At 47.5% G+C, this 105,606-nt stretch overlaps 1 protein-coding gene across 10 annotated transcripts; it reads left to right on the forward strand.

Annotated features, from left to right (window-relative positions):
* Positions 1–6,751: 6,751 nt before the first annotated feature.
* RFX2 (regulatory factor X2) lies at positions 6,752–100,329 on the forward strand. 10 transcript variants are annotated; one of them, XM_033134989.1, is made up of 20 exons: positions 6,752–6,931; positions 8,952–9,025; positions 11,492–11,546; positions 56,635–56,782; positions 59,473–59,562; positions 61,523–61,599; positions 63,131–63,392; positions 73,770–73,844; positions 80,289–80,470; positions 81,387–81,506; positions 84,105–84,220; positions 85,266–85,384; positions 85,775–85,887; positions 86,217–86,371; positions 87,797–87,894; positions 88,717–88,866; positions 89,962–90,170; positions 94,782–94,935; positions 96,084–96,126; positions 96,683–100,329. In XM_033134989.1, the coding sequence occupies exons 4-20, from the start codon at positions 56,678–56,680 to the stop codon at positions 96,793–96,795; spliced, it is 2,181 nt and encodes a 726-aa protein (XP_032990880.1). In that variant the 5' UTR covers positions 6,752–6,931; positions 8,952–9,025; positions 11,492–11,546; positions 56,635–56,677; the 3' UTR covers positions 96,796–100,329. The 10 variants fall into 10 exon arrangements, with proteins under 10 accessions (XP_032990880.1, XP_032990881.1, XP_032990879.1 ...); XM_033134990.1 differs by lacking the exon at positions 8,952–9,025; XM_033134993.1 differs by lacking the exon at positions 56,635–56,782 and having other exon boundaries at positions 6,753–6,931.
* Positions 100,330–105,606: the final 5,277 nt, after the last annotated feature.

Below are 105,606 nucleotides of genomic sequence, written 5' to 3' on the forward strand. Positions count from 1 at the left end.
AGATTTGGGCGAGAAGTTTGTGCTTGTAGGCATGGATTCCACTTTGGGGGTGGCTCACTCTCCGTGGTGGGTGGCATCCTATCCATTGTAGGGTGCTGCGCACCATCCCCAGCTTCTACCCACTAGATGCCAGGAGCACCCCTCCCCCCAGTTATGACAACAGAAATGTCCCCAGACATTGCCAGTGTCTCCTGGAGGATAGACTCACCCCAGGTGAGACCCCCTGGGTTAGGGGAGTCCATCGACCCCCCCCCACTAGGAGACACTGCATTCTATAATCATTTGACCCACTGAGGTCCTAGGATGCTGCACACATTGAAATATATAACCTGAGTGAGACAGAGAGAGGAGGTAATTCACAAATGCTGGGGGTCACCCTGGTTTATACAGTTTAACCCACTCAATGGGGCCACCAAGACATAAAGATCATGGAATTCCCCAGTGACGCAGGTTTTCAGAGGAAATAGCTGAGAAAGAGGCTCCCAACTGGAAAGCCTGCTCACCGAGCAGGATCAGTCAGAAGTGTGAGAGGGGCACTGAAAGGGAACCTATTGAAAGGATGGGTTAGTGGAGGCTTCTGGGTGCTGTGAGGAGGGTCTGAGTGCCCTTTGCCCTCATCCCGGGGAGGGTGACTTGAAGGGTGCACTTTGACTCAAAGGAGAGCCCCAAGGAGCAGGGAGTGTGGGATGCCCGGTCACAGGGAGGGAGGCTGGACTGCTGACTGCTTCCTGCCAGAAACTGGAGGATGAGGGATGGGCTACTTGTCTGTTTTGGCAGCTGAGCAAAGGCAGCTTGCTGCTAAATCGGGACGGGCTTGCAAATGCAGGGTTTGTTTGGGAAGAGGTGTGTGTTTCTGAGGAACTAGATGCGCTCGTGAACAAGGGAGCACTGACGCGGGGGCATCTTAGATCTATCCTTAAGCCTGTCCTGGCTTCCCCACAAAGAACAGAAGCAAGAGGTGGTTCCTGAGTCCCCAGGAACTGGGGAGAGATGAAGTGGTGGTCAGTATAGAATTTGGCCGGGTAAAAGGAATCACGGGTGACAACCCACCCAAGTGGAGGTGGTGGTGGCGTGTATCCAGGGCCAACTTTACAAGGTCCCCTGTGCTTGGTTTAATGTTCTGCTGCCTTGAAATTCTTAATGATTCTACACAAGGAGCCTTCTCCACCACCCAAGAACTTTCATCTTCTCCTTCTTCCAGGGGCTGAGCAGGAAGGGAGTGGTGCAGTAGTGTTAGACCTCAGTGAAAAGCTGGTCAGGGAGGCAAGAGCCTTGATGTTACTAGATGAGTTGTTGCTAAACTTCTGAGAGGTTCCCCTTTAACTAATGGCTAAGAGTAATCGGGTTTTCTTGAGAACTGATTGGGCGGGGGACAACTGTCACTTGACTAGCCTAAGCCCGCCACTTACTAACGTGGAACTGAAATAATTTACTACACAGTCAGTTCTGCTATAACGTGATATATGTGTTCCTAAAAAAAATCACTACCCTGGGAAAAATTACACAACAAAAACCACCGGGCTTGTGGTAAAATTGGATTAGAGTAACAATACCCAAAAACTTCGTCAGTGAATTGCACAATTAAAAAAAAACCCAAAAACTAATATGGTGGCAGAGCCACTTAATGTTTTGTTTTGTTTTTAATTTTATTGGGGAATAGTGGGGAACAGTGTGTTTCTCCAGGGCCCATCAGCTCCAAGTCATTGTCCTTCAGTCTAGTTGTGGAGGGCGCAGCTCAGCTCCAAGTCCAGTCGCCATTTTCAATCTTTAGTTGCAGGGGGCGCAGCCCACCATCCCATGCGGGAGTTGAACCGGCAACCTTGTTGTTGAAAGCTCGTGCTATAACCAGCTGAGCCATCCAGCCACCCCTCTGGAAGCTCAGTGGCAGCTCATTGTCTTCAATCTAGTTGTGGAGGATGCAGCCCACTGGCCCACGTGGGAATTGCGTCGGCAACCCTGTTGCTCATAGCTCGCGCTCTAACCCACTGAGCCATCCGGCCACCCGGGTAGCAGAGCTATTTAATAACAACTGTATTGAGATATAATTCATATGCGATGAAATTCATCCTTTTTAAAGCATGTAATTTGGTGGTTTTTAGAATATGCACGGAGTTGTGCAACTTTCACCACAATTTCATGGCACTTTCATCGCCCCAGAAAGAAACCTCATGCCCTATAGCAGTCACTCACCCTCCCCCAACCCCTGATACCCACTTATATACTTTCTGTCTCTATGGATTTGCTTATTCTGGACATTTCATATAAATGGAATCGTACAATATGTGACCTTTTATGACTGACATCTTTCACTTAGCATAATGTTCTGAAGGTTTATCCATGTTGTAGCAAGTGTCTAGTGCTTCATTCCTTTTTATTGCCCAGTAATATTCCATTATCTGTATTTACCATGTGTTGTTTATCCATCCATCCTTTGATGGAGATTTGGATTGTTTCTTCTTTTGGCTACTATGGATAGTACCACTATGAAATTTGTGTACGAGCTTTTGTGTGGACATATGTTTTCATTTCTGTTGGATGTATGTACTTAGGAGTGAAATTGCTGGGTCACATAGCAATTCTATGTTTAACTTTTTGAGAAATTGCCAGACTGTTTTCCACAGTGGCTGCATCATTTTGCAATCCCACCAGCAGTGTATGAGGGTTCTGATTTCTCCATCCCCTCGTCAACTCTTGTTATTATCTGTCTTTTTTATTCTAGCCATCCTAGTGGGTGTGAAGCAGTATCTCATTGTGGTTTTGATTTGTATTTCTCTGATGAGCAGTTATTTTTTAGTATCTTTTCATGTGTTTATTTCCCATTTGCATATCTTCTTTGGAGAAATATTTGCCCATTTTTAAATTGGGTTATTTGTCTTTTTGTTGTTGAGCTGTAAGAGTTCTTTATGTATTCTAGATACAAGTCCCTTATTGAATATATATGATTTGCACATATTTTCTCCCGTTTTGTGGGCTTTACTTTCTTGATGGAGCACAAAAGCTTTCATTTTGATGAAGTCCAATTTATCTATTTTTTTCCTTTTTTCACTTGTGCCTTTGGTATCATATTTAAGAAATCATTGCCAAACCAAGGCCATGAAGATTTTCTCCTATATTTTCTTCCAAGAGTTTTATAGTTTTATTTCTTACATTTAGGTCTCTGATCTAATTTAAGTTAAAGTTACATATGGTGTGAGATAGGGGTCCAATTCCATCCTTTTGGATGTGGGTATCCAGTTTTCCCAGCACCATTTGTTGAAGATACTATTCTTTCCCCATTAAATGGTCTTGACACCAACACCCTTGTCAAAAATCAATTGATTATAAATGTGCAGGTTTATTTCTGAACTCTCAGTGCTGTTCCATTTATCTATATGTCTAGCTTTATCCCAATACCACACTATAGCTTTGTAGTAAGATTTTAAATCTAGAAGTGTGAATCTTCCAATTTTGTTCTTCTTTTTCAAGACTGATTGGGCTATGCTGGGTTCCTTGCACTTCTATATGAATTTAGGATCAGTTTGTCAATTTCTACAAAAAAAATCTGGATTTTGAGAGAGTTTACATTGAGTCTATACCTCAGTTTGGGGCGTAGTACCGTTTTAATAATGTTAAGTCTTCTGATCCATTAACATGGGATGTCATGCCATTTATTTGGGTCTTTAATTCCTTTCAATGAATTTTTTTTTTTTTTTTTTTTTTTTTTTTTTTTTTTTTTTTTTTTTTAGTTTTCCTTGTACAGTCTTGGCTTCTTTTATTAAACTCATTTCTAAGTCTTTTATTATTTGTGGTGTTATTGTTTGGAATTCTTTTCCTAATTTCATTTTCAGATTGTTCATTGCTCATGCATAGAAAAAGTTGAGTTTTGTATAGTATTTACTTGTACTCTGCAACCTTGCTGAATTACTTTATTAATTCTAATAGCTTTTAAATGGGTTCCTTAGGATTTTCCACATACAAGGTCCTGTCATCTGCAAATAAAGGCAGTTTTCCTGCTTCCTTTCCAATATGGGTGCCTTTTATTTTTCTTGCCTACTTAGCCTGGCTAGTACCTCCAGTCCAATGTTGAATAGAAATGGTGACAGCAGACATCTTTGTCTTATGCCTGATCTTAGGGGGACAACATCCAGTCTTTCACCATTAAGTATCATTGTCTGTGGCATTTTTGTAGATGCCCTTTATCAGGTTGAGGAAGTTCTCCTCTATTCCTAGCTTGTTGAGTGTTTTTATCATGAAAGAGTGTTGAATTTGGTCAAATTCTTTTTCTGCATCTGTTGAGATGATCGTGTGTTTTTTGTCCTTCATTCTGCTAAAATGAATTTTTTTTTTTATGTTGAATCAACCAACCTTGCATTCTTGGGATAAATTCCACTTTGTCCTGGTGTATAATCCTTTTTATATGTTGCTGGATTTGGTTTGCTAGTATTTTGTTGAAGATTTTTGCATCTATGTTTATCAGGGATATTGATTTATGGTTTTCTCTTCTTGTGATGTCTTTATCTGATTTTGGCATCAGGATAACACTGGCTTCATAGAATGTTAGAATAGCCACATAGAGTATCCCCTCCTCTTCTATTTCTAAGTAAAGTTTGTGAAAGATTAGGGTTAATTCTTCTTAAAATATTTGGTAGAATTCACCAGTGAAGTCATATGGTCTTGGGCTTTTCTTTGTGGGAAGTATTGTTGCTGTTGTTGTTGATTTTACTTTTAACTAATGTAATTTCTTTATTTGTTACAGGTTCATTCAGATTTTCTGTTTATTCTTGATTCAGTTTCAGTAGTTTGTGTTTTTCTCGGAATTTGCCCATTTCATTTAGGATATCTAATTTGTTGGCATACAACTGTTCATCGTACTGTTTTATCATGTTTTCTATTTCTGTAAGGTTGGTTGTATGTCCCCTCTTTCATCCATGATTTTAGTAATTTGAATCTTCTCTCTTTTCATCATGGTCAGTCAGTCAAGTTAAAGGTTTGTCCACTTTATTGATATTTCAAACTAACTTGTGGTTTTGTTAATTCTCTCTGTTGATTTTCTATTCTGTTTCATTTATTCCTACCCTAATCTTTATTATTTCATTTCTTCTGCTAACTTCCAGTGTAATTTGCTCTTCTTTTCCAGTTTCTTAAGTGGACAGTGAGATTATTCATTTGAGATCTTTCTCTCCTTTTAAAACATAGGTAATTACAGCTATACATTTTCCTAAGCTGCATCCTATAAATTTTGGAATGTTGTGTTTCATTTTCATTCATCTCAAAGTATTTTCTAGTCTCCCTCATGATACCTTCTTTGATAGCAGTTTTACACATGTTAAATGGTTAAGAAACACTTCAATACTACTGTAAAATGACACCATATTGGGACAAGTTCACATTTTCAGAACAAAAATTATAGCAGAGTGGAGTGTACAAGGTGGCTACAAGGCAACTCCCGTCACACCCTAAAACTTTAGTTCTCACCTGCTCGCATCCAGTCCATTAGCATGTTCTCCATAATGTACCTCCGATTCACCAACTCACCTCCACCTCCACTATCAGGTCCTTTATCTAAGCCACCATACTTTTTACTCCAGGAGAACTGTAACAGACTCGCAGTGCTTTCTCTTTCTTGTCTCCTACAATCTGTTCTCCACCCAGTACGCTTTCGAAATCACAAATTGGATTACATCTCCCCCATGCTTAAAACCCTCCAATGGCTTCCCAATTAGAAGAGGACCCTTCTCCATAGCTTATGAGACCGCAAATGGAATGACCCCCTCCAACCTCTGACTCACCACCCTACACCCACACCTACCCTCCCCTTTTCCTCTACTCCAGCCACGCCCAAGGACCTGCTTTCTGTTTCTTCAACAGGAGTTTCCACCCCAGGGATTTTGAATTCCTGAAATTTTCTTCCCTTCTTCCTCATTATTCCGACCTTGGTGCAAATGTCCTACTCATAGTTGAACCTACCATCAGGAAGTGAAGGGAGGGAAGAGGGTTGGCAAACATTTTCTGTGGCAGGCCAGATAGTAAGCATTTTTGCCTCTGCTTATGCCATTCAGTCTTAGTGCAGTTACTAAACTCTCCACTACTCAACTCTGTCCCTGTAGTGTGAAAGCAGACTTCCACTGCCCTTTAAGGAATGGGACGGGCTGCGTTCCAATAAAACTTTATTTACAAACACAGGAAGGCAGAAGTTGGCCATAGTTTACCAATCCCTAAAGGAGCTGAAAATACTGGATTCAAGCAAATAAAATAAAGTTTCATGTGTTTTTACACATGCCACAAAAAGTGCTTTTGATTTTTTTTTTTTAAACCATTTAGTAAAATATATTTTTAAATTCTCAGCTTGTGGGCCTTGAAAAACAGGCTGCAGGCAGGTCAGAGTTTGCTGACGCGGTACCCACACTGTGCCTGGACGTCCCTCAGTCGTCTATGGAATAAACGAAGACCCGTAGGTTTCTGAAACTCGGCCTTCCGGGAGCCACACCAGCAGCCCCAGGCTTCCGCGCGCCTCCCGCTCGCCAACCCTCCAAGCCGCGCGCGCCTCCCACCAAGCCCGGCCCTCCTTCGCTGCGATTGGTCGGGCCTCGCCCTCTTCCTCGCCGGGGAACGCCCGCTCTGACAGGCACCACGTTTAACCAATGGGACGCCGCACGGCCTTGTACTCTGCCCTCAATGTGCCCGTTGGAGGCGGGCATGGGCGGGCCGTTAAAGGGGTGGGGCGTGGAGCCTGGTAACCGTTGCCGGTAACAACGCCCCGCCCCGTCGCTGCGGGCGGGAGGGCGGTGCGAGGCGGGCAGCGGGAGCGCGAGGAGGAGCGGCTGCCGCCGCCACCGCCGCCGCCATAGAGACTGTAGCCGTGGAGACTGTTACTTACCAACGGGGACCAACACGCAGCAGCCGCCGCCGCCGCCGCGGGAGCCGCTGCCCGAACTCCCGGCCCGAACTCCAGGTGACCGATGCGACCGCCCGGGGCCCGGCCCGGCCGGGAAGTGCGGGGGGCGGCGGGGACCCCAGACGGGAGGTCCGGGGGTGAGCAGCACAGCCCCCGCCGTTCATCCTGAATGTCCCGGACGGCGCGCCCGCGGGACCCGCCTTCGCACCCCCAACCCCGCTGGCACGGTTGAGTTTAGGGGCTTCCTGAGACCCCTCCCTCCTTTTAACCAAACTCGAGTAGAGGTAGGGACCCGTCGTCTCACTTTTTATAAAACTTCCTGGTTAGGAACGCCCGGGGACCCCCTCTCACTCTTACCCTGAAAATCCCGGAATTAGGGGAGCCCCGGTAATCCCTCTCAAACTTACCTTTTAACTCCCTGAATTGGGGACCTCTGTGGACCCCTCTTCTCCCTTTTACTCCCCAAATCTCTGATTGGGGCTCCCTCTGGGACCCTTCTCTCACTCTTAACCTTAAACTTCTAATTGAGAGGGCCTCGAAGACTCTTCTCACCTTTACCCCAAATTCCCGGATTTGGGGTGTCCTGGGTACCCTCTTTTCGTTTTGACCCCCAAACGTACTGAATTTGAGGGCACCACTGGGAACCCTTTTCTTACTCATTAACTAAAAGTCGGTGCGGTTGTCTTGGGGAGAACCCCTCCCCCTTCTCACTTTTCACCACAAACTCCCCGAGAATCCGGCTTCCTGGGGACCCGTTTCTCACCCTTTCCCCTGAAATCCTTGCATTTATAGCTTCTCCGACACTCTGCCCCACCTACCTCACTCTTAACCCCATATTCCTGAGTTTGGGCGACCCTGGGTCTGCCAATTCTTACACGTCCCCCAGGAAGCTCCTTCGCACCCCGCAGCTCCGGTATTTGGACTGATCGCTAAGCGAGAAAAGTTTCACCAAAGGGCTTTTTTTTTTTTTTAACTTCTTATTTTGTTAGAGAGCCGAACTTGTGGCCCAGACTCCTCGGTGGTATTTTCTCCTGCGGTTATGCGAGTGCGTGTGTGTGTTTCTAAATCCAAACCCCTTAAATACTCCACCAACACCTCCCCCCGCCCCAAAAGCTCTTTATTCTTTTCCTTTTCGCACTGGGAGAAGCCGCGGCGCTTCCTCCCGGCTGCGTCCCTATGGGTTTTTCTTGCTGCTGCGCTAGGAAAGTTGGGTTTCCAGATCCTAGTGGCTATTTCAAGGGCCTCCGGGGTGAGCTGCCCCTGCCATTCGGGCGGTGGCGGCGGGGGTGGTTCATCGTCCTAATTTTAACCTCCTGGTTGCCCCGCAGGAATGAGAGACAGGGCAGGATGCAGCGCAGGAGTCCAGGACTGCGCTCCCCTATAGACCTCATTCCTGCTTCTGCGTGTTTTTATTACGGCCCCCTCCAATTATTTTCTGCTTTGTGCAATAAACTGTCAGTGCTGACTTTCGTGAGTTTTTTTCCCTCCAGATCAGATTTAGCTCTGTGAATCCAAAATATCAAACCTATACAAGACTCAGTTTCAACTGATTCCTCCAACAAAATAATACTAATGATAATAATAACACAAAACATTAACAACGAAACAGTTTTTTTATGACCACATATTGTCAAGGTGTTTTTATCTTTTTGCTTAATGCTCTGAACTATGTTTGCTTATATAAAGACCTTTATCCTCTGCTCTGGGGCGTAGGGGGGTTGGTTACGCATTCAAATTTAAAGACTTGAATTGACTCTAAATTACAGTTAGAAATGGCTACTCACCTGCTCTGACCAGAGAAATGAATCTAGGTAAGCCCTCCCCAGAAAAGGAATTTAATTTTCTTAATGACCAGCAGCAGGCCTTCTCTCATAGGCTTGATAAAATATGGGAGGGGACTTGGTAGTTTTTATTAAAAAGTCTTCCCATAATAAAGGATGGAAATTGTTAACTGGTTCTGTGATCCTGCGATATTCCAGCTGATTTGGGTTGGAAGTGAGTTCAGAAATGGTTTGCCCCGGCGGGAACAGCAGTACTGAATTATTTAGCCCTTCGGTGCATTCCTCTCTTGTTCCAGATAAACTGATGAGTCGCTTAGACGGGGAATCAGGAGGACAGGGACAGAGTTATTAATTATCCTCAAGTAACAGAGTAAGTCCTTTGAAATTCAATTGATATTTGCTTTCTGGGTGAAGAGCATATATTACCTTAACATTTATCTTTCAACCACAGAAAAGCTGCTGGCGTGGAGCCATTTACCAGAAATGGAGATGATGGGAAATTATCTGGCTCTTATTCCTTAGATATAATTTGTAGTTTCAGATTCGAGCTATAATTAATGTTAATCAATATTTAATTAATTTAACTTTAATATTATAATTGAGTCAAAGTTTTGGATGTTCTTATGGGATTTTTATAGTCACATGTGGTTGTTTTGCTCATAAAATTCCAGGGCCTGAAGGAGCCGTATCTTGTAATATATTTGGCTGGTAATATATTTAATTAAATATATTTTTAATTAACTCCAGGTTGATCACTTATTTAAAAAATGATCCCCCTGTACACACCTACTTATTTGTAAAATGTGAAACTATTTAAAAAGCAAGGGAAGTTCTCAGAGAAACTGTCTCGCTGTGGGGACTCTCATGAACCCAGGGAGAGGGACATACCAGTTCTTATCCTGTGTCTGAAAGGCCCCGGGCACGCCCAGCACACACATCTGTGTCTCTGCGCTGAACTGTGTGCGTATTCCCACTAAACGGGGTAGATAAGGACATCGCCGACCTCATGCCAGTGCAGGTCAGCTTTTGTCACCAAGTGAATCCATGCCAAATTTATCAAAACTTCCAGTTTTCAGAGCCTTTTAGATTTTGGCATTATTATAAGGAATTGTGGACTTAAGTTATAAAAAGGGGCATTTTGACCTTTTTGGAATGTAAATGGCAATTAGCTCCCCCACAGGCCATGTTCTCTTAGACATGTGCCTGGCACAGAGTGCGCTTAAGTTGTCCAATGAATGAATGAATGGATGGATAAATGAATGAATGAATGAATGAATGAATGAATGAAAGAAAGAAAGAAATATGCATTGGGAATTAGCGCAAAAACGGAAAACTACCTACACGCTACTTGTATACCCCAAGATCAGCAAAGTAATTCTTAAAGGAAAACACAAGAGGGAGAACTTTAGGAGAGGAAGTCACAGAATCAAGGGCTGGGGTATGGGGTAAGGAGTGGGTACAGTCTGGAGTGAAGTCGTGCCCGGGCAGCTTGGACTGGCTAAGATGATGTGTGAGGAGACAGGATTCTAAGAGCTTCCTAGCAGAAAAGTCTGGCCAGCTGTCGCTAGACACATCCAGGTGGATTCTGACAGGCCATTTAAACGCGAGGTGGCCAAGCTGAGCTCAAGATAGTCCCCCCAAATCTGTTGTTCCCATCCTCCCTTAGTATATACAATCAGTACCAGCTGCGTTCTGCCCACTGCTCAGGCCAACACTTGGGCATTGTCCCCCACTCCTCTCTTGCTCTCAAGTCACCAGCAAATCCTGCCCACTCACCTTTGGCGGGGACCTAGACTCTGAGCACGCCTGGCCACCTCCACTGTCAGCCCCCTGCTCCAAGCCACCATCACCCGTGGCCCAGGTGAGGCCAGCCTGTTAACCTGGGGGTCATACTGTGGTCTATTCCTCAGCTCAGAACCCTCCAATGACTCCCATCTCGCTTGGAGCAGAAGCCAAAGCCTCCTCCCACCCACCCCTGGTCCCCATCCCAATATTTCTCTGGCCTCATCTCCAGCCACTTGTCCAGATCCCTTGTGCTCACTCCACTGCATCCCCTCCAGCCACTCGGAAGTTCCCCCAAACCCTCTGCCCTGAAAGCGCTTGGCCCAGGCATTTGAGGGGCTGCTCCCTCGCAGCCTTCAGGCCTTTTCTCAGATGTCACCTTCCCAGACCACCACTCGAAAGTGATGCACTCTTAGCCTTCTTCCCTGCTTTTAGCATTTATCACTATCTAAAGGGCCGTATATTATGTGTATATTTTTATTATCGCTGTCCCCTCTTCGAATGTCAGTGCGGTGAGGGGAAGAAGCTCTTTGTATTTTGTTAAATTCTATATCCCCTGGACTGAGAATAATTCTGGCACTGAGTAGGCCCTCGATAAATATTTGTTAAGTGAATAAATAAATGGTTTCCTGCACAGCTGCGGGAAAGCATATGTAGAAACTAAGAGTTGCTCCTGTGTGGCACATGCCATCATCTGTGTGACTCGGTACAGCTCAGATTGGATGAACAGGGCAGAGGGAAGAGGAAAGGAAAACTTGCACATCGTAATACTGGGTGCTACAGATTGGGGCTTTGGGGCCTGGCAGAGGAAGTTAAAGTGTGGCGTCTCTGTTTCCATTCATCAGCTCAGTGACTCCAGGTAAGGTTTGGCATCTGTGAAATAGATAATTGTGTTTGTACGGTTGCAGTATTAGAAATAATACCTATAAACTGGTTTGCGCAGGGCCTACCACATAATAGGTGCTCAGCAAAGAGTAATTATTATTATTACTAGTAAGTAAATAAGCAGAAGTGGCCTGGGATTATTTATTTTTTATTTTGGTTTCCTGCCCAGTACCAGAAGCTGAGGAGACGTTGCGTGAACATGTCATGCATTCTTGATTGAGCAGGTGAGCCTTACGTTGTCTGTTTTAGGTGCGAAATGCCCTTCAGTTAGCGTAGAAATTTACTGGTACAAATATGTCACCCTGCAAGTGTAAGTGCTTGGCAAAAAAAAAAAAACAAACTCACTCGCAGTCCCACATCTTGATTGTGCTATAGATGCTTCTGAAATTACTCCCCAAGCATGACACTTTTGGGTGGGTTTTGCCCAGGGGCCAGCCCAGCAGGCAGAGCTTCCAGGTGAGAACATTTAAAAACTGATTTCCCTTCTCTGTTATCGTGCCAACTGGTTGAAGTCTGGAAATCAGCCACTTGGAGGTGAGACCTGGCCTGGTCCTCGTGCCAGGACTTGAGTTAGGCCCTCAGGGGCAGGCAGCTTGGCCTGGCTCCTTGCTGCACCTCACTTCTTTTTTCCTGAAGTGCATTCCTGTTTGATGATACATAGGTTTTGGTATGTTTCAAAACCTTGTTTTATGCCCTGGTAACTCCTTATTCTTATTTTTAACTTTTGAGACTGCTATGACTTTCTGAAAAATATAGTTGACTTCCCAAACCTATAAATGATACATACAGCAAGTGGATTTCGGATGATCCAAACAGATTAGACCTGCCATAGTCCATGTTTTAAAAAATGAAAAAAAAAATTATAAAGCCATTAAAAATATGTAGAACATGTAATGGCCCAATGTGGTGACTATTTGTCATTTACTATGCAATGAAGCCCAGATGTGCCATATGCAGTAAGCCTATTTCTACTAAGATCTTTGCAGTTATTTTGAGCTTGTGAGTGTGTGAAAGAGAATTTCAGAACTGGGTGACTGGTGTCCAGAGGAGGTGACAGCTGAGCTGTGACTGAAATGATGAGAGGGAACAGCCCTGTGGAGTTCAGAGGGAAGAGCCTTCCAGGCAGGGGGCAGCAGGTGCAAAGGTCCTGGGGCAAGAGGAATCAGCCAGGCCTGGTCAAGGCAGAGAAAGCCTGTCGTGTGTCTAATGCTTGGTGAGCAAAAGGAGAGGCAGAGGGCCTCGGAGGCCATGGAGAAGAGTCTGGATGCTGTTCTAAGTATAAATTAGATTGTTGGTAGACTTCTCCTTTACCCACAGTTGTCAGAGCCATGGTATCTAGTTGTTTGCTGGAAGACCTGCTTTCTGGGCCTCTGACATTTGTCATTCATTCATTCATTCATTCCTCCCTGAGTCAAGCCCTATCTTATGAGGTTACCAACACCAAAATCGACTAGGAGAAGGAGGCAGCTTCAGAAAAGGGCTGTGCTGGATGTCAGTGGATGGCCAGTGAGTGAGAGCACAGACGATGTGGCAGAAGGCTTGGTGTCTGGAGGTTGGCAGTGGAGTATTCCTGTTGCCATAGTCCAGGCAAAAGGTGACAAGGGCCTGCCCCACAGCCCCAGCTGGGGGGTGCTGGGGAAAACAGCCATGGGGTTCTCAGGGGCTTCAGGGACCTGGTGACTTGCTGTGGGACAACGGGCAGGAGGAGCCCAGAGCAATTCCCAGGTGTCCGAGAATCAGGTGGCATGTCACTTCAGTGAGTCAGGGACTGGGGGAGAAGCTGCTTTTGGGCGGGGAAGTCATGAGTTCATTTGTGGGCTTGGCCAGCTTGAGACATCTTGGGACATCTGGATGGGGGCATTTCCCAGTCGGTAGCTGGATTTCGGGGTCTGGAGCTGAGGGGGCAGGTTGGAGGTCCGAGTCTAGGAGCTGTCAGTACAGTTGGTCATTTTAGTCATGAAAATAGATGAGATCACCCAAGGAGAGGGTGGGGAGTGAGCAGAGAAGGCCAAGGGCAGGGCTGTCAACATTTAAGGAGCTGGAAACCAATGAAAAATCACAGGAAAGTGGGTTGTTTAAAACTATGGTAAAATATAAAATTTTGAAACATAAAATTTACTATTTTAGCCATTTAAAGCACACAATTTAGTGGCATTAAGTACATTCGCACTGTCATGCAGCCGTCCCCACCATCATCTCCAGAACTTTCTCATCTTCCCAAACTGACACTCTGTCCCCATTAAATAGTAACCCCTTACCCTCCTGCCCTAGCCCCTGGCACCACCATCTACTCTCTGTCTCTATGAATCTGACTCCTCTAGGGACCTCGTACAAGGGGAATCACACAGTGTTTGTCCTTCTGTGACTGGCTTATGTCACTGAGCATCATGCCCTCAGGGGTCATCCAGGTTGTAGCAAGTGTCGTAATGTCCTTCCTTTTTAAGGCTGAATAATCTTTCATTGTCTGGATGAACCAGTGTGTTTATCCATTCATCCATCGATGGGCCACCTTTTGGCCATGCTGGACAGAGGAGGTCTTGAAGGCCTTCTTAGGTGGAAGGAGAAAGTGGAAATGGGCTCTGTAGGCAAAGGGGAGGTAACTCAAGCACTACAGGAAGGGTGAGGCCTGATGGACCAGAACGATTAGATGGGGAGCAGTCCCATGGGAAGGAGGGAAAAGGATGAGTCCCCACAGAAAGGCAGAAGGCTTGGCTCACAAGCGCCTGTCCCCCCAGAAATGTGTTGAAATCAACGATATCAAAGTCCATTCCTAAAGTCACAACAGCACTTCATTATGCTTACATTTAAAAAATGCAAACTTTATTTTTTAGAAGTGGCGCCGTGTTTCCAGGATACGTTTTTGTCCAAAAGGTGACCCGTGGGGTAAGGCCTTGGAAGCAGTGTCCAAAAAAATGAGAAGCCCACAAATATGTTCCGGCCCCACCCAGGCCAGGGAGAACCCAAAGAAAACAGGCAGCGCGTTCCCACCTCTGCTGTTCTTCTCAGCATATGTACAGGCACATGTAGCCCGCTTTGAGAAAAAATAGGATTGGCACTCCTGACGCACAAAAAACAGCTTAGAGGATGTGCTTTAGATTTTTCAAAGAATTCTTCATTTTCTAGAATTCACTTTATTAGGGACTTCTTTATGTGAGTTGCTCTCTGGGGCTTCCTTCCATTTAGCAAATATTTGTGGGCCCCAAATCTCAAACATATGAGGAGCTTATAATTAGTCGAATAATTAAGTGTAGTAATATATCACCATCTGGAAAGTTAAGAGGAGAGAAGATGCTAGAAAATTTTAAAATTGTTAACAGCAATTGGCCACTGACATTCAGATCTGATGTTAAAGTATAAACTGGGTGTATTATTTTAGGAGCTTGTCAATCGAGTAAATCATGGTATGGTTATACAACCAGGAGTAAGTAGAAATTATTTCTGGAAACCCCATGTGACTCGGTTCATTGCTGGCCTTAGGTCACAACTGGGCGTATTTATCCACTGGGCTGTGATCACTGGGGAGACCCCAGGGGCAACAGAAAAGAGTCACCAGCTAGCAGTTATTTAATTTAAGAAACTGCAGGATGGTGGAGTGACAAGTGGCCACAAGGTAACCAGGTGGTTCCCCCACACCCAAACTTTGGGTTGGAAGCTGCTCCCGCCTCCCTTTTGTGGGGTCTGCACAAGCCTAGCTTCTCTCTTTATTGTAGCCCCAGTGGCAGCCAGCGTCCTTTGTCCTCCCAGCAAGGGGCCCAGCCTTCCTTTCCTGTCCTAGGAGCAATATTTCCCCAGCCTCAGCTCGGCACTAAGCAGTGCTCCCCGTATCACCTCCATGTGCTGCATAGATGGGGGATGCTTCGCTTCATGATTCTTACTTGTCTCTTCATCTCCTCCCACCCACCTCACCTCACCTCTCCCGGAGGAGGAAGGGATGGACACCTTTACCTGCTTTGTTAGCCAAAGGGGTGGACCGGCCCCTCCCCTTTTTTGTAACCACATTGTGCTTAGCTCAGGTTCACGGCTTGTCTCCTTCCAGCCCCATCTCCCTTTCCGTTGCCTCGGCTTTCATTACTTTTCCGAATGGACTTGCCATCCCCTAAACAGGCCTTATGCTGTTGTCTCCCCTCTCTCTGGAATGTCGTTGCCACCGATGACAGTCCTACTCTTCTCTGAAAACCCTTCTCCGGTGCGCTCTGGCGGTGGAGCCTTGAGACTTGAGTTGGCGAGCTGAGTGGGCAAACGCAAGCCTGGGGCGGGGTTTCTCCTCAGCACTATTGACATTTGGGACCAGACCGGTCTTGGTGGGGGGAGGGGCGGGAGGCCGTCCTGGGCCCCGAGGGGTGTTGAGCGGCATCCCCCACCTTCACCTTCCGGTAGCCACCCCCCAAGTCGGGACAATAACTATGTCTCCAGACATGGCCAAATGCCCCCTGGGGTTCGAATCACCTCCTAGGTAGGGACCATGCGACTAATCAGCCAGAGGTGGCAGTGACTCCTGAGTTGGCACATCCTGAAGATGTAGCATCACAAGGCTCCGTGGACATACCCTAGTGATTTATGTCTCTTATTTCCTGTTCAGAATTGTAAGCCCCTGGAGGGCAGGGATACCACACTTCCCACAGGGCTAACTATGCAATACACGACTGAATAGGACGCGAACCAGAGTGCTCTTCAGAGGGCGCGCCTTCAGAGGGCGCGGCCCGCGGCCGGTCATGGCAGCCTTTGGTTTTAACGAAAAGCAAGAATCATGAAACCCTTGCCTGAGACCTGATAGCCTTAAAAACCCCATGGTTTTGATTCAGTCTAGATTAACATTCCAGCCCTTTCAAATACGTAATTTGCCTTTACCAAATCCCCAAAGAAATTTTAATCAAAGTCCTCTACTGTTAATTGACTTCCCTTTTGGCCAAAATTGCACATCAAGTTCTTTTCCAGAAAACGCAGGGGTCTTACAGGGAGATGAAGTCTCGCAACCAAACTGCTGCGGGGTCCCCTTGCCAGGATCCGTGGACACAGGGGAGAATATTAAATGCCTGATTCTGTGTCTGAGCCAGTTGCAACAGCTTGATTCATATTTGTTTTGCTTTGGAACTTTGCCAAGATTTCACTGTTAAAAAGTCGATTTGAAACAAGTATAGTTGTGTCTATTAGAATCGTTTCATCAACAAAACATGGCACTCGAAATTTGTTGAGTGAGCGAATTCTTTTTGCAAAGTGATAGGGCAACTTGTCATTATTTAGAACCTTAGCTTTTGTAATTGGTGAGTGGTTGTGAAAGCCCACAGTGCTGGAGAAAGTCGTCGCAGAGGATCAACAGAGTTGTGTAAAATTGACTCACTTTGTAGGTAAATGTTTCTCATCCTGGCTCCCTTCTTGGAAGATCCATTTCCCCAGTACTATTCCCCAGCTCAGGAGCCGTTCCTGGAGAGTAAGAGACACTGGTTCAAGGTCCTGGCCTGGGGGGTCCTGGTGGACCTGTGTGGGGTAGGCTCTGAGGGAAGCTCATCTCCCCTTGACCTCCTTCCCTTTGCTCTTTAGAAAGGTTCGTATGAGCCAAGCACCAGTGCACTGCCGAGGTTGGGAAAGCCGCATTTCTGAAGTTCCACCAGTGAGCCCCCAATTTCTAATTAGACCGTCACGACTCTTATTGGGAATAGAGGTAATTGTTAATGTCAGTCAAAATAGAAACCAGTTAGACAAGCTAAGATGAACTTCACGGGTAGCAAAGTTCCCTGTTGTTTCCCAGTAGAAACTGAGATCATTGAGTATCCGGTTGCCTTGTTACACAGCTCTTGTCTAGAAAGGCGTGTGCCATCATTTATGGAGCCAGTCACCTTCTCTGAGCCGTGTAAGACTGTCCGGTGCTGTAGGGATTCCTTTGAAGGAACTGGAGATGTTTGAACGTGGAAACATAAGGTCAATTGGCTGTGATTAGTAAGCTCCTGTGAAAATGTCTTAAGTGGACCCTAAGAGTCTCAAGGGTAGATAGAGACTGTCTTCTCCACCGAGTGGGGAGGGCCGGGCCCAGCAGTTCTGACAAAGGCTTGTTCCGCTTCTGCTTCAGACCAAGGAAGGAGGGTTTTTTGAGAAAGGTGGGGAACTGTATATGGGGAATTAAATACAGCAGGTGTGTGGTGGGGAGAGCAGCTCTCAGCTGTAGGTCCTCCCTCCTTCACCCCATAAACCACCCAGTTCCCACAGGTTTCGCTACCCAGAAGTCGCCTGTGTTGATCCTGTCTGTCCCATTTCCGCATGTGCTGTTCTGGTTCAGATCCTCTATTCAGGACTGTGGGCGTAACCTTGGGATTCTCCCCTCGCATGGAGGGTATAGCTCAGAGCCGTCGTTCTGCCTTCTCTTTATGAATCTTCGATGTTTCCATTGCCTTCAACAGTGGTCTTAAGCTGTTGAGGGAGGGGACCAGGGAGGTGACACATGACATCTTTGTGGAACACTCGGAATACCAGGGCATTTAATTAGGTCATGCGAACTCGTCATGTTTTTATTAATAAAACATGATTAAATCATAAACTATGATAGTGGAATAAACTGCTGTTGAATCAGGCATGACGGGCTCCTCCAGGGTTTCCCAAATTCTGCAAAAATTGCAGAGAATTTGTTTTGTTGCTCACTGCTGTTCACCAACAGAGAAGAGGGGACCTGTACCAAGGGTTTAAGAAATCTTTGTATGGCAAATTGTTTTTAATTTGAGAAACATTTATTGCATATTTTTCTGCAAATAGGCAAAAGTGCCATTATTTTATTTGGGCAAAGAAAGCCTGAAGAATGTTTTAATATTCCAAGGAAGTGGGGTGGTGGTCGGGCGGAGGGGATGGGGAGGTGGGTGGGGTTTGGCAAACATTCTCTATAGAGGACCAGATAGTAAATATTTTAGTCTTTCCCGGCCAGACGGTCTCTACTACAACTACTCAACTGTGCTGATGACAACATGTGAATGAATGGCTGTGGCCGTGTGCCAATAAAACTTTATTTATGGGAACTGAAATGTGAATTTCATATAATTTTCATGTGTCACAGAATATTTTGACTGATCTTTTTTAACCATTCAAAAATGTAAAAGCCATTCCCAGCTTGTGGGCCATACAAAACCAGGTGGCAGACTAGGCCAGACGTGGCCCGTGGGCCGTGGTTAACTGGCCCTATAGGATGGAGTCCAGGGGCTCCCCGGGATTCACAGCCTTTCTCTGAGTGGCCCAGCCTGTTTTCCCAGAGAGCCCCTAACCCAGGCCCTCTGTACCAACCAGCTTTGCCCTTCTCTTGCCATCCCCAATGACACACAGACACACACACACCTGATGGTGCCAGCTCCTCCTCTTCAACTAGTCCATTCTCTCTGTCCCCACCACCCACCCCAAGATCCTGCCTGTCCTGCAGGGTCCAGGATGGGGCCTTCCCAGATTCCCTGTCTTATGGTTTAGGGTACCATGTTCCACCTCGATTCTGCACCTGTCACCTTTGCCACATGAGGAGTTATTTGTGTCTCCTTTTCTCTCACACAATGTAAAACCCTTGATGACAGAGACTATGTCTAACTGTCTTTGTGGGACAACAAATAGAGTGATTATTTGTCGAATTGACTCGAGTTCTTATTAGATTGAGACCTTACCCAGCTCTAAAAACCATGTCCCTGACTTTCTAGTAAAATAGGGCCTCGTAAGATAGTTGTGAATTCACAGTTTAATTTATTCTAGGACTCTTCTAGGTCACAATTGTCCAATGGAAACATAATGTCAGCTGCCTGTGTAATTTAAAATTTCCCAGTAGCCATATTTTTAAAAGTGAAAACAGATGGGTGAAATTAATTTGTATAACATATTTTATTTAATCCAATATATCCACAACATTGTTATTTTAACACGGAATCTATATGAAAAAAATTTTATTGAGCGATTTCACATTCTTTTTGGTCTGCTAGGACTTTGAAGTCCTGTGTGTATTTTACACACACAGCACGTCTTCGTTTGGACCAGCCACGTGGGGGGCCGGCACCACTGAGTTGGACAGTACAGATAAAGTGTTAAAATGCAGACAGGCATGACTTTTCCGTTGTCCCTATTCTTGTAAGAACACCGGCACTATTTGAGCTACTTACTGGTGTGCAGGTACTGCACAGCCACTGCAGTTGGAGGTCACTCACAGGGTATGAGGAGCACAGGTCCCCCTGACTCAAATGTTCTCCATTTTCTAAAGCGATCCCGATTGGACTTTGCACACAGGTGTCCACTCTGGGCCCCTGAGCAGTTTGATCCCAGAATGCCATAGTGACCATTTCAGAACTTTGGGATCTTTCTGGGCAGGCCCTGTACGTCTGTTTACTTCCTCTTCTACATCACAGGAGTTGTCTTTTCATTGGAACAACTCCAAATACTGCCGTATCAAAAAATACAAAGGGAAAAAAGAGCCTCTGGCTTTGTCCTCCTGCCCCTCTCACCACTAGTAAAGATCTCTGGAATCTTTAGCATATGTCAAATGCAGATAAAATATACACACTGATACTTTATTATCTTTTCAGTTGAGATATAATTCACATGTCATAAAATTCACCCTTTTAAAGTGTACAATTTAGCAGTTTTTAGTGTATTCACAAGGTGATACAACCATCACCACTATCTAGTTCCAGAATATTCCATCACCCCAAAAAGGCACCCTGCCCCCATCAGCAGCCATGTGGGGGGCTGGCACCACTCCCTACCCCCTCCCCCAGCCCCTGGCAACCACGAACCCACTTCCTGTCTCCGTGCACATGCCTGTTCCGGTCATTTCATGAAAATGGAACCACACACTGTGTGGCCTGTGTGTCCGGCTTCTCTCATGAGCACCGTGTGTTTAAGGTCCATCCCCGTTGTAGCGAGTGTCAGCGCTTCACTCCTTTTCATGGCTGAATAATTTATTTTTTGGTATAAAAACGATCATATTCCACCCACTTTCCTGCAACCTGCTCAAGTCCGTATTCATGTGTCCACTTCATTGTTTCTGTGTAACTGCATGAGGTTCCATCCCTGAGGTCATGAAATAGCTCCTTATTGAGAGGCATTTCGTTGATCCTTTTTCACTTTTACCAACCGCCTTATCCAAACATATCTGCATGTGTATGAGATGCTTGCAAGTTCCCGGAAGGAGAGTTGCCTCTGTGTTGGATCTCTCACTCACACTCACATTCTGTGCCTGCAGTGAGGGTTACCGTCCACCCGTGTCCTTAGATGCACCCACACCATCTCCAGCATGACCAGCTGCTGCCACCTGCTCCCACTCCCACCCGTGCCGTGGGGCTGTTAGCATATGCCAGTCTTTTACCCTTAACTCCCAGTCTCATTCATAGAATAGCGAGTCACAGACCTTTTGACACCTGGTGAAAATGTGCGTTCTCCCCCCCAGAAAATGCATGAGAAATGTATCCATCGGATTCTGCCTGTGGGTTTGCAGGTTCTTGGACCCCCTGTGTCGTGTCCACGGACCAGCCCCTACTTGTACCCTGACAATTCTGCTCTGCCTGTTTCACAGCCCACATACAGCTGACTCAGCCTCGGTCTGTCACCGGAGCTGCGCCCATGCCCGTGTGTGCCTCTGGGGAGCCCCGGCCCCTCGGCCGGTTTGTGCCCACACAGGTTCAAGCTTGTTGCCTTGACTCTGAGCCGATTCCCACATAGCAACGGCATTTCCTACCCCTTTCAATTCGCGTTGATATATGGCTTTTGACTCTGCTACCTTGCTACTCCACCAAAACATTTATTCTGCTGTTTTCCCAGAAAACCTGTCCGGCAGTTCAGCATACAACATCTGGTCCACTCTCTGTCCATAACCCGCCAAATAGGGTCATTTTCCTCCATATGCCAGCTAAGGGACCCGAGCTCCGGTTGCAGTGTCTGCTGTCCGCAGCTCGAGTAGGGAGCCCCCTCATGCTGTCTCTCGATCTTGTTCTCGAACCTTTGTCTCTCACATAGATGCCTTCTCCTTATAGTGTAGATCCTTTCTCTTAAACAATTTAAAACCAGAATTCCGATGACCTAAAGTCATCTGTCCTTAATCTGAACTTTTCTCCCACTTTAAATTCAAAGGATCACATTTTTCTTTTTAGCATCCTTTAAGACTTCTGAAACACTAACCTAATCTAGTTTTCCTTTTTAGTGCTTCACGAATGTAGAATCTTCTAGAAACTGCCTGCTTCTTTATTCTCCAGTGGTAATGTTCACTTAGGGCTTGAGCCAGAAAGTCTACAATTCTCGCGACACCCGAACTGGAACATATTCTGGTTTCAAATTGCTGATGGTGAAATGCCTGTCTCTAGCTGTTCATTTCTCATTCATTGTCCTTGGTGACTTCTACTTCCGGGACACGTCTAACCAAATGTGTGGGCATTTCTAAAACAGACTTCCTTACCTTCCTTACACCTGCCCCCCGACCCCTGTCACTGGAAGTTTTCAAACAGAAAGTCTCAGGGATAGTGTGTGAGGGGTGTTTTGTTTGTTAACAAAATTTGTTTCTGAAGATGTTAAAAAGAATTTTGACCTTGTAAGTTCTGGCCTAATTCTCTCATTATTTCTATCAATGTCACATTTCACTTCTTCCAAGGTAAGGAATATAGGAACCATTTTAGGTTATAGATCATCTGTTTTTCTTCTTGTCTGGCATTTGCCAATGCTTGTTGTATTATCTTTTTTTGCATAACATAAAATTCACCATTTAAAAGTATATTCAGTGTTTTATAGGATATCCAAAATGTTATGCCACTGTCACCATTATCTAGTTCTAGAACATTTCCATCGCCCCAAACAAAGCCTGTGCCCATTCGCAGTCACTCCCCGTGCTCCGCCTTCAACTCCCAGCAACCACTACTCTATACTTTCTGTCTCTATGGATTTGCCTGTTCTGGACATTTCCTATCAATGGAATCATATAGTACGTGGCCTTTGGCAACTGGCTTCTTCCACTGAGCATGTGTTGAAGTCCACCCGTGTTGTTGTCTGTATCAGCACTGCATTCTTTTTTATGGCTGAATAATAGTCCAGTGTGTATACACCACAATGTGTTTATCCATTCATCTGTTGATAGACATTTGGGGTGTTTCTCCTTTTTGGCTAATATAAGTAATGCTGCTGTGAACACTTGTGGACAAGTTTTTGCGTGAACATAGATTTTTATTTCTCTTGGGTAGATACCTAGGAGTGGAATTGCCAGGTCACATGGTAGCTCCACGACTGCCAAACGTTTCCCATGGCAGCTGCCCCATTTTTCATTCCCACCAGCCGCATAGGAGGGCTCCAATTTCTCTACATGCTCACCAACACTTGTTATTTTCCCTTGTTTTTATTATAGCCGTCCTAGTAGGTGTGAAGTGGCATCTTGTTGTAGTTTTTAATTTCATTTTCCAAATGACTAATGATGTTGAGTATCTTTTCATGTGCTTAGTGGCCACCTGTATGTCTTCTCTGGAGAGGTATCTATCCAAAGGTGTCATCTTTTACAGTTTTTTTTGGATCCACAAGTTTCTCTTTCTCTGTAAAATGTCCAAAGATGCTGAATCAGGAAGGTGCACGGCACACACAGCACAGCTATGTGGGGGGCGGAGGGTAAGAATCAATAGGACGTAAGGGTCAATAGGACGTGAGGGCTGCCTTCTCTCTCTGTCTCCCTTGTGACATGGCTCCAGCTCTGGTCTGTGGGCACCCCCTTTTCAGACACTTCCTGAAATCCTGCATCCTCTGTAGTAGGGAGACATGGCAGGGATGTTGTTCCTCACCCTCAGAGTGTCCTTGACCCTCTGGTCACTGAGATTTCTAGAATGTTCTTTGTACAGTTCTACCTCAGTATCCAAGGGAGACTGGTTCCAGGACTCCCATGGACACCAAAATTCTTGGATGTTGAAGTCCCTTATATAAAATGATGTATTTGTATATAACCTGTATTTGCATTAAAGCTGCCTACACATCACTTTATTCTCGTGGATTCAGCATAGTGCTCCGTGTGTGGCAAATTCAAGTTTTGCTTTTTGGAACTTTCTGGGATTTTTTTTTTCTTCAAATATTTCTGATCCATCGTTGGTTGAATCTGTGGATATGAAACCTGTAGATACGGAGCGCCAACTGTAATTATATGGGCTGTTTGATAGCTGTCTGTTTATTTCTCCATAATTATTTTAGGACTCTAGTTTAGAGATATCATACATTTGAGTCTAGGATGGCATCCGCAAACTAGTGCATGGGCTGAATCCACCCCACTGCTTGGTTTTGTACGACCAAGAGCTAAGAATGTTTTTTTTGCATTTTTAAATAGTTAAAAAAGAATCAATGAAAGAATAACGTTTTGGAACACATGAAATTATATGAAATTCACATCTGAGTGTCCATCAGTAAAGTTTTATTGGCACATGCTCACGCTTATTTGTCTACATGTCATCTATGGTGGCTGGTGCCCTGCAGTGGAGGACTTGACTAGTCTCAACAGAGACCGTCCGACCCATAAAGTCTAAAATAATTGCTGTTGGGGCCTTTACAGAATGAGCTTGCTGAGTGCTGGTCTAACACACTGGCCATGTGACTAGAACCTGGCACAACATCATGTGTTGAATACCGTGCTGATTTAGAGGTTTATGAAACCCCTTGGAATCTTCAGTAGCGCTTTACATTGTTTTCATTTCCGTTAAGGGCGAGAGGAATGATATTTGCTTTATTCTCTTGTTTGCTGTGATTGAAGAAGAGTTTGCGTCTGGCCACGTGCATCTCGCAGGCTGAAAGCCCCTTGCCTTTTTATGTCTGTAAGCCTGTGCCGCTGGCAGAGTTTTTGTTCTGCTCACCCTGGCCTTCCACTCCATCGCTTTCCTCTTTGTCTTTCACGCCCCTGAGACCTGGGTCAGGTTTAGACCAACACTCTGGGGTGGGAAGGTGGTCCCCAGCTCACCAACAGTCTGCTCCGGGTGGCTGTCACTTTCTCTGGGCAGGTTGTACCAGCTCTGGAATTTGGTGTTCAAATCATGGCACCAGCAGTGATTTCAGAAATGAATTACTGCTCCAGATGGTGCAAGGAGACAGGCTCCCGTGTGGGAAAACCAACATCTGTAACCAGTTGGCTTCATATGGGAGCACACTGTAACAGTGACACATAAGTAAAAATGTGCAATGGCTAATCCATGAAGGAAAAAAATCAATGTTTAGAGATCAAAAAAGTGAACTCCTTCCACATTTCAGTCTTTTTCTTATAGAGCTAAAACCCCACTTGAAATGAATTCTGGATAACTTCAAAATCGTTTGTTGTAGCTGGATTTTTTAAGAAAAAACCATGACTTCTCTCTTCTCCCCACTGGTAGACGTTTCTCTCTCAGGTTTCTTTAAATCTGCGGCTTTCCTGGGCTTGGTGGCCCGTGTGTGAATTATCACCGAGGCGGTCATTGAAGGTATAGCGAATTACCAGCATAATCCCTTCCTGAACTGTGGGAGTTCCTAATCATGGGGTGTGGGAAAGAAGCCTTTGGACGGTGGCTTCCCACTAGAGACAGGGTGTGCCTCCACTCCACTCCTGTGACTGTCCGCCTGGCCTCACTTCTCTGCCATGTGTGACTGGTGTCCACTGCTGCCATTCCACCCTTCCTCCAGGAAATGAATTAATTGTGTCACTTTCTTCTAAAGCTTACTGACCTGGCCTGGATGATACAATGAGGCTCATCTAAACTGGAATCCTTGAATTTGTGAACTTAAGTTAAAAATAGATCCCTACAAAAACATATCCCTATAGCCCAGTGTTTCTTAACCATTCTTCAGTCCAGACCTCTTTCAGAGTCTCCTGAAAGTTGGGAATGTCTCCCCAGAAGAGCAGGCAGAGCCACACGCACCCCGCCCCACTTGAATTTCCTGTTCAAGTTCAGCTTCACAGATTCAGAAGTGCACCCTCGTGAATCCACGGACCCAGTTATAGGATCCTGCTATAGACATTTGAATGGAAAAATCACAGAGTTTAAACCACTTTCCAAGTAGTCTCTAGGTTTTTAAAAATAGAAGGGCAAAAACTAGGTGCAAACCTAACGCTTTGTCTTGAACAGGGTCCTGATATGATGGTTGCATCTCTGTAGGATGGTGAGTCAGCTGCACACACGTTCCCTTTGATTCTAATAGGAAGGAGTCACCACTGAAACACAGGAATAAGTAACGTACAGTGGCCAGTACCACTGGAGGGGAAGTAGAATTCATGTCATTTATGTCAGCTGCTTTCACAAATTCACTTTTCAGTGCCCCTTCTGGCAAGATTAGATCTTCGTGTATTGTTACTTACCTTTAATTACTTGTTTATAATATTTTACTCCAACAAGGGTGCCAAGGCCGTTCAATGGGGAAAGGACAGTCTTTCAGCAAATGATATTGGGAAACTGGACACCCACATGCAGTGGAGTGAAGTTGGACCCTTGTCTTACCCCGTATACAAAGATGAGCTCAAAATGGATCAAAGACCGCAATGTATAATCAGAGCTAAAACTATAAATCTCCTTGAAGAAAACATAGGGGGGAATCTTCACGACATTGGAATCAGCAGTGATCCGGATATGACACCAAAAGCAGAGTCAGCAAAAGAAAAAATAGATAAATTGGACTTCATGAAAGTTAAAACTTCTTGTGCATCAAAGGACACTGTCAACAGAATGAAAAGGGAACCCGTGGGACGGAAAAAAATGTTTGCAGAGTATAGATCTGATGAAGGGTTAATATCCAGAATATATGGAGAACTCCTACAACTAAACAACAAAGAAACAAACAACTCAATTAAGCAATAGGCAAATATTTGAGTAGAGATTTCTCCAAAGAAGATATACAAATGGCCAATGAGCCCATGAAAAGATGGTCAACATCATTAGTCATTAAGAAATACAAATCCAAACCACAGGGAGAGCCAGTTTATATCATTAGGATGGCGATCATTAAAACCGAAAAAGAGAAAAGAACAGTGTTGGCAATGACGTGGAGAAGTTGGAACCCTTGTGCACCACCCGTGGGAATATAAAGTGGTGCAGCTGCTGTGGAAAACAGTCTGGCGGTTCCTCAAAAAATTAAACATAGAATTAATAACCATATGATCCTGCAGTTTACTTCTAGGTGTGTTAAGACTTAAACAGATACTTGCACACCCATGTTCGCAGCAGCATTATTCACAATGGCAAAAAGGTGGAAGCAACCCAAGTGTCCATTGACAGATGATGGATAAACACAGTGTGGTCCATCCAGACAATGGAATAGTATTCAACCTTTAAAAAGGAAGGAGATACTGACACATTCTACAACATGGATGAACCTTGAAGACAGTATGTTAAGTGAAATAATCCAGTCACAAGGGGAAAAAGACTGTGTGATTCCACTCACAGGAGGACCCTAGAGGAGTCAACTCCATAGAGACAGGAAGTAGATGATGGTGCCAGGGGCGAGTGAGTTGTTCTTCAGAGGGGATAGAGTTTAAGTTTTGCAAGATGAAAAAAGTTCGGGAGGTGGATGGTGGCGATGGTTGCCAAACAGTGTGGCTGTACACTTAAAATTGGTTAGTGGTAAATTTATGTTATATATATTTTACCACAATTAAAAATTACAAGGTAAGCATCACCTTCTGATTGTATTTCCCAGTGTTATATTAAAGAAGGCACATTCTTTCATAGTTTAGCTCTTGTAAGTGCCACCTCTCCTGTTGAATCATAAGATCACCCTTAAAAATCTCTCTGTACATAGTCATGTTCTCACGTGTGCTGGTGCATTTCGGGATCTGGGGGTGAGCAAAGAATGAGAAGCAACCTTAGCAGGGGTTTCAGAAAGGAGACAGTAGGACTAATTTGTTCAGAGTCCTTTTAGTGCCCACTTGATAGCACGTATTTTTCTGCAAATATAAAGATGAATAAGACATGCTTCCTAAATGGCTTTCTAACACAGAGGTCAGCAAAATACACCCTGGGGGTCAAATCTGGCATGATGCCTGTTTTTGTGTAAGTCCAATAAGCTGAGAATATTATTTGCATTTTCAAGTGGTTGAAAAAAAAATCAAAAGAATATTGTGTGATGCATGAAAATTGCATGAAAACCAAATTTCAGTGCCCATGCATAAAGTTTTACTGGAACAGCTCCAGGGCTGGGACTAGAGTGAGGCAAGTGAGATACTCACCTTGGGCACAAATTTAAGGAGGGTGGGGCCAAAAAACACTCAACCATCGAGATAAATAATATTTTAATGCAGTATTTTTAAAAATCAAAATAAATGCCAAAAAAATCCACTATAAGCAAAATATGAAAACATTTTTTAAATGTCAAAATTTTAAATAAAGACAAATTCAGTATTGCTGACTTTTTTCCTTTGCCCCGTGCTCCAGTAAGGCTCTGAAGGGCATGAAGACAGCCACACTCATTCCTTATTTACCATCCATGGTGACTTTCTAGAAATAGTGACAGAGTAATCGTGACAGAGACTCTATGGCCCATGGAGTGAAAAATATCCTCTGGCCCTTTATAGAAAACGTTTGCCAGCCCCTGATTGAAATCAATTACTATATTAATGCCTAACAGTGAGTAAGTGTAACCAAAGTACAAATTCAACATCTTGTCTGTTTCCTCTGTCTACTTTTTTAGGTGCCCTTTTAAAAAATGAGTGTATACTCGTAAATTATTTAATTTTTGGATAATGACATTTATAAGTCAATAGGGACAATTCACACTGAATTAAGAAGCAAGCCGATGCTTGTAGGCTGTGGTGATTGACTGTATAATTACCTGCATTAAAATTGCAGAGGCCGTCAATACTTTCCTGTTAACTAAATACTTAATTAGTTAACCCTTCATTTACTACGATGCCTGTTATCCTTGGCTTCTTTTATAAAATGATACATTTAAGAAAGTCAATTAAGAACTTAAGTATTAATTATTATTAAAATTGTAAAATAGTAGATGCCAAGGGAGCTTGCTCTTTGGTTTTCCTGCTTTCATTCTTTCTCCTAATAGTCTAAAAAGTGCTATTTTGAAAACATAAGTCAGATGATATTATGCTTTCACCCAGGGCTTCCCTCAGGAGCTAGAATAAAATCCAGACTTGTGACCGTGCCATCGGGGCCTCTGCTGACCTCTCCAGCCTTCCAGCCCTCCCCTGCCCCAGGGCCTTTGCACTTGCTATTCCCTGTGCCTGGAGTGCTCTTTTCCACATCTACCCAGGTTGGCCTCTGCTCGGGTCAGGTCTCAGCTGGCCTGTCCACCACCTCTCCAGCTCTGTCCCTCTGCCTCCTTTTGTCCTGGCCCAGCTCTTTCTACAGTCACCTTGTGTGTCTGGTGACTGGTCATTTGTCTGACTCCTCTGCACGAGGATGTCAGAGAAGCACGAGCAGGACTTTCGTCCGACTTGTTCACCTTTGAATGCTCAGAGCCTAGACTAGTGCCTGGCACTCGGTAAATTCACTTTGTTCCCTTTTTGTTTATTTCTAGTTTAAGTTTACCTACAATCATGTTCACCTTTTGAGGTGTATTGGTTTTCACACATGCATAAATTTTGCAAATATTTGAGAGCCTGCTGTGTCAAGCACTGCATATCTTGGAGATCTTTCTGGAGAATGTACCTCATTCTTTTTAATGGCATCATAGTATTACAGCAAGGATGTACCATAATTTATTGAACAATTTCCCTATTGATGAACATTTAAGTTTCCAGTTTTTTGTGACTTCAAATAATGCCCCAATGGACATGTTGCCCATATACCTCTTTTTTTTTTTTACAACTTTATTGAGATATATTTTATGTACCATAAAATTGATCCATTTAATGTGTGCAGTTCAGTGGGTTTTAGTATATATCCACAGAGTTGTGCAACCATCACCTTTTTTTTATTGTTTATTTTTAGAGATTTATATTAAAAATATAGTTAGCATATGATATTATTATATTAGTTTCAGGTATACACAATAGTTATTCAACATTTATTTACTTAAAGTAGTGATCACCATGATAAGTCCAGCAACCATCTGACACCGTACCAGCTGTCACAATATTATTGACTATATTCCCCATGCTGTACGTTATAGCCCCACGACTTACTTTTTTTATACCTGGAGATTTGGACAACTTATTGCCCTCACCTTTTCCCTCCTTTTTAATGTTTCAGTTACAGTTCACATTCAGTATTACTTTATATTAACTTCAGGTGTACAGCATAGTGGTCAGACATTTGTATTATTTAAGAAGTGATCCCCCTGACTAGACTAGTACCCACCTGGCACTGTACATAATTATTACCATATTATTGACATATTCCCTATGCTTTACTTTACATCCCCATGACTGTTTTGTAACTACCAATTTGTACTTCTTAATCACTTCACCTTTTTCACCCTGCCCCAACCCCTCTCCCATCCATCATCCTGATAAATCTAGTAACTATCAGACACCATACATAGTTATTATAATATTATTGACTATATTCCTTATACTGTACCCTCCATCCCCATGACTAGTTTGTAACAACCAATTTGTACTTCTTAATCCCTTCCCCTTTTTCATCCACCTGCTCAAACCCCCTCCCACCTGGCAGCCATCAAAATGTTCTCTGTATCTATGAGTCTGTTTCTGTTTTGTTTGTTTATTTTGTTCTTTACATCCCACATATAAACGAAATCCCATTGCATCTGTCTTTCTCTGTCTGACATACTCCACTCAGCACAGTACCCTCCACGTCCATCCGTACCGCCACAGATGGCAAGAATCCATTCCCTTCCACAGCTGAGCAATATTCCATTGTATATATGTACCTCCTCTTTATCCATTCTTCCATCGATGGACACCCAGGCAGCCTCCACATCTTGGCCATTGTAAACAATGCTGCAACGAACATATGGATGCACACATTTCCTCAAAGTAGCGTTTTAGGTTTCTTTGGCTAAATACCAAGAAGTGGGATTACTGGGTCTTTCATTGTCGCCTGTTATAGCCTTTGTTTTAAAGTCTCTTTTGTTAGTATAAGTATAGCTACCACAGATTTTTTGTTATTGTTGTTTCCATTTTCATGAAATAACTTTTTCCATCCCTTTACTTTCAGTCTGTATCTGTCTCTCAATCAGAAGAGAGTCTCGTATAGGCAGCATATGTACAGGTTTTATTTTCTTATCTATTCAGCCACCCTATGGTTTTGATTGTAACATTTAATCCATTTACATTGAAAGCTATTGTTGATAGATGTGTAGTTATTGTCATTTTATTATTCATATTTTTTATCTTTTCTTTTTCCATCTTAAAGAAGTCCCTCTAACATTCCTTGTAATACAGGTCTGATGGTGATGAACTCCTTTATCTTTTTCTTGTCTGGGAAGCGCTTTTATCGGTCCTTCGATTTTAAATGATAGCCTTGCTGGGTAGAGTACCCTTGGTTGTAGGTCCTTGTTTTTCATCACTTTGAATATTTCCCGCCACTCCCTTCTGGCCTGCAAAGGTTCTGTTGGAGATATCAGCTGACAGTCTTATGGGAGCTCCCTTGTAGGTAACTAACTGCTTTACTCTTGCTGCTTTTTGGATTCTCTCTTTGTTTTTAACCTTTGCCATTTTAATTATGATGTGTCTTGGTGTGGGCCTGTTTGGATTCAACCTGTTTGGGACTGTGCTTCCTGGGCTTGTATGTCTGTTTCCTTTGCCAGGTTAGAATAGTTTTCAGTCATTATTTCTTCAGATAGGTTCTCAATCCGTTGCTTTCTCTCTTCTCCTTCTGATACCCCAGTGATGTGAATGTTGTTATGCTTGATGTTGTCCAAGAGGTATCTTAAACTATCCTCATTTTTTTTTTCTTTTTGCTCTTATGTTTGGGTATCTTCTGCTACCTTGTCTTCCCAATCCCTGATTCGATCCTCTGCTCTATCTGGTGATTCCTTCTAGTGCATTCTTCATTTCAGTTATTGTATTCTTCACTTCTGACTGTTTGTTTTTTATGGTTTCTATGTCTTTTTTTGTGCTTGCTATCTGTTTTTTGACGTTATCACTAAGTTCCTTGAGCATCCTTATAACCAGTGTTTTGAACTCTATCTGGTAGGTTGCTCATCTCCCTTTTGTTTAGTTCTTTTTCTGGAGTTTTCTCCTGTCCTTTCATTTGGGATGTATTTCTTTGTTTCCTCATTTTGGCTGCCTCCCTGTGTTTGTTTCTATGTATTAGGTAGGGCTGCTATGTCTCCCAGTCTTGATGGGTGGCCTTATGTAGTAGCTGCCCTGTGGAGCCCAGTGGCACAGTCTCCCTGGTCACCTGAGCTGGGTGCTCCGGGAGTGTCCCTTGTGTGGGTTGTGCGTGCCCTCCTGTTATAGTTGAGCCTTGGTTGCTGTTGGCATGTCCGGCAGTGGTATTGACCTTCAGGCTGACTGGCTGTAGAGTTTGGCCACATCCACAGCTTATGGGCTGCTGTGTGGGGCTTTACCCCATGGAGCATGGTTATCCCCAGTGGACTCTGGTGCCTATTGAGACCACCCTTTGTGTGTGCCACTTGTGGGGCTCACTAGGTGGTGCTCTGCTATGGTCTGAAGCCGCCTTCCAAGTATGTTGGTTCTGGGGTCTCTTGGGAGGGGCTCCAGTGCAGGCCCAGGTCACCCACTGCCTGTGATTGGCTGGAGACTACCTGGTAGGTGCTACAGAGTCATCCACGGTTGGTCACTGCCTGTGCTGAACCTGGAGATGCATCAGAAAGGCCATGCTGCAAACCGAGGCTGGCTGCCACCAGTACTGGGTCTGGGGTAGCTCTGCAAAAAGCCAGGACACTCCAATGCCTGCTGTCCCCTGCTGGCTCCCATAAGGTTGAACTGCTGATAAAGCCTCCTTCAGTTTGAAAGTTGGGTGAGAGGGGGTCTCAGTGAGTCAGCAGTGTGGAGCAGTGGAACTCACCAGGCCAGTCAGATTCAGATTTGGCCGGTGATGGCGGGCTCAACACAGGAAAGATGGTGCCGCCTGCTGACCACACTGGAGGAGGACTTCACACAGGGAAAATGGAGACTCTCCCTCCAGTCCTAGCCCCAAAGTTACAGAACTCAATCTCTCCCCATATGTCTCCGATGCTCCCAGAGTCACCATCCCTCCACCGGAGCCCAGGGTGAGTACCTGCACAGGCCCTGTAAGAGGATGTCTGGGTTTCCTGAAGCCTTCTGTCCCACCCAGATGGTCAGAATCCCCACTGTTTTTCACCATCAGAAGTTGTGGGGGCTCCTCTTCCCAGCACCAGTACTCCGGGCTGGGGAGCCTGGTGTGGAGGTTGGGGTCCCTCGCTCCTTCATGGGGAACTGCTGTGGTTGAGCTATCTCTCCTGATTTTCAACCACCACATGTGAGTGTGGGACCAGTCCATTTCATATCTCTGCCCCTCCTGTCAGTCTGAACGTGGCTTCTTCTTTATATGCTTAGTTATAAAACTTCTGTTCAGCTAAACTTCAGATGGTTCTCCAGGTTAATTGTTCTATAATTTAGTTGTAATTTTGATGTGTTCATGGGATGAGGTAAGCACAGCATTTATCTACTCCACTATCTTTGATCTCCTTGCAACCATCACCTCTTAATTCCAGAACATTCCATCACCCCAAAAAGAAATTCCGTCCCCCTCAGCAGTCACTCCCCATCTTCCTCCCCTAGCCCCTGGCAACCACTAACCCATTCCCTGTCTGTGGACGTGCCTGTTCTGGATATTTTACATGAATGGACTCACACACTGTGTGGCCTGAGTGTCTGTCTTCTCTCACTGAGCACCGTGTGTTCCAGGTCCATCCACATGTACCAAGTGTCAGCACCGCCCTCATTTTCATGGCTGAGTAATACTCCGGTGTGTGGGTGGGCCACATTTTGTTTAATCAGCTGATAGACATTTGGGTTGTTTCTACTTTGGGCTATTGTGAACCATGCTGTTGTGAATACTGGTATGCAGTGCTTGTGTGGCCATGCACCTTTCTGGGTAGGTGTGTTTCTATAAGGTAAATTCTGAGGACGGGGGGAAGACACTTCTTGCCAGCTCTTCATCTTCTGACTGTGTGGGTCAGACCTATCTTGAGTCTCGGGCATCCCCCTCTCCAGGCAAGAGCCAGAAGCCAGTGCTGTGTGACTGTTCTTGCCTCCCTTGCACACGCTCAGGCAGAACATTGCAGCCACCATCACCTGCCTTTGAATTAGCACTGAAGAAGGCATTGGCAAAGCCGGCAGTTTAGTGATGCAAACCCCAGAAACTTGGAGCAAAGGAGAGAAAGCAAAAAGGATCTCCTTATGGGGAATTAAACTCACCAGCTCTCTCTCACCGGGAAGGATGGCAATAAACAGTGTGCATCCGTCACCGTTTGTCAAGCCATTTATGAGACGCTGGGCCATGGAAAGTGTACTGCACATGCATTTCTGAGATGGGAAACGGGGGGCTGGTGATAAAATGTAATCTTTCTGACAGTAATGCAGCAATTTTAATTTGGAAGGAGAGCTGCTACATTTGGCGTGATGCTGGGAGAGAAATGAGTATTAAGTATTTGGCCCAAATGACAAACCCCACAAATATGCCCTGGAATGAATATAGCACAGAGCATGAGGCACTCCCCAAAGAACTTATCACGCTTATTTGTTTCCGAAATCACAAATAGCAAGGCACATAACTGCTTTTAGAGTTTCAAATGTTTAAATAGGCAAAACCAGCAGGTGATCTTGGTTCCGTTGTACTGGAGTGGATTACAACCATGACACTAATTAGCACTCACTGAGTACCTACTATGTGCTGGGCTGACAAACCCCATGCGTGGGAGGCTTCCTGTTATTTAACACAATGACCCACAGAGGCAGACAGAATTTATTTTCTCCATTTATGGATGAAGAAATGGAAATCCATGTTTGTCGGTCAAGGTCAGCCTCTTTGGGCGGGGCTGCCCCTCACGCATCTTCCATCTTTCCAAGAGTTGACCTTGACCAGGGCGCTGCCCAGAGCCCCTGCTGCCCCAGGGCAGGCCTGTCCTGTGGTTGTCCACAGTCATTCATGTGTAAGGATGAAACACACACTTTGTATTTGCTGAAGAGAGAAGATTCTGGCAGCTTTCTGTCGGTGTCCTGTATCCTCACAGATGTTCTCCTACACAGTGTGGGCAGATAGCCTGGGCAGAGAGATGCCTTCACTTCCTAAAAAGAAGCGTTTAGCCCAAATTACTGAGATCAGCCATCCACATTCAATCTAATCTTAAGCATGAAATTGGTGTTGTAAATAGAGGATTTGACTTACCCAGAAATGCAATTGTCTGTTCATTATTCCAAGCTGTAGTAAGCTTTACTGGGCTTTTTACCAGTTCAACCTTACTTTTCCCTTTATTGAAATCATTTCAAATTCCATTTGGATGGATATCTCTCAAATATGTATCTTGAAAACCATGCTGCGGTAGTAATTAATGCTGTTAAATGTCGCAGTGGTCACGATCACCTGGTAGCTAGGTTATGTCAGCCACTGGGGCCTCTAGAAGCAAGGAGACCTGGAACCGGTACTACACCCAGGAGGGTTTGAGAGGTGGCTACTTGTCCAGGCGGATATTCTGACTGAGAGCGCAGAGGGAGGCAGGATGGAAAGGCCGTTCACAGTTCTTTGAATTAGGTCTCACAGCCCTTGTCTCTGCTGTTCTTTCCACCTTTGAAACAGAGCGAGAACATTTTATTCCAATTTTTTTTTTCAAAATAGTCTTTTGCTCTGCTTTCGGGGGTGGCTTAATACAGAGTTGGGAACATAGACACCAAAAGCAGAACCGGATGAAGCCGGGTATTTGTCCGAACATTGTGAGCTGCTTACCGGTTTCACACACTGGGGTCCTCCCCACCCCATGCTGGTGGGAAGCGTTTGCTGAGAAAAATGAAGACTCATCTTAATCTTGATGGAATAGGAAAGTCATTTAAAATATTTTCAATGTTTTCTGGCACGCTTTTAAATTTAAAACAATTACATTTTCCCCCTAGCTCTTGATTTGAATGCCTTCCTAAAATGGAATCAATTTCAGTGTATCTTCTAAGAATTAATTCGGATTATTAGTTTAAAAACTAAAATACCTCCAAGATTTCACTCTTAGTGTTTAGTTAGAATAATTAGTTCAACAACAACAACTAAAACCATTTTGTCAGAGCATCCTGAGGTTTTGCTTTGGAGTTGAAACTGTCACAGAGACAGGGAAAAAAGTGTCTTTTTGTTCTCATAGGATTGGATGGGGCGTTGAGATGAGATGAGCAGAGGGGAGATGACGGGATAAGTATTTCTAATTTTGCCTTTCGTTGCTTCCTTTTCATGTCTTCAGAGCTCCCTGGGTCTTGCTGAAGGGTCTTTAACTAGATTTTCCATCCTGGGCCAGTCGAGATATATCTGTACCGCGGAGACAGATAACACTTAAAGCAACAAAAGCTTCCTTCCCCTGAGATAGGCGCACGCTCCTCGCAGGGGAACTGCCTCTGAGCCTGGCACAGCAAGACCCCTGGCCTCCCTGTTTATCTTACAGTCAATTGTTGGTAATCTTGCATAGTTCAAGCATGACTTAGCAAGAGATACACTTTTATTTTTCTATGTGACTCTAGAACATTTTCTTATTTGACGTTGTGTTTGTACGTTGATATGGCAGGAAAAATGGGTGTATTAGAACTAATTTCTAGTAATACTTGAACATGGAAAGGTTAGACACATAGGTGGATTGTAAAAGAGGTGTATAGTAACCATAAAGAAAGCAGTAAAAAGAGCAAATTGTATGCGGGCGTAGACATGAAGGACGGCGCTTCTGTAGAGTGTTGAGGGAGAACCCTGGGATGAGGGGGCGATACTGGTCTGCCTTAGTCCACGTGAGCTGCTTTGACGCAATACCACACGGGGTGGCTTACAAATAACGGAAATGTATTGCTCCCAGTTCTGGAGGCTGGGAGTCTGAGATCAGGGTGCCAGCAGGCTCAGCGAGGGCACTCTTGTGGGCGGCAGACTTCTCGCTGTGTCATCACATGGCAGAAGGGGCGAGGGAGCGCCCCGAGCCTCTTTTACAAGGACACTGATCCCATTCACAGGGGCTCCAGCCTCACGACGTAATCACCTCCCACAGGCCCCGCCTCCTAATACCATCGCCTTGGGCATTAGGTGTTCCACAAGTCATGTCACTTTGGGGAGGGGAACACGGACATTCCGGCCCTAGCTCGGTCATAGGGAGCCTGAAGCCTCCATATGTCATGGGGCCCAGGGAGGCCTTGTGTGGGCGCGTCCCCAGCTGCAGCTCCGCCTTCGGAGCCCAGAGTCTGCTGGAGACACCAGTGTGAGGCCTGCAGCCCTGCGTCGTCGTCATGCGCGGTGCCCAGTTCCTCCGTGGCTTCAAGCCTTGCACTTCCCTGAGGTGGGAGCCCTCCAGCAGCCCTGCAGGGGCCAGCTGTTGGGGGCTGGCGCAGACTCCGGGGGACCCCGGAATTGTGATGCAGCGATCCCATGGCTGAGGAATGGGATTGGAGACCGGGAGCTCCCTGAAGGGCCTTGTGGTTTTGGGTAACCCATCTGCGATGCGGTGACACGGGGAGCGGGCAGCACCCCATCTTCCAAGGGAAGTGTAGCAACTCCGGCTGCAAGGGGTCCACATAAGTTGCCAAAAACTTTTGAGACACTCTTGACTCCTTTCTCTGATGCGCCACATCTAACCCACAGCAAGTCCTGTGACTCCACCACCAGTATTTATCCAGAATCTGACCACTGTGCTCCCCCCACTGCTGTCACCCAGGCCAGGCCATGTGTCATCTGGATGATCACATTAGCCGCTTAATTGCTCTCTCTGCTTCTACCCTTTTCTTTCTTCGCCTGTTCTCAACCCAGCAGCCAGAGGGACCTGGTTAAAACTCAAGTCACATCAGGTCATTCCTGGGCTCAAACCCTCTGGTCGCTGCCATTTGACTGTGAGCAAAAGCCAAAGTCCATCTGATGGTCTGCGTGGGCCACCAGCCACGCACTGTCCCACCTCCGGGCCTTTTCACTAGCTATTCCCGCCATAGGAATGGTGTTTCCTCCACCAGGACGCTCATCCCCTAGACATTTGAATGGCTCTGTCCCTCACTTTTTTCAGTTCTTTACTATAATGAGTCTTCTCAGGGCGGCATGTGACAACCCTTTAAAAATTGCAGCCCCCCACCCCCCAGCACTCCCTCTCTGCTCCACTTTCCTCCTTGGCGTCTATCACCATCTGACATGCTACATACTTTTCTTATTTATTTTACCTACTGTTTATAACCGCCACCCCCACTACCTACTAGAATATAAGCTCCATGAGGGAAGGAATTTTATCTGTTTTGATTACTATGGTAGCCAGTGCCTGGCCCGTGCAGGCAGTCAGTACATATTTTTGTATTGAAATCAATGAATAACGCAATTAGGACCCCCGTGTCAATCTTCTTTTTGGAGACGGAGTTTGGGGTCTTTACTGCATGTCGGAGCCTCCGTTTGGATGGGGAGTCCAGGCCGAATCAGCAGTGTCCCAGGGGCATTGCCTGAGCAGCGACTCCCAGGGTTATGGCTGCCGGTGGTCTCAACGCCAGGACTAGAGACATGTCACCTTCCACATTCCGCTTCACCATGGGTTAATGGCCTCAAATAATGGCCTCTGGCTTCAAATTCCTCATCTCCTTGGAGCCCAGGTTCAGATTCTAACAGCAGGGCATCCACCTCTTGTGTTCTCAGGGCCACATCCTGAGCCTTCCTGGTTATTCTAGGAGCAACTCCTGGAGGCTGTCTTAAGAAAACAAAGTTCCGTGCCCCGATCCTGTCGATCTTTTGTCACGTGCTTTTATCATCTAAGATGTGGACCCCTTGCAGCTGGACCCCTCGTGGACCCCTTGCAGCTGGAGCCACACACTTCCCATTCTATGAAAATGTTTTCTGATCCTTGGACATGCGCCCCCCACCCCACCCCAAATGAGACCGTCCACTTAGAACTCTACACTCCCCTTGTACGATGGGGTGCTGCCCGCTCCCTGTGCCAGTTCCGAAGCCATAAGGAACCCACTCAGCCTGCATTGCTCCAGACAGAGCCAAGTCTGTGTGCTTTCAGTTTAATCGTGGTGGTTATTTCTGCAGCCTCTTTTGGGGCTGTGTGTCCCTGTGCGTCCTGCCATCTGGGCTTCTCTGATGTGGCCTGACTTCCTCTTCCAAGAGTCCTCCCCTCTCTGAGTGGGGCAGGAAGAGCAGGCAAGGGGACACCAGATGCTGTAAGTTCCTTCTGGCAAAGCCCCAGGAGGCATTTCTAATGCTGAGTCAACGATTCAGTTTGCACCTATTTCGTATGTACATGACGTTTTCAAAATAAGGATCCTTTTCTATGTTCTTACATTTTTTTTTCCAAATAGCTTAATCTCCAGGTTGTTTTATTTAGTTTGTCTAATCACTGCCCAGAAACCCCGTGTGTGGCTATGATTTATCCCACACTGTTTGCTGGATAATAAATAAATTCTTTCCTCCTGGAGAAAAAGGCACTTTCTCCTCCAGGCACTAGGAAAGACTGAAGAAGTCCCTCCTGTGATGCTTATGTGGACAGAGTTGGTCCTTCTTGGGTTTTGTTATTTCAGAACAAATATGGTAAACTGTTTTCCCCTTGGTTACTATAGAGAAGAGATTATTTGCCTTTCTCTTAGGGCTTCTGAAAATAATAGATTACATATTTGGGAGGGTTTTTTTTAGATCTGGTTAATGTGAGATAGAGAGGATTGCTCCCAGGATGACATTGTTTGGTTTGGGAAGTATTCTCCCGGTTGCCCAGCAACAGGCTCTTGGAGACGGGAGTGGACTGCGTTGTCCCTGGCAACCGTTGTTACTCAGCAAACAATGAGGGCCAGCAAGCAGCGCCAGGACTGCAGACTCCAGGCTTTAATTGAACATCTGCATATATTTTTCCCTGATGAAATTATGTTTGAGTTTGATCTGCCATGACAGGTAGAGCTGGGTCCACTTGGGGTCTACTTAGAAGAAAGCATATTGTCATGTTGTCATCTCACCCTGTATATAAACCAAGAAGGGATGTTGGAAAAAAAAACTTTTAGCCTTTTGAATCTGTCCTACACTGCTCTCAACTGGAGACTTATTTCAGTCTTAAGTGGAATTTCTTTCTTGATCTAATTTCTCGTGTTTATAAAATCATTACCCGGCCAACCTACTACCGGCCAACCTACTACCGTATGTCCCTGAGGAGCTGCAACTTCTGGAGGCTTCTCAGCATGATGCTTTCATCCTGCTGCCCGAGAGTATTGGAAAAGCCAACAGCTGAACCCCAATGGCTCACAAGGAAAGACATCCACATGCAAGGCTGACTGAACCCAGAAACTTCCTGTTCTTCAGTATTCCTGTTGAGAAGTTGGTGACCCTGAGGGGAACGTGTATGTTATATCAGGGGAAGAAGGGCGCTCCCACCAAAAGGAGAGTGGAAAACCCTCAGCCTGTTGAGCACTTTGCAGCCACCGGGTGGATTGTGATCAAAACAGTGTCACTCCCCGCCTCCTCCTGGGTAGCCAGAGGTAGGGCTGTTTACCAGGGCTGGTTGCTGAGGTAAACACGGCCCGAACGTCATGCAAAGGCGGTGGTGACACATTTCTTTCCCTCCTCTCTGCACCGCCCCCTGCCCCCGCCCACCAAGCAGGGCTATAAATTGAGAAATATTAGGCAGTGCCGGTTTTTTGGTGGAGACTTGACTCTGCCTCATTCGCCTCGAGTGCAGTGTCTGACTAATGCAGCCACAGCCGCAAAAGTGCCACCCGTGTCAGAACACCACAGCCCATGGTCAGTAAAACAGCCCGTTAGTCAGACTTGCTTTAGTTGTATGGTGGGCGTTCTTTTTTTTTTCTTTTAAGGGCGTTCATCCTGTAGCCCTAAGAAAATGTTCATTGCACTTTCATGCCAACATTCCCTCTGATGTCGTAGGACGATTTAAAGTATCTGAACAAGTTTCCCAGCTTTACTTTTGCAGCCGAATCTTATAATGGGGTGTCATTTGTGTTCTAGAACAAGTAAAAGCAAGCTTCTGTTTTAAAAAAATAATAAGCAAGCTCATTAGCCACCAGCTCTGTTAGATGCAGTAATTAAGATCCAATTACAGCGAGTGTTGCTGGAATCAACATAAGTTCTGATTTACACGAAGGTTCCCCAGAGGTTCATTCGAATTCATGATTCTTCCTGCAGCCTGTTGCAGAGGGATGGTAGGTAGTCACTAAGTACTGAAAAAGATAAATTCTTCCAGAAGAAATGCTATTCTGTATTCCAGGGAATTATTTTACACCCAGTCCCAGTGTGGGCAAGTCGTTTTTCAGGAATTACATGTTCTTTTAAATGGATTATTATTTTTTTAAATTTCCCATGGAAATACTTTACCCCACAACAGGCTTTGCAGCTTGGGCCAGCCACTTAGCATCTTGGTAAATCCTTCATCCGTCCGGTAAGAGAACTGAGCGAAGTGATTTTTAAGGGCCCCCCCCGGGCTGTGATTTCAAGTGGAAGTGCTTGATTTTTAGGGGGCTGTGTCTCTGCTTTTAAATTCCAGACTGAAGTGGTGATAGGAAGGGAGAGGGTGTAAATTGGAAAGGTCCCGTGTGTGATGCTGGCAGGACGAGGAAAGCCAGCCTCCTCTTTGCCTGAGTCAGTAGTGGAGGTACTGCCCGTGGCCCGAAGTCGTTGACTGTCCCTGGGGGACGGGACAGGAGACCCCTGACACTGGGCCACCCTGTCCTGTGCCAGGTTGTCACCCAGGAGATGCTGTTGAGGAAGGAGCTCCTGGCCCATCATCCTTCGTCATCCCGCTGTGCTCCTCCTCTGCCCTCTGGCTCCCCGGGAAACTCTGAAGACTCAGAAGGTGGGATAAGCGGGGGAGAGTTAAGTCAGCCTCCAGCCTGGCCTCAGGCACCCTCCCCGACTGTCCACATTTTCACTGGCCTCACACATTCCCCACCTGCTGGAGAGGGTACAGAAAGGAGGAAAAAAGGCAGAAACCAGGGTGCAAGTGAGAGGAAAGAAAGGCTGGTAAGAGGAGGAGGCATAATCCAAAAACAACACGCCTGTGACACTGGGCCTCAGAACGTGGGGCCAGGGACCCGTAACCGGCTGGAGACGGGCTGGAGGCTGGCTCGGTATAGGTGGGCAGTGCAGGCGGGCAGCCCGGGGCAGCAGGGCCCTTGTGCCGCCATTCACTTCAAAACATGTCTGGAGGGTCGTTACAGGGAACGTGGCCAGGGGCCTGGAGTGAGGAGAGGGAGTGGGAGGGGGCCCCAAGGTGACTGAGACACAGACTTGGTTTTTTCAAGGAGGCCTGGCTAGTCCAGGACACCTGTGTGATGGAGCAGAACTGGGGGCACCGAGCAACGGGAACAGTTTGGTTCATTAGAAACGCCCTGTGTCTAAGGCCTTGACCTTAGACCAGTGGTTCTCAGTGGGGACACTGGGTGATATCTCAAGACATCTGTGCTTGTTACAGCTGGAGGACAGGGGTACCTGGCGTCCCTGGTGGAGACCAGGGATGCCACTGCAGCCCCTGCAGCGACCAGGACAGACCCCAGAGCTGAGAATGACCCTGCCCCCATGTCAGCAATGCCCAGGTCAGGAAACACGCCCTGGACGCTGAGGTGATTTAACGGAGGGCGTAACATGCTCACCGCCATGCATCTGTCCACTTTGACCCTGCAGGTGGGTTTCCCACTGCCCCCCACCCCGTGAACTGAGCAGCCCTTCTGTTCTTAGCTGTCACGAAGGACAGGGGTCTCTCCAGCCTGGCCTCGGCCCTGCTCTTTGGGGGCCCGTCAGCCTCATCCTGGCTGGTGCCATCGTGGCTGCGGGGGCTGATGGAGACTCCTGGCCAGCCTCCACTGGCCCTCCATGCCAAGTGGCTGCCACCCACCTTGTCACTGCGGGCCTGGACCACTGGAGCCACGCTGGCCACCTTCGATTCTGCAAACATGTTCGCTTGTGTGTGGAAGCAGCACAGCGTGGTGTGGAGGCCCACGCCCGGGTCCCACAGGCCTGGCGCCAAGCCTGGAGGTTGTGTGCCCGTCCCAGTTCAGCACTGTGTCAGAAAGCAGAGGAAGCCTGGCTTTCCCACAGAGTGACAGTGAAAGCCTATACAGAGCAGGGGAGGGGTTGTAGAAGATGCACCACGCCCTGATGGAGAGCGGATGTGAGCACATGAGCTTGTGAGGTTCGAAGAGGACAGAGAGGGACGTGGGAAACAGACGGCGCCAGCCTCCAGGGGGGGGCGTAAAACAGGTGTGGCATGTGCATGGTTGGTCAGGGGGCCAGCCTGGGGTGTCAGACGTTCTGAAACGTCACACTGCTTCATCTGTGCGGGCAACTCCTATGGGAAAGCATGGGGACAGTGGCTGTTGGCATCCTTATTTACACGTTCCCTCCAGTTATGAGAATGAATAGAGCCATTTCTTAATGTGAACCAGACAGGGCGGAACGCGCAAGTCCAACCTTCATTCACATGAATCCTATGAGTCAGTTCATAGCTCTAGTGACATACACTACATGGTGGAGACTCCAAGCAAAACACTGAGCTGCTATTATTTTGACTTCTCTTGGTCGTGGGTTTGAGGAGCAATTTATATGGGAAGGAAACAGCGCTCTGCGTGGTACAGATGTGGGAGACTGGCGGGGGTGGTCTTACAAACTTGTGCCTCCCTCTGTTAAAGGAGGAATACCTGGTGCAAATCCAGCTTGCCCCTTCATGCTGTGTGGCCTTTGGCACATCGCTTGAACTCTCTGAGCCTCAGTCTGTATGTTGTTTCTAAAACGGGGGAGCTATCGGAGTAGCTTCCTCAGAACTAGGTGAGAACATGCTTGGCCCACAGCCTGGTGCACAAGCCCCGCTTCCGCCATGCTGACTGTCTTTGGGGTTCTCGCCCCCTTCCTTTCTACTAGGTCATACAGTTGACCCTTGATCAACACAGGGGTTAGGGGTGCCAACGCCCACACAGTTGAAAATCTACATATAACTTTTGACTGCCCCCAAAACTTAACTACTAATAGCCTACTGTGGACCGGAAGCCTTACCGATAACATAAACAGTTGAGTAACACATATTTTGTAAGTTATATGTATTAGATACTGTATTCTTACAACAAAGTCAGCTTGAAGAAAAATGTTATTAAGAAAATCGTATGGCTCATCTACGAGTTTTTTCAGATTATCTCATATCTCCAAAATATTTTTCCAACATACTTACTGTAAAAGCTCCACATATAAGTGGACCTGTGCAGTTCAAACTGTGTTTTTCAAGGGTTGCCTATGTCTTATTTATCAAGCGCTGGCTGGGATCCAGGCTCGAGGCGGGCATGTCCAGTACATCATTCCACTACGTCCTCCCCACCCCTTTTGCAGATAAAGAAACTGAGGCCACAGCGAGTGACAGAACTGAGATCTGAACTTGGTTGTGTCTGAGTCCAAAGTCCATGCTGCCCCTCCCCCGCTCAGTTAGACACTCACCTCAGCGTGTGTTCAAAAGTCGAGTTTCTTATTCACATGAGGAAGGCTGTTAAGTCTTTTCCCTGATAGAACTAAGATCCAGGGGCGGTTGAGAGGTAGTAAGGGAGCCAGCTGTCCCTTTCTTTGCTGCGTTCCACAGAGCAGGGCTGTCAGGCTGGCTGGGCGTCGACGGTCAGCAGGTCTGGGTCGCCCAGAGGCTGCGCTGCCCCATGAGTGTGAAGGGCACGCCAGGAACCGGCTGGCGCCAGGCCCTCAGCCTTCTCAAGGCCCTCGGCCTCAGAATGTCCCGGACCCCACCTGGTTAGTCACCTTTAATGGACATAGAACATGCATCCACTCTGGAGGCAGATCAGACTTCCAGGTGTGTGACCAGGAGGCAGGGACTGTACTACGTCCCTGAGAGGTGGCACCTGGCGGAGACAGCAGGGCTGGGTCACCAGGTAGATGTGGCCCCAAGGCAGAAGGAGATGCCTGACGATTTGGAACAGCTCAGTGGCTGAGGAAACACAGAAGTGGCAAGTTTGGGGGGAAAAGTTCCCTTTTGGATTTATCGTGGCACCTGAGGGACGCCCAGGTCTGGGAAGCAACAGGAAATGGAGCCTGGAGCTGGGCAAGTGGGCAGTGTTGGAAGTTGTGGTGTAGGGACGTCACCCACGCCAAGGTGACAGAGCCCGGGAAGGGGACGACCGACGGTGCAGCGTGGGATGCAGAAGGGCCAGAGCAGGGACTGAGAAGCCACCATCACATTGAGGAAGAGAGCAGAAATGAGGGGACAGAATCGCAAGAAGCAACAGCAAACACACGGAGAGGAAGTTCACATGAGCCTGAAAACTGGCTCTGAAGACGTGGGGCTGTCGTGAGAACAGAGAGAGGCTAAGACGCCAGGTAACACAGGCTGCCTCCCCAGATCCTGGTCTAGCAAAGAGACTAAGGCAGGGGGCTCATGGTGGTGACGGGCGTGACTCGAAGCTGGCATGACAGAATGAGCTGTGAGCTGCAAGAATGGAACACAAGCAAAAGGCAGAGGACGGCCTGCTCTGCAGGTCCTCTGTGGAGATGGAGGCTCTGGGACACACACCACACCTGGGTCAGGGCTCTGGAAAGAACCCGAGAGTAACCGGTGACGTCTCTGTCACGGCCACTCGGCCCTGCGGTTGTAGCAAGAAATCCGCCATAGAAAATGCGTGATGGGCGCTGAGAATGCTGGGAAGAGAAGACTGGAAACATGAGGACCAGAATCCGGGTGGATAGCGGGGAACGTGGGCCAGGAGGGGTGGGCTAAGGGCAAGGGGCAGAGGACCTGGGGTGGATTATGCAGTGGGGTGCGGGGCCGAGAGCTGGGGAGAAGCCGTGTCAGAAAGTGGGTGACGGGGTTACAGTTTCAGAGCCGAAACCCAGGATGAGAAAGTTATCTGTGGAGAAAAACCGGTGTTGTGCGATTTTCTCTTCCATGCATGTGTGCAAATATGTAAACATAGGTCCCTCCCTCCCCCTGCCTCCGTTTACTTATAAGAATCATTGATTTTTCCCTATCGGGACTAGTCAACATTCAGTTTAATAGAAACTGTCTGGAGTAAGATCATGGCTGTGGGGTCTCTGAGTGGCTTGGGCCATTTTTCTCGCATTAACCTGTGGTTTGTGTGTATGTACATTCATCTGTGTTTTGTGTACATGTGTTTGTGTATATGCATGTTTCTGTGTGAGCACGTGTGTACGTTTTTGTGCCCTGTGTAGGTGGGTGTGTTTGTGTATACGTGTATGTATTTGTGAGCATATGCATGTGTGTATGTGTGTACATATATGTGTGTGTGTTTGTGTGTGTACGTGTTTGTATGTGTACATGTGCACGTGTTTGTACGTGTGTGTATGTGTGTGCGTGTACAACCCTTCTTGTGCCCACTGTCCCAGCACAGAAAAGTGCTAACGGTTGGTCTCCCGCTCAGCGCTTCTCAGCACCTAGTTTCTATTCCCTCTGATGTGGTGAACTTTGGGGCACCTGCCCCCCAACCTGGGGAGAATTGCCATTTCCTGGAAACCAAGTCTTGTGATGTTTCAGGAATTGGGAGCCTGCCTAAGACAATTGCTGGGTGAAAATGTTGGGGAAGTCTGGGGGCGGGGGGTGTTTAATTCTCATTTTCCCCTGAATCCATGATGTCAGTTGCAACTAAAATCAGTTTCCATCCAAAACAAGGTAACCAGACCTTAGCTTGGACAATTTCTAAATTAATAATGAAGTCATGTCTCTTAAAGAGGGAAGTAAGTGAGTGCTCCCATCAGGACAGGGAAAGGCTGCTGTCTTTTGAGTTCAGAGTAGCCAGTCCTATGCCACCAAGGACAAGAGCCTGTGACTTCAGGGGCCAGCTGGGGCCTGGCTGTGCCTCCCGCCCCCTGTGTCCTGCCCAGAGCCCTTTGGATAGACGGCCAGTTTCCAGGGCTCAGGCCTGATCCTGTGCTGGAGAAAGAGGGAGAGTTTGGCTACTGAAAAGGAAACAGGAAGAGATGCCCAGTTCTTACCAAAAGAAAAAGGAATTTGAACTCTGAAGATACTTTATTCCAGAGAAACTCCGAGCCAGCCCCGGTCCTTCAAAGTCCATTGCTGCAAAAGAAAACATTTAAGAACTGCTTGAGGAATAACGTGTTGCTCAAAAGGTTTAGGCAAAGAAAGTCTAATGGGTCTCCCTCAATATAAATTGGAATTTGATCCTTTTGGAAATAGCAGAGAGCCTCTAAAGGGTCCCTTGTTTTTTCCCCTCTAATTCCACACTCCTTGGCTGACCGAATTGTGACAATTTTGTGTCCAGGTCACTATAGTACCCTCTTTGTTATTCTTAACCTGTCAACAAGTTCATTTCACTCTCAGCTGTTTATCCAGCTCATTTCTCAGACATCGCACGTTTGCTTAGAGCAGTGGTTCTCAATCGGGTGACCTGCCCCCCAGGCGACATTCGGTGTGTCTGGAGACTACGGGCAGGGGGAGGGGTGCTCGCAGAGGCCAAGGATGCTGCTCAGCCCCCACATTGCCCAGGACAGAGACTGTCTGCAGGGCCTGGGCTGGGACCCCTGCACTTGTGTCTACGGGATGTCGGGAGTGATCCAAGTGCGAGAAAGGACGTAGTTTCTGCCGTGGCTCCCACGTAAAAGGCTCCACTTTTCGGCAATGAGAAATATGGACACTTAGTTCTCCAAATGTACAGGTCTCTTCTTGGAGCGTGGAGCTGAGCAGGGCTGTGGTGAGGGCCAGGCGGGGGCCACACACAACAGGGACAGTTAAGACAGAACCTGAACCACTGGACCATCACCACCTCCTTAGATCTGGCCTCTTAGATGGAAGGGGATCCAAGAGAAGGAAATGGAGCTCATTCTTCTGGTCACCATGATAACACTCAGAATGTCAACACAAGCATCAGGCAGAAGCCAGGGTTTGAAAGAACTCTTGAGAGTATTCTGGACTTGTTGCTTCTTGTTCATGTGGAAGAAATTCATTGCTTTCTTGGGGCACATGAACCCTGGTGCTATCCAGATGCCACCAGGTACCAGGAGAGCGTGAGCCAATGGCCTGAGGCCCCTTCTCCTCCCAAAGTAAAAGTAAAAGGCTGTGTGTCTCCCCAAAGCGGAAGTTAATTAGCCAATCACAATGAAGGGAACTAATAACATTTTGTGTGCCCTTCCCTAATTTCCCAGATGACCACGTGTTTTCTAAATATTGATCAGACCTCTGTTAGGCAGGTGATCCCCACACTTGGCATATGGAGGAAGAAATAGAAAGGAGATCGCTTCAGTCCTGGTGAGTCAGCGCGGGGCCAGGAGCAGGCCCAGAAATTGCCCTCAGCATTTCCTGCATTTCTTTCCTGTCATTACTGGTTGCTAGGTAACCAGAGTATTTTCCTATAAACAGCTGCGTCTTCCCTTGGTGCCTGGGCAGATTCATTCACCGAGGCTATAACCCAGGGCTGCTGACCAGCGGTCTCACTGTGCCCTCGCACATGTACTCAGGGGCCTCGGCAGATGTCCCACTGCTGAGTGTCCTTGGCAGCATCTCCACAAGGTCACATGTGCCTTCTAGGCGCTGCTGCTGGCCAAGAAGGGGAAGTCGCAGCAATGACGCTGTCCTTTCCTATTTATTTCTCCAGTCTGCCCTTGCCTTGCCTCAGATGGCAAATGAAACGTACTTGGCTTATAAACAACACACCAGGCGAGTTTCTGAGCCACCGGGAGCTTTTGGCCGACTTGGCCAGGCTGGGTTGTGTTGGAGGCCCCTCTTCTTTGTATTGGCCAGCTAAGGCCCCTGGACCCCACTCTAGAGGGGCCACAGATGAAGGGAGTCAGAGAAAGAAAGAACGCATGGGGCCCAGCATTGGGAAGGAAAACAGGAGAGAGGACAAATGAATATGACAGACAGAGACTGAGTGGTTTCCAGTTCATATAGCAAGGTCAAGCTCAGAGCAGAAGCACAGACCTGCGCTTATACCTATGCGATGCATCTGAGGTGACTGTGATCGCCAGAGGACTGACCCCAGCTGAGCAAGCGGAGGGGTGGGAAGGGGGGGAAGCAGGGGGGTGTGCTGAATTCAGGGATCCCAAACTTCACGCTGAGTGTGGCTGAGCCATGCCTGGCCCCGGGGCCAGCCACCTCCTTGTCCCTGCTGATGATCCCTGTTCTGCCAGGTGGAGAAGTCACTGGGATCCAGCCTCACATCTTCTGGAAGGATCTCAGGACCTGCCACCCTTCAAGGGCTGCTGGCGTGGCAAACCAGCAATGAAACATACTTGTACTTACTCTTTTTGGTGGAAAGCTAATAGCCAGATTGGTTTGTTTGTTTAACTTTTTATTACGTAAATTTCACACATCAACAGAATCAGCACACAGATAATGAGCCCCGTGTGGCCGTCAGCTATACCGGCCTCTACATTTACCAGGCTTCTGCCTTTCTTGTACCGCTTGTATCCACAGCCATTCCATTGTGTTTATGGGATTTTTCAGCCTCAAATTTATACACAGGAAATGCACAAATCTTGGCTGTCTAATATTGACAAATGGATATTCTGTGTCACTCGCACACTCTTCTCCTCCCTGGGAATTTCCCGCCTGTCCCTCCCAGCCATCCCCGCCCCCACACTGTTCTGAGTTTTAGCTAAACCTGAGATTAGTTTTCTCCATTCTACACGACGTACTCTTGGATCCAGTTTCTTTCACTCAGCATGGTGACTGAGATTCCCCCGGGTGTTGCATCTGCCAGAATTCACTCCTTTGTATTAACGGATAATATTCCCCTATTAGCTTTGTAGCTATATCTGTTTGTATTTTTTAGTAGTTGTTTTAGGAATTACCATATGCATTTGTAGTTTACCACAATCCAGTTTCTTGTCCATTCTCCTGATCATGGACATTTGGCTTATTTCTGCTTTTTTGGCAATTGTGAATAAAACGGCTATGAACTTACGCTTACAAGTATTTTTGAAGACATATATTTCCATTTCTTTTAGATAAACATCTAGGGGAGGAATTCTGGGTTAAGGGGTAGGTTTAACTTTCTAGAAAACTGCCAAACCGCTTTTCCAGTGTGGTTGTATCATTTTACATCACCACGAGTGTGTGAGGGTCACGGTTTCTCCATGTGCTCACAACATTGGCTGCTGTCAGATTATTTTATTTTAGCCTTTCTAGTGAGTGTTTAATGGTCCCTGTGGTTTGGTTTGCATTTCCCTAGGGACTGACAGTGTTACGCACCAGTTCACATCCATTTTGAGTGTCTGTATCATCAGGAAGTGCCTGTTCAAGTCTTCTGCCCACTGGATTATTCGTCTTCCTATTACTGAGTTGTAGAGCTTTCCATATAGTGTGAATAAAAGGCCTTTGTCAAATTCATGTTTTGCAAATAGTTACTCCCAGACTGTGACTTACAGATTTGTGTTCTTTAATGAAGTCTTTTAATGAGCAGAAGATTTAAATTTGGATAAAATCTAATTTATCAAGTTTTTCTTTTATGCTTATGACTTTCTGCATCCTGTCTAAGAAACCTTTGCCTACACCTCTGTGTTTTCTCTTAGAAGTTTTATAGTTTTAGCTTTTATGTTTAAGTCTGTGGTCTAACTTGAAACTATTTTTTATATGGTGTGAGGTAGGGATTGAGGTGGTTTTCTTTTTTTTTTTTTCTTTTCGTATGGATATACCATTTGTTTAAACAACTTTTCTTCCTCTATTGAATTGTCTTGACACCTTTATCAAAAATCAGTTGAGGAGAAAAAGAGCTGAGTCTTTACTGGGGAAAAAAATCAACTGACAATGTAAGTATAGGTTATATTGGTTGTATATTGCTGGATTTGACTTATTAATATTTTATTATAATTTTTGCATGTGTGTTCATGAGAGATGTTGGGCTAAATACTTTTCTTGTAATATCACTATCAAGTTTTGGTATCAGGGTTTTGCTGACCTCGTAAAATGAGGTGTGAGGTATTCTTTTCTCTATTTCCTGATGGAATTTGTGTATTAATTTCTTTTTCAGTGTTTGGTAGCATTCACCGGGGAAACTGTCTATACCTGGAGTTTTCCTTGTAGGGAGTTGTTTGATAATATTCAATTTCTTTGTTAGATTTGACATTCACATTTTTTGTTTCATGTTGTATCTGTTTTGGTATGCTGTGTTTTTCAAAACAGTGTTCATTCAATCCAAGTTGTTGAATTTATTGGCTAAAGTTGTTCATAATAGTTCCTTATTATCATTTTGATTTCTGTAAGATTTGTAGTGATATATCTTGTTTTATTCAGTGATATTGGCAATTTGTGATTTTTTTCTTTTCTCTTTCTTATCAGTGTTTTTTAAAGGGGTTGTCAGTGTTGTTATCTTTATCCCCCTAAGAGTTTTTTTTTAGAGTAGTTTTAGGTTCATAACGAAGTTGAGAGGAAGGTACAGAGATTTCCCATAGCTCCCTGCCCTCACACAGGCACCGCCTCCCGTTATCAACGTCCCCACCAGATGGGACATTTGTTACAATTGATGAAACCTACACTGCCATGTCATAATCACCCAAGGTCCATACTTTACATTAGGATTCACCCTTGGTGTTGTACTTTTTATGAGTTTGGAAAAATGTATATTATCATACAGAGTATTTTCACTGCCCTAAAAATGCTCTGTGTTCCACCTACCCTGTTTTCCTGAAAATAAGACCTAGCCAGACAATTGGCTCTAATGCGTCTTTATGTTTCCTCCATGTCTTTTCATGGCTAGATAGCTCATTTCTTTTTGGAAGAAATTAAACAATTTTGAAGAAATTTAGGTTTTGTTTATTTTCTCTATTGTTTGTGGAATTTTTTATTTCACTGTTTTTCTTTATTATTTTCTTCTTTCTACTTACGTTTAATTTGGTCATCTTTTTATAGCTTCCTCAGGTTGAAAATATAAATGATTGATTTTTAAGCTTTTCTTTCTAATATAAGCTTATAAAACTAAACATTTCCCTCTAGACACTGCTTTAGATGCATCCCATGATTTTTTTTTTTTTTAATTGGGGAAGGGGAACAGGACTTTATTGGGGAAAACAGTATGTACTTCCAGGACTTTTTTCCAAGTAAAGTTGTTGTCCTTTCAGTCTTAGTTGTGGAGGGCGCAGCTCAGCTCCAGGTCCAGTTGCCATTGCTAGTTGCAGGGGGCGCAGCCCACCATCCCTTGCAGGAGTTGAAACCGGCAACCTTGTGGTTGAGAGGACGCGCTCCAACCAACTGAGCCATCCGGGAGCTCAGCGGCAGCTCAGCTCAAGGTGCCGTGTTCAATTTTAGTTGCAGGGGGCGCTGCCCACCATCCCTTGCAGGAGTCAAGGAATCAAACTGGCAACCTTGTGTTTGAGAGCTCACTGGCCCATGTGGGAATCAAATCGGCAGCCTTTGGAGTTAGGAGCATGTAGCGCTAACCACCTGAGCCACCAGGCCAGCCCTCCCACAATTTTTGATACATGGTATTTTCACTATCATTCAGTTCAAAATATTTCCTAATTTCTCTTATGGTTTATTCTTTGACCCATAGGTTATTTTAGAAGTGTATTTTAAATTTTCTAAATAGTTGGCAATATGGTTGATAGTGTCAGTCAGATATTCTATATCCTTACTGATATTTGTGTTTAGTTTCTATCAAAATTGCTGAGAGGAGGGAAGGGTGTTTAAAATCTCCAACTATGATTATTTATTTATCTATTTCTTCCTTCGTTCTGCTGATTTTTTTTCTTCGTTTATTTTGAAGCTGTTTTACTGGGTTCATACACATTTATAATGGTTATGTCATCCTGATAAATTGATAATTTTATCATGTTGTAATGTCCCTCATCTCTAGAAAGATTCTCTGTCTTGAAGTCTATTTTGTCTGATTATTGTAGCCACTCCAATTTTCTTAAGATTAGAATTTGCATGGTATATCCTTTTCCATCGTATTACTTTACAGCTGTGTGTGCCTTTAGGGATTTTTTTAGGCGACATATAACAGGATCCTTTTTTTTTAATCCAGGCTAATCATTTCTGCTTTTTATTCAAGTGTTTAATCTGTTTACATTTAATGTAATTATTAATATGTCTGGATTTAGGAAAGCCATTTTGCTCTTTGTTTCATCTGTCTTTTTGTTCTTCTGTTCTTCATTCCCAGCTCTCTTTTGGGATATGCACATATGTTTAGTATTTAATTTTAATCCTCTTTTAGTTTTTAACTATATCTCTTTGTATTTTTAGAGGTTACCTTAGGAATTATCATATGCTTTAATTTATCACAAACTAGATAGGAGTTATTAATAATATGTTACTATATGATGTAAAATACTTTGCATGTGTAATTCTATTTACTTCCTATCCTTTGTGCTATTATTGTTATATAGATTGCATCTACATGTTATAAACCCCACAGTAGAGAGTTATAAATATTCTATTATATATATATGTGTGTGTGTATATATATATATATATATATATAAAGAAATTAAGAGAAAAATAATGCAGTCTTTTATAATTGCCCACATATTTATCATTTCAAGTGATCTTTATTCCTTTTTGTAGATCTAAGTTTACTATCTGGTGTTACTTCCCTTCATCCCGAAGAACTTCCTTTTGCATTTCTCAGTGTAGGCAGCTCCACCATTACTGAAAGCCAGTGAGTGCTCTGTTGCATGCCTTTCAAAAACCTTGTTTTTAAATCGTAAACTTTGATGTGCTAACAGCCCTTGATGAATGGACCCGAATTTAAAAAAAAAAAAATCAGAAAACTGGATCAGGTTGTGCATCCTACAACCTCGATTATCTCAAATGGATAAGGAAGGATTCCATGCTCTCTGCAGACAGGCAGTTACGTGTTAATATATCAGAGCAGCCAGGCTGGCCCACACATTGCCTGTCTGCTACCAACATCGGGGATGTTTCTAGGCGGAGTAGAGAGTCAGTCTCTACATTTCCCAGAATAGTCTCAGATATCCTAAAATGACCAGGTAGATTTTAAATTTTTTGAAACCTTTATAAACCTATTTATATTTTTCATCTGTACTCTTGAAATTCAAATTCCATATATTATCTGTTTTATAAAGTACTGTCAGAGAGTCTCGCTATCTGAAATGCTATAGATAATTTTATATAATTCAGTATCAGCTCTAATACTAAAGAGTTATTAAAATATTCATTCATTTGATAAACATGTATCCACCGCCAGAGTTGTGCATGGCACTGAAGCCCTGCACCAAAACCCGCTCGTGGCATGCCCTGGTCCCTACTTGTCCCCATGCCCCTCATAAGGACCCTGTTTGAGTTTCTGGGCTGCCATTCAAAGTACCCCAAACTGGGTGGTTTGAAACAACAGAAATGTATCCTTTCAGAGTTCTGGAGACTAGAAAGTGTCAGCAGGGCCCTGATCCCTTTAGGGGCAGGTCCTTCCTGCCTCTTGCAGCTTCTAGTGCAGGGGTGTCCAAACTGCGGCCCACGGGCCATTTTTTATTGGCCTGCAGCAAATTCCAAAAATATGTTTCGTTTACTTAAATAAACCAGGTGAGGCAATACGTACTTCACCTCGAGTGAGCGGCCCGGCTGTTCGTGTATTTTACTGCGTATGGCCCTTGGTGAAGACCGTTGAAAAAAGTTTGGCCACCCCTGCTCTAGTGGCTCGCAGCAGCAATCCTTGGCTTTCCTTGGCTTGTAGCGGCATCGCTCCAGCCTCTGCCTCTGTCTTCACATGGCCTTCTTCCACGTGTGTGCTTTCTGTCTCTTATAAGAACACTGTCACTTGATTTAGGGTCCACCCTAATCCAGTATGGTCTCATCTCATCCGTACGTGATTACATCTGCAAAGACCGTATTTCCAGATACGGTCCATATGAGATTCTCGGTGGACATGAATTTGGGGGACACTATTCAACCCACTTCAGCTCCCCAAAGTGATCTCTCCCTTGTGCCCAATGCCTGTCTTAAATTGTAAGGGTTACACCTGGCTTCCGGGGTTCCAGCATTTGGTGAATCAATTGTATTCATGACTTCATCAGCTTCAGGAGCCCATTGTTCTCATTTCCATTTGTCTTTAAAAGTTAGCACCTCCATCCTCCTAACATTTGAGTCACCCCCAGCTGCCCCCTCCAGTCCTGTCACGTTGGTGACAAGTGACCCCAAGAACTATGCACTGGATTAAGGGCCTGCGGACCTCAAGGTTTTGAATCCACACAGTGTAATTTTTCTACCCACCTTCCAAAACCACATTATTATTTAAACCTAGATTGTATGAACCGAGCACCAGCAACTATGGCCCATGGGCCAAACCTGGCCTTCGCCTGTTTTTATAAATAAAGTTTTATTAGAGCACAGCCAAGATCATTCACCTACATATCAACAAAGGCTGCTCTTGTGCCACAATGGCAAAGTCCAGTAGTTGCACCAGAGACTGGATGGTCGAAAACTCTCTGGTCCTTTACAGAAAAGGTTTGCTGACCCTTAAACAATATAAGCTAAATGGTGCGATAAACACAGACAGTGCATGATAAATAATGTGTTAAACCAGGGAACATGTTAGCTTGAAAACTCCGTGTGATGTTGAATAACTTGCATTCTGGAAGATGCGATCTGGCCACAGGAAGCTGAGCATGGGCTCAACGTCTATCGCCAACACTCTCACAGCTCCCCTTGCTTCAATAAGGCTTAGACTTTGGAGCAAAATTATTTCTGCCCGTGGAACAAGGAACTGGTCTCAGTGAAGTCAGCTTTCTCATTTTATTGCTAGTGGATCTTTTCACGAAGAGTTCTAGTCCACTTGCTCCTAGTGTCACTGAAGTTACCCACTTCTTAGCTTCAGATGGGACCAAAGTGGTGTCTAGTATGCAAATGACTGATATAAACATTAGAGAAAACTGTATATAAGAGGCCTCGATTAAGCAACTTCCAAGAGAAAATTCCAAAGGTCGGTTCTGACAGGAAGGCAGAGACAATTGGAGACCCAGGAAATACACACTTGAAAATCCACAATCTCCTCTCAAAGGCAGAGAAAGTTGGAGGTGTCAGTCACCATGGGGCACTGGGGACATCTAGTGGTAAGACCTGAGTCAGGCTCCAAAGGCTTTTGGGAGGTGACTGGGGGAGGTCATGAAATTGTCCCCATCAATAAAGATGGGATTAAACGAACACACTCAGGTTCAAACACACACAACCCTTTCTGCTTCCCTTAGGCAAATTATTTTAACCAGCTATCAGTTTTTCTTTGCATTAAAAAAAAAAAGCTTTTTAAAAAAGTTCTTCACTCATTCATACAGGTGGGAACTCTTAGGGTGATAGAGAAGCATATACATATAAACGTTCTGGCACTATGTCCTGTGGACTCTGGTGTGTGCCTCGGGCCTCCCAGTGAGGCAGAAGCTGGGGTGACATGCTCAGCGCGGGGCCAGGACAGGACAGACAGGGAGGGGTGTGCCTGGCCACAAAGCACCTCCTCTTTGCAGTGTGTGTATTTCATTGCCTCCCAAATGCTTAAGGTAGCTGGTGGTTTGCTTAAAGTGAAGACAGCTTGACTTTCTGCATTTTCATAGAATGATTTTGTATCATCTGCCACTTTGTTCTAATATTAAGTGAGTCTTTTTGTAGAGAATTTTAAAAGTACCTGTTTGAAAGATCTATGCATCTGGCACTACGAAATACAGTTTTGTGCTTTCTCATGGGTTAACATCCTAGGAACAGAAGGTAGTTTTGACTTGCTGCTAAAATTCCTGAAGACTTTTTTCCAGCCTACGAGAAAATGTTTCTTTACTCTCACTATGTATCACCTTTTTTCTCCCTAGGCCAGCAGTAGTCAACTGGGGTGCAATTTTGCCCCCAGGGGACATTGGGCAATGTCTGAAGACATTGTTGGTTTGGTTGTCACAACTTGGGGGTGGGTGCTCTGGCATTGAGTGGGTGGGGCCAGGGGTGCTGCTCAACCCCCCACAATGTCCAGGACAGGCCCCCCCCCCCAAGAGAATCGCCCCAGGCCCGATGTCAGTAGTGCTGAGTGGGAGAAACCTGCTCTAGAATGCTCTTGCCCAGTTCCCCCAAGCAGCAGGCATCCATCAAGAGCTGTTGACTTGCTGGGTAAATGAGCAAACAGTTCTATGAGCCCTTGAAAATAGTTCAGTCTGATCGGCCTGGAACAGGGACAAGCCATTGTCCACGGCCTGTCATTGAGGCGTTCCTGCAGAGCTACTTTTTGGTTTTCTATTTGGAAGAAGAGCCCCTCTCTCCTCCCGTCTCCCTTTCTTGAAAACAGTCGTGCAAACTGGTCCCCAATTCCTTACCCCATCTGGCCGGGTCCCTGCCTCTGAACCTTGAGGACTGTAGGGAATTCCCGCTCGCCTGTCCTGCCTGTGTCTGAAGCTGCCTCCTTGGGTTTGGCGGCTGCAGCCCTGGCCGCTCGCCCTCTCTCCGCCTCTCTTCAGAACTGAGCATGCAGAGTTCAGAGGGTGGACCGGATTCGCCGGCGTCTGTGGCTCTGTGTTCGTCGGCAGCTGCGCAGGCGCCCGTGGCCCAGGCAGTGCCAGCCTCCCCGCAGGTAACGGACCAGCCCCGGAGACCAGTGTGGCCAATGTGGCCGCACACCAACTGTGATTTTGGACAACACTTGAATCAGTAGAGAGAGGAATCTGTGTGTTCCTGAATGGCCTTCTCAGGCCCAAGGCTGTAGCTGTTGAAATAGCCACACCTTCTCTGTCTCCCCCATGTCACATTATTTGGCTTTTTCACTATTTGTTTGAAAAGCTCCCTGACCCCCGGCTAAGGAATAGATGATCCGAAGTCAGAAAGAAATCCGAAGTCAGATCCGAATCCCATATAGTATTTTCTTATCTTTCAAGGGACGTTTTCTTCTACCTTGGGAATGGCCTTTTATACAGGAAGACTTTATGGATAAGGCAAAAGATAAGTGAGAATTTTTAGCATTTGGTTCAACCTTGAGTCTAGCATTAGAATGGATATAGTCTTTAAAATTTGTGGAGAAACAATTTTCATATTGAGGCTCTCTCAAAATGAAAACAATAACTCGAAAAGAGGAACTGAAATGTTCATTGCAGCATTATTTACATTAGCCAAGATACGGAAACAAGCTAGGTGTCCATCGATAAATGATTGGATAAAAAAGAAGCAGTACATATATATTTCTCAGCCATAAGAAAGAATGAAATCCTGCCATTTGCGACAACATGGATGGACCTAGAGGGCATTATGCTAAGTGTGATAAGTCAGACAGAGACAAATACTGTATGATCTGTCTTATATGTGGAATCTTAAAGAAAGAAAACAAGCTCATAGGTACAGAGAACAGATTGGTGGTTGTCAGAGCGGTGTTGGGGTTAGTGAAATGGGTCTTGCTGTGGCCACTGTGTCCCTCCCAGGTTCCCAGGCTCCCATCCCTGCTAGATAGAAATGCATCCAGAACCCCCCCCCCCAAACAGCCTCGATGGCAGTGTCCCCATCCCGGTGCACTCCCCCTCCCACCTGACAGGTGCACGTCTGCTCCCAAGCTGACCCTTCCCGCTGCCTGTCCAGGGAACTGCCTTTCCTTGAGTGCTCTGGCCCCAGGCTGTACCGGGTTCCCCCGGCTTCCTGACCGGTTCCTTGCCAGAAAGAGGAATTCTAGCTGGCTCAGTTCCCATGCTGCAGTGCCGTTGTTTCCCTTCTCAGCCCTGCACCGCCCAACAGAGCTTCCCACCCCCGCGGGCGTGTTCTGCCATGAGCCCCACATGCCTCTGCACAGGGGAAATGTGGTCAGTGCGCCTGAGGAACTGAATTGTGCAGTTTATTTAAATCAAATGAAATTTACATGGCCACACGGCTATTCAGCAAGTAGCTACTGTATCTCACAGCTCAGCTTGTGTAAATCCTTAAGGTTCTTATTTATTTATTTATTTATTTATTTATTTATTTATTTATTTATTTATTTGAGGTGAAATTCACATAACATAAAATTCACCATTTTAAAGCAAATAAATCAGTGGCATGATTCGTATATTCCCAATGTTGTGCAACCTTCACCTCTGTCTAGTTCCGGGACATTTTCATCAGCCAAAAAAGAAACCCCATTCTCATCAGCAGGCATTCCCCCTCCCCCAGCCCCTGACGCCCACGAACCCTCTCTGCCTGTGACGGTGCCTGTTCTGGACGTTTCCCATAGATGGAATCACGCTGTGTGGCCTTGTGTCCGGCTTCTCTCATGAGCACCATGTGTTCAAGGTCCATCCAGGCTGTGGCGAGTGTCAGCGCCTCCCTCTTTTTCACGGCCGAGTGATATACCAGTGTGTGGACGGGCACATTGTGTTATCCATTCATCCTATTGATTTTGTACCGTCTACGTGCTTTTTGTTTTTTTGGTCATGCACTCATGGAGGGCCAGGTCCCTGTTGAATTCATTTTATACAGTGATGTTTACAGGGCAAAGCACTGCAGAATCCACACAACCCGTGACATTTAGGGTCCATATCGGAAAACCACAGAATTAAAGTCAATGACTTCTAAAGCCCCAGCTTTACATAAACAAAACTCTCCTATTTCTCTCTTGACTCTGGAGTACATTTGAGCCTTCATATTTTCATAGTTCTGTGTCCGATCAGTACTCTGACAGCACAATGACAAAGCCACACTGTGAAGACTCGGCCCAGGAACCCAGAGAGCCGTGGAGTCCAGGAGCGGGGCCTGGAGGCAGGAAACCTGGACTGAGTCTTGGTTCTAGAATGTACTGTGCTGAGGCCCAGAGACATTGCTTGACCACTCCAGGCTTCATTTTTCCCCTCATGTATTACATGGGGACAAGTCCAGTGTGTACGTGATACCTAGCACTCTTCCAGGGGGAGGTGGTGTGGACGGCTGTCCAGACGGTTCCTCGTCACCCAGCTCTTGGCTCAGTGCCAGGGACAGCCCGCATCACCTCACTGACTGCAGATCCCAAGGAGACAAAGCCACTGGGGGCGGGTGGAGGTGCATGTGCTCCCGTGTGTGTGTGTGTGTGTGTGTGTGTGTGTGTGTGAGTGTGTGTGTGTGTGTACACGCCTGCGTGCACAGGAGCAGCATCTGCTGTGTCTGAGTAAGTCTGCGTGTGATATGTGCATCCTCCCCTCCTTTTCTGTCAGTCCCACCTATATTTTCATAAAGCAACAGTAGACCAGGCCCAGTAGCTCAGGTTGTAATCTGTGTTTGCTTCCGGGCCTAACCTCTGACAAGTCTGAATGTCCTTCTCTCCTTCCCTTTTAGAGGGTGCTGGTCCAGGCAGCAGGCTCGGCTCCCAAAGGGGCTCAGATGCAGCAAATCTCGCTCCCCAGAGTCCAGCAGGTGCCACAGCAGGTAACCACAGCACAGGTGACCCGGGACACATTAGCACTTAGTGATCTGGAGCCCTCTCTGAACTGTGCTTTCTTTTCTGTCATTGCTGTTCCTTTTTCTTTGATGTCTTCAGTTCCTTACCAGAAGGTTCTTTTGAAGCTATGTTTTAAAAAAATCTTTTACTGCAGATAGTTTTGCAGCACACCAAGATAGCTGATGGTCTTTCATTCATTCAGAAATTCAGGTTTGGGGTGCAAGCCCTTGATAGAGCGTAGGTGCTGAGGCAGACAGGCATACAGACGCAAAAGTTCTGGATTGGAGGAACACAGAACCTCCTGGGGAGGCAAACCTCTCTGCCGGCAGGTGCTGTACCTGCAGACGAGCGTCATGACCGAGGAAGCACCTCTTATGAAATTAAATTATCTGGGAACAAAGCTTGAAAGCATGGGCTCACTGCCAAACAGCAGCACAGACCACCACCAGCTCAGTCAGGGAGATCTAGACAGCGGTCAGCGAACCTTTTTTGGAAAAGGCCAAATGGTGCATTTTTTTGGCTTTGCAGGCCTGACAGTCTCTGGCACAACCACTCAACTCTGCCTTATCTCCAAAAGCAGCCATAGATATAAAAGAAGGGGCATGGCTGTATGCCAGTAAAACTTTATTTACAAAAATGGGCAGGCCAGATCTGGCCCACGGGCCGGAGTTTGCTGACTCATGCTCTGTAAGGTGCTGAATTTAAATTAAAAATAGTTCAGACTCCTGCCTGAAAACGACCGCGAGCAATATGTGGAGATGGCTGAGACCCCAGAGGACATGCCTCTCTCTTCAAGGGATCCTGCTCAGATGAGTAGCATATTTAGAGGGGTTTGTCTGGTGGCTGTGTCAGTGAGAACTGGAGGAGGCTTGCGGGGTCGGCGGGAGCAGCAAAGGTTCTGAGCAGGCTCCGAAGGGATCCATTGGCTATCTTAGCTCCTCGAGGGAGGGGAGGCCAAGACCAATATCATGATTCCAGGCCTGCCCCACCTCTTTCTCTCTGGGTAACTTGGCCTTGTGGGGTGACTTGGGCATTTCATCTGGTCCCCTGAGGTAAAGCCCACTCGGCTTGGTAAGCCCTGAACTCCTCACGATATGCTTGTTGTCCCAGGGGTTGAGCGTGTGCACATATACACCGTGTTGTGTTGTCCTTAGAGGTGGGACTCAGCTCCACACAAAGCCCTACCGAGGGGTCACGATGGGACCCCGCCCTCGATTTTGTCACTCAGAATGAGGTTGGATTAGGCATTCGGTAAGGTTCCTTCTGCAGTGAGGCTCTGAGATTCTGGGCTTCCCCACCCAGCCCAGGGTCCCTCAGGGGCCATCAGCTGGGGCACTGACGGATGGGGACCAGGCAGGGCTGTGCTGGGGTCCTCTCTTCACCCCCCGCCCTACATCTCCCACTCCAGGCCCATCGCTCCTTCCAATTCTGTTCAGACCTTCACAGTCTCTCTGCGGTGTGGCTCCCAAGACCCCTCTGCCAGGGAGGGGCACCAGAGCCACCTGAAGGGAGCAACATCGGACTGTGCAGAGTGTGACCAGCTTGAGCCCTCTGCCCTGCCCTTGAGTGGAGGGGGCACAAGTCCGGCACTCAGAGGCTGGCGTTCTGTCCGTAACTCTGGCATCCGCTGTCCAGCAGGACCGACCTTCTGCCCAGTGACTGGCGGGCCCCAGGGACCTACCCAGCTTTGCTCCAGCTGTTGGCCGGGCCCTCCCCCCACAGAACAGGCGCCACCCACCTTGCTTCCCTATACACTGCCACCTCCTACATGGCCTTTCTGGGACTGTCTCTCCTAGTTTCTTTCTAGAAGTGCCAACTGTGGGCGGGAAAACTGTAATGTAGTACTCACTGTTTATAAAAGGCAATAGAAGTTACTTTCACCTTGAATAACGTGGAAGCACAAACAAGAAGCCCACTGTGCGTAACTCAAAATGTCTGATGTTTCAGGTCCAGCCCGTGCAGCACGTGTACCCCCAAGTGCAGTACGTGGAGGGCGGAGACACTGTCTACACGAATGGAGCCTTGTACGTGCTTTCCTCTCCCCTGGGAAGGGTCTTCCCAGAGAACCTTAGGCCACGTCCGGAACCTTTCTCCACAGCTCTCCCAGCTTTGTCCATTGGGGATGGGTTTGCACAAATTCCTCTCCCTTATCCTTTGCATGATGGATTGCAACCATTACAGTGGTATTAGAACGGCAGAGCCCGTGAAGATTTCAGAAATCACAGACCTTTGCAGTGTTCACTTCTAGAAAAGGCAACCTTAAACAAACAAGCAAGCAAACAAACAAATCCTAATCCCACTTCTAAGTCTGAAGATTCAATCTGCACAATCCGGAAACCATTTCATCTCTGCTTTTTCATCCTGGCCTTTGTTCACCTGTAGCTTTTTATGATATTGATACAACTCGATTTTCCATTGATCAGGGACGAGGGTTTTCTGCTTGCAAACTATGTGATGCTTGGGGCAGAAAAGGACACATTTCCCGGGAAGCTCATTATGCTCGAAACACAAGTCCTTTTGCTCATTTGATTTCAACAACTCCCCTTTGAAAATTCAGGGATGGAGTGTGAGGGTGTGGTAGTGCTTATTGAGTTGTGTGAGCTTCTGCAGCCCACCACTGAAGATTCCAGTACATGCAGACCCAAACGAGCACGTGTAAACCCATGACATCTGAGCAAGTGCGGAGGTTGTACCAACGTCAGCTTCCTGGGTTTGCCTGTACTGCAGTTATAGAGGCTGTCCCCTGGGGAACAGGACTGGGGTGCATGCCTCCCAGAGGTGGGGGTTTCCCTGCCACCCAGAGGAGCCCAGAGGAACATCACTAACCTCTAGTCACCACCAAGGAAAAACTGTTACCAACTGCCTTTTACTATGGCGGGTGTGTGTTACTCGAATGGAACCTAAAAATTTAAGTGTCAACATATATGATTGATCATTTGATCCAGATGTTAAAGGAATATTAGACAAATTATTGGTATTACTTAGAAATTCTTTTTATTATGCAATTTCATTTTCTTAAACTTTTTGTTTTGAAAGAATCGTAGATTTGCAGAAGGTTAGTACGGGTTAGTAAAAATTAGTACAAAAGAGTCTCATGTACCGTTTCCCCAGCCTCCCTAGTGGTGACATCCTCTGTGACTATAGGGCAATACCAGGAAAGTGACACTGGGGTGGCACCGTTAACTAGCCTGTGGGCCTTACTGAGTTTCACCAGTCTTTAGGCGTCTGTGCACGTGCCTGCCTCATTCTGTGCAGTTTTATCCGGTGTCTAGATTTCGCATAACCACAATAAAATACAGAATGGTACCATCTCCACAAAGGAACTCCCTTATACGACCTCTTTATACACTTAAAATTTTTTAAATGATTAGTTTTCGATGAGTCAGCCTGTGGTCCTGCATATTTTCAGAGGCGATCACCTTGAACCTTGTGCTGCGCTGGCGTCTCGTAGCTGACTCAGCGCATACGCTCAGTCTCGCGGGGCTCCGGCTTCTCCGTGCAGTTGTGCTGGGTTCCGTGCAGACTCAGAGGAGGCCTCTTGTCTCTTTCTGACAGGCGGGCGGCCTACGCCTACAACCCCGAGCCTCCGATGTACGCCCCAAGCAGCGCAGCGTCTTACTTCGAGGCCCCGGGCGGTGCCCAGGTGACCGTGGCCGGCTCCTCCCCGCCCGTGGTCCCTTCGCACAGCATGGTGGGCATCACCATGGATGTCGGCGGGAGCTCCATCGTCTCCAGCGCGGGAGCCTATCTCATCCACGGCGGGATGGACAGCACGAGACACACGCTGGCCCACACTTCCCGGTCGTCGCCAGCTACGGTAGGTGCTCGGCTCCCAGGGCCAGCAGGTTAGACCCCGACTAGACTGGCGGCAGCAGCAGAGGGACGGTGAGTAGAAAGCAGCCTGGGGCACCGGAGCCCGAGCCCTGCCGGCCTCGCCTGGGCAAGTCTCGGCCTCTTTGGACCTCAGTTCCTTCGTTGGTGAAAGAGGATAAATTCTCCATCCCGGGCTATTGTGAACATTGCTATGAGTAAAAACAAGACCTCCATACTGGTCGATGCTGCCGCTGCTATTGGCGGGGTCCGCGGCGTCAGCATCATCGTCAGCCTGTTAGAGGCCGAGGTCGGCCCATCCTATGAAAACGGACTGAACTAAACAAAGGAAATTTCTCTTAAGGGCTATACCGAATTGTTACTGCATGCTTCCATCCAGAACAGTTCCTTAGCCGGTTAAAAAACTTCACTTTCAAAACTCTAGTTTCCATCTTGACGTTCATTTTTTAAATTCACATAGAGTAAAATTGACTTTTGGGGGTGCACAGCCCTGAGTTTGGGCTGAGTTTGGGTGCACATGCGGATTCCGGTAACCACCGCCGCGGCCAGGATCCAGATGGTTGCCTCGCCCCAAACTCCCAACTGGAGTTTCTTTGCCGTCACCACCTGTCCTCACCCACAACCCCTGGCGACTCTGATCCTTCCCCATCACTGTAGTTCTGTCTCTCTCGGACTGTCATATAAGTAGTGACCTTCTTACACCGGCTTCTTTCAGTCAGTGTGGCGTCTTTGAGAACCAGTCAAGTTGTAGCGTGAACCTCCTCCGTGACTGAATAGGATTCCGTCACACTGCAGCCGGCCTATCCATTCACCAGTCGGGGGCCATTGGGGCGGTGTGCAGTTTGGGGCGATTATGAATCAAGCAGCTAAAGTCCTCACGTCCAGGTTCTTGTATGGACATACCTTTTCCTTTCTTTTGGGTCAATACCTACGAGCGGATTGCTGGCTCCTACGGTAAGTGTGTGTTGCACTTTATCAGAAATCACTGACAGTTTCCCTAGTGGTCCTACCATGTGACGTCCCCCCAACGATGCATAGGAGTTCATGTTGTTCCCCATCGCCAGCACTCAGTGTTGTCAGCATTTTCCATTTGAGCCATTTCAGTAGGTGTGCAAGTCGTATCTCATTGTGGTTATAATTTGCATTTTCTTAATCGCTAACGATGGTGAGCAGCTTTTCGTATGCTTATTTGCCTTTTGTACATGCTCTTTGGTGACGTGTCAGTTCAAGTCATTTGCCTATTGTTCAATTGTGTTGTTTGTGTTCTTACTGTTGAATTTTGAGAATTATTTATGTATTCTGGATACAAGTTCCCTATCAGATATGTGATTTGCAAATATTTTTTCCCAGTCTTGATAATGGCTTTTCATTCTCTTTAAGAGTGTCTTTTGCAGAGAAAAAAATTTTTTTTATTTTGATCAAATCGTTTGTTGATTTTTCTTTTTTGACAAGATTATGCTTTGCATGTCGTGCCTGAGAACTCTGCTTATCCCCAGCTCATGAAGATTTTCTCCTACGTTTTCTGTGAAAGGTTTTATAGTTTTACATTTTACATTTGGATCTGCTTTATTTTGAGTTAACTTTTGTATAAGATGCAAGTTTTAGGTCGAGGTTTATTTTTATGCATTTAAACTGCCAGTTGTTCCAGCATCATTTGTTACAAAGACTATCCTTCCACCATTGGATTGCTTCCGTGCCTTTGTCAAAAATCAGTTGGCCATGTGTGGGTTTATTTAAGGACATTCTGTTCTGTGCCATTGATCTATGTGCCTGTCCCTTTGCCAGTACCATGGTCTTAATTACTGTAGCTTTATAGTGCGTGGTTCTTCCAACTTTATTCTTCTTCAGTATTGTTCAGCTATTTATATAAATGTAGAATTTTCTGTGTAAGTTGTAGCTCAGTTTACCTATATCTACAAAAAAAAAAATTCATAGTAAGATTTTGATAAAATAGCATTGAACCTGTAGATCAATTTGGGGAAAATTGACTTGGGTCTTCCAATCCATGAACATGGTATGCTGTCCCATTTATTTAGATCTTTTGTGATTTCTTTCATTTTGTAATTTTTCAGCATGCAGAGCCTATATATATTCTGTTAGATTTATACCTAAGTATCTCATGGTTTTGGAGCTATTGTAAATGGTATTGAGTTTTAATTTCTGTTTCTAACTGTTCATTGCTAGTATGTGAAAATACGGTTGATTTTTTTGCTATTGACCTTGCATCCTGCAACCTTGTGGAACTCCCTTTTTAGTTCTAGGAGTTTTATGTTGTCTGCCAATAGGAATAATTTTATTTCTTCCTTTCCAATCTGGGTGACTTTTATTTCTCTTTCTTGCTTTTGCATTGGCTGGACCTCCCATACTATGTTGAATAGGAGTGGTGAGTGTGGACCTCCTTGACTTGTTCCCAGGCTTAGGGGGAAATGTTTCAGTTTTTGCTGCAAAGTATGATGTTAGCTGTAGGTTTTCATACATGCCCTTCTTCCAATTGAGGAAGGTCCTTCTAGTCCTAGTTTTCTGAGAGTCTTTATCATTTGGATGTTGAGTTTTTTCAAATGCTTCTTCTTCATTGATATGATCATGAGTTTTTGCTTCTTAGACTGTTAATATGATGGATTAATTGATTGATTTTCAATTAGAAAATAACTTCCTCTTTTGGCATGGGGTTAGTCTCCTGAAATAGAAGGTGATGTTGTAGTCTCATACCTGTTCTTTTGGGTGTGTTTTGGCATCACCCTGACATCAGAGAGGTCCCTAAGTCTTGCTATTCTCTCTCTTTCTGTGTCCAGAGTACTCATTCCCCACGATCTGCCTCCAAGGACAGGCCTGGAGAGAAATCATTTGCTCTCTAGAGGTTGCGATGTTTTGCCGGATCGAGGTGCCACAGGGACCAGACATGCTTCTCCCTCATGAGGACTGGCTGGGTAGACCTAAGTTTAGAGCTGTTATTGGTCAGAAAGTGTTTTTCACAGACTACATTAACTTTTACGAATATGACAGGTTCGATGCTAGCAAACTGCATCAATTTATACTAGTAGAAAATACTAAGATTGCAGGTAACAAGTTTACTGACAAACAGCAGTGTTCTCTCTGGTCCACACCATCTTGGTTGCAGGCAAATGTGCAGCTCAGTCTCCAGGCCACCTGGCTACTGTGGTTTGTCATCTGGGTTGCTTCTGAAGAATCAAGTGTTTGAATCAATTGGAAATCCATTAATGGGATGTGTTTCCACACACACACACACACACACACACACACACACACACACACACACCCATGAAAGCCCCTGGGGAGTGATCATCTTGGATGAGAATCCGATCCCTGACTCCATCTGCTCTGTTGGTGTTTATCGGCTTGTTTTTGGCGTGGGAACATCTCGCAAGGATGCAGCAGAGATCCGAGGGACTTTCCAGGAGCCAAGAACAGAAATGGTCCGGAGGCTGCAACAGAAATAAAATATGACTTCTGGATCTGACATTTGACATCTGCCAATTCTTTATGTCAGAGTTTTGGGACTTGAAGTTAATCCTGAAAAGAGAGCATAAAGACCAGTGCGAATCACCATCTACAACCTCAATAGTGATTTCAGACTGGGTGACAGATTTTCTTGAGTCTTTATTTGTGGTTAAGTTTTCATCAGTATTCTAAATCTTAAAAGTGAATTGCCCAAGTGGTGAGTTTTTGATAAAAACTTTTTCTGTTGAAATTTTTTTTGGACAACATGGAGCAGAGATACTAAACTGAGACGTTTCCTCTTGTCATTTCAGCCCAGATTGAACCTCCTTGATACAACCCAGGGGGCAACGTGCCCAGGGTGCCATGTTTCAGGGGCCGACCCTGCCTTGGCACAACTTTGAGCAGAGCGTCTCCTTGTTTCCTGCCCCGCGTGCCTCTTTAGCCACATCCCAGTCCCGGCCCAGAACGGAGACTTATATGCCTTTGACCTAATCAGATTTTTGTACAGCAACTACATATAATATTACTTAAATAATTTTAAAATGTTTCATTAGCAAAATAAAAATGGACAAACATTAAAAATGCCCCCTTCCCTCAAGCCTGACCCCCTCGCCCCAGTAATGAGCCCGCTGCTCTCCCCGTCTTCCTAATTTGGCCCTTAACTGTGGCCCTTCCCACCTGGCCCTTTCTCCAGATGTAATTCTATGATTTATGTCCCTACCTTCAGAATTCCAGATGGGCTGCTTCCCTTCTTTTAAAATACTCTCCATTTTCTTTAAAGATCCAAAAGGGTTGCTCATACATTTAAACTTTTACTTCCTCGTTCTATGGTCACATAAATAAGCTGTGTTTTAGGACAGAGGGTTAGCTATCGCAGGTTTCTGCCCTTGTCCCCACTTCTCCCCCTGCTTTCCAGGGAACATCCCCATCTCTTCGCACTTCTAGCCCCAGGAGACATGGTCCCGATATCCAATTAGGGCAGACTCAGCCTGGAGATGCGGGTGTTGCTTCGACAGTGATTATTGCTGGCCCTTTGCAGGGACAAACCCTGTCTGGCACGTCCTTTTTTTTTTTATTTTATTTTTTAAATTTATTGGGGTGACAATTGTTAGTAAAATTACATAGATTTCAGGTGTGCAATTCTGTATCACATCATCCATAAATTACACTGTGTGTTCACCACCCAGAGTCAGTTCCCCTTCCATCACCATATATTTGATCCCCGTTACCCTCATCTCCCACCCCCCAACCCCCTTACCCTCTGGTAACCACTAAATTACGTTCCCCAGATTAATTTTCAAACCCGTGGCCATCCTGTGATCACCGACTGCCCTCCAATCCCCTCACCCTCCCCCTCACCCCCCTGGCACGTCCTTTTAACGAGGTTATTATGCTATAAATGGGATGGCCATTTGGGTAGATGCTAATGAACTTGGAGGAGAAGTAACCTCCACCCTCTCTTAAGAGGCATGAATGTAGTCCTTAAGCCCTTAAGCCAGGTAGAATCTTGCTAGGATTATACATGAAAGAAATTTTAAAATTTTATTTAAAATTTTTAAAATAATTGGCTAATTTTAATATACTTGGTAGCTATTAAAACTCGCCTGCTATCTGTTACTACATTAGGTCCTTGAGACACTATATCTTTGATTGCAAGTCCTTATTCATTTTCTGTCCTCCATCCAACTGAGCTATTAAAGCAGGCATTCTGTTAATTCATGTAGCAGAAACACATGATATTAAATGGCCAATAAAAAGGAATGCATGCTGCATTGCAGCAAGTCAAAAAGAAAAATTAAGTGCCTTATGAGTCAAGAAATAGATGCACAAGCTTATACGTAATACCAAGATGTGAAGGAGACAGAAATTATTTTACGGAAAGCAGCCTGGGCCCTGGGGTGGGGATGGGGCACCACTGAGTCCATCCTTGTCTCTTCCATGCTGTTTGACATGTGTGCATGCATGTAGCACTTAGATAAAAATTTTTAAATATTAAAAAAACTCTAGTGAAATACAAAATTAGTTTTAATTTTAAGCATATTTAAAGATTGAACCCTAACTTCTCCAGCCACCAAGAAGACTGAACAAGACGTAAGAATCCCTTTGTCAGGTCTGAAAGGAAGCCCCCAGACTTCAAGTTCAAGTGCAAGATACCCGTTTTTCCAACGATGTTGGGCTTGCCTTCCAAGTCGTGTTGGGAGGTAGTGCCGCAGCGCCCTCTGCTGGAGGCCCGTGCGCAGTGCACGTTCAGTCCTGACTTGTGGGCATCAACCTTCCCATCTGGCCTTAAGGTGCTGGTGGTGGTTTCCTGACCTTCATCGCTTTCAGATGTTTAAGTGGTATTTTAATTTGAAAACACAATGAGCACCTTCCGAGGTGCCACTGTACATTAAGTTAATTTTCTGTATCAGTGGGCTTGTTCAGCTCCTATTTAATAGTTATGGGTTTTTAAGGATGGTCTTATACAGCAAATTTGTATTCTTTTTCTCAATACTCATAACTCCATGATTTTTAGCAGTCTTCAATATGTCCAGCAAACGTCTGGGTGTCCCCAGGACCTTTTCAGGGGTTCCACAAGATCAAAACTGTTTTCATAATAACACTAAGCCTTAAGTTGCCATTTTCCCAGTGTCAACACTTGCACTGATTGTGCAAAATGAACATCACTGAAACAGGCGGGCACAGGTCAAGGCAGGAAGCAAGGCAGAGGCATCACACCCTCCTGGAAGTCACTATCCTTCACCAGCATGTGCTCACAGTAAAAAAGAAAAAGAACAGAGAAATCAAACACCTGTCCCACGTAAGCAGGTCCTTGGTGAAGCCGTAAAAATTACTAATTTTACGAAATCTCAATCTCTGAGTGCACATCTTTATAATATTCCATGTGACAAACAGCTCTTTAGTGGCCTGCCCATCTTGAGGAGAAGATCCTGTACAAGTGAGCTGTGAGCAGAACTAGCCACGTTTTTCTTGAAACGCTGTTCTTGCTTGAAAGAATAACAGACAAATTATGATTATTCAGACTTGGAAAGGGGGCAGGCATTTTCTCAGAAATGAACGGGGGAGCCTGATGTCTCCAGGAAAACAACTGAACTGACAGATTTTGTTGCCAGTACATTTTCAACCAAAAAAAAAAAAAGAATTTTGAGAAACTGGTATCTTTCCAATGAGGTTGGTAGTGATATTAACAAATGTGATTTTTCAATACTGTGTAATGAAATGTGGCAACTTTTGGAAGATCTGCAAACTCAGTGAACTAATATTTTCCAAGTGACCAGTGCATGATGTTAAAACCATGCGTGTGAGTAAAATATCCATTCTTTTTGTGAGATTGTGAGAGACACTAATGGATTTTTTAATTAGTTATATGTTTTTTATTGAGGTAAAATTCACATAACATAATATTCACCATTTTAAGCATTTAAAAGTGTACAGTTCAATGGCATCAAGTACATCCACAATGTTGTACAACCGTTACCCTATCTAATTCCAGAACATTTTCATTATCCCAAAAAGAAATCCTGGGGGTGGCCAGATGGCTCAGTTGGTTAGAGCGGGAGCTCTTAACAACAAAGTTGCCGGTTCGATTCCCACATGGGATGGTGGGCTGCGCCCTCCACAACTAGATTGAAGGATGACTTGGAGCTGATGGGCTCTGGAGAAACACACTGTTCCCCCATATTCCCCAATATAATTTGAGGGGAAAAAAAGAAAGAAAGAAAAAGAAAGAAAGAAACCCTGTACCAGTTAGCAGTCGCCCTTCATTGCCCCCTCCCCCAGCGCCTGGCAACCACTAACCCACGTCCTGTCTCTGTGGACGTGCCTGATCTGGACATTTCCCATAAATGGAAACACACACTGTGTGGCCTGTGTGTCTGGCTTCTCTCACTGAGCGCTGTGTGTTCAAGGTCCATCCATATTGCAGCAATTGTCAGTGCCTCACTCCTTTCTGTGAATGAACAATATTCCATTGTGTAGATGGACCGTGTTGTGTTTATCCGTTTGTCTGTGATTGATATTTGGATTTTTCCACATTTTTCCCATTATGAATAATGCTACTATGAACATGTGTGTACCAGTTTTGTTTGAACACCTGTTTTCTGTTATCTTGGGTATATACCTAACAGTGGAATTGCTGGGTCGTATGGTTTAACTGGGTTTATATTTAACTTTTTGAGGAACTGCTAGACTCCACAGCAGATGAATCACTTTACATTTCACCAACAATGTATGAGGGTTACTTACAATTTCTCCACATCCTTGCCAGCACTTGTTACTTCCTTCCTTCCTTCCTTCTTTCCTCCCTCCTTCCCTCCCTCCCTCCTTCCGTCTCTCTATTTCTTTCTTTCTTTCTTTCTTTCTTTCTTTCTTTCTTTCTTTCTTTCTTTCTTTCTTTCTTTCTTTCTTTCTTTCTTTCCTTCCTTCCTTCCTTCCTTCCTTCCTTCCTTCCTTCCTTCCTTCCTTCCTTCCTTCCTTCTTTCTTTCTTTTCTTTCTTTCTTTTTCTTTCTTTCTTTCTCAGCCATACTCGTGGGTATGAAATGGTATCTCACTGTAGTTTTAGTTTCTATTGCCCTAATGACTAATGATGTTGAACATGTTTTCATGTGCTTATTGGGGACATATCTATTTAAGTCCTTTGTCCGTTTTTTAATTGGGTCATTCGTCTTTTTGTTGTTGACTTATGAGTGTTATTTATATATTCTGGATACAAGACCCTTTTCAGATATATTATTTACAAATATGTTCTACCATTCTGTGGGATTCTTTTCACTCTCTTGATAGTGTCCTTTGTTGCAATGAAGTTTAATTTTGATAAAGTCCAATTTATCTTAATCTTTTTTCTTTTGTTATGTTGTTTGTGCTTTTGGTGCCATTTCTAAGAATCCATTGCCAAATCTAAGCTCACGAAGATAACCTCATTTTACATGATTACCTCATGTTTTCCTCTAGAAACTTTATAGTTCTAGCTCTTACATTTAGTTCTTTGATGCATTTTGAGTTGATTTTTGTATATGGTATAAGGTAAGGATCCTTTTGCATGTGGCTGTCCAATTATCCCAACACTGTTTGTTGAAAAGTTTACTTTTTCTCTATTGAATGGTCTTGACATGCTTGTCAAAAATCAATTGACCATATTGATGGATGGGATTATTTCTAGACTCTCAGTTCATTGATCTACATATCTGTTCTTATCCCAGTACTGCACCATTTCGGTTACTATAACTTGGTAATAAGTTTTGAAATCAGGAAGGGTGAGTTTTCAACTTTGTTCTTTTTCAAGATTGTTTTGGCTACCGGGGTCCCTTGCAATGCCATACCAATTTTAGCATCAACTTGTCCATTTCTGAAAAAGCAGTTGGAAGTTAAATAGAGAATTTTGATAGGGATCAATTTGGAGCGTATTGCCGCGTTAATAATATTAAGTCTTCCAATCCATGAGCATAGGATGTCTTTCTGTATATTTAGGTCATCTTTAATTTCTTTCAACAATGTTTTATAGTTTTCCACGTACAAGTACTTCACCTCCTTGATTAAATTTATTCCTAGGTATTTTATTCTCCTTGATGCTATTGTCAATGGGATTGTTTCCTTAATTTCCTTTTCACATTGTTCATTGTTTAGAAATATAACTTATTTTTGTATGTTGATCTTGTAGCCTGCAACTTTTGTGAATTCATTTATGAGAGCTAATTGATTTTTTGTTGCTCTTCAGTATTTTCTATATTTAAGATCATGCCATCTGCAAAGAGAGGTCATTTACTTCTTCTTTTCCTATTCGTGTACCTTTTATTTGTTATTGTTGCCTAAGTGCCCTGGCCAGAACTTCCAGTATAATGTTGAATAGAAGTGGTGAGAGTGGACGTATACAACAGTAATCAGAAGGGTGATGGGTGAAGCCGTAACCCTCTCGTTTCTGAACTCAGCTGTGCTTTCTGGAATACACGTTCAGCCTGCTTTTTGCAGAAGCATCACTGAAGTCTTCGTGTGTTTGAGGACAAATGGCATATACTTTAGATTCATTTCCTTCCATTACAGTTCTCTGTCATGGTGGAATGCAGCAGAGTTTAAATTTCCATTTTCCAAGTACAAATCAGGGTCAAATTCAGCACATACAAATGTGATGGTAGCCACACATAATTGGGTGTTTGTTCCTTTGCATACGCCTGTGGCACCACCTCAGTTCCCCACCTCCATGAGGTCCTTAAAACCCAACTCAGAAGCCCCTTCCCCCAAGAAGGCCTCCCTGGTAGGCCTGCCACATGACTTTTCCTCTGTGACTACATTCTCATTTCTCTATAACCCTCTTTGCACAGCTCGTGCTTCATACGCATTCAGGAACTTATCTCTGTGACATGTGCAGTGGCCCCATGGTCTTACACCTCTGATGGCAGGACCTGGCTCTTTAGCCTTGTTGGTGTATTCCCGAAGCATCCAGGAGGGTACAGGCTGGCCGGGAAGTCAGTGCCACACCAACTGTCCATGGTGTCTTTTGGTCAGCTGATCTCCCTAGCAACAGACGACGGGTGTGGGGAGCAGCGGGCGATTATTCTTCTGGCTCTGCTTACACTTGAACTTATGCAGCAACTAAGTGTGATGTTGTGCACGTGCGCGTGCAGGCATTGTGCTCGATTCAACAGCCAGTGTTCAGAGTCGAACTTCATCCCGCTTCTCGTGTCCCTCAGCTCTGGGCTCACCTGCATGTAACTAACTCACACCCGGCTGCTGCTTCAAACTCCCACTTACCCCGCCCCTGCCTGTGTCAAGCCTTGTTTTTATTTTGTAGGCGCTTGAATCATTATTTGGATATTAATAAAAACAAATCTTGGCTGATGCTAACCATCTGATTTCCTTTTTTTTTTTTTTCATTTTGTTTTGTTTTGTTTCTGCACACATTTTCTTTAGCTTGAAATGGCGATTGAAAACCTCCAAAAAAGCGAAGGGATTACATCACACAAAAGCGGTTTACTCAACAGCCATGTAAGTGTGTGTTGGCCCGGTGGTCTGCCCTGCTGTGCGTGTCCCTTCACAGGCATTTTATAAAAACAAACGAAGGCAATGAAATGACACTTCTGAAGTGCTGAAAGTGGGGGAGAAGCCCAGCCAGAGGTCTACATCCAGCAAAATGCCCTTCTACAGTGTAGCGGACAGGAGGGCAGGTTTCCCAGTCATGGAGGCAGACAGACGAGCAGAGCACCTACCTTTTCAGGGCGTGTTACGGGGATGAGATTATTGAATATACGTGACACACTTCCAGCAATGCCTGGTGGATCACAAGCATTATAAACAAAATTAATACTAAAACAAGCAACAATAACAAAAGATGACGCAGGATTGGGGATACCATGAAGAGTCTTAGCGAAGTTTCCTGTGATCAGCATTTGGGGTGGAAGGGGGGGAAGGTAACTTGAGAAACGTGCAAAGCAACTCATTCCTCCTGATGTGGGTTGTGTGAGATCTCTGTCCTTCCCCTTCTGGGGAAACTGTGATCGTGGGTTCCATGCCAGGAGGTGACAAACGTCTTTGTTTCTGGGCAGCTCTGTGGGGCAGGAGGGCACTGGAGGAGGTAACCGGCTAAGAGTCTATTTCCTGGAATAGTTGACAAGGAAAGTTCTGGTCTCCTCACACTCCTCCCTTTTCCCTTACTTCTCCAAACGCTTTCAATTCAACTTTACATGTAACTGGAAATTTGTTCGGCGTTTTAAAAAGAGGACAGGCCACTGATGCCAGAATGCTTCTCAAGCAGCTACTTAGGTTGTGATTTGATCTCAAATCTTTTCAATTCTCTTGAGAGTTAAAACATAAAAGAAAAAGAAGTCCCCTTTAGTCAATCACAATCCCGTGACCCCATCAAGACTTTTGTATGGGTTGATGTTCAAAGTGAAGTGTTGCTCAAAAGGCAGAGGTTCTGGGGCAGCAGCCCAGCCAGGGAAAGGCCCAGAAACTTCTGGGCCGCTGGTTTGACACGGTGTGGCTGGCTGCTCCAGGCACATGCATGCGGGCCGTACGCTCCTCAGCCTCAGAGGCTCTCGCTAGGGGTCGCAGCCTCACACCTGTCTGCGGGGGAAAAACTAAACTACATCAGGTGCCCACCCCACCCCCAGGCTAGATGGGTCGTGGCCACCCCAGATGGCCCATCTGGGGAGGGAGAATCCTCAGTGAGTGCTTAGAGGGAAGACACCCCATCTCAGCCTTAAAGTCAGAGTGCACTGGGTAGGAACATCTGCAGAATGACAGTCTCTTCAACAGGGACAGGCGTTCTTCGGCTGTCAGCAGACACACGTGGCCATGTCACAGCCTGCGGCCTGGCGCTCGGTCGGCCCTGAGGAGAGGCGTGTGAGGAAGGCAGGATGGGGGCGCACGCCCCAGGCAGGCAGCGTGCATGTCCGGCGCATTTGAAATGTCTGGGAGGCGCATGAGCTGCTGGTGTCTGGCTGCAGGGCTGCTCCTGGTGTCCTAACACTTGCTCTGGGAGGCAGACAGCCTTGGCTGCTCCCCTGCCCGTTTACATGCCTGACTTGACTCTCCGAGCAGAAAACCTTCGCAGCAGTTTTCTCCCTGCGGATCTGTGGCTGGGTCTCCTCCTTCCCTCAGGAGCTGAGGAGGAGGAGCTGGGCTCGGTGACTTGGAGTCAAAGGGAATGGAAAGAGCATCTTTGTAGAGAGTCAATCATGCACACCGAGCGGGAGGCAGGAGAGAAGGAAAGCGTGTGACCTGCCTCACAGGTGGGCAGTGTGTCCTGCTGACACTTGTCACCGTCACAGCTGACTGAGCTTACCCTGTGGCCAGCTGGCCATACGCACGCATGACAGTTGTCACTAGAGCTGTCCCCAGCTGAGATGCTCTAGTGTTGGACAGCTGGCCACAGTCCGGCTTCTTTGTCAGCCCAACGTCAGGGCAGACGAGGGGGCGCCCTGAGGGCTGGTTCTCCTGTGGCATCCCAGGCCGTAGTCACAGTGTCCCCTCAGCCCTGGACTGTGCTGAGCATGGAGACAAAAGGAACGAGAAGAAATCACTCCGGGGAGCTGGGTGGTGAGGAGTTTGACAGGCGTGAGAAAAGCCGCCCAGAGCGAACCTTTCTGCCCCGGAACCCAGCACAGAGGTTACCTCTGGATCCGTTACTGCCTCCTGCGGGGCTTCTTTTCTCCTGGTGTGTGCCTTGGGGTGGGCGCAGGTGGCGTGATGTCCAAAGTCCAGGAAGGCTGGACGGTGCCCTCCAGAGCCAGCTGACGTTGGGGTCCCCCAGGTGCTTCCCGTGCTGCCCTCAAGTTGGGGGGCTCAGACCCAGGGGGTCTGCAAGTTGAAGGAAACTTCCAGGCTGATGAGGAAACCCCCAGTGAAGGAAGGAGGCCTCGAGTGGTCTTCCAAATGGGAACGGGTGTGATCTGGTGGCATGAAAACGAGGGATAGTTATTTCAGAGGAAGGAGGTAAAGAAGCTGGTTCTGGGGGTGAAAGCTCCTTCCCCACCGGGTGTTGCTGTGGCCTCCTCTTGGGTGTAGCAGCCATGCTGCCCAGCCTGGGGAAGCCTCCGTCAAGGTCCCCAACTACACTCATTGGAGGTGCCCGGGCTCCTCCCAGCGCTGCCTCCCTGCTGTCCCCAGATCCCAGCTGCAGAAGTCCCCCCTCGACCCTGGCAGATTCAGGGACCCCACAGTGGTTCACTGAGTCACTGTCACAGGGAGGTGGCCACTGTCTACTAAAACAAACTCATTTCCAAACCCTGGGAGGACGCCCTGATTTTAAATTATATTCAGGTTTATATGGCTTTTTAATCAAGAAACACAAATTGTCAAAGATCCTTTATCCTTCAGTTGGTGGCCCACCATAGGCAGGCATGATGACAAAGGTGTCACTTGCAGACCAGCTGGGGCTTGGCCAGAGCGGCTGCTTACAGGATGGGTCGCTTGCCCAGATGTTGCTCCAAATTACGTGGCAAGTACCTCTAGCAGTGGCCTTGGCTGGACGCTGTTACTTCAGTGTCCCTCTCCCCTCACTACCTTGCCCGCCCCACCAGGCTCCTGGCAGGACAGCTGTTTCCTCAAGGTCACTGCTGCCTGGACCCCTCCCCCAACTCCACACCCACCATCTTCCTTGCTCATCCTTGCTTCCTGCCCCCTCCTGCTCCTCACCTCCCCATGCTCTTTGACTTCACCTTCAGAACAACCTAGAATCAGACCACTTGTCCCACCTTCACCACCATGGCCACCTTTCACCACCCTTCCCATCTCTCCCGTGGATTGTCGAGTCCACCTACTAACCAGCCCTCAGCCTCCAGAATGATCCTACTAGAACCTAAGCCAGATCCTGGCACCTGTCTTCTCAGAAGCCTCCAGGGCCCCCATTTCCCTCCAAGTAGTAGCCAGTGTCATGGAAACGACCCACAGGTCCCTGCGTGACTTCCCCCGCCCCCTCCCTGCCCTCACCACCTCCCTCTCTCCCCCTCCTCACCGCTCCTCCAACACACCAGGCACGGTCCTGCCCCAGGGCCTTTGCACAGGCTGTGCCCTCTGCCTGAAGCACTTCCCCAATGGCTCCTTCCCCCAGCTGCTTCAATCAGTTTTCCTTCCTAGTAACTCCTCAAGGCAAAAAAGAGAAAGTTATTCTTTTGGAGGCTGCTAGTGGTGTCCATTCTCTCTGTAGTCACTTCTACTTAGGAGGAAGGTGACCATGTGTCCTTGCTGTCATGATGATCTTGATGTCAACTCAACAGATTCACCCAGACAGAGATGGCTACTTTTAATTTAAATACCACGAGGTTGGGGGAAAGGAATCGCCTTTCCCAAACCTTTCTTTTTACATAGGAGCCAGTCGTGTCAAGCGGTGGGCCAGGTGTGAGCCTCCATCGCTCAGCAGCCCCCGACAGAATCCTCCTCACCCTCGGGGGCCACGGTCAGTGTCCCCATGTGGGTCCTGGCTTCTCCCACCCATGGAGGGTTCCGTAAGAAGTGGCACCCTGGGGTCCCATTTGCTCTTTGGGACCCTATCTTCTCTGGTCAGTGTTTCTTGGGGCATCTTTAAGATCCTGGGGGTGCAAATGTGGAGACAGAGGTCAGGGACAAGGGAGGACCAAGGAGATGGCTCCTAAAGCGCCAAGGCCTGGGCCAGAGCGAAATTGGAAGGAGAGGGAGGTCTGTGCTGCCTGTGGCAGAAAAGCACGTTTACAGGAAGTGTGAACATGAAAGGCCTGAATGACTTGATGGAAAGTAGAAGATGTGATGTTCTTTTCCTAAAGGGACAGGTTTTTTCAGGGGCCTTTCTGGTTTCCCATGACCTCGGGCCCATGTCACGCAGCCGGCTACTCTGCCCAGAGTCCTCTGCCCTTGACGGCTGCCACCCTCCTGCATGTCGCTTTGCATCCTCCTTCTGTCTCCCTGTTGTCATTGTGTCGCGTCAGCCTGTCCGTGAGGGCTGCTCCCCCCTAGGGTTAGAGGGATGGCTGAACGCATGCCACCTGACACTAGACCGAGTGGACAGCTATTTGTTATTAGTCACACAGACTCACACACGGGAGGAGGACAGCGCAGGCCACAGGGGCCACATGGGCACACTGAGGAACAGAGGGAGCAATGGACTATGGGAGGCTTTGTGGTGACAAGAGGGTGGCATGGCCCCTGGTTCCCTCCTGCTCCTCAGGGAGCTGTGCCCGGTCCCGCAGTGAGGACAGCTGTGTGGCTCAAAGACCTCCCTGCAGGAGCAGCGTGGGGAGGTTTCCCCGGGTATCAAGGCAGCACGTATTGGGTCTTCATTTCAGGCCTGGCCACACGCTCCCTCCTCCTCGCCCCTGCACAGGGCAGTGCCCACGCGCGACAAATCTCCTCTGCACACCCCACCGAGACCCTGTCCTCAGCTCCGTGGTGCCAGGGTTACACATCTGGTTCTAACCTCTGCCCCAAACACCAGTCCAGACCTTCACCTCCTCCTCCCCAAAGCAGAACCCACTACCCAGCCCTTGTCGATGGCCGATGCCTGTCTTTCTATTAAACGACCTTCTGCTCTGTCAGTCCTGGATCTTTGCCCTGCTCCCACGCCTTCATCCTGCACGTCCAGCGTGCCCACCCCCTGCCTCTGAAACCTCCCTCATTCTGGCATCCAGACCCCCAGCTGGCCCCACCACCCACCTGTCACTCAGGCCCACATGCGAGCGGGGAGGCCCCAGGGATGAAATGAAGGGTCGTCGGGTTCATTTTAAAATGGCTTAGGACAGGCAGAAGGCTGTGGGTGGGGCTTAGACGAAATAAGATGGCCACAGGCCGATGCCTGTTGAGGCAGGAGGTCCTTAAATTATTCTCACTACCTCTGTGCATGATAGAGACTTTCCGTAATAAAACTTTTTTCAAAGGGATGCGTAGGCTGACTTTTCAGCTTGCATGCTGCCTGGTTGGGGCCACAAAGGGGCATGGAGTGCAGTGGGGTACAGGACATAGGTGGGGGGTGCAGTGGGGGGTCTCAATGTCCCAGGAGAGATGCTCACTCTGGATCTGGAAGGATGCAAAGGGCACGGGGCCATGCAGGAGCCCTGCATGCCGGGACCGCAGAGGTGGTCAGGGCCAGCAGGGAGCCCCTCAGTGCTCTGGACCGGGGTGGCTGCTTAGACCACCCTCCTCCCTCAGCGATCCTGCCCCCGTTGGGATCCTGTGCACATGGCTCCTGCCTGTCCCCAAAGCCGATGCACGGGTCAGGCCTTGTGTGCTCACACAGCAGAGCAGAAGCCAGAATCAAACCACAGCCTTCAGGACACTGTGCTCAGGGGTTCCCAGGCGGGGGCCTCCATCTGCACGCTGCCCCACATGGGTGGGGACTTCGATTTCTATGAGGCCAGCTCCTGCCCTTCCAACTCAATGCCAACCTCTGGGAACAGTGAATTTGGCCTTCAGTTCTTTTTCCTGCCTTGGCCTGAGCACAAAACTTGGCACATTAGCCTCTTAAGGATTTTACTCAGTTTCTGTCTGTGCTCTGCTCGGTCCGGGCCTGCAGGAAATAAGTAGTGGTCCGTCTCCGTAGACCTCCACGCTGATGCACGGCGCAGTGCTCACAGGCCCGTGAGTTTTCTTCACTCTTGTCATCAGAATTGATCTCCATTCCCATAGGTTTAGGAGACATTTGGCGTTTCAACAGCGTGCAGGGCATGCGGGTGTTTAATGATTATAAAGACAGATTCTACAAAGTCTCCATCTATGCAGGTTTTTCTCAATTAAGTCAAGGAGCCTGAAGACCAGGCTGAAAACTGAAGAAACAAAGAAGCGGGTGAAGGGAAGCTGAGTAACATGTCCAGAATCTCTTGGATCCAAATCGGTGACAATAGCAATGAATTTCCTCGTCATGTTAGTGGAGGGAAAGCATGTGACACTCTTAATGAGTCCAATGTCAGCATTTTGGTGTTTGGGGGGATTCTGACAAACGGACACGTATCTGTCTTTCTCCAGCTCCAGTGGCTACTAGATAATTATGAAACTGCCGAAGGTGTCAGTCTCCCCCGAAGCTCTCTATACAACCATTACCTTCGACACTGCCAGGAACACAAGCTGGACCCTGTGAATGCCGCCTCCTTTGGGAAACTGATCCGCTCCGTGTTTATGGGCCTGAGGACGCGGCGACTGGGCACCAGGTGGGTAGAGGGGTGTGTCCAGCAGCCCCCCACACCCATCTGTCCTTCTTCTCCCTTTATACAGAAAGCCAGCTTCCTCCTCCTCCCCACACATCCCGACGGGCACGCCTCCAGTGAACTTGGAATTGCCCTGAATTGGCGGCAGCACGGTCCTGGCCTGGGCCGGGGTGCGGGCGGTGGTCTGGTTCTCTCCTGGTGACGGCACGTGGGGGTTCACTCCAGCTCCCTCTCCTTGTTTGAAATTTTCCATAATAATGGGTTTTTAAAAAGCTGCCTCTGGATTGTGTAGGAGAGTTGGATTTATTATTTCTCGATGCTTTTTGCTATTCTTGGACCCACCTGCCATGGCCTGCCATTGGCCGACCACAGCCAGGGAACATCATGTGCCATAAACTTATCCCCGGCAATAATGTGAACACCTCTCTCACTAGAAAAAGGTGGTCACACTCTATTCAAAGGGGGTAGCCTAGAGCGCATGTGGCCGTGATCTGCGGCAGGCCAGGCTCGGTGCCTACGCTCAGTGAGGTCACACAGAATTGGGGGTCAGGGTTCATTCGTGCACGCTCAGAAGCCGGCATCCTGGCCGAGAGAATGTGTGGGTCTCCTCCTGAACTCTGCCACCTTTGATCCTTGACAGAGACCGTCCTTACAGCACATAGACATGGGACTGGTTTTCTCACTGCAGGACTTTTCAGAGCCTTTATCATACTAAAATGCAAGAGGAGAGCCTCCCAGAGCAGGAGGTTGTGTGCAGAATTTCTTCAATCCCTCTGGACATGAAGCAGCCCATGAACACTTCCCACATGGTGCAGGGAATACTGAACCCTGGGGCCCAACATACAGGAAGGACCCAGACAGCACCTCCTGTCCTTCAGGATGTCTGCAGAGAGCACTGACCCGGATGTTTGGTTTCTAGGGGCAACTCCAAGTATCATTACTATGGGATCCGTCTGAAGCCAGACTCACCCCTGAACCGGCTGCAAGAGGACACCCAGTACATGGCCATGCGGCAACAGCCTGTGCACCAGAAGCCCAGGTGGGTGACCAGGGCTGAGGCCGGCCTGAGGAGGGGTTTCCCTTGGGAGAATGTAGGGAGGGGTTTCTCAAACATTAAATCCATCCAGGCGAGGGGACTCCTGTCCTACAGTGGAGACCGATGAACCTCGGTCTCCAGCGTCCTGGGAGAACCAAGGCATTCACCTCCACTGGCCTGAAGGGAGGGCATCAGGACTCGGGGCTAAGGACGTAGCCTCACCCAGCTAACAGCTTCCAGAGTGTTCTGTTTTTTAAAGAATATACACATTATTTTTTAGAGCACTTTTAGGTCACAGCAAAATGGAGTAAAAAGTACAAAGACTCCCCACAGACCCTTCCCCACTACACGCACAGCCTCCCCCAACTGTCCACATCCCTGACCAGAGCGGTGCATTTGTTACAATTGAACCTGCATTGTTGACACGTCGTCAACGTCACGCCAAGTCCATGGTTTACACTAGGGTTCATCCTGGTTACGTTCTGTGGGTTCGGACAAATGTGTCATGACGTGTCCCTCAGAATGGTGTCATAGACTATTTCACTGCCCTAAAAAGCCCCTGTGCCCGACCTACACATCCCTCCTTCTCCTAACCCTTGGCATGCCTGAGCTTTTGACTGTCCCCATAGTTTCGCCTTTTCCAGAGTGTCATAGAGTTGGTATCACAGATCTTTAATTTTTCAACTACCAAGAACAAAAGAGAGAGAGCACTGAAAATAACCCAAGAAACCAGGAGAAAGAAGCCTATAGATTTAAGTTGTTGCTCCTTCCTGACATTTTGCTCTGAGGGCTGGAAAGGCCTGGGTATTTTCTGGAATGTTCTCTACCCCTCACAAACCTACTCATCTTTTAAGGCAGGAGTCAGCAAACTTTTCTGTAAAGGGCCGGAGAGCAAATACCTTGGGCTTTGCAAGGCAGAGTGTTGGTGTAGTGACTGCTCAGTCTGCTGCTGTAGCCCAGGGCCACCAGGGATAATCAGCCAACGAGCAGGCATGGCTGCGTGCCAACAAAGCTTTATTTACAAAACGAGCAACAGAACTCGCCCTCTAAGCCATAGTTGATCCTATTGAGGTTCCCACTGGAATGTCAGCCTCCCGGTGTCCCAGGCTCCCTCTCCAGAGTCCAGGCTGTGCCAGGCTGGAGACTGCCCCCTTCACCCCCACATGGCACCTTCATGCCTCAGCCAATCTGTGAGGCTCAAAACCCCATTTCCGCTGCTCTAAAGTGTCCCAGTGACTTCTAGCCACATGGCAATCACAGGAGTGGTGGTCACAGAAGAGACTCTGGAATGTTCTCCCGGAGCCAACACATCAGAATGGAACCAACAGTCCACTCGGACCCTGGTTGTTCCACAGGACTCGACAGCTTCTTCTAGTTTGGTTTCGGCCCCTGCAGACACCTATGGATCTCTATGCCAGGCAGTGTATTATTTTAGGAGCACGTATACATATTTCATAGCCACAGGCTTGTACCCTGTACATGGAACCACCCCCCAGGGCAGGTGGCCCGTGCACATCTGAGGCATTTCTTCCGCCTCAGAGTGAGCCTGACCCCCCTTTCCACAACGAAAGGCACCCCCAGCTCAGACAGGGGCTCCCCACCCCACCCTTCCTGCCACACATTCCACCTGGCAGCGTCCCTCTGAGGGACACGCTGCCCCGGAAGGACTTCTCTGTTCATGTCTCCCAGTTTGTTGCCCACACACACTGTCCATTGCTTTCTGGCTCAGGGAAAAGGACAGTCTCAGAATTCCCTTTGAGACCATATAATGGTAAGGTATTTGTGATTCTATGTAAAGAAGTTCACTTGTCTTCTAAGAAAGAAGCATTCAAAAAATGTATACACGTTTTAAGACAGGAAAAAACTGTATTAAAATTACGCTGATGGTAACCACTTTGAGCACCTCTTGTAATTGCAGAAGTCAAATGTGACTAGTATTCATCTTTTGTTATTGGTATATATTGAGGATTACAATTTTAATACAGGCTTTTTCCTTTCTTAAAATTTGTATACATTTGTTTGGCACCCTCTGTATATACACATTTAAGCCACCAGAGTATCCAACAGCAGATGATGAATGGATAAAAAAAAATGTAGTATATACATTGCAGTGGGATAGGATCCATCCATAAAGAGAAAGGACATTCTGACACATGTGACAACGTATCATAGGTGAACCTTGAGGACATTGAGTTCAGTGACATCAGCCAGACACAGAAGGACAAATACTGTGTGATTCCACTCACAGGAGGTCCCCAGAGGAGTCAGATTCATAGAGACAGGAAGTAGATGGTGGTGCCAGGGGCTGGGGGAGGGGAGTGAGTGTTTAATGGGGACAGAGTGTCAGTGTGGGAAGGTGAGGAAGCTCTGGAGATGATGGTGGGGATGGTTGTATGACAAGGTGAATGTGCTTAATGCCACTGAACCAAACACTTAAAAATGGTTCAAATGATCAAGTTTGTTATGTGTATTTGACTATAATCATTTACAAATTATACACACGCACACACTAAAGCCCATCCTGCTCAGCCCTCTGCTCCTTAGGCCCATTCTGGGCAGTGTTGCTGGGTCCTCATGGTGGCACATGTGTCCCCTGCCCAGGTACCGGCCAGCCCAGAAGACAGACAGCCCTGGGGACAGTGGCTCACACAGCAGTCTCCACAGCACGCCGGAGCAGGCCATGGCCGCACAGAGCCAGCAGCACCAGCAGTACATAGGTGAGCGGGGAGCATCCCCACCTGGGTGCAGGGCCCGCTGTGAAAGTTCAGGGTCTGCTCGGCCCTTCTGGGTGCTTGTGGGTTTCAACACCAGCAGCACCAAAATGGGTGCTCTAAACAGTCTTCTTGTATGACGCTTTTTGAATGACATAGAAAGTTCAATCACACGCCACTTCTTTGTGGCATCCCTGAGATGCCACATCCCTGAGATCAGCATCTGCCCCCCAAATTCATGGATAAAAAGTCCACCAAAAATTAATTAATAAAATGGAATGCCCATCAGAGAGAGGACTAGATGTCCTATTTTACAACCTGCTGGCCCAGGACAGCAGCAGGACTCGGCTGCCCTCCTGGGTTGTCTTCCTTGCTTGCTGGAACATTCAAGATACTCAGGACCCCTAAAACTGGGTCTCTCCTCTCCCAGAGCTCCCACACAGGGCAGCCGGGCCCTGTTCCCTGGGATGTGCTCTGGAGAGTCCCATCCCAGGCGACCCCACTGCTCCGGGATTGCGTCCTCACTCAGAGACGGCCACTTGGACATGCCCAGGGAGAGTTATTGGGACCCGTGTCAGAAACATACACACATTGAGACAGCAGTGGCCTTGGTGTATTTTTTGAGTCTGAACAGAGCCCTTTTGTGATGGGTCTTCTGGAGAGGTTGTCAAGCCCAGGAGGTCACCACTGGGCCGGCCTTGTCCCCAGATGCACTGCCCTGGGTGGCACCCATGCTGGGGTGATCTGGGGTGATGAGAGCACTTGCTGTGTCCTTGGCCCTGGGCTCGATACTTTGTCTCTCGGCATATTTCATGTGTGTATGTGTGTCTGTAGGGGGGACAATGCTCAATGCTGTCCCCACTCTGTACCTGAGCAAACCAAAGCTTACAGAAGCTGTGTGACTGCTCAGTGGAGCCAGGACACCGCCCCAGGGCTGTTGAGCAGTTGCTGATACGTCTGGCCAGCGTCCCACAGCACATGGGGCTCCCAACCCGGCTTCTGTGGGGAGACCTTCTGCAGGGCTGCTGGTGACCCTGTTTCCATCCCCCAGATGTCTCCCACGTGTTCCCGGAGTTTCCAGCGCCTGACCTGGGCAGCGTCTTGCTGCAGGAGAGTGTCACACTACATGACGTCAAGGCCCTGCAGCTGGTCTACCGACGGCACTGCGAGGTGACCACACCCTTCAGGGCAGCCCCGGGAAGAGCCCATGCCTGGGCCGTGGGGCTTCAGTGGGAGCCTTGGTGCCCCCCAGGCACTGGGTGCAGAGCCAAGTGTGCTTCCCCAGGCCCATCACCAGAACCACCAGGCGCTCAGACATCCCCAATTGTCCCCGATTACACAGCGGCCCCAGCTCACTCTGGCCAAGCAGTAGATAGAATGTCCCCCCTGGACAGTGTCCCTCTGTCCATTTCCATCCCCTCTGTGGTCTCTGGATTTCAAAAGCCCCCCCGCCCCTTCCTACAGCCTGTGGAAGCTTGCTTGGCAGGTCCTGATGACACATGATCCGTAAACTTTTTAACATACACATTCTTGCATTTAACCGGCCTTTTTTACTCCCAGGCAACTTTAGATGTCGTGATGAACCTCCAGTTCCACTACATTGAAAAGCTGTGGCTTTCCTTCTGGAATTCTAAACCCTCCTCCAGCGATGGCCCTGCCTCTCTACCGGCCAGGTACCTGCTGTCCCACCAGACAGGCCCAATGACAGCCACAGTGACCCACAGGCAAATGCGTCAGCTTTTCAAGAAATAGCACTGCCCCCCACCTTGAGCATATGTTGTTTTTTTGTACCTCTGATGGTTGATTTGTAATTCGCATTGCCCAGTCCCTTGTTTCGAGTGAGTGATTTTGGAGGTGACCATGTGCCAAAGAGAAGTCACCTCAGCTGTAGCCACAGGGGAGGGACGGTGTGGACCCGCGTGGGGAATACAGGCACTGATGACTCCACAGTCCTCAGGCAGTTGTGGGGCTGCAGCTCACTTCATCTCCCCCACCCCCACAGTGACGAGAACCCCGAAGCCGCCGTCCTCCCGAAGGACAAGCTGGTGTCTCTGTGTAAATGTGACCCCATCCTCAAGTGGATGAGGAGCTGCGACCACATCCTCTACCAGGCCCTGGTGGAGGTCCTCATCCCAGACGTGCTGCGGCCAGTGCCCAGTAAGCACTCCCCACCTGCCTCCCCGCTTCCTGTCCCTGTGCCCCTGCAGCCACCTCATCGGGCCTTCTCAGACTTGGGGCGCCGAGAGTCCAGTGAGAGCAGCGGCTCAGGCACCCCTGGAAGATGCTCACCCTTTGTCACTGACCCCGGGAGACTAGGAGGGGCCCGGGCAGTGGCTCTGGCTGGGCTCAGAGGTGGGTGCTGCTGCCCAAAGCTGTGGGGTTCCAGGTCACATCCCGTCTCCGATGTCCCCAGAGGAGCTTCTAGAGGGTGGGGTCAAGGTCACAGGACGTCCCTCCCCCTCAGGCTGCATTTGCTGAAAGCCCTGGATTGGGTTTTAATCCACCTCCCCTGGGGTTGGTTTGATGCTGAGCTCCGCTTCCTCCCAACCCTGCGACTCTTTAGCACCAAAGGGTGGATTCTATAGAACTTTGTCGAGATTCCAGCGACCGTAATAGATCAAAGGGGGGGGGGGGAAACAAAATCGTGGGCCTTGATGGCTACACCGGCTGGGGGACCTTCCTAGGGTCTCTCGTGGTGTGACAACCACCTCCACCAGGGGGCGCCCGCAGTGCCGGCGCCCTAACTTCCAGGCTGCCTGCGTGGACCTAGTAAAGGGGAGGAAGCTGGGCACTGAGGCCTCGCTCTTAATCAATGACTGCAGTGTGTGCCACGGGTTACACCTGGTAGGTGACTGTAAATACCTGTGTCAGCGCTCGGAAGTCCCCGTCTGTCTTAATGAACTGGTCTGCTTTTGTGCCAGAAAATGGGAAACAGTGTTGATGGCTGCATTTCTCCTCTGGCCTTGCCTGCCAGACAACTATTCAGTGTAGTGTATAACTGAGTGTCTATATTAAGGTTTGAGTTTCGGGTGCATTTACTTTTACATTTTGGGGACTTTTATAAGAGTCTTAATTTTTCCTTATCGGAAGCCATCTCAATACATTTTGGAAGTTGGTAGAACATATTTCCATACATACATGGGTATCAGGGGCTCTCAGCCTCAGCACTGCTGACATTGGGGCTGGATGACTCTGGGGGGAGGCCACCTGGGCACTGTGGGGGGCTGAGCAGCATCCCTGGCCCCACCCACTTGATGCCAGGAGCCCCCCCCCCCCAGTCATGACAACCACAGATGTCCCGACATTGCCCAGTGTCCCGGGGGCAGGACGGCCCTGGGTGAGACCCACTAGTGTAGACAGATGAACAGACATGGACGGTCTGCACAGGCCGACTCGTACTGCGGGCCTCCCTCACTGAGTGTCCTGAATTCTCACCCACCCTTGTGCCGCTCCGTCCTCCGCTTTTCCTGTGTTGCGTGTGGAGTGGTACCTTGCATTGCACTTGCCTCTCACACTCTGTGCGCATCCTGGCCGGCGAGACGCTGCCCTTCTCACTGGTAATGTCGTGCTTTGATCCCGCAGGCACCCTGACACAGGCCATCCGCAACTTTGCCAAGAGCTTGGAAGGCTGGCTGACGAACGCCATGAGCGACTTCCCACAGCAGGTCATCCAGACCAAGGTAACTATTGGGGTTCCAGACCACGCTGGTCACCGTGAGGGAGCAGAGGCTGTGGCCTGGGGACCCCTCAGCCCCTGCTGTGCTGTGAAGGGAGGGGGCCAGGAGCCTGCTCCTGTGTGTCCCGTCAGGGGGCCTGAGGAAGTCAGGAGGCCATTTGATGGGACCCATTTGGGTCAACTCACCACAGATCGAATGTGTCTATGCTCATGAAAGAAGAGGAATTTAGTCTTGCTCTATCTACCCTTATTACTATAGTCTTGGCCACAAATCAGAATTTAAATGTGGAGATTTGGCCCCCATGCAAAAAAGAGAGAGAGAGAGAGAGAGAGAGAAAGAGAAAAGAAAAGAATGAGCTTCTGTGACTGTTCTCACCAGCATTTCTTAAGGAGCGGCCAAGTACAGACGAGGCCAGATTCTGGGCATCTGGTTTACCTGCCTACATCCTGGGATCGCTGTTAGGCCGATGAGACTGAAACTTCAGGGTGCCGGAGAACAGCGGTTGTTAAAAATCTCAGACTCCCAGGCCACCCCCACAGAGGCTGCTCCAGTGACGCCCTGTATTTTCACCCACCCCTCCAGAGAGCCAAAGGGGTTACGTTCTAACCCACCCGTCCTACAGCGTCTGCTATAGATGCCACGTGATGCCCTGGTGACATGTGTGTCCTTCACTGATTCTCCCTCTTCGGGTCCTTGAGATTGTCACCAGAAGCGGTGGGTCCCGCTTCCCGGCCCCTGCCCCGTCCCTGAGTCGCTCCCTACAAGAAGAGAAAACAAGCTTTCTGCATGCCCCAGCCTCATCCTCCCCTGCCGTCCTCCGCACAGGTGGGCGTGGTCAGCGCCTTCGCGCAGACCCTGCGGAGGTACACGTCCCTCAACCACCTGGCGCAGGCAGCCCGGGCGGTGCTTCAGAACGCTTCCCAGATCAACCAGATGCTCAGCGACCTCAACCGCGTGGACTTCGCCAACGTGCAGGTGACTTTCCCAAGCACCCAAGCAGGCTTCCCTCCCCACTGCCTGGGCCGGGGGCTGGGGCAGAGCTGCAGAGCAGGGGCGACGAGCTGCGACCCCCACCCCACTGGCCTAGAAAAATGTGCAAACCCCCCAAATTCATCCAACAGCAGAGCCAGCATGCCTGTTTGTGTTGCATGAACCAGCTTCAGGGTGGGCTCACCCAGGGACCCCATGTTTCCACTCCGTGATCTCTCAGGTCCTCCTGTCATCCAGGTGGTGGGACCATCACCTTGGTTCTTTTCCCTTAAAAGTATACCTTCCTGGGGTGGCCGGTTAGCTCAGTTGGTTAGAGTGTGGTGCTGATAACACCAAGGTTGCCCGTTCGATCCCGGTATGGGCCACTATGAGCTGCGCCCTCTTTAAAAAAAAAAAATGTACCTTGCTGTTGCCATGTTCACATTTCTCTCTTTGGGCTTAGAAGGGTGCAGGCCATCAGCAAATGGGTCGTGCTGCCCTGAGTTTATCCACTAAAACACATTCACAAGAGTGACCACTCAAAAATAAAACAACACAGGGGTGGCCGGATGGCTCAGTTGGTTAGAGCGTGAGCTCTCAACAAGGTTCTGGTTCAATTCCCACATGGGATAGTGGGCTGTGCCCTCTGCAACTAAGATCAAAAATAGTGACTGGACTTGGAGCTGAGCTGCACCCTCCACAACTATACTGAAAGACGGCGACTTGACTTGGAGCTGATGGGCCCTGGAAAAACACACTGTTCCCCAATAAAAAAAGAAAAAAGAAAAAAAAGGATTAAAAACTAAAATAAAAAATAAAACAACACAGAGCCATGACTGTGTACTCTGAGCTCTGGATCTAGGACCCGGATTCAAGTCCATAGAAGCCTGGCAGGCTCTGGTCCTTCCATCCCTGCCGGGTGGGGGTGGTACTAACAGTAGTTGGCCATAGTCGGAAAAGGCCAAAGGCGAGATGGTGTGCACGCCGGGATGAGACCCGGTCCCGAGCTAGTGCTTGGGTCCCTGTGCGCCCACCCGCAGCGTTGGTATGGAGGGCTGTTGCTGACACTCCATCCTGACCCGCCGTCCCGTGCACCCTCAGGAGCAGGCCTCGTGGGTGTGCCAGTGCGAGGAGAGCGTTGTACAGCGGCTGGAGCAGGACTTCAAGCTGACCCTGCAGCAGCAGAGCTCCCTGGACCAGTGGGCCCGCTGGCTCGACAACGTGGTCACCCAGGTCCTGAAGCAGCACGCGGGCAGCCCCAGCTTCCCCAAGGCTGCCCGGCAGTTCCTGCTAAAATGGTCTTTTTATAGGTAAGTGCCCCTGATCACCGAGGGAACTCTGGGAGGGTGAGGTGGGGGCTCCAGAGATTGTCCTGCCATCAGTGGTGGGCTTCATCCTGGCTTGAGGGGGACAGAGCGGCTCCCCGGGCCTAAAAGAAGGTGGCGGGCTTCCACAGCCAGGAATCATCGCCATCGGGCCTTCTGGAAAAACAAGCAACTTCAGCCCATGCATTTATTTCTGCTCCCTAGCAACACCCCACAAAGTGGTTTAAAGAAAGTGGTTTAAAGGCATAAACCCCCAGAACAAGGAGCACAGGAGAACAGATGATGGCAGATGGCAGATGCGAGCAAGAGTTTGGGAGATGGTGAGAGGTGGTCAGTTAGGGCACTGAGCCAGACGGGAAGCAGCCGTCAGCCTTTGTTCACTGCCAAGTGCAACAGGAGGCAGAAACGGGCGTCAGTGCCCCTGCGGTCCATGTGTTGCCATGGAACGGAGTTGGGCAAGGGCCAAGGTGTGTCAGGGGCATACATTTTTTAAGTATGTAAGTAAATATTGTTAATCATAATTACACATAAATATAGAAATTATGTATTAATATATATAACAAGATTTATTTCAAGGAACTGGCTCACGCAGCTGTGGGGCCTGGAAAGTCTGCGATCTGCAGGGCAGACCAGCAGGTTGGAAACTCTCAGGCAGGAGCTGACACTGCAGGCCACAGGTGGGACTTCTTCCTGGGGGACACCTCAGTTTTGCTCTGAAAGCCTTTCAACTGATTAGATAAGGCCCACCCATGTTAGGGAGGGCAATTTTCACTTAATGTCAACAGAAGGTAGATGTGAACCAAGCCACAAAACAGTAACACCTAGCCCAGTGTTTGATTGAATAACTGGGTACTATAGCCTAACCAGTTGACACATAAAACTAATCATCACAGAAAGTAAACATGAGAAAGAAAACAATAAGGAGAAAGAAGGAAAAGAGGGAGAAAGAGAACTCGTGAACAAAAAATGAAAAGATCCAAAAGGTTCAATATCCAGCTGATACGAATTTTTCTTTAAGAGAGAGAAAATGGAGGGTAAGAAAATAATAAAAACATAATCAAGAAGCTATCCCAGAACTGCAGAGCACCAGTCTCCAAACCAAAGAAGCCACCAAGTTCCCCAGCACAATGATTGAGACTCTCCCCAAGGAGCCTCCCTGTGAAATTTCAGAGCAGCAAGGTTAGGAGATGGTTGGAAAAGCTTCCACAAGAAAGCCACAGGCCACATTGAAGCCCTAGGAGTCAGAACAGTATGTCCTGACTGAACCAGAATGCAGGATCTAGACAGCAGCTAAGCAGTGTCTTCAGAATTCTGAAGGAAAACGGTGTCCACACTGAGATTGTAACCTGTGCAGACGGGACAGGAGAACTGGCCTTCCAGAAGACACGGGGTGTGCTCCCTTAATTAATAACAAACACGTGGAAAATTGAGCATGTTTTAAGGAGGCAATTAACCCCAGGAAAATGAAAGCTGTTCTAAGGCTTTCAGGCTGTGCGTGATCCAGGCCATCGGTGAGCTATGGCCAGCGAAGCAGGTCACCCTCCACCTGACCGCGCAAATACAATTTCATTGGCACTCGCCCATACTCATTCGTTTATGGATCCTTGGCAGGGTTGAGCAGTTTTGAACAGAGAAGTGTGAACATGTGGCCACAAAGCTGAAAATATTTACTCTCTGGGTCTTATCAAAAAAGAAAAGAAGTTTGCTGGCCCCTCAGCCAGCTGCCCGGTAACTCCGTGTTCCCAGCTCCCTCCTCATGCTCTACCCTGGCCTCGCCACCTCAGGGCCTTTGCACTGCCCTCTCCCTGCCGTGGCTTGATCATCATCAGAGAAGCCCTCCCAGACCTCTCTAAGCGATAGCATGCCCTTCTCATCCTGCCCCCCAGGCCCTGCTTTTTCCCATGGTCACCTGTCACTTCGTTCTCTATCTGCCTATCTGTTGTATGTCTCCTCTCCTCACTCTCCCCAAGAGCCAGGACGTTGCTTCTGTGCACTGCTCTGTCCCCAGCACCTAAGTGTTGGTTGAGTGAATGAACAAGGAAGGAAATGTAAGCCTGATATTCTGTGTGGCTTTAACACCCCATCTCCACGTAAGAGAACGCTGATTTAGCCCAAAAGTATGATAAAGCAACACTGAGATGATAAACGAGGAAGGGGATACACCTCTGATTCTGTGGGTACACAGACAGCATACACGGGTGTGATCCCATGCCCACGGTAGGAGGTTGCAGGGAAACAAGATCAAGAGTGGTGGAAATGTGGAAACAAAGACGAGAACGCGGCTGAGTCTCAGGGGGTTGTCGCCTTGTGAGATCGGGGTGCTTTTCTCTATAAGGACTGAAACACTACCCAGCTCCCTTTTATTAGGTTTAAGGGACTTATTTCTGTAGCATCCACCAGAAAACAGTAAACAGGTGGTCCGGGGCTTCGTGGAGGATTGCCAAGCTCAGGATGAGCTTCTCCTAGTAGAGTCCCGCTGACGTTCCTACCGCAGGAAGCTACAAGCCCATGTGGAGGACCCAAAATATACCAAGCGACCATGGAGACATTCAGAAAAGCTACCTGAGCTGAAGCATCGCACCAGACACCAAGGCTGGGGGTGGGGGGTGCAGAGTACCAGGGCCTGATCCATAGGAGGTGGGGGACTTCAGGGAAAGGGGGGTTGGGACTGAGCTGGGTGGGCCACAGAGGGGCAATGAGACCCAAAGCATGTGGACCTGAGGTCCCCTAACAGAGCAGCAGCAAACACAGTGTTTGAACAGCCTGAGATGTCAGCAGCGTCCACACCTGTGTTACCCTGTAGCTGACAGACAGTGTTCAGGAGAAGGGAGCTGGTGAAATGTTAAACCAAGCAAGCTTCCTAGTAGGGGGGAAAGGAAGGTGGGGAGAGAGACAGTGAGAGGTGGGCAGGGAGTGAGGGCCTCCTCCCAGGGACCCACAGTCCATGTTCTTCCATTTACTTTTGAGGGGCGGGGGTTCCCATGCAGAGCCAAAGAAGCTGCTAAAGAGAGAACACATCCCGAGCCTTTTCACTCTGTCCACTTATGAGCACAGCCTTTGCATTCATGAACGTTCTTCAAGTGACCTTTGCTTTTGAAAGTGCCAATTTGAACAGTCACCTCCGGGGTTCCCTCCTTGGTTACCCTTCCTAAGCCATCTCAAAGTCACAGCCAGCTAAAGCCAGCTCTTTTTCCACAGCTGAACAAAAGTGCCTTCAGAGTGCATCTACATGCTGGTCCAGGAAGATGCGAAAAAAAATTAAATGAACTGATGTGTTATCAGCTGTCTTTACTGGCTCACCTGCAGCCTCAGTTAATACACAAACTATAGATATTTTTCAGCCTACTAAAAGCTAACCTGGGGCACATTAAAATTTCTAAACGTTTATTTGAGCAAACATCAATTCGGATTCGGCAGCATCAAACCCAAAGTGGTTGGGGCCTCCACCCACAGGAGAGGGAGAAGTGTTTATAGAGAAGATGAGGAAGCAAAGCAGGGACATGATTTGATTAGCTGAGAAAAGCAGGGACATGATTTGATTAGCTGAGCAAAGCAGGGACATAATTTGATTGACTACAGCTCCAGTAGCTTTATTTGAGAACTGGCTGTTTGTGACTGGTTGTAAGTTTCACTCTCAGAGTCAAGTGCATTGACTCCAGTTTAGATTTTGGTTTGCTTACTAGGCTTCAAGGCTACCCCAGTGCTACCCAGTGTGATGACCCCCTTATTTAATTACTGTAATGATTTGTATTTACATTGTGCCTCCTTTCCTCTCTTGCGCCTGCCTGTTTCTTTCTTTGCTACAATAGTGATTGAATGGCACAGAGTAGGTGAGGTCTGAGACGGGGCATTTGGGTGCTTGGGGCTACATCTTAGTTGTGTTTGTAGGCAGGGTTTCTGGTCGGGAGCCACGTTATATACTTCCTTTTTAAAAAGAGTCAGTAAGTATTTTCGAGTAATACTTTTATTGGCACATGGCACACAAATGTAAATGAAACATGTGCCAATAAAACTATAGACACTGACAGGTGAATTTCAGGTACTTTTCATGGGTCATGAAATAAAATTCTTCTTTTGACTTTTTTCCCAACCATTTAAAATGTAAAAACCATTCTTACCTCGCAGGTTGTACAAAAACTGGTGGTAAGCTGGGTTTGGTCTGCTTTGAGCGGTAGTTTACCAACGCCCGCTTTAGATGAAAGAGGCGAAAGCACCCTGTAATTCTGTGTTGTTTTTCGGTGCCTAAATCACTGATGGAGGACTGGCAGGAAGAGGGAAGGATATGGGAAGGCTGGGAAACGCAGCCCACTGGGGGGGACTCAGTAATGGCACTCAAAGACCCTTACCAAGGTGGTCTCTAAGGCTGTATCAGAGACCATCACGTTTATGTTTTCAGCGGCCTCTTCTTAGAGCTACTGCTCCTGCCCAACTCCCATCTGCCTGTCCCACCTGGACATGGGGGTAGTCTTGGCAGCTGGCAGGCCCCTTATAGGTCTAAGGGGTCCCCAGACAACCTCAAAGCTGAAGAAAAGCCTGGCTCGCCTGGGACTCCTTGCTCTCTGGAAGGTGTCCAGCATCTGTCTGCCCATCCCCCAGCTCCATGGTGATTCGCGACCTCACCCTGCGCAGTGCCGCCAGCTTCGGCTCCTTCCACCTGATCCGCCTGCTGTATGACGAGTATATGTTCTACCTGGTGGAGCACCGCGTCGCCGAGGCAACTGGAGAGACGCCCATTGCTGTGATGGGAGAGGTGAGCCACCCGTCCCCCTGCCCCCACCACAAGGACCTTGGGAGGGTGTCGGCGGGGGGGGGGGGGGGCATGGGGCAGCCTGCAGGGATGAGAGTGAGGAACTGGGCTTGACACAGTGGACAGTGGACCCCCAAAGAGTAAGCATTTTGCACGGGGCTTAGGGCGGGAGCCCACAGACCGAGATGCAGATCCTGGGTCCTCTGCCACTGTGACCCTAGGCATGTGTTCCTGCCTCTGAAATGAGGCCTCAAACACCCTGCCCCGTGGGGGATTTTATTGTGGTAAAATACATATAACATAAAATTTACCATTTTAACCATTCTGAAGTGAACAATTCAGTGGCATTTAGTATATTTGCAGTGTTGTGCAACGACTACCTGTATCTAATTCCAGAATATTCCATCACCCCAAAGAGAAACCTTGTCTTCAACAATCATTCCCCATCCCCTACCCCACTCCCTGGCAACCACGAATCCTCTTCATGTCTCTGTGGACGTGCCTGGTCTGGACATTTCACATAAAATGAATCACTATGTGACCTTGTATGTCCGGCTTCTCTCACCGAGCACCGTGTGTTCAAGGTCCATCCATGTTGTGGCGAGTGTCAGCGCCTCCCTTCTTTTCCTGGCTGAGTGACACCCCAGTGTGTGGAGGGACCACATTTTGTTTATTCACTCATCCATTGATGAGTATTTGGGTTGTTTCCACCTTTTGGCTGTTGTGAATCATGCTGCGGTGACATTTGTGTACCAGTTTTTGTTTGAACACCTGTTTTCAATTATTTTGGGTATCTCCCCAGGAGCGGAATTACTGGGCCACGTGGGGTTGTTTTGAGGAAAAAATGAGTTGATGCTTATATAGCTTTTGGTACATAATAAGCCCCTGATAAATGCTAACTACTCCTTGTCATTATTCAGAGGCCACAGCCCGTGTACCCTTGCTGGTCTGAGCAAGTCAGCACCCCCTCAACCCTCCAGCAGCTCACAGATACAGCCCAGAAAGTGTCCGAGGGGACACAGCATCCAAGCCATGTCTCATATCAGAACCTCTCACTTACAAAGCAAAAGCCCGTTTTAACTGGGTGGACATTGCTAGCGTTCACCAGGACCCACTCTGCGAAGGCCCCTGACTCGGCTTCTCTCTTTCAGTTCAACGATCTCGCCTCCCTGTCACTGACGCTGCTGGACAAAGGTGGGTGTGGCCGGGGCTTTCCCATGAGCCTCCCAGGGGCTGTTGTTCCTGCCCTGGGCCTAGTGGAAAGTGGGGCAACTCCTGGGCAGGTTGAGAGCCTCAGGAGCTGGCATCAAGATGGCGGGTGACACCTGGGTGGCAGCAGGTGGCCCAGTAGTGCCTCTGCAGGACTGGCTCCTCCTGCTCACATGTGGCCCCTCCTGATCCTGGGCTCCCCCCTGCCCCCCCCCCCCCCCCCCGCCCCGCAGCAGCAGGGCCACAGCCAGCAATGGGGTAGGAAGGGGGATTTGCAGGGGTGTGGGGCAGGCAGGGCAGAGGGCCTCCACCCCCAGCCCATTCCCTGCCCCACAGGTTGGGAGGATGAAGTACCAAGGGGGAACCTTCCAGGCATGTGGCCCAGGCAATGGGCGCTGGTCAGTAAGAACCAGGGAGAACGAGGTTAACCCAGCCCGGAGCCCAGGCCTGTTCATGCTTGGGCACCTCTCTGAGGACGTGTTTCTCTTTCCCTCCGTCCTGTGGACCCCCAACCCCCTTATCCCCACCACTGACCCCGCAGATGACATCAGTGAAGACCGGGGCAGTGAGGCCAATGTGGACGCCCGCAGCCTTGGCGAACCCCTGGTGAAGCGCGAGCGCAGTGACCCGAACCACCCCCTGCAGGGCATCTAGGGGGCGCCCTTCCCCAGGCCCCGCCCAGCCCCCTGAGGCTCCACCGCGATCGTGCCTCCTCCGTGAAGTGACCTTGCCTCTGACTCCTGCCGTCGGAGGCCCAGCACGCCCTGGAAGGTCACGCTGTTCCTCCGGAAGAGAAAACTTGTTCGCCGCGCCACAGGCCACGCCCGGTTCCGAGTGCCCGGGTTCTTTTCGTCCTGACTGTCCTCGTCCTCCCGTCTGCTGCACTGGGACCTTCCATGGAGTCCACTCGTCCCGCCAGGAGCTGGAAGGACGTGCGGGGTGGGTCGGCACTTGGGCACTAGGCTTCTCCTCCATTCAGCTTGGTCCAGTTTTCACCGTGATGTTTAAAATTCAGGCGGAGGCGGAAAAGGAAGGGTGTGGGCAGCTGCTGGGCAGTCCCGAGCTGGCCTCGTCCACGGAGCTTCCGCCCTGCTGCCCCTGTGGTGGGAAGGGACACTGTGCACCCCGTGGCCCCTGGGAGACAGCCCGTCCGCACCTCCTGCCCTGCCCCGCGCTGAGGCAGAGAGGCCGCCCCCACAAGGGCCCCAGCTCCAGATGCCAAAGGTCCCCAGAGTGTGGGCAGGCAGCCCACGGCCCGACATGGCTCATGAAACAAGTCACAGAAACTGGCCCACTCGTGTCTTTTAAGAGTCAACACCAGACATCAGCAACGGGAAGGACTGTGGTCCTAATCCAAGGTCACAGCCAACATGAAGCCAAACAGCTGGGTCTGGAACGTGTCCTGAGGGGGCCGGGAGGGCGGTCAGCGTTTCAGCAGTGCCTTCAGAGGGCAGCCACCCACCAAGCTGCACAAACAGCTGTTCCTGCAGCCAGCTCCACAGAATCTTCCAGAACACCTGCCTTGCAATTGGTGTTTCTGAGGCAGTGTAACCCCGGGCAGGTCCCATCTTGAACTGCTCAAAGTCGAGAGTCTTCTCTGGGGGCAAACATCCCAAGGACTGGCACAAGCCTGAACTTCAAACTCCAGATCTGTGGCCATCATAACACGTTGCACTTGGTTAGTTTAACTCCATGCGAGACTTCTGTCCCCAAAACAACTGCAAAGAAGAAAGACAAACCTCTGGTCTAGGAAGCGCCATCTTAGAAATGCAATAGTTTCTCTTTTTGGAAATATGTTTATACCAATAGTTTCGTGCTCCAATTGTTATTAGAACGTTTCTTATGAATGTGTATATTGCAGTATATTCGGTCCCCAATGTTTTTTTCTCGTTCACACAGGTGATGGAAAGTCATGTGGCCTTTAAAAACCTTACTTCCCGTCAAGCAGGAGTGCTGTACAGGCCTCTGCCCTCGCCAGGTGTGCAGGGGCGGCTGGGGGGAGGACCAGAAGGAGACGCACTGATTCTAGAAACCAGAAGTCCATGGTGATCAGTGTCTGTCTGGTCTTAGAGTTCAAGACTTAGATGAAATCAGACGGAAAGAATGTCTTTAAATACCCATCTCCTCCACGGGGAGGCATTGACGTTCTTGGATTGTAATGGCCTGTCTTTGCTTCCACATGTGGTAACCAGTACCAGCTGGGTTCTGCCTTACGCTCTGTCTGGTCCTTTGCAGGATTCCATGAGGAGGACTACAAATGACAGTAAAGACACGAGCCTTCCAAGCCTGTTCTCATTTTTCATTGCAGTAAACACATTTAATGTACCCATTTGGGGGTCACAGTCCACACTCCAGCCTCCACACCCCCCCACAGTGGCTCTGCAGGATGTGGCCCCCCTTTCCCAGCCTGGCCCCCAGCACTGTCCTCCCAACTCTCTGTGGAGACTCCCAGAAGGAGCAGGTTCTTCAAGCTTCATTTAGCAAGGCTAGCCCTGGGCCAAAAGTGGCAAGAAACGGTTATCAGCCCGGGATGGTCAAGGCCATTTGTAAATAGACTAGGCTCATTCAGACATGACAGAATGAAGCCACGCTCCAACGCTGATGCAACCCACCAGTTCTTGGGTTTATTCTGTAGGGCTGTGGGGCCAAACTCCAGAGTCCCCTAAAGAGCAGGGCTTGAGTTTGTTCCAAAATCGCCAATCCCTGAGCCCCATCTGCGAGAGCCTGCCTCGTGGGATTGTAGGAGCCAGGAATCCATATTGCTGTGACCACCCCCTTCTAGGGGACTGACACAGACTCATAGGACTTTGAAGAAACCCTGCCGGGGAGAGCAATGCAGTTCCTGGTCAGCCCCACCTAAAAGCTGCTTCTTGCTGCCAGGCCGTTGCCCCACGTGGCCCCAGGGATGCTCGGCCTCAGCCCCAGCATAGGCCCCTCTGTCCTAGGAAGAGGCCCTGGGACCCCCAGGTGACACTAAAATCACCTCACTTCCTTGGGCTGGGCAATGCAGGGCCTGTGCTTGGCTTAATGCTCTGCTGTCACCATCTTGAAATTTTCATTTTCCACTGGCCCCACAAATTCTGTGGCCGCTCCTGGGGAACTCCCTTCCCTTCCGGGCCTGACTCTGTATTGACTCCCTGCCAGGCTCTCCGAACTCAGACTCTGCCACCCTCTGGTGGTTCACATGTCAGTCCCCTGCAGCCCCTGAGCAGCACCAGCCCTTGCTCTGAACAGCAGCCCCCCGCAGCCCTCCCCCTCAGAGAGCCAGGCCTGTGTCAGGGAGGCAGGCTCCTGGAGGACACAGCCAGGCCCTGCCCATGGGGCCTGAGTGGCTGGTGAGGGAGTGAGCAGGGCAATATCTATGTGATTACTGTCGCAGGAGCCAGAGAGGAGATGAGGAGGGGAGCCTGCTGAAGGCCCACGGGCCGTCAAGTCCCTCAGTGGGGCCACAGGGTAACCCCCAGGGCACAGGCACCGCACAACAGGGCGCAGTCCCACCAAGAGCCTCTGGGAGTTTCTGCCTAATCACAGGAGCTCCACGATAGACATTTTGGTCCCATCTCTTCTTTTTTGATGATCTTCCAAGATAGATGTCACTTCCATTGTACACACGGAAAAATTGAAGCTGCTGGCTGGAATGCAGACGTGATGGCTGGAGCACCAACAGCCATCCTCGACTTCGAGGTGGATGTCATATAATAAGGATGGTGAAGTAATGAGACAGAAGTCTGGGTCCCTGCTGATATTACAGTCCTATCGGCCCCCTGTCAGAGTTCAGTAAGGCACAGTTAGGGAGGGGGGAGGCGATATGCAAGGGGACCTATAGATGTTCCTGCCTCCACAGACTCTGGAAGCAAAATACGAGGTGTACACACACACACACACACCAGCTGCAGACGTAACTCTCGTCTACCTTGCTCAAGTTCATGTTTCCCAAACCTATCACAGTGTACACTCGGCAAAAATCTAGTGAATGAGTGAGTGAATGAATGAGGAAGTCTTCTGGGAAATGGTCCGGGAAGGAGGAGAGAAAACGTGAAGGAATGAGGAAGAGCAGGCAAAGAAAATCAAACTCATTCAGGAGGCCACCACCAGAATTTTTTGATACCATCAAGCTGGACTTTAGAAAGACTGATTCTGGCAGGGTGGGTGAAGGAACCGGAAGTAAGGGGGTCAATTAGGTACTTGTTAAGATCAGGTGAGTGGGGACAGTGGGAGTGGAACTGAAGTGGTAGAGAGGTGGAGAAGGGGGGTGACAGGCCTGCTAAAGCCGTATGCCCAAAGGCAGGCCAAGAGGGTTATGAAATCATGTTGGTGGCTTATAACCAGTTTAGTTTTCTTTTTAATGGGCCAGGATAGAAATAGAAAATACCAGGAGTGTTGATGTAATAAAAATAAACATGGCTTTGTATACTCTTAATTTCAGGATACATACATATATGGTATTGGGCTGTAACGTGAAATGTAGTGAATATGCATACGTGGTGTGACAATTAAGTTCACAAACTTGTTGCAAAGATGTTGCTTACCTTTCTTTTATTATCAGAGGGATTATTCATTATGAATTTGTACCAATTGGACAAACAGTTAACCAAGTTGACTATTTGGAAGTGCTGAAAAGGCTGCATAAAAAAATTAGACGACCTGAACATTTTGCCAACAATTCATGGCTCTTGCATCACGACAATGCACCAGCTCACACGGCACTGTCTGCGAGGGAGTTTTTAGCCAGTAAACAAATAGCTGTATTGGAACACCCTCCCTACTCACCTGATCTGGCCCCCAATGACTTTCTTTACCGAAGATAAAGGAAATATTGAAAGGAAGTCATTTTGATGACATTCAGGACATCAAGGGTAATACGATGACAACACTGATGGCCATTCCAGAAAGAGTTCCAGAATTGCTTTGAAGGGTGGACTAGGCGCTGGCATCGGTGCATAGCTTCCCAAGGGGAGTACTTCGAAGGTGACTGTAGTGATATTCAGCAGTGAGGTATATGGCACTTTGTCCAGGTGAGTTCACGAACTTAATTGTCAGACCCCATATGTATCAAACAACATAATACCAGAGAGTAGTTCTCACCCTATTTTGAGGTCATGGGTCCCTTCTAGCATCCTCTGTGAGGACCGTCTGGGGTTTTGCTATCCAGCATCCATTCCACCTTCTTTTGAAATAACCTTTCTCCCATGGTGTTAAATACCATCTCTATGTGGGTGGCTCACGTACTAAAGAAGACTGTTCCAGGTGGAGGAGACAGGTGAGCAAGGGGGCAGGAGTAGGATGGGGCTGGAGGAACAACTGAGGGCAAGACAAGGAGGGCTTCCTCGGTCCTGGAGAGGACTTGGGGTTTCATTCCTGGATTGGTGGCCTGTGAGTGAGAGGCCCATGACCTCAAAATGAATTGAGAACTTACTTTCCTCATCCCTCAAATGTCTACTGGGTGTCTCAAATGGCATTAGAACAACAGCTGGGCACCTGGAGGCACTGCTCAAACATTTGAACCTGATGGAGGCCTGAACACACAGAGGCAGGAAAAGCAGGAGGGGCCAGGGATTGATACCTGCTCTGCCCTGCCCTGCCTTGCTGGATCCATCTTTCACTCTCCTTGGATTCTGGGAGACGATCTGAGGGACTGAAAGCAATTGAAGTTTGGGCTTTCTGGGGGGGGGGGGGTGCCCCGCTGATACTGCTAATGGATTCTGCTGCCAAGACCCTCTAGAACTGCCCGGTTTCTCCTCGTTTCTCTTTGATCTTTTCAGCACCCTCTTAACTTTCCAGCAAATTCCCCCTTTGCTTACATTTGCCAGAAGTGGTTTTTGGAGTTTGCAACCAGTTTCCAAACCTTCATGGATCCTTCATGGTCACCTTCAGGATCCATGAGTTTTTGCACGCAGGTTCAGAAGGGATCCTCAAACTCCTTGAAGTCCTCCCGGGACCCACACCCCGTTTTAGAGGCGGCGCAACCGTCCCGCTGGGAGCGTGATCCTCAGCGGGGCAGACGCGGTGCAACCGACGCACGCTGCACCTCTGTTGGTGCAGGCAGCACCTACTGAACTGGTTCCCAGAGGATGCCAGACTTCAACTGATGCAGAGCCTTTTGAGTCCCCGTTAAGTGTAGTTACTGAGAAAGAATGAACTGCTTCTTCTGGAGCCAGTTTGAACTCATCCAATCCTCTGCCGCCCCCCAGTGGTCCCTGGATGATACAGCCTCTTCCTCTCGGCCCGCGGACACCGCTGGCTCCGATTTTGTCTAGAATGGAGGTGGTTTTGTTTACTAAATTGCGGCAATGCCTGGAAAGACCACCAGAAACAGAGTGGAAAAGCTAGCTTCCTCTTCCCTCTGCCTCTCCTCCTCTTTCTCAAATATCCTTGTTTGTTTATTTGTCTCGCTGCTGGCTAATAATTACAAAAGGAAAAGTAGTAACCTGGCAGACACCATCTAAAATGAAGTGAGCTCAGCTATCATCGGTAATGGCACAAAGCGACGTCACGTGCCTCCTGCTAGGGTGCACAGAGAAAAACACACCAATCGCACCTGATTCCTGCCCAACATGTAAATTTAATCAGGAGGAAACATCAAACAAACCCCAAATCGAAGGCATTATGCAAAATAACCGGGGCAGTACTCATTACTAGTATCATGGTCAAGACAAAATAAGACTGAGAAATTGAGCTCGACTAAAGGAGACTGAGAAACAACATCTAAATGCAACGGGGGATCCTGGCCTGGTTCCTGGAATAGGAAAAAAACATTAGCGATGAATGGATGAAATTTGAATAAGGGTTGTATATTAGTGAACGGTATTGCATCAGTGTGGATTTCCTGGTTTTGATCATTGCGCTGTTTACGTAAGCTGTTAATATTGGGAGAAGCTAGGTGAAGGCTATATGAAATGCTTGGTACTATTTTTGCAACTTTTTGGTATGTCTGAAATTATTTTAAACTGAAAGTGGAAAATTTTTTTAATTACAAAAAAGAGTATTTCCTCCCAATTCCATACCATATTTAACTGCTGCAAAATATGGGAGGGAAGCTGGTGAAACCGGGGAGTCAGAGGTCCCCCTCTGTGTCAGCACTGACCACCTTGGACATCCGGCTGTCAGAAACTTGGTCCTGTCAGGACTGGGGGAGGGCAGGGCAGGGAAGAGTGCTGAGCTGAGGAGGCAACCAGGACGGCTTCCCTCCATCCCCACCTGATTCTGAGCTTCCTGAGGGAAGGAACTGTATCTGATTTCATCTCTGGGTCCACCACCTGTGTGGCACAGAGCAGATACTTCACATGCTGGCTCCCTGCCCACGAGAGGAAGATGAGAACTGAATTACAGCTCTGAAGGCCCTTTTTCCTGGAGCCTGACTGCAGAAGTCATTTGCCACCTTGGCTGTGGAAAAGAAAGTTCACAGTTCTTAAAGCTCAGCTCGGGCTCAGGCGGACCTCAGACTTGTCTTCTGGTAAACCAACAAGGAAGCAGCAGGCAGCAGAGAGGCCAATGAGCCGTTTAAGGTAAACCATTTAGATCCCTCCGCTTCCCACTTGCGATCCTGGTACTAGGACAAACTCCAGACTCCTCGCTGTGGCCTACAAGACCCTGCCCACCCCTTCCTGACCGCATCTCCTCACTCTGCCCTGGCTACACTGAGCTCCTCCAGCTAACCAACCTGGTTCCTGCCCCAGGACCTTTGCACTCACTGTTCTGTCTGGAAAATTTCTCCTGCAGATCTTCTACTAAAATGTCACCACCCAAGGGAACTTCCCTGACCAGCCAATCAAAAGTGTCCCCTTTCTGTCACTGTCACACTAATGCTGTTTTCTTTGTAACACTAGTCACTATCTCAAATTACTTTGCTTACCTGGCTATTGTCAGTCTCCCCACAGCAGAATGCAAAGCTCTGGGAAGGCTGTCTTGTTCATCCTGGGCCCCAACCTGTAAAGCAGTTCCTGATGCAGAGCAGGTCTGCTCTGGATATATTGCTGCGTAACAAATACCCCCCCAAACTTAGTGGCTTATAACAGCAGCCATCATTTATTTTTCATGGTCTCTGTGGGTGAGGAAAGGGATGTACTAGGCTGGGCAGTTCTCTCGGGATTTGTGGTCTCAGCTTCCTTACGGCATGGCAGCCTCAGGACAGTTGGACTGCTTACACGACAGCTGAAGGATTTAAGAGCACGTGTTCCAGCAAAGCAGGCGGAAGTTACATCCTCTGTCCCTGTTATGACCTCACCTTGTAGGTTAGTGTCATTTCTCCAGTACTGTTATTGATTCTCCAGTTCCGTAACAAGCACAGCCTCAAAGGGAAGGGAACAGAGACCTCACCTCCTGCTGGGAAGTGAGTCAAAGAATTTGGGGCCATATTTTAAAACCACCACAGCAGGTGATCAATAAATATTTGCTTAATAAATAAATATTGACTAATTTGTTGCAGACCAGATTTAAAAAGCAAAGGAGGCCTAAGGGGCCCAATGTTGGCAGCTGCTGGCACTGTGACGAGAATTGTGAAACCAGTGGAAATTCAGTTGGCCTGCTAGCATCCCTTAATGTGCCTTGAAAAACCACAACTGGGTTATATTTAGCAAGTGATGACATGTTGCTGGGAGTTCCCCAAAATGTGGGATGACTGTGGCGTATGAAATGACTTTAGGAGACATGTAGACATGGCATTAAATGACACCAAATCACATGGATTATAGTTATCCCATTTTCAATTCTCTTTCACGCCTTCTCATCATGTCAAGGAGAAAGTTCAGTTGACTGCTAATATGCCTAAATCCCTCTCTAATACTTTTGCTAATCTCTCTTTACATCAAGGAAAAAGCAGGCTTGGGGCTCAGCACCTTGGCAGATACAGTATCTACCCAGAATTTAAAAACCTTGTTTTGTTTTCCTGTTTATTTCTACAATGATTTGTTATACATAGCTTTGTGGTTTCCTATTTTTTGTGTGTGGTTTTCTATTTTAAATGGTGACATACAGTATCTATTTAATGTAAATTTAAACCCATAAAAAGGCAAAAATATTAAGTTCATTCAAGGTCAGAGGGTTCAGATTCAGCAAAGGCCAAGGAGACTTACCCAAGAGAAGTTACATGTAATGAAATATAATGAATATAATGAAACCAAGAAGTTAGAAATGAGAAAACCTGAGTCCACGCGCTGCGGGCCACCAGATGGACTTGACGATCCCCGGGGACCTTTCCAGCATTGACCTTCTAGCTATTCCTGGAGAATTTCTAACTCAAGGTCTGTGGATTGTGCTTCTAGCCTGGTGGGAAAATCTAGGGTAGCAGAATTCGTGTGTCTATTAAATAAAGTTGAGGGGAATTTTTAAGAGTTATTAAATACACCCCCATCCCCAACAATACCAAGAAAATCAGCACTACAAACCAGGGTTCAATTTATTGTTTTATTGTCTTCTAGACTTAAGAGATAGGAGAATATCAATAAGATTTATAATAAACTATACACA

This window comes from Rhinolophus ferrumequinum, chromosome 18, assembly GCF_004115265.2.
Source record: "Rhinolophus ferrumequinum isolate MPI-CBG mRhiFer1 chromosome 18, mRhiFer1_v1.p, whole genome shotgun sequence".
NCBI lineage: Eukaryota > Metazoa > Chordata > Mammalia > Chiroptera > Rhinolophidae > Rhinolophus > Rhinolophus ferrumequinum.

Coding starts and splice junctions, on each gene's coding strand:
- RFX2 (XM_033134989.1), top strand. CDS start 56,678: ATGCAGAGTTCAGAGGGTGGACCGGATTCGCCGGCGTCTGTGGCTCTG. Junction 81,507..84,104: donor CCTGTGCACCAGAAGCCCAG/GTGGGTGACCAG, acceptor TCCCCTGCCCAG/GTACCGGCCAGCCCAGAAGA. Junction 84,221..85,265: donor GCAGCACCAGCAGTACATAG/GTGAGCGGGGAG, acceptor TCCATCCCCCAG/ATGTCTCCCACGTGTTCCCG.